Source organism: Gastrolobium bilobum, unplaced genomic scaffold (assembly GCF_033153095.1).
Source record: "Gastrolobium bilobum isolate Gb01-03AN ecotype WA unplaced genomic scaffold, APGP_CSIRO_Gbil_v1 utg5059, whole genome shotgun sequence".
In the NCBI taxonomy this organism is placed as follows: domain Eukaryota; kingdom Viridiplantae; phylum Streptophyta; class Magnoliopsida; order Fabales; family Fabaceae; genus Gastrolobium; species Gastrolobium bilobum.
The window spans coordinates 563-134,577 of NW_026896615.1; the positions used below are offsets into that span (position 1 = coordinate 563).

At 35.5% G+C, this 134,015-nt stretch overlaps 9 protein-coding genes, 1 non-coding gene and 2 pseudogenes across 19 annotated transcripts; 3 read left to right on the plus strand and 9 right to left on the minus strand.

Moving 5' to 3' along the window:
* The first annotated feature begins 20,548 nt into the window (after positions 1 to 20,548).
* On the plus strand, positions 20,549 to 20,654 carry LOC133300990 (small nucleolar RNA R71). The gene has a single exon (XR_009750122.1). It is a non-coding gene; the product is annotated as a small nucleolar RNA R71 (small nucleolar RNA).
* A 2,497-nt stretch (positions 20,655 to 23,151) lies between these two features.
* On the minus strand, positions 23,152 to 24,677 carry LOC133300982 (plasma membrane-associated cation-binding protein 1). Its single transcript, XM_061500573.1, has 4 exons — positions 24,420 to 24,677; positions 24,221 to 24,310; positions 24,001 to 24,085; positions 23,152 to 23,824 (listed from the first exon to the last, which is right to left on the minus strand). The coding sequence occupies exons 1-4, from the start codon at positions 24,531 to 24,533 to the stop codon at positions 23,433 to 23,435; spliced, it is 681 nt and encodes a 226-aa protein (XP_061356557.1). The 5' UTR covers positions 24,534 to 24,677; the 3' UTR covers positions 23,152 to 23,432.
* A 1,348-nt stretch (positions 24,678 to 26,025) lies between these two features.
* LOC133300986 (DNA replication licensing factor MCM6) lies at positions 26,026 to 31,353 on the minus strand. Of its 4 annotated transcripts, none has more exons than XM_061500580.1 (18): positions 31,277 to 31,353; positions 31,042 to 31,191; positions 30,830 to 30,955; positions 30,477 to 30,639; positions 30,123 to 30,316; positions 29,817 to 30,012; positions 29,649 to 29,723; positions 28,979 to 29,208; positions 28,779 to 28,893; positions 28,018 to 28,092; positions 27,801 to 27,941; positions 27,507 to 27,710; positions 27,248 to 27,409; positions 27,106 to 27,161; positions 26,886 to 27,007; positions 26,651 to 26,776; positions 26,281 to 26,411; positions 26,026 to 26,196 (listed from the first exon to the last, which is right to left on the minus strand). In XM_061500580.1, the coding sequence occupies exons 1-18, from the start codon at positions 31,351 to 31,353 to the stop codon at positions 26,053 to 26,055; spliced, it is 2,487 nt and encodes an 828-aa protein (XP_061356564.1). In that variant the 3' UTR covers positions 26,026 to 26,052. The 4 variants fall into 4 exon arrangements, with proteins under 4 accessions (XP_061356564.1, XP_061356563.1, XP_061356562.1 ...); XM_061500579.1 differs by having other exon boundaries at positions 26,651 to 26,764; positions 26,862 to 27,007; XM_061500578.1 differs by having other exon boundaries at positions 26,651 to 26,767; positions 26,862 to 27,007.
* A 4,343-nt stretch (positions 31,354 to 35,696) lies between these two features.
* On the minus strand, positions 35,697 to 36,996 carry LOC133300975 (probable purine permease 4; annotated as a pseudogene).
* Positions 36,997 to 42,958: 5,962 nt separating this feature from the next.
* On the minus strand, positions 42,959 to 44,291 carry LOC133300988 (probable purine permease 4). Its single transcript, XM_061500581.1, has one exon. The coding sequence runs from the start codon at positions 44,245 to 44,247 to the stop codon at positions 43,054 to 43,056; it is 1,194 nt and encodes a 397-aa protein (XP_061356565.1). The 5' UTR covers positions 44,248 to 44,291; the 3' UTR covers positions 42,959 to 43,053.
* Positions 44,292 to 58,839: 14,548 nt separating this feature from the next.
* On the minus strand, positions 58,840 to 59,262 carry LOC133300976 (uncharacterized). Its single transcript, XM_061500565.1, has one exon. The coding sequence runs from the start codon at positions 59,260 to 59,262 to the stop codon at positions 58,840 to 58,842; it is 423 nt and encodes a 140-aa protein (XP_061356549.1).
* An 8,616-nt stretch (positions 59,263 to 67,878) lies between these two features.
* Positions 67,879 to 68,880, plus strand: LOC133300977 (uncharacterized). The gene has a single exon (XM_061500566.1). The coding sequence runs from the start codon at positions 67,879 to 67,881 to the stop codon at positions 68,878 to 68,880; it is 1,002 nt and encodes a 333-aa protein (XP_061356550.1).
* Positions 68,881 to 84,363: 15,483 nt separating this feature from the next.
* On the minus strand, positions 84,364 to 87,734 carry LOC133300981 (galactan beta-1,4-galactosyltransferase GALS3-like). Of its 3 annotated transcripts, none has more exons than XM_061500572.1 (3): positions 86,394 to 87,733; positions 84,950 to 85,108; positions 84,364 to 84,835 (listed from the first exon to the last, which is right to left on the minus strand). In XM_061500572.1, exons 1-3 carry the CDS (start codon positions 87,599 to 87,601, stop codon positions 84,763 to 84,765), a joined length of 1,440 nt encoding a protein of 479 aa, XP_061356556.1. In that variant the 5' UTR covers positions 87,602 to 87,733; the 3' UTR covers positions 84,364 to 84,762. The 3 variants fall into 3 exon arrangements, with proteins under 3 accessions (XP_061356556.1, XP_061356555.1, XP_061356554.1); XM_061500571.1 differs by having other exon boundaries at positions 84,373 to 85,108; positions 86,394 to 87,328; positions 87,428 to 87,734; XM_061500570.1 differs by having other exon boundaries at positions 84,374 to 85,108; positions 86,394 to 87,734.
* Positions 87,735 to 93,090: 5,356 nt separating this feature from the next.
* LOC133300978 (uncharacterized) lies at positions 93,091 to 94,767 on the minus strand. The gene is made up of 3 exons (XM_061500567.1): positions 94,034 to 94,767; positions 93,438 to 93,929; positions 93,091 to 93,322 (listed from the first exon to the last, which is right to left on the minus strand). The coding sequence occupies exons 1-3, from the start codon at positions 94,765 to 94,767 to the stop codon at positions 93,091 to 93,093; spliced, it is 1,458 nt and encodes a 485-aa protein (XP_061356551.1).
* Positions 94,768 to 109,719: 14,952 nt separating this feature from the next.
* Positions 109,720 to 113,874, minus strand: LOC133300984 (cytosolic Fe-S cluster assembly factor NBP35-like; annotated as a pseudogene).
* A 1,699-nt stretch (positions 113,875 to 115,573) lies between these two features.
* On the minus strand, positions 115,574 to 120,919 carry LOC133300974 (uncharacterized). Of its 5 annotated transcripts, none has more exons than XR_009750118.1 (3): positions 120,726 to 120,919; positions 117,620 to 119,158; positions 115,574 to 117,079 (listed from the first exon to the last, which is right to left on the minus strand). XR_009750118.1 is itself a non-coding variant. In XM_061500562.1 (3 exons), the coding sequence occupies exons 1-3, from the start codon at positions 120,815 to 120,817 to the stop codon at positions 117,041 to 117,043; spliced, it is 981 nt and encodes a 326-aa protein (XP_061356546.1). In that variant the 5' UTR covers positions 120,818 to 120,919; the 3' UTR covers positions 115,574 to 117,040. The 5 variants fall into 5 exon arrangements, 2 of the variants coding, with proteins under 2 accessions (XP_061356546.1, XP_061356547.1); XR_009750120.1 differs by having other exon boundaries at positions 115,574 to 116,374; positions 116,490 to 119,158; XR_009750119.1 differs by having other exon boundaries at positions 115,574 to 116,210; positions 116,300 to 119,158.
* Positions 120,920 to 127,305: 6,386 nt separating this feature from the next.
* On the plus strand, positions 127,306 to 129,172 carry LOC133300985 (fasciclin-like arabinogalactan protein 4). Its single transcript, XM_061500576.1, has 2 exons — positions 127,306 to 128,665; positions 129,142 to 129,172. The coding sequence occupies exons 1-2, from the start codon at positions 127,430 to 127,432 to the stop codon at positions 129,154 to 129,156; spliced, it is 1,251 nt and encodes a 416-aa protein (XP_061356560.1). The 5' UTR covers positions 127,306 to 127,429; the 3' UTR covers positions 129,157 to 129,172.
* The last annotated feature ends 4,843 nt before the right edge of the window (positions 129,173 to 134,015 follow it).

Genomic DNA, 134,015 nt, shown 5'->3' on the forward strand with positions numbered 1-134,015 from the left:
TGATTGTAGCCTGAATAGCCATCTAAAAAGCAGTAATAGGCATGGCCCGCCAGTCTTTCCAGCATCTGATCAACAAAGGGTAGTGGAAAATGATCTTTCCTGGTAGCCGTGTTCAACCTTCTGTAATCAACACACATTCTCCAACCTGTGATAGTTCTAGTTGGGAATGACTCATTGTTTGCATTTTTGACAACGGTCACACCACCCTTCTTTGGAACAGTCTGAACCGGACTTACCCAAGCAGCATCAGAAATTGGGTAAATCATACCTGCATCAAGAAGTTTCACAACTTCTTTTCTGACTACCTCCTTCATGATCGGGTTAAGCCTTCTTTGCGGTTGTCTCACAGGTTTGATGTTTTCTGCCATAAGAATTTTGTGTGTGCAAATAGAGGGACTAACACCCTTTAAATCAGAAATAGACCACCCTATGGCAGTCTTATGAGCTTTTAGAACTTCAACAAGCTCCTCTTCTTGACCAGGAGATAGTGCCGTATTGACAATTACAGGATAAGTCTCTTCATTCCCCAAGAATACATATTTCAAAGTATCAGGCAGAGTTTTCAACTCAACCTTGGGTGGCTTATCTTCTATATCATCAGCTTTTTCTTTAAGCTCTTCCACAGCAACTTCTTTGCCTTCAAAAGGAACATGATCCCGGGCTCTCAACTCATAATCATTTTCTTGTGGACGCATCTTCTTATGTTGCTCTTGAAACACTTCAACTTGAAAACAATCATCATTCTCAGCTGGTCTTTTCATTGCCTCAAAAACATTGTAATTGATTTCCTCATCATGCATCCTTAATTTAATCATTCCCTGCTCAACATCAATTAGAGCACGGGCTGTAGCCAAAAAGGGCCTACCTAAAAGTAGAGGCTTATCACTTCCTTCCCCTGTATCCAACACCACAAAATCAACAGGAAAGATAAACTTGTCAACTTTGACAAGAACATCTTCAATGATCCCGTTAGGTTTCCTCACAGATCTATCAGCAAGTTGAAGAGAAACTTCTGTGGGTTTCAATTCTTCAATTCCCAGTGACTTATAAATAGAAAGAGGCATCAAGTTGATACTAGCCCCAAGATCACAAATAGCTCTGCCAATGGCAATATCATCAATAGTAATGGGAATATTAAAACTACCTGGATCACGAAGCTTAGCAGGAATCTTCTGCTGAATGAATGCACTACTTTTTGCAGTAAGTTCAACGGTTTGGCATTCTTGCAGTTTATTCTTCTTCAACAGATCCTTCATGAATTTTGCATATCCAGGCATATTTGCTAAGGCTTCTGCAAAAGGAATATTGATGTGCAACTTCTTGAAGATGTCTAAGAACCTGTCATAATGTTTGTTAGTAACCTCTTTCTTGAACCTTTCTGGGTAAGGTGCTTGAGCCATTATATATTCATGGGTCAATGGGCAGTTCTTATCAAAGAAGGATGGTTTTTCCTTTTCAATGACGGCTTCTTTCTCCTTTTCTTTCACAATTACTTCAGCCTCTGGTTCAATTGCTCCTTTCTGCTTCTCCGCTTGTTCCTTGTCTTCCACACGATCAAGAATTGGATTTGCAAGCGGTGCTACAACTTTGCCACTTCTAGTGGTAATAGCCATGCAATCTTCCTTTGGATTGATAACTGTATTACTAGGAAAAGTACCCGGAATTCTGTCTGAAACCTGCTTTGCAAGTTGGCCTATCTGATTCTCCAGATTCTTTATGGAAGCACTTGTATTTTTGTTGTTGGCTCTTTGCTCCTCCATGAAAGCATTTGAATGTTGAGCCATCTGTGCCACTAGCTTTTCCAATTCAGAGGGTTCCTTTGCTTGAATTTGTGGAGGCTGCTGGTAGTTATTAGATTTGTAATCCATGCCAGCTCCTTGAGTTCTTCGCTGAAAATTTCCACCACCACCTCCAGCACCATAATTATTGTTCCTTGAAAAGTTTGACGGCTGAGGCCGCTGGTCATACCATATTCCATTCACCTGTACTTGTTGAGGTGAATCATCTGATAACGAATTAGAGCATTCGTTGGATTTGTGTGCTTCATGAGGAGTTGATTGAACATGAGACACTTGGAATTTTTGAAATCGCTGCTCCAAACTGTCAAACTTACTATCAATCTTTTTGGATAACAGTTCAGCGAGCAAAGTGTCATTGTTTTCTTGTTTTATCACTCCTCTTTTTACTGAGGCTGGAACACTCTCATTTTCATCTCTTGCCAACTTCTTTATCAGATTGAGGGCTTGCTCTGAGGTACTCTGCCGAATAGAACCTCCAGCTGCACCATTAATCACCAACCTTGTTTCAGGAGAAATGCCATTAAAGAAAATTGCTACCTTTCTGTCATTGTCTCCCTCCCATTGTGGACACTTCCGGATAAGTTCTTGGAACCTATTCCAAGTTGCACACAATGATTCTCCTTCAAATTGACGGAAATTCGTGATTGCATTCACCAGCTGATTATATTTCTCCATAGAAAAGAAATGGGCAAAGAATTTGTTTGACAAATCTTCCCATGTTGAGATACTATTTGCTGGTTGCCTTTCTATCCATTTGAGAGCACTTCCCTTAACAGCAAAAGGAAATAGTCGGAGCCTGATAGCATCAGCTGGCACACCATTGTGCTTCGTGGTGTCACAGATCATCAGAAATCGATCTATGAACTCATGAGGGTCTTCCTCGTCAGCACCAGAATATTGAGCTCTTACCACCAAAGAAATCAATGATGGTTTCAACTCAAAATTGTTTGCTTCCACCGTCGGCCTGACTATGCTTGAGTTTGGCCTATTGAACACTGGTGTCAGAATACTTTCCAACAATCTTGGGGGTGGATTGTGGCCTATGCCACCATCATCGTTGTTGTCTCCTTCCATCTCTTGTTTTGGTTGTGCAGGTACGCTTTTCAAATCTTCCCAAATTATCTGCCTAGCCGCCTTCCTCAGTCTCCTCTCAGTCCTTGATATTTCAGGATCAAGAAAAAAGTCTTTAGATGGAAGTCTACCTCGCATAAAACTCAGAAAAATTTGTTAATAGCACCTGTAAAATGCAAACAAGAATAGTAAAATAAAATAAAATTCAATCTCAAAGATCAAAGATTATTTATAATATTGAAATTTTCAATCCCCGGCAACGGCGCCAAAAACTTGATGCTATCCGGCAAGTATACCGTTTCGCATAAGTAGTAAAGTAGTAAGAAAGATCGTCTCCTCAGGGATTGAAAACCAAGTACTAAAATAATCAGTCACTCTAAGTTGAAAAACTTGATCTTTTGTTGGGAAAATTAAATTGAATCTTAGTAACCATAAAAGTAGAGACTTATTTTTGAGTTTTTGTATTTTGAAGAATGAAAAGAAGAATAATAATGGAGTTGGTTTTGAAAATATGAGAAAGAATTGCAGTTAGGGAACACTCTCCCTATGTTCCCCACTTATTACTTTGGATTGATACAAAATACTTATTTATATAATTTCTCAGATAATTATGATCTCAATATATTAATAGTTAAATCCCAATCCCTTGGTAACTTAACCCTTTAACCTCACTTAGAATCCTAATCCCTTAGTAACCCCTCATGAGAATTAAGCAATGAACACAATAATTCCAACATCTGCAATTAAATAGACATCTATCCCTAGTATGCATACCAATAGTTATCTTATCTCCTTTCGAGATCAGAAACCCCAATATCCCTATTTAAGGTTCTAACCCTCAAACTATTTTCAACTATCAAATTGATCAGGTTTAATAAAGAAAATATCAAATACGCACAAGATAAGATAAAGAAATTTATGTAAACGAGTACAATAATTTAAATCAATCCGTCATAACAAGGGTTCACATAGGGTTGTGACCCTAACTACAATAAAAGAACTTAGCCAGACATAGTCATATCCGACATAAACAAATATTCAAAAGAAAGCATAAAAACTATAATTACTAGAAAGAATGGAGAAGAATTCTTGATCTTCAGTCCTCTACTGCTTGCTCTGAGTTGTGAATTCGTTCCTTGGTTGTGCTCCCAATCTCCTTATTTATAACCACCGGCATTGAGCCCATCCAAGAGTTTGTATTTGATTTAAACTTTGTTTCCTTTTTTCATGTAACAACCTTGGAGATTTGATTGATAATTTAGAATTTCAAATCTTGATTCAATCTTACCACAAATCATCTAATCTTATCTCTAATTTGGATAGAGATCTCATTGCTGAATCAAAAACTTGATTTTTAATTCTTTTTCTTTTCCAAAATTGCCCCGTTGCAAAACATGGGGTCTGAGAATTCGCAAACTGACGCTCTCAGCGTCAACTTCACGCTTCAAGCGTGAACGCTTCTGTCTGAAAAATTTCTTCCACGCTGCCAGCGTGAGATCCACGCTTTGAGCGTGGATTTTGATTTTGCAAAATCCTCGTTTTGCTCCAGTTTGTTTGCTTTTTCCTACAAAATTAGCATAAAATCAGTATTCAATCCTTGATTAAGATTCTGACAAATTAACAGTGATTCTTGCTCTTTTTCTCAAGATTTCATCAACATTCTTTCTCTTTTTGGTTCAGATTTCCTTATATGCTAGGCGCATATCAAGTATACCCACTAAAAAACATAATTAGTATGGAGAGAGACATATAATGTGTAGTTATTTATACAATGATATATTCTGTTTTGAAAAAATGCAGTGAGTTATGTTTATATATATATATATATATATATATATATATAGGGTTTTATAAGAGTTATGTTGTAGGAAAAGTGATTGTGTAATGTTATAGAGATTCGTTTTGCGTGCCTTAATTTTTTATTTATTTTTTTGTTTTAAAAAGTGTGGGCTCCACAAAATGTTGTGAGTGTAGGAAAGTTTGTTGTGTTATGTTAAAGGATAAAACGAAAACCCATATATATATATAGGGAAAAGTAAATCTTATGTTATAGGAGAATTCTAATCTCATGTCATAGATACATTAAGTGTGGGACCCACATATTTAAAAAAAAACAAAAAACAAAAAAATGAGTGGCACACCTTTTTATGGTGTGTGTAGAAAGGGTTTGTTTTCTCATGCAACATGAGAAAAACAAACCCCATATATATATGAGGTAATCAATTCCCCTGTCGTCGTAGAATTGATCTCATTCCTGGAGAGAGATTAATCATGGGACCCACTATGTTTTGCTTTTTTGTTTTAAAGAAAAAACTGTTGTAATCTTTTATTATCACTTAGCATAATAGATTTCTTCCCGTAAAAGGAGAAGCTATTCTCCCTATATATATATATATATATATATATATATATATATATATATATATATATAATCTATCTGATAACAATTACTGCTCAACTCTAATTTCTTTCTGAAGTTTACTTCTAACCAAAGACCTCTGATCAGACCAGATATGGTAGGGATGGCCCAATGCGTATCAAGCCCAAATCACACACGGTTGAGACTCCTTAGATGGTTACTGGCCTGGGTCTGGTACTGTTGATGGGGGATGAGCCTGAGCTCTTTGTCCTTCGTCCTTCACGTTGCACCGGACAGGGGGTACCTGCAAAGACACTCCGACGCTCAAGTCAGTATCAGAGGCAGGTGTTTATGTTGTGAAAGTAAAGGATGATCGTACCTTGGTGGCACAACGTATGTTTATATAGTAATCGAAATGTGTGTTTGGAGGAGACCTTTCTTCATGGTGAAGGCAAAGGTTCCTTGGTGCCAACGTAGTGTGGATGTCATGGTTTAAATGTTGAGGAGCTTGCATCCATGGTGTCTATTAGTAGAGTTGTGGCGAGTTGGAGCTGTCCATTGCTTACTGGTGTGAGGGCGCGGTGGTGTTGCCTTGGCCCTTAAGTTTACTGTCTGTAGAAGGTATCCCGTTGCGTGGGGAGTAAGTATATCCTGCATGCCGTGATGAGGCACTGCGCCGTGTATGACGCGATGGGACTATCGCGCCTGGTGTTCCGCGATATAGACATCGTGCTGGTGTAACGCGATAGGGTTATCGCGTCTCGTGCCTGTCTTTTATGCCTTGTTCTAGGTCCTTTATGGGCTTGGGCTTCCATGTGTTTATTGGGCCCTGGTTAGGCCTATATTATATCCGGATCAGATGCCCCCTAGCTTGCGGTGTTGTCTATGTGACAAGGCCGTGAGCTATATGTCTTTGTGTATGAGGCGCGGTAGTGTTTTGAGTCATATGCCGTTGTTTGTCCGCGGTAATGATGCTTTGTAGTGTCATCATGACCTTCGACTGCTTAAGAACGGTGGATTAGATGTCTAATCAATCAGGAGCATTAAATGCAGCAGTGATTACGTGAGGGTTTAAGGACACTCGTGGGTGTTTTACGAGTAAAACGCATCCCCTACCCGCCACGTGTCCCACTAACCGGTGTTTGTGTTTAACACGTTTCACGACTTTTGGAGTATCCGTTGGAGAAAAAACTCTTCGTATTTGTGCCTTTTCTTTTGGAGGGAAGATCATTTAGTCATTTGTAGTGGAAAGCTTGCTTCGTCTCTCTTTTTGTAGACTGTTGTTAATCGGTTGAAAATTTGCATTCTTTGTAATAGGGTATTACCCTTCTCATCCTTCTTCATATTGCTCTTCACCTTCTTTGTAACGCAGCTGAAGTGTATTCTATTTGTATGTTGCGTCGCGATCATATGCATGTCGTGCTTTGTTACAAAGGAATCCTTTAAGTATAGAGTCCTGTAAAGTGAACGAGGCCGCGCTCTGGTGTGTACGCCGTATGGCGCTTGAACATCATGTCTGCATAGCGTCGCGATTGTATGCTTTGCATGTTGGAGTTGTGGTGTGTACGCCGTATGGCGCTTAAACACTATATCTGCATGCTGTATGTCTAAACAGTTTATAGGCAAAATTGTAAAATATTTTTATTTTTTGCATACCTTTGGTTATGCCATCGCGTTTGAGCGTGAAAGATCACGATACATCCTTGGGGATCGCGACCTGTATGCTTGTGATCTATTGAGGAGATCTTTGTTGACAAGTCTGTTGATTGGAGGATTCGTGAGAGAATCCTGTAATTTGATAGGAACCATGAGAGGTATCCTGTGGATTGGAGGATTCGTGAGAGAACCCTGTAATTTGATAGGAACCATGAGAGGTATCTTGTGGATTAGAGGATTCGTGAGAGAACCCTGTAATTTGATAGGAACCGTGAGAGGTTTCCTGTTAATTGGAGGATTCGTGAGAGAACCCTGTAAGTTGATGGGAATCGTGAGAGGTTTCCTGTTAATTGGAGGATTCGTGAGAGAACCCTGTAAGTTGATGGGAACCGTGAGAGGTATCCTGTTAATTGGAGGATTCGTGAGAGAACCCTGTAAGTTGATAGGAACCGTGAGAGGTATCCTGTAAATTGGAGGATTTGTGAGAGAACCCTGTAAGTTGATAGGAACCGTGAGAGGTATCCTGTAAATTGGAGGATTCGTGAGAGAACCCTGTAAGTTGATAGGAACCGTGAGAGGATTCCTGTTAATTGGAGGATTCGCGAGAGAACCCTGTAAGTTGATAGGAACCGTGAGAGGTTTCCTGTTAATTGGAGGATTCGTTAGAGAACCTGTAAAATGTCTTAAGCTTGTCTGCGTTCCATGTGCGTGGGATAGTAAGGCCAGATAGTGTCTCAATGACATATGCCCCCTTATCAGTTTTGCTATAGATGCGATAAGGTCCTTCCCAGTTTGCCCTGTCGCGCGTTCTTATTGTCAATGTCCGCCCTGCGTAGGACTAAGTGCCCACGTTGAAGCCTCGTTTGACAACCTTTAAGTTGTAGCGCGCTGCAATCCTCTGTTTGAGTGCTTCTTCCTTGACATGCGCGATCTCGCGCATTTCCTCTACCGTGTCTAAATTATGAAGTAATGCCTGCGAATTGTTGTCTGCGTCTGTGTACATCTTTCTCCATGATGGTTCCCCAATTTCAACTGGGATCATAGCCTCAGAACCGTAGACTATGCGAAATGGGGTTTCACCAGTGGTTGAGTGTTTGGTTGTTCTGTATCCCCATAGCACAAAGTCTAATTGTTCAGGCCACTCCCCTTTTGCTGCTTCTAATTTTCTTTCCAAACCGCGTTTGAGAACTCGATTCGCAGCTTCTGCCAATCCGTTCGTTTGTGGATGTTCAACCGACGTATATCGGAGTTTAACATGCAAATCCTGAAGGATCTGATTGAATTTTCTGTCCACGAATTGTGTGCCATTATCTGTTATTATGGTGTTGAAACACCGAAACGACTGATGATCTGTCGGTAGAAAAATCGGCGAACCTTGTTGGCTGATATTGTGGCTAACGCTTCTGCCTCAATCCATTTGGAAAAGTAGTCAATTGCTACTAACAACCATTTGACCCCTTCGACGGCGACTGGGAATGGTCCCAGAATGTCCATGCCCCATTGGTAAAATGGCCTTGGGGATAGCATTGAAGATAATTCCTCGGGGGGAGCATGGTGTAAGTCTGCGTGCTCTTGACATTTGACACAATGTCGCACATGTTTTTTGGAGTCCTCTTCCATGGTAGGCCAAAAGTATCCTGCCCGGAGTAATTTTCGAGATAAAGATTTACCTCCCATGTGGTGTCCACCAATTCCCTCATGTACTTCAGAAATTACGTACTGAGCTTGTTGGGGATCTAAGAATTTGAGCATTGGAGAAGAGAATCGCTTTTTGTAAAGCTGGTTATTGACGATGGTGTAGAAGGAGGCTTTGCGCGCTAGTTTTTTGGCCGCACGCGTTTCCTGTGGTGCCTCTCCTTTGAGTAGATAGTTTCAAATTGGTGTCATCCAAGTTTCGTCATCGTCCAATGGCATAGATTCATCCTCAACCATGGATTGCGTGCTTTGGGATGGTTGAGCTTGTCGTTTGGTTATGGCCATTATGACGCTAGGATTAGGGACGCTTTGTTGGATCACTGTTCTGTTGTTTCCAGGTCCTTTTGTGCTAGTTGACTTGGATAAAATGTCAGCCCGTGAATTTTGTTCTCTAGGGATATGCTCCACTTTATAGCTTCGAAATTCTGTCAGTAGGAGTCTCACTTTTTCCAGATATTTTATCATTAATGCCTCTTGGCCTGGTAGCTTCCTTGAACTTGAGCAGTTACTAATTGTGAATCACTCTTGAGATTTATATTTGTTGCCCCCAAGTCTTTGGCCATGGCGAGTCCTGCGAGGACTGCTTCGTACTCAGCCTGGTTGTTTGAAGCTTTAAATCCAAAATGGATAGAATGTTCCACCGTAATACCTTGAGGGCTTTCCACTATTACTCCTGCACCACTTCCCTTGATATTGGAAGATCCGTCGACGTAAATGATCCAATCGACGCTGTCCTCAGCCTCATGTAAGTGTGTCATTTCAACCAAAAAGTCTGCTAATATTTGGGCTTTAATTGCCTGTCGCGGTTCATAGATGATGACGTATTCTGACAACTCTATAGACCATGAGATCATGCGGCCTGCTAAATCAGGTTGTCTAAGCACTTGTCGAAGAGGCTGGTTTGTCCTGACTCTGATAGTGTGCCCCTGAAAGTAATGGCGCAGGCGTCGCGAAGTTAAGATCAATGCGAAAACAACTTTTTCAATCTGTTGATAGCGCAGTTCTGGTCTTTGGAGTGCTTTACTGACGAAGTATACGGGCTGTTGTCCCAAATTTTCTTTGCGCAAGAGGACAACGCTTATGGCCTCATTACTGACGAAAAGGTACATGACCAAGGGTTCATTGGGTGGAGGCTTGACCAAGACTGGTGGGTTGGCCAAATGTTCTTTGATGGCCAAGAACCCTGCCTCGCATTTAGGAGTCCAGTTGAAGTCTGTCTGCTTGCGCAAAAGTTTGAACATGGGCAATGATTTTTGAGCTGATGCAGGAAGGAATCTGGTCAGAGCAGTAATTCTTCCTGTCAGTTATTGCAATTCCTTGACGTTTCGCGGGCTTGTCATGCCGAGAATGGCATTGCATTTGTCAGGGTTGGCCTCTATCCCGCGATGCGTGAGCATGAATCCTAAGAATTTTCCAGCAGGTACCCCAAACGTGCATTTAGCTGGATTCAGCCATAGCTTGTATTTGCGCAGTTGTTGAAATACCTGTTCCAAATCTTGAGGATGTTGCGCAGTTGTCATTGTTTTGACTATCATATCATCAATGTAATCTTCAAGCATCTGGCCTATCTGTTGGCTGAAGACTTTGTTCATCATGCGTTGATAAATGGCTCCAGCATTTTTGAGACAAAATGGCATCATGTTATAGCAGTAAGTAGCTTTTTCGGTGATGAAAGTTGTGGCTTCCTCATCTAGTGTGAACATTGGAATCTGGGTGTAGCCAGAATATGCGTCCATAAAGGATAAAATTTGGTATCCTGCAGAATTATCGACCAGCTTGTCGATGGTGGGAAGTGGATAAAAATCCTTTGGGCAGTGTTTGTTAATATTTGTGTAATCAGTACACATGTGCCACTTTCCATTGGGTTTCGTGACTAATACCACATTGGAGAGCCATGTAGAGTAAGTGATTTCTCTAATCACTCCAGCATCAAGTAATTTTGCTACTTCAGCTTCAACCGCCTGGTTTTTCTCAAGGGATATTTTGTGCTTTTTCTGCGCGATGGGCTTTGCTTTGGGATCCAGGGTTAAATGGTGACATATTATCCCTAGGTCTATCCCTGGCATGTCCGCGGCTGTCCATGCGAAAAGGTCTTTGTTATTTTGCAGTACGGTTATCAGCGCGCTTTTCTCAGCCTCGTGGAGGTTTCGACCAATTTTGGTAGTGTTGTCAGGGAGTGAGCCTATCTGGAGGTCTTCCAACTCCCCATCAGGTTGACGACAAATATCGCGTAGATCATCGCGTACATCGAGATCGGTCATATTTACCGATGCTTTGCCTTTTTCATCAGGTTGTACAGGAGTCTTGGCTCTTAGACTGGTATTGTAACAACTGCGTGCTGTTTTCTGATCTCCTCTAATGGCAACTACCGTGCCAGACTTGTTACGGAATTTCATCAAAAGATGAGGCATGGAAATGATTGCCTTTAGTGCCGCAATGGTTGGTCTTCCTAAAATGATGTTATACGTTGAAGCGTATTCAATGACATAAGATTTCACCTTGATAGTTTGAGCTAAAGGCATGTTTCCAAAGGTGACCCACATTTCAATGGTGCCTTTGGGCTGTACGCATTCTCCAGCGAAGCCTATTAAGTCCGAACATCCATGCAGAAGATGTTCCTCTGGGATGTGCTTCGCTCAAAAGGCATCCCAGAATATGATATCAGCTGAACTACCATTATCAATCATAATACGTTTTACCTGGAGGTTAGCCATGCATGCTGAGATTACTAGCGGGTCATCGTGGTCTGGGATGATGTCTCCATAGTCATCATCATCAAAACTGATGGCCTGTTTTAGATCGCGAGGGGTTGATGGGCGTGCGTGATTGCGCTCTGTCATTACTGACTTTAAGTGCTTCTTTCGTTGAGATGTGGTCGCACCGCCTCCAGCTGAGCCCCCGGAAATGGTGACTAGAACGCCTGCTGCGTTATTGGGTAGTCCATCGCGGTGTTGCCCCGCGCCTTGCTGTATGTTTCTTGATGGAGTTCTATGACGTCTGTCAGTTGATGTTGCTTTGTCCTCTCTACGGTCACTGTTACGATTGGAGTTATAAGTTCTCCTAGGACGTGCCCTTTGCTCGTTGGGATTCGAGTCGTGATCAGGGCTTCTATCGCGCTTTTACTGTGTCTTGTATTCCCTGCAAGTGGAAATAAATTCTTGGAGCTTTCCTTCTCTAATGAGTGTCTCAATCGTATTTCTGAGCACGAGACATTCGTCGGTGGTGTGACCTTTGTTGTTATGGAATTCGCAAAATTTGGATTCATCGCGATGAACTCTTTTTGACATAGGAGGAGGTTTGTTAACACGGACATATCCTGTTTGGAAAACTTCCTTGAAAATCCGCTTGGGAGATGTATTCAAGGGGGTGTAGCTGTCGTATTTTCCCCACCTTCTTTTTTCGCGAAATTTGCGTTGGACATTCTTCTGGATATCTTTTTCGAAGTTGTCTGTACTGGTTCTGGTGTTGGAGATTTCTCGTGAACGCTTGTAATCCTCCAAGTTGATAAATTTCTCTAAGCGCGCACGCAGTTCTTCTATAGTGCGAGGTCGCTGTTTGGCTAGCGACATAGAAAAAGGTCCTTCCAAAAGGCCTTCAGTGATGATGTGTAGTGAGACTTGTGATCTAAGTCTCTAACCAGAAGTGCTTCATCGAAGAATCTGTTTAAATAATCGCGCAAAGATTCATTCGACTCTTGCCGAATTGTTTTTAGCGTGTGAGTGGATTTGTATTGTGGTTTGCTCGTTGCGAACCGCACGAGAAATTGGTTAGTTAAGTCTTCCCAGCTTTGTGCCGAATTAGGTGGCAACGCTGAGTACCAACTAAGGGCTGTTTCCGTAAGAGTTGTAGGAAATAGTCGGCATGCTATTGGATCTGTGACATCTTGTGCCATCATGTTTGTCTGGAATTGTTCCAGATGCCCTTAAGGGTCCCCCTTGCCATTATATTTTTCTGTTGTTATCTTGACATCGCGAGGGATTGGGATGTTCATGATGCGGGGGACAAAGGGGTGAATAATTCGAGAAACAGTCCTTGAAGGACCATGGGAATTCTCATTCTCCTGAGTATCTTTGATTTCTTCACCTTTTTTATTTTTGTGACCCGAAGGTCCTAGGTTCCCTGTTGAGTGCGAATGAAGTGGTTCGCTTTCTGCAGAATTTTCGAGATCTTTTTCCTTTTCCTGATTTTTCTCTTTTTCTTTTCCATTTTCTTGAGTTTTTTCTTTTTTCTTTTGAGCTTTTTTCAATCGAGCTAAATCTCAATTTTGCTGAGCAATTTTCTTGTTTTGTAACGTGATGAGGTCCAACAGATGTTGGGGTGTCGGTGGGTCATCCAGGTGGATGGTAATTGGTGCCACCGATGAAGCTGATTTTTCACGGGAAGCAGGGGTCTCCTTCTGCTTTCCTTTGGAGCCGTTCTGAGATTTGCTGCGAGTTTCAACCATGTTTTTAGAGAATGGTGGGTAATATCCGTTCCCACAGACGGCGCCAATGATCTAACCAGATACGGTAGGGATGGCCCAATGTGTATCAAGCCCAAATCCCACACGGTTGAGACTCCTTAGATGGTAACTGGCATGGGCCTGGTACTGTTGATGTGGGATGAGCCTGAGCTCTTTGTCCTTCGTTCTTCACGTTGCACCGGATGAGGGGGTACCTGCAAAGACACTCCGACGCTCAAGTCAGTATCAGAGGCAGGTGTTTATGTTGTGAAAGTAAAGAATGATCATACCTTGGTGGCACAACGTATGTTTATATAGTAATCGAGATTTGTGTTTGGAGGAGACTTTTCTTCATGGTGAAGGCAAAGGTTCCTTGGTGCCAACGTAGTGTGGCTGTCATGGTTTAAATGTTGAGGAGCTTGCCGCCATGGTGTCTATTAGTAGAGTTGTGGTGAGCTGGAGCCCAAATTATAATTTATTTAAGAAAAATAATTCATATCAATTATACATATTTTAGTCCAAACTTTTGACATGCAATCGTCTATGATTCTACGTAACAATCTGATCAGCATCATAAGCATCTTTAATCATAAGGAATGGCTAGGGTGACAACATGTTCAATTCTTTTTTACATTTAAATATCATTTATTCTAAAACTAAGTAAAGGAAAATGAAAAAAATATTGATTTTAAAAACCTGTAAAATAAAAATATACCTTGCAAACCTATGAAATACGTGATTCATTATTCAGTATTTGTATACCATTAATCATTTTGATTGTATTGTCAAAGTTCAGTTTTGATTAATACATGATAAAATCAACTTCACCACGTTAAAAGCATAGGTTAATTATTTACCAAAAAAAATGAAAAAAAAAGCATAGGTTAATTGCTCCACTGCTCCCCACAGCGAGCAAGTAAGTGAGCAAAGCAATTGAGCTTGCTCCACTGCTCCCCACAACGAGCAAAATGGCGAGCAACTCGCTCCACTGCTCCCCACAACTTTTTAAAATGAATCTATGCTTTTAAATATTCTAGTATAAAACAACTTGAAACAATGAGAAAAGATTAGAATCTTATCTATTTGTTGGCATTTTAATATTCTTTAAGATTATATCAATTAACACCATATATTTAATCATATTAATTATTATTTGAACTATTTTTAACATTAAAAACATAGTGTCTTTGACACTTATCAAACATTCCCAGATTTACTCATTGCTGTCCTCAGCAATGAATTAAATTAAGAACATGAGATATATGCAAAAGTTCAAAAATCATGCGTAATGTGATACTCAGACAGTACATCAATTCAACAATGATCAGACTTATTAGAGAATAAAAGAGTTCAAGAATAAACATATAACTAAGCAGTATCAAAAGCAAGCAAGTCATAAAATTAAAGCATGGGATCTATCAATCAAGCATAATAACTGAATTTTAACACTCCCCTCACTAGAAATATTAAATCACTCATCACTCATCTGTCTAAGGGGTAAGTGTTTCACTCATCCTTTCACTGTATCAATACTTCCATAAGCTTGGTCATATTCTCACTCTCTACAGTTAATTAACATGCATAAAAGATCAAGAGGTCTTTATTCTGGTTGTAATGGGGCTTGGCTAAAGGAAGGATAAATAAGAGAAAACTAGCTAAAGCATTGGAACACATAAAGATCATGGTAAAGTGTAAACACTTAACAGATAATCCTTTTTCTCCTTATTTCCTCCTTTTTCTTTTTCAGCACTTTTATTTATTTATTTTTTCTGTGTTTTTTTTTTCTGTGTTTTTTTTTTTCATCACCCACAATACTTTTCTTTTTTTCATTTTCCTTTTTTTAACACTTTTATTTGCAAAGAAGTAATTTTCACCATTTTTTCAACCTTTGCTTTTGCTCAATTCACCTAACCTCCTTTTCCACCACTTAAAATTACATGATGAAGTACTAATGTTTACACCCTACCATGAAATTTCTACAATCCAATCCTATTTAAGGTAGATGTGTATGTGGAGTGGCTAATTAAAACAATAGGTATTAAGAAAAGAAAAGGCTTAGGCTCAAAGGGCTAAACAAAGGATATCATAATGGTTGGCATTTTTAGGCTAAGTAGCTAAAACAATAAAATTGCCTCAATCATTTCAAACATGCATGTAAACAACCACTTCAAGGAGAAACAAAACAAATTCTAGAAGTATTTTCAACAGTGAAGTGCACACCGATTTTTTTTTCTCTTTAGGCTCAAAACCTCACGGCTGTAGGTGTGCAATTTAGTAAATTATGCTCTTTCTCAATCACTCATACTGAAAATTTATTATTCTTGCTGATTCTTGTACTAACTCAATCAATGATTATTCATAAAAAATAAAATGTATCATAAGTCATCACATCATATATAAATTTTACTGACTAATTCTCCATTGGCATAATCTAATAATTATCAATAAATCAAATAAAGAGGAGAAAATAAAATAAACAATTAAAATGAAGAGAAGTTAAAAGAAGGTTCCCTGTTTATCTGAAAAAATCTGAAGTTCTACTCATCCTCACAGGGAAATCTGTCTGCTACTGCATATGTGGTGCTCCCTCATTCTCAGATTTAGAATTTTGCTGTCCTCAGCAATGGACTATACATCAGAAACTAGGAGCACGTAATAATAATAAAAACAAGCAGTAGCATAAGAAATTCATCACATAAACCTCACCATGGATTAAAACTAAACTAAAATAAACGAAAACAAAAACTAAATGCAGCAAAATAAAATAAAAGCATAAATCTATTGGGTTGCCTCCCAACAAGCGCTTGTTTAACGTCATTAGCTTGACGTTGACAAGTTTTACGTATCAGTTGAAGTTAACGGGATAGAGACCTTATCCCTGTTAACCTGTCCTCCGTGATATAATTTTAACCTACAGCCATTAACCTTGAAAGGGTTGTTGGCATCAAGAGGAGAAATTTCCACTGTTCCGTAAGGAAATACCTTTTTAACCACAAACGGACCTGACCAACTAGATTTGAGCTTACCTGGGAACAACCTCAGACGTCAGTTGTACAATAATACCTGCTGTCCTGGCTCAAATTCCTTTGGGATTATTTTCTTGTCATGCCACCTCTTTGCTTTCTCCTTGTATACCCTTCCATTCTCGTAAGCAGCTAACCTGAACTCATCCAACTCATGTAATTGCAATAATCTCTTTTCATTAGCTTTTGTTCGTTCAAAATTCAAAAATTTAGTTGCCCACATGGTCTTATGTTCTAACACTACAGGGAGATGACAAGACTTACCATATACCAGTTGAAAGGGCAACATACCTGTGGGGGTCTTGAAAGTTGTTCTGTATGCCCAGAGTGCATCTTCTAGCTTCCTTGCCCAATCTTTTCTGGAGTTCCCCACAGTTTTCTCCAGTATTTGCTTCAGTTCTCTGTTGGAGATCTCAACTTGCCCACTTGTTTGAGGATGATATGGTGTAGCCACTTTGTGTGTGACTCCATACTTCGTGAGCAGACTCTCAAACTGTTTATTGCAAAAGTGGGTCCCTCTGTCACTGATGATAGCTCGTGGAACTCCAAATCTAGTGAAGATGTTCTTTCGCAGGAAAGACACAACTACCTTAGCATCGTTTGTAGGTAGAGCCACTGCTTCTACCCACTTGGACACGTAATCCACAGCTACCAGGATGTATTGGTTAGAGTATAACATCGAAAATGGTCCCATGAAGTCAATTCCCTATACATCAAATACCTCTACCTCCAATATGCAATTCAGAGGCATTTCATCTCTTCGGGAAATGTTTCCCGTCCTCTGGCATCTATCACACTTCTCTACGAACTCTCGCGCATCTTTAAATATAGTGGGCCAATAAAATCCACTTTGTAAGACTTTCTGCGCAGTTCTATTTCCACCAAAGTGTCATCCATATTCTGATGCATGGCAGTGCCACAAGATTTTTGGAATTTCAAACTCGGATACACACCTACGAATAATCCCATCAGCACCTTGAAAATATAAGAATGGATTATCCCAGTGGTACCTCTTTGCATCATGAAGGAATTTCTTCTTTTGTTTCCATGTAAGGTCTTCAGGAAGTGCTCCAACAGCTTTGTAATTTGCAAATTCTGCAAACCATGGCCTAATGAGGACTGCCATCACTTGTTCATCAGGGAAGGATTCCTTGATTTCTATCTCAGGTCCATCTTGTAGTTCTTTGTCTTGAATCCTTGATAGGTGATCAACCACTTTGTTTTCCACCACTTTCTTATCTCGGATTTCCAAATCAATTTCTGAAATAAAAGCATCCAACGCAACAAGCTTGGCTTTGCGTCCTGTTTAGTCATCAAGTATTTCAAAGCAGCATGGTCCGTAAAAATATAACTTTAGAACCTATCAAGTAAGGTCTAAACTTATCTAATGCATAAACTATTGCTAGCATTTCTTTTTCAGTTGTGGCATAATTAACTTGTGTCTCATTTAAAACCTTGCTAGCATAATAGATAACATGTAAAAGTTTATCCTTACGCTGACCAAGAACAACTCCTATAGCATATGCACTTGCATCACACATGAGTTCAAATGGGAGACTCCAATCTGGTGCCATCAGAACAGGTGCTGTTGTAAGCTTTTCTTTCAAAACCTTAAAAGCAGTTAAACAATCTTCATCAAAGACAAAATCAGCATCCTTTACCAAGATTTGACTTAAGGGCTTTGCAATCTTGGAGAAGTCTTTGATGAATCTTCTGTAAAAGCCCGCGTGTCCTAAGAAACTTCTAACACTATTAACATTACTAGGAGGGGGAAGTTTTTCGATCAGTAACAACTTTGCCTTATCAACCTCTATCCCTTTTCCAGAATTTTATATCCTAACACTATTCCATCTTTAACCATTAAATGACATTTTTCCAATTTAAAACCAAGTTGGTTTCTTGACAACGTTTCAAAACCTTAGATAAATTAACTAAGCATGAATCAAAGCAATAACCAAATACAGAAAAGTCATCCATGAACGCCTCTAAGTATTTTTCAATCATGTCAGAAAAGATGGAAAGCATGCACCTTTGGAAAATGGCTGGTGCATTGCAGAGGCCAAACGACATTCTTCGGTAAGCAAACACTCCAAACGGGCATGTGAATGCTGTTTTCTCTTGATCTTCTGGTGCTACTGGAATTTGATTGTAACCCGAGTAGCCATCTAAGAAGCAGTAGTAAACGTGCCCAGACAATCTCTCTAGCATTTGATCAATGAAAGGGAGGAGAAAATGGTTTTTCGTGTGGCGTCATTTAGTCTTCTATAATCCACACACATCTTGCACCCAGTTATGGTCCTGATGGGAATCAACTCATTGCTCTCATTCTTTATTACTGTAACTCCACCTTTCTTTGGCAATGTTTGAACCAGACTTACCCATGCAGTATCTGAGATTGGGTAAATCATGCCTGCATCTAGAAGCTTCACTACTTCTTTCCGAACCATTTCTTTCATAGTGGGGTTGAGTCGTCTCTGAGGTTGCCTCACAGGTTTGATGTTGTCTTCCATAAGGATTTTGTGAGTACAAAAGGAAGGATTAATTCTCTTTAAATCAGAGATGGACTACCCTATGGCTGTTTTGTGATCATTGAGTACTTTCATCAACTTTGTTTCTTCAGAATTAGATAGCTCTTTGTTGATGATTACTGGATAAGTTTATGCATCTCCTAAGAAGACATATTTAAGAGTAGAAGGGAGTTCCTTAACTCTATCTTTGGTGCTTGAACAATGATGTCTGACTCCTTTTTCTTTAACTCTTCCAATGGAAATTCAGAATTTTCTTTTGGAGAGTTTTCATCAAAGAATTTCATCTCTTGATCCAGGGTCTGATCATCAGATTTCTTCTCGAGAAACAGCTCCTCCAAAATATCCACCCGGAAGCAGTCATTATTATCCTTAGCATGCTTCATAGCATCAAATACATTAATGGTGACCTTTTCGTCATCCATCCTCAGTTCTAATTTTCCTTGCTCTACATCTATCATTGCTCTGGCTGTGGCGAGGAAGGGTCGACCTAAGAGAAAGGGCATATCTCCTTCTTCCTCCATGTCTAAGACTACGAAGTCTGCAGGGAAGATGAATTTGTCAACTTTGACAAAAACGTCTTCAATTACTCCGTTTGGTCTTCCTAGAGATCTATCAGCAAGTTGTAGAGATACCATAGTGGGCTTCAACTCTGACATTCCAAGAGACTTCATTACTGACAAAGTGACAATGGCATCAAGTTGATGCTTGCTCCAAGATCGCACAATGCCCGGCCAACATTAATGTTGCCTATCGCAATTGGGATATTAAAACTCCCTGGATCTCAAAGTTTTGGCAGAAACTTCTTCTGAATAATAGCATTGCACTCCTCTGTGAGAGCTACTGTCTCACATTCCTGCAATTTATGCTTTCTAGACAAGAGATATTTCATAAACTTAGCATAATTCGGCATGTTAGCTAAAGCTTCAGCAAAAGGAATATCAATTTGCAACTTCTTAAACATATCTAAAAATCTAGCATATTGTTGCTTTTATGCTTGTTGCTTTAGCTTCATGGGATATGGTGGTTTCTCAAAACGAGAATAATCCCATTGTTTCTTTGGAGCTTCAAAAGTTTGCTCATTTGCCTTGCCTTTGTCTTTTTGAACTGACTCTTCCTTGCTTGTAGGTGTTTCCACTTCTTTTTCTTGCTCATCTTCTTCATTGAGCTCAGCATTTTTCTGGACTGCTTTTGGCTTTTCTTGAGGTGTAATCACAATTCCGCTCCTTGTGACGATTGACTTGCAATCCGCTCGTGGATTGACTATGGTGTCACTTGGAAACTAGCCTTTAGTCCTTTAAGCTAATTGTCGTGATAATTGACCGATTTGATTTTCCAAGTTTCTAAGAGATGCATCTTGATTTTTATGATGGGATCTCGTTTCATTCATGAAGGTGTCAGTTGTCTTTGTCAACTGCAGTAATGCTCTCTCTAATTCAGATGGTTGAGTTTGTGGAATTGGAGGAGGCTGTAAATATTGATTCGAATTGTAATCGAGGCCTCCTTGATTCTTCCATCTTTGATAAGTGTTTCCCCCAGTTGCAGCATTGTTTTGATTTCTTTGAGGATTTTGCTGAGTCCTCTGATCGTACCAGATCCCATTGACTTGGATCGGATCTGCTCCTATGAGTACGTTGCACTCATTAGTCTCATGTTCTCCTTTACAATATTCACAGGAGATAGACTTTGTCTGATCTGAAGATGCGTGAAGCTTTTCGAACTTTTTATTCAAAATAGCCATCTGTTGTGAGAGAAGCTTCTGCTCAGCTAACATGGCATCATTACCTTCTAATTGGAGAACTCATTTCTTTGGCTGAGCTGCTATACTCTCATTCTCCATCCTTACCATGGACTCGATCAATTCTAGAGTCTGAGTGAGTGTCTTTTGTCTGATAGATCTTCCAGCTGCACCATTGACAACCATCCTTGAAGCTGGTGTCATCCCGTTGAAGAATATTCGAACTTTTTGCCCTGGCTGCAACTCGTACTGAGGACACTTTCTCAGAAGCTCCTTGAATTGTTTCCAGGCTGCACATAAAGTTTCTCCATCAGATTAAATGAAATTGGTTATTTCATTAACCAGCCGATTGTACTTTGTCATCGGGAAGAATTGGGCTAAGAATTTTGCAGCTAGATCTTCCCAAGTGCTTATGCTATTTGCTGGTTGTCGTTCCAACCATCTAAGTGCTTCATCCGTTACAGCAAACGGGAACAATCGTAGTCGCAACGCATCATCTGATACTCCGTTTTTCTTGACCGCATCACAAATCATAAGGAATCTGTCAAGAAATTCATGAGGATCTTCTATGTCCTCTCCCGCGAATTCAGATTGCTCAATCAATATGACCAACGCCGACTTAATCTCAAAATTATTAGCCGCGATTGTTGGTCTCGTGAGACTCGAATTCGGCCTTGTAAAACTAAGAGTGAGGATTGACTCCATCAACTCCTTTTCATGACGTGGCTAATTATTTTTAGCCATCTCGAGTTCTGCTCTGGGTTGTGAACTCGAAGATTCTACTTGTTTTCTTTGTTTAGTGAGTTTTCTGTTCTTTTTCGCGATTTTCTCTATTTCAGGATCAAATTGTAGAGATTCAAGATCTACTCTACCGCACATAAACAAGAGAAATAAAATAAAATAAAAAATAAATTCCAATCTCAAAGATCGAAAGTTATGAATAATATTGGCGTGATTAATCCCCGGTAACGGCGCCAAAAACTTGTTGCGATTACGGCAAGTATACCGATCGTTTCAAGTAATAAAGTAGTGAAATAAAAATATCGTTCCACGAGGATTAATGCGTCAAATACTATTATAACTAGTCCCTTTAATTTGGAAAACTCGAATTGGTTTGGAAAATAGAATAATTTTTGAATTTAAAATAAAACTAAAATTAATTGCATTAATTAATAAGAATATCATGAACGCAAGAATTAAGAATTTAATTTAGAATATCAAAGACAAAAGCTGCAATTAGGAATTATTTCACCTCAGATCCTCCTAAAGTAGTTTAAATTAATTTCAATAACAATTTACCTCAGATATTTCAGACAACTCATCTTCTAAAAATAGTTGGTTAAATCATAATGTCTTAGTGACTTAAACCCTTTACTCTAATTAGAATTCTAATGTCTTAGTAATCCTTCTTAGAATAAGCATTAAACGCGATGAATTATAAAGTCTACAACTCAAGCAAGTCTAGGTCTAGGTCATACAAGAATTGGTATTTTACCCTTGTCAAGACTAAAACCCTAATATGTCTATTGCAAGCCCTAACCCTCAAATCCCTATAGGAGTGATCAGTTCATACAAGGATATAAAAATTTATGCAAGGTAAAACACAAATACTGAAATAATTTATTAAAGAAACTAAATTAAACCACAAATAGGATTCACATTGGATCGATAATCCTAACTACATAAATAAACTAGCCTAACATGTTCATAAATTCAGAATAAAAAGATGTTGAAAGATAAACAGAGTTCATGATAAAACTTGATTAAAGACGATCAATGGTGAAGCTTTGATCTTCTTCTCCTCCTTTGGAATCCCGCTCCAGAGTTTCTCCTCCGCTTCTGCCTTCTACCTTCGTCTTCGTCTTCGTCTCCGCGTTCGCCTTCTTTCGTCTTCTGAATGTGTCCCTCTGAAGGCTTCGTCGCGTTGTATTTGTAGGCTGAAAACTGGGCTTTTAATTTTGGACCCGCTCGCTGAGGGGCTTGCTGAAGTGAGCTATTTTCCTTTACTCGCTCACTTGCTCGCTGTGGGGAGCAGTGGAGCGAGCTGCTCGCCATTTTGCTCGCTGTGGGGAGTAGTGGAGCAAGCTCAATTGCTTTGCTCGCTTACTTGCTCGCTGTGGGGAGCAATGGAGCGAGCTCTTCGCCATTTTGCTCGCTGTGGGGAGCAGTGGAGCGAGCTCAATTGCTTTCCTCGCTTACTTGCTCGCTGAAGAGAGTATTAAGGTGAGCTTGACCGATTATTTTATTTTTTTTATTTTTGATTTATCTTCGGCCGATTCTCCTTATCAAGTTAGTAGTAGTTTGTTCTTCTAGTATAAAACAACCTGAAACAATGAGAAAAGATTAGAATCTTATCTATTTGTTGGCATTTTAATATTCTTTAAGATTATATCAATTAACACCATATATTTAATCATATTAATTATTATTTGAACTATTTTTAACATTAAAAACATAGTGTCTTTGACACTTATCAATCTCAAAAAAGTCTTTTAAAATCCTAATCCAATACACCCCCGTAAGTATCTTCTTTTTCTTTTCTTTTTTTAAGTATTAGACCCTAATTGTGAATCGGAACAATAGTAAAGTTATTTTTTCATGATTGAAAGATCATATGTGTGTTTAATGGGGAATGGATTTTTTCTTTTTTATCAGACTCTAATTATCTCTTTAGATGAGTTGGCTCTTAATATTCTCATAAGTTGAACTTTTTGAACCATAGAATTAATCCCGAGGAATATGGGACATTTGTCTAGTGAATGTAAGTCAATGAATAGTAAAGAGAAGCCCCACACACACAAGCAAATAAAAGGAAAATCCAGCCAAACAGGTCTCCCACATGGAAACTAATCACTTTAATTTAAATGAAACAACAGACATGAAGGATTTGATGAACCAAAAGATCCACCCCAATTTTTTTGTCTGAAAAATGAAAATGAATATTACAAAATGTTTCACAACAAACATTCACATACACATTAATTATCAAATCTCCAACAGCAAACTATGCACCCCACATCAATTACAGAGATACAAAAGAATAAGAGAACATTGGTATATAACAATTTTGATTATATGCAAACTAATGCACATATATTTGCATCTGCTATTGGGGAATGAAATTATCAAGGCTTTGAAGGTTCTGCTTGCTCAACTGCAACTGTTTCAGCATGTTTCTCTTCCTCTTTAGCAGCTGGTTCAAGCTCAGCTGGTTGTTCTTCCACCTTAGCTTCTGCAGGTGCCTCTGATTCAATTTTCTCAGTGGTTTCTACTACTTGTGGTTTTTCCTCATCCTTTTTCTCTTCTTCAACCACTATCTCCCTCTCTTTGACAGTACTTGTTTCATCTTCTTCTTCTGTTTTAGTTGCTGTAGGAGGGGCTTCAACTTTCACTTCCTCTTTCTCTTCTACAACAATTAAAGTTGATAACTTCTCAAAAACAAAGAAAACTGGGCCTGAAACCAAGGCTGGTCCAAACTTAGAAGATGCTTCAGATGCTGCCTTTGATCCTGGGAAATCTGAAATATATTTGTGATTAAGTACAGTACTGGACTATTAAATAAACTCTTATCTTTTATTTTAAATAAATTAAACTCTTAAAATATAGAGATCCAAGTTGCAATTTTCTGGTAAATAGTAAGGCAAGAAATTTCAACCAAGAAAAAATAAAATAAGAAGACAACAAATAATTTACCAATTTTAACGAGCTCCTCTAAGAACTTGTGAACTGCTGTGGAGTTCTTCTTTAGCCCTGCTTCATTAGGTTCTTTAACCAAACCCTGTAAAGGTGATGAAATTTTTTAACAAGGGCTTTCAATCAATATTGATGGTTTTTTTTTTTTTTTTTTTTTTTTTCTATTCTGATATATGTACGTAGAGGGGTGTGTGTGTGTGTCTATATATATATTTCTTACCTTGACTTCAGTTGATGAAGCCTCATATATTTCAAGTACTTTTGTTTGAAGTTCAGTCTTCTTTTCTTCAAACGCTTTGTTGTATTCCTCCTAAACCAAACACCAAATCATAGTTTCATTTTCAAGATATATAAAGAAGTTTTAAGCAAAAAAAGAACATTGAACATGCACATAGGGTTTAAAAGTTGAGAAGACAAACCTTTGACTCATCAAAGGACTTGGAGATCTCAGCAGCAGCAGCAGATTTCTTGGTACTATTCTTCTCAAAAACCTTCTTGATCTTAGGAAGAACCTTAGACTTCCAATACCCCATATCTTGTGTTGTGTTTCCAAATCTTACTCTGTAATCTATCTCTCAAGTCTATCGTGGTCCTTAAACTATAACTTATGAAACTATCAAAGTCGAACTCAATGCAACTGTTCCAGCCACTTGTCTCTTCAAAATAAGTGCCACACACATATAAATATGTAGTTTTTATTACTCTGAAGGCACCACTCCAGCACACACCACCCTTACATACTTCCAAGTTCCAACCTAATTACGTGCATGACCGCTTGACCATTCATGCCAGCCAACCTGATGCTTACTCAAATGACTTCATAGCCCTCTCCTGTCGGCCCCATGCAACTATTATGATACATTAACGTCAAAGATGATGCAAGGACAAAACTGAAAATGCATCAAGTATTTTAATAGAGTTTGGTCTAACTGATATGATTAATATGCTTCAAAGACAAGGTGTTGCTTGTAATTAAGTGTGGAACCATAGGGATATAAAAGGAAACAAATCTTTTGTGGGGGAAATGACAGTTGGCAATCTACTCATTCCTTAGGTGGCAAATATTCATATGGGTCCCTTCCATTTTGTATTTATGTTATCTGTCATTTTACTTTATTAATTTTAATACCTCTGATGTTGATCTGTAAATCATAATTTGGCTTTTTATCATTTTTGTGTGTTGTTCAGGACAAAAATGCGTTTGTGTTTGCTTTGGCTACTCAAATGTAACTTGGCACATGGCTTCGCTGGTACTGCAATCTCGCCCTCAATGACTTCAGTTCTATTCAAACCCTTGTCCGTTTAGAATATAGAAATGAAGGTTGCTTGTAAATCAAGGATTGGTATATATCAAAGAAAATACTACTCTTATTTTACATGAAGTAATTATCTCATGTTATCTCACTTCAAAAATTACACCCGTTTTTTTTCTTTTCTTTTTTATCCTTTAATGGTAAGTCTCACATAACTTCTCTTTATAACATAGGAGAACTACTCTCATGTAAAATTTAAGTAACATAATATAGTTTGGTTTATTAGCAAGACTAGCTATCAAGTACATGATGCTAAAGCTTCGCAGTTTTTCTTATGGTGTGAAAAGAGAAATTTTGGCCTTGATTAATTTCCATATAGATTTAATCTGTTAAAAAGTTGAAATGGCTAATCCGTTCATTTATAAAATATTCAGAACTAAAAATAAATAGAATACAAACATAGATCATAAAACTAATCTAATATAATAAGAACATCGGTCAAACTTTGACAGTTGATATATAAGTCTCTCTTCAGTAGTAAACAGATGATGGTAAGGACCACTAAAACAATGGATGAAATATCACACGGCTGTTGGTTCACCCTTCTTTGGCGATAAATTCCATATACAAATGCATTCATTATACAGGAGCAACGTCAGATCTTCAGCATTACTAATCTAGTCATCAGATAAGGAAACAGCTTGCAGCTCAAGACAAGACTAAGTGAACCATCAATCAGGTCACTGCAATATTGTGAATGAGAAATGAAGTGATTTCAATTTCTTTGATCATTTGGCAGTCAATCAATGATATAATTAGGAGCCACGGCTAAAATTCGGTCATTTCTAGATATCGATGTTGATTGCTCTGCACCAGCAGCTTCTGCTGCTGCTTGCCTACCATCATCTACAACTATCAAATGGCCCTCTCTTCGAATTAAACTCTACAGTACAAGGGTTTGATATAGTTAACATGCCTGCCAATAATATATACTAAAGTCTTGGAAGTACGTAAAACAAATTTATACCTCTATTATAGCTTTGATTTTGGAAATTTCTGCTGAAACCTCCTCCATGGAACTGTAATTGCCTTTATCATTTTGTTGGTCTACGTACCATGCAATCAAATCCCGTTGCCTCATCCCAGCCAAACCAGTTCCTGCAATTAATAAGCCCACAGAAAATTCAATTTTCAATATAATAGATCACATTGGACACTTCACAGTATCCCTAGCGAAAAATTAGTTTAAGTAAATAAATCTTGATGTGCCCCAGACAAAGAATCAAGTTACAAGTTACAGGTGTCAGGTCCATTAAAACAAAGCCTAATTAATTGAATGCTTCATAACGTTCTTAGTGTTCAGATATTAAAAAACCGTAAAGGTTTTCAGTGACCACCTTTTTGCATAACAGTCTCTTCGTGCTGTCTAAGATACATGATAAGGGCCCTGGTAACTTTCTGAAAATATTCATCACTTATAACAAGTTTCTTGGCTTGGGGGTTTGATCCATCTACTGGATTTTCTGCAAGATAATTAAACCAAATCATAATTAAGCTTCTTTGTCAAGATAGATGATTTCAAGGTAAAATGGGTTAACGATGCCTCACCATTAGTTCTAGCAGCTTGCTGACCTGTAGAGTTTCCCACTTGACCGTCAGCATCTCTATTATTATCATTTACATCACCACTACCTGCCCCGTCATCGCGGGTTTCATCTTGAAACTCAGACAGATCAATCTCGCTGGACTCCACACTGTAGGAAAAAGTAAAATGCGGAATTATTGCCAAAACATAGCTCCCAAACTAAAAATTGAAAGAAAAAAGAGAGTAAGCAAGAGATATTTGTCCTACCTTATTATGGATGTTTTCAGCAGTCTTACTGCTAGACGAACATGACGAGGTTGCACCTGTTAGAAATCTTCTTTAGACCACGGAAGGAAAATACGTAATAAATGCATAGCATACGGATAAGCCTCTGAAAACATAAAAGCACCTGATTTTCCAAATGACTCCGTGCAATGGCCTCCGAAAGCCTGATTAATGCCTCCAACTGCCTAACTGTCATACGATATGCAACCCTACTCCCAGGATTTGTATCACCTCTACGGAGAGCAACATAAGATTCCACCAATAGTTTTCTGGCATCTGACGTGAGCTGCATTAATCAGGTTAAATAAGGAAGAAGTCCAAAGGTAAATTTGTCCCCATTCAGGAAAGCACTTGATCCCAAAGACATAAACTAGTCATCAAACCTTTGGTTTAAGAGTTTTTGCGTAAGCTATATAACGCTTCAGTTCTGCTGTAGTGAATGCCGGAGCAAGAGCACCTTCACGCTTTTGATGAACTCTCACGATATGATGAGCTATGTGATAATCTGTCTGCTCATCTGGGTCATCAATCATAACATATACAAGATCAAACCTTGAAAGTATTGCTGGTGGAAGGGCCACATTATACTGGAACAGGAAAAGAGAAAAACTAAAGCAATTAGGCCAAGTTGTACTTAATGGCAAGGCAATCAATACCCGGGTAACAGAACATCTTACCTTAAGAGGTTTAGTCTTATCATAACGTCCCCCAGCAGGGTTGGCAGCCGCAAGAATGGAAGTTCGAGCATTAAGTGTTGCTTGTATTCCTGCTTTTGTGATACTAATTGTCTGCTGTTCCATGGCCTCATGAATTGCAACCTTCAATCCAATGGAATATGAGATACTTGCCAATCCATGACCATGGGATGCAAAGTCAAAAAACATATGCCTTTACCTGATCTCTGATGTCCATCTTGTCAAATTCATCAATGCAGCAAATGCCATTATCCGCAAGCATCAAAGCACCAGCCTGAAAACAAGTTCTCTATAAGAAAACAAGATTGTGGCAAATATTAAGCAATCAATAATGATACAATGCCCAAACAGATCAAAACCCGCTTCCTTTGCAGTTCTTTTATGCCCTTCGCAGCCATGTTTCATAAATAATTTCTACGCAACACTTAATACGGTTTGCTAAATGTAAAATTCTATTTGCAACATCATCTAAACAATTTGGCATGACTAGAATTTACAATCCAAGATGGGGAAACAAACTTAAAATATGCAGCACACATTTGATAAAAAAAGAGGACTCAAACACCTTCTCTAACTTTGTCTCGCAAGCATGTATGTAACATTTTATTATTTCCTGATTCATTTTTTTCCTGGGAGTAATTTCAACCTAAAGCAGATCTCAACTCTTCCAATTCTTAAAATTCTAATGCTGTTAATATGATTTATCAAGTAATAGAGATGAAAAGTTGCACTGGTTTAATCTAACATAAAGTAGGAAGCGTTATACATTGTTTGTAACATTTTTTTTTTTTTTTTTGATATCATAATTTGTTTGTAACATTTTAAATTCATTAAAACATGGAAAGAAGCAAATATATGGCACACTAAGACAAAAATGACAAAAAAAAATGAAAGTTAGCAAATAGTTAACAACTATTTTTTACACTTCCAATAAGTACAAAAGAGCCACAGAACATTGACCTCAATACAAAACTCCCCAGTTTCTTGTTCCTTGGCAACAGTTGCAGTCAAACCAGCAGCAGATGATGATTTACCAGATGTATACACAGATCTTGGAACTATGCCTGCAGTATATCTGAAATGATAGACTAACATACATAAGTCATTCAATTTGGATAAACCAGTATAAAGTAATCATCAAAAAGAAGAAGGGGGAGTACTTGAGAAATTGAGACTTTGCACAGCTGGGATCTCCAACAACACAAACGTTTATGTCTCCTCTGAGGTTGATGCCTTCATGAGTAAATTTGTGGACACCACCCATTAGCATAAGAAGTATTGCTCGCTTTATATCCGGATGACCAAAAACAGCTGGAGCAATGCTCTCAACTAGTTTGTTGAAGAAATCTGGAGTGTTCCTCATTCGTTGAATTTCATCCAGTTCCTGTGCCTGTCAAATCAACCAGCTAAACTTAGGGTTAATTATTCTTTCTCAGACACATAACAGAAATTGAACAAACATTATGTGTGTGCAGTGTATGTAGTGGATAAAAATGATCAGGTTAAGAAGAACCACAATAGACGATAAAAAGGAAAAGAAAATGAACAGAAAAATCCAACCAGTATTACATAAGAAATATAGATTGATAATATTGAGGATAGATAGGGGGAATAGTGATCAACCGAAAATATGTAACTTGATTATAGCAAATGGAAATAGCAAATGATGTATAGTTATTAATTAAGGCTAAACTAGGGCTCTTTACATCAACATAAACATTCAACAAGATTCATAATGGAGGCAACACAGATCACAATAGCTGACAATATCAAATCTAAATCAGATTGTAATATAGTAGTGCATATAGATGGTGTGCATCATGAACTAACGGTAAATTGCTGATCATCTTCATCTGCATCCTTCTTTCTATTCCTTATGTCTGCATCTCTTCTGCCGTCACAAATCTGAAACAAACCATTTAAAAACAACCGTCACAAAATCAAATATCACATCATATGAACATACCATTAAATATTAACAAGCCACAAATAACCAACCTGAACAGAGTTGGCAATAAAAGCTAGACGGTAGGAGAGGTCTCGAACTCCCAAAGCCCTGAGGCCGCTCACACCCTCATTTCCAGCTGTAGAACCCTTGCGTTGAGAAGCCTCCCGACGGCATTCTGATCTCTCTCCAGGGGATGCCAATGCAAATATGTCAGGTATAACAACTACAGTACCAGTAAAAATCACCCTGCAGTGAGACAGAATGTAATTGCTGATTGAGACTACCACATTCTGACAAGTGAAAATTTCACTGTAATTTGACTAGCTCAAGCAAATTTAGGGCAAGAGAAGTCTCACGTGTCACCAGCCCTGGCCTGTTCCACAATCTCATGACGAAGAATAACATCCAATGACCTGGGCAAAGAGCCTGCAGGTATCTCTTTGGATGTCTCCTGCATTCTGACCCTTTGCCAATCAGCAAATTTGCTCTCTTGGCGCAGAAGAGCCCACCTATTTCGATTGTTACAGGTTGCATTTACACAGATTGTTGGCTGCAGTGGCATGACAGAACATCGGGAATAGTCAAATAGGAATCAGGATATGAAGCGAATGACAGATAACAATGAATCATAATTTAAGCCCAAACATGCAGACCACATGATATTCATATATATGACAAGAATAAAAAAATAATAATTATCTGTGAACCACCTCGGTATACTTGAATTGTTGTTCAACATTCTTTATAACCCCACCACAATCTAGGCATTTGAAAGTCCCCTGGAGAAGCTCAGGCCGAACTTCGCTTGTCCTTGTTACCACTCCTGTCACGGATACAAGCCTACCAATTTCTGATGTGGCCAATTCCCTTAACCTGAAGGTGGGTAAGTATGGTGGTGAACAACACACACAATTGATGTAATTCATTTAAAAACTCATTCACTGAGGCATACCCAGTAAAATTAATATCAAACAGAAACTCCAAAGCCTCCATTTTCAATTAAAATAACAAAAAATCAAAATTCACTAATTGAGAATCAAATTGGAATGTGAAATGCAGAGACCTCTTAACAATTGGAATGTTGTAGAAGGCAACGTTGATGTCCCTGTTAGGGTTATCGTCAGATATGAAGGTTGGCTTGAGCTCCGTAACGAACCTCTTGCAGGCGTTCTTCAAATAAGGCTCGAATCTATCATTCAACACAGAAGACAGGTCTCAATGTCTCCAATATCTTAAGAAACGTTAGGGTTTCGAGAAAAACAGATAAATAAAAACCTTAAATATTCATCGGAGATAGCTTTCTGGAGAATATCGTTGAATCTGATGACGTGGTCGAAATCGACAAACATAGTGTTGGATTCGTAGTCTCTCATCACTTCTATCTCCGCTTCGTAATGGAGCTCGTTCCGATTTCCAGATCTGAAGCTGATTTCACTCAAACAAAATACAGTTAATTATTTTTTATCATGAAAACGAAGAAGAAGAAGAAGAAGAAGAAGAAGAAGAGAACCTTTTGAGAAATTCCAAGAAAGCGTTCTCAACAGTAACGGATTTCTCATCCACCAAGTACCCGCCATATGCTTCCATTTTTGCTGCTTCTGCTTTCTTCTCACTCCAAAACCCTAACCTCTTAGTTTGGAATTCAATTTCTCTGTTCTCGCTTCACCAAATGGGCGCGCACTATGTCGCGGGAAAACCAGAAAGGGTTAAGGAAACCAACGTCTTCCCGCCAAAACTTCACCTTTGTGGGCCTTATGACGGGCCTCTTTTGGGCTCATCCATCACGGCCCCTTCATGAATCATCATTTCTCATGAGGTTCGGGACTATATATCATTTATATATTTTTCATTATTTTAAAGGTTTAATTTTGATATATTGTGGTGCATAATATTTTTCACTTTAGATATTTTATTTTGAGTTTGATTTTATTAATAATTATCTTAAATATTAAATTTATCAAATGATGCAACAATATATATATTATAAAAATATAATTAAATATAATGAGTCCAACAATTCTAGAACCGAATCAACTGGATATTTGATGAATTAATAGATATATCCAAAAATAATTAAGTTACAATCATCAATGAACGTAAACAAAGAATTGTGTTAGAAATATCATATCATGGAATCAAATGATCGTAGTTTAGTTGGCGAATAGGAGTTAAGTAGGTGGGGATGAGAACATTTATTCTATCCTCTCCGATAACATCTTTGGAAGGGGTTTAAAGTCTTAATTATGCATTTGATCTGAACAGAAATTGTTTCGTAGAAGATATATGTGATTTATCCACACAAAAAAAGAAAAAGAAATATCATATGGAATAACACCTTTTAAAATTTGAAATGGGGCTTATAGGGTGATTGGAGGCAAGAATAACAAAAATTGATCCTCTAGTTAAATAAAACATGATATGGTTACGTGGAAAAATCACAACAGTACAAAGTTAAATCCAATGTTATTAAAACCGGATCGGTCATTGACCCGGTCGAGGTACCGGGTCACTGGGTCACTGGTTCAACCGCATGACCCGGTAATTATATGCAATTTTATAATCTATATTAAAAAATTATAAACATACTCAAATATCTAAAAAAAATGATAAATATTTCAAATATTTTAATACAAAAAATAATAAATCACATATTATTATCAAATAAAAAATCAAACAAAAATATAACGATCGTGATACGGGGCTTTAGGTTCATAAAACGACATCTCTAACTATAAATTAATTCAAAATTTTATGCATAGTACATAATTGAGATAATATTAGTGTTGTAGGTACATAACTTATGTAAGTCAATAACCAAAAAAATATTCAAATATGGCTATTATGATTTTTTTATAAAAAACAAAAAATTGGATTTTTTTTTTGGGACCGGGCCGGGTCACCGGTTAACCGACCGGGTCACCGGTTTTTATGAAAATCGGCCGGGTCGCACCGGTTCTGATGCATGGCCGGTCCGTTGCTTCAACCGGACCGGTTATATGACCAGTTTACCGGTTCCCGGGTCGACCCTGCCGGGTCGGTCCGGTTTTAATAACTATGGTTAAATCAACGACGATGATGTTGTAACTATCTATTGAATTTTCTCTCTCTTCTTTTATTACCATGGATTCAGTTTTGTATGATTATAATTCTCTCATATAACCATGTCATTTTTTTTTTGAGTTAACTCAATCCTAATTACCTCTTTGAGGTGAGTTGCCTTACCCTGGTATCCTTATAAGCTTCGACTCTTTGAACTGGCTATAAGACTAATCCGGAGTGTTAGGGATGAAAATATTTAAACTTCTCTCAAATGGGACATATAGGAATCAAACAAAGGTCATTTTTTTTCCTACTTGTTCAGCTCCTTTAACTATCAACTGAACTATCACAATTTGATTAATTATATGATCTTTTATTTAAGATGACACTCCCAAGAATAACTAAACCTCAATAATGCTTTCATTTAACTATCTATTTTCATTCGGGATGAGGCTCAGTCTATGATGCACGGACACTGACACGGGACACGACATGCCGACACGTTAATTTTAAAAAATGGCATATTTCAACACGTTGGGACACGTTTTGATATTAAATAATATTTTTAATATATAATATAATTTATATTTAATAGATATAACAGTCCATAATAAGTCATATAACCAATCAAATATTCAAATTTCATAACATAAATATAAACAAAAATAATTTTTCGTACCTTGTTAATTTTTCATTTCAAATTTTATAACAGAAAAAAATTGATTTATAAATGATTTTTTTTATTTTTAGTTAATAAAATAAAATTAAGATTAAAAAAAATGTGTCCGAGCATTGACTACGTGTCAAAAAAATTGACTGCGTGTTAAAAAACGTGTCAAAGAGTTAACCACGTGTCCCAAAATATTGACCGCGTGTCAAACACGTGTTCAACACGCACAATTAAAAAAAAAACACGAGTCCCTATTTCAGAGGGCCCTATCATGAAATATGCACACATCATATATTATCGCTCCTCTTTATAGGATACTAATGAGAGAATAATTGAATGAATACCTAACTTGTCTGTATCATTCCCGAACTGTAGATTTTGGGACAATTGGAAAATTCAAGTCAAGATTGTCTCACACCATGTATGATATGTTTCAATATGGCTTATCAAATCAATAAAATTCTTTACCAGTTATAATTTATGGAATACAAGTACTTTTATTGGGAAAAAAATTATATTTACAATCTTTTTATTTATAAACTCAACTATATATTTCAAGAATAGACTCAGTTAAAAATGTATTCCCACATTTTTAAAAATATATAATATAATTTATAAATAAAAAATTTATACATATAATGCATCCTTTTTATTGACCTCAATATTATTAACGTGATGCTATCAAAGCTGTAGGTGTCGGAACAAATTTTTGTGGGCATTTTCATCTTTGAACTTTATTATTCTTTAAATCAAACAACTAGCGGAATAAGGGTACATTTGTAAGCTCGAGGCTTACCATACCACCACCTCATTTCTTTAACATTTAATTTCATTCATTTAGGGGATTAGTATTTTTTTAAAGGATATAAAATTATGTTATTTTAATTAAAATTATAATATTGTATAATGAGAGAAACAGTTATATTATAGTGGAGGAGAATAGAAGATTTTTTAATTTAAATATTAAATAAATAATAATAATTTTAACTAAAATAACTGTTTTAAAGGACAAATATTTTTTCATTCTTTTATTTAAGGGTTTAGTGTTTGTCATTTTAAATGATATAAGTTATGTCATTTTAGGAGAGAGATAGATACAGAAAAATGGAAATCATGGAAGAGAGAAAGTGTGTGATTTTTTTTAATTTAAAATTTAAATATTTTTTTTGTCTATGTCTATCTCTCACTTAAAAGGACAAAGTGTTATATCATTTAAAATGACAAACATTTTTCCCTTTATTTAATCAAACCAAATAAAAATAAAATCTCTTTTATTTTCCTTTAGATAATATTATATAAAACGAATGATAATTCCTTTAAAAAAAAATTAAAAAGAAAATCACGATGGAGGATTGTTGAATCGTGGCATCTCCCCCTCCTATCTGTACACTTTTAATTTTAATTTTTTTGGTATTGGCAAACTTTTTGTTATCATGCAAATAATGTTGTGTCTAGGATGTCCTAATAACTTACATTCGTAAGTAGCTTTGCTCATTAATTTTCTTCTCCAATGTAACAATTAATAGACACATCCAAATATGGTATTACACAATTACCTACTGCAATGCAAAAACCATGTCTAGGTATATGTCTGCAGAGAGCTACCTAGACTTCACAAAGGTTGGATGCAGCCTTGATATACTTGCACATATTATATACGTGATTAATTTAAGATCCCAGAAATCTTAAGTAACAGATTTCTTTTGCATTCAATGGATAGTTGTAAATCAACTTAAATGCCCCACATTAATGAAAATGATATCTAATAAACTATCTAGTTCATGGTTTGTGTTGTAGATTTGAAGCTCATTAACTCGAGATAATTTATAGATAAACAACAATTTGCATTTATATTACGGAATAGATATAAGGTTCGCTTTTTATGCAGTTACCGGAGGTAAGTTATCTGTAATAAACCTAATACGACGTCGTTTTAGGGCAAAAATTACTGTGTTTTTGTAATTTTAATCTATTCCAGGTTATTATAGCTTTTATAATTATAATTTTTTAACTTATAAATCCTAAAACGACGTCGTTTTGAAATAAATGTAGATAACTTATTAACTGCAGAAATATTTTTCTGATAGATATAATAAGGAGAATATTGATATTTTAACATGTAATTAACTATTCAAGTAACCTTTGGATCGAGTCTCAGTCAAAGTGGCTAATTAGAGGAAGATGGACATTATAAACTACCTTATCTAAGATATAGTCCAAGTCACATCACGTTATGGATCATTTCTGTGGATGACTCATTGTTGTTCCTCATTTGAGCTTTCAATTCCCCCATTTTAGTATACATGACATAAACATAAGAGCAGAAGCCCCACATGCACAAAACAGTGGACACAGCCTTCACACCACCAAAGACATCTCTGAACATGACAACCCCTCCTAACACATTCATTGACAACAAAGCTGTCATGCAAATTCCCCGTTAGTGAAGATGTGTGCCCATAAAGCAAATTAAAATTGCCAAGTCACTACATTTGCCATAACTGTCACCCAATAAATTTTGAATCCCTTATCAAATATCATTTGGCTTTCTCTTTTTTCTTTTATTTTAGATATTCCAATTAATTCGCCAGCTTCACGGATAGTCTGATTCGGGACGGATCCCGAGATTAAGGTTTTAAACCTTTTCTAAAGATAGTACTGAAAAGAATCAAACACATGCTCTTACCTGCTAGTTTCATGGCGCCAACTATTTGGTCCTTTGGATTTCTCTCTTCATATCAGAAAATCCACAATCCCATATCATTCCAATTGTGGCCATGTTGCTGCAATCTCCATTATAAGTTGCATTTCCATCACTATTTCATAATATTATACTTTCTCATAAATCTTCTCCATCACTGGTAAATACAAGGCAAATAACAAACCTTCAACAATTGTGAAAAAGAATCCAATGAAGTACTCTTTTCTTGTGAGCTTGTTTGGTGTCTCATGACTAGAATCTAAAGCTATAAGGATAGAGCTCAAGGTAAGAAGGATGGCACAATTAAGGTTAGAGAAAGTGATTTTTTGCATCACAATGATGACAGACAGAACAAAAGAGCTGAAGTTGAAACAGGAAGGTGTGAATTTCCCCATGAGAAGATACGATTATTTAATCCCAACATAACACCAATTAAAATGGATAAAATTAACATTTTTTAATTGAAATCAGTGAAGGGCTTCCTTACAGTGAATTTAAGGAAATAAGGAAGACCAATTGGGATCAACAAAAGAGGAAAACCTATAGATTGAACCCAAGTTGAATCCCACCTATTTGAACCTTTGTGGATGATGAAATAGCACTTGGAGAGCAAACTTGAAGAAATTGAGCCCAAAAAGAGACACAGGTAATTAATCACCAAAAGGGGCATGTAGCTCTTGTTAGTGCTAGACTTTTGATCTGCATGCAGCTGCATTGTCTTGTCCATTGCAGAAGAAGGTAGATCTAGATGTGCTAATTCTTCTCCATCTTCTTCACCAATGGATTCAATGTCATTGGTGTAGTTCTTGACGGTGGTCATGCTGAAAGATTGATGATGCAGTGCTGTTGGGACTAGTGATGTAACCTGCATGGAGCAGAGACTGATGCCAACTTTTCTGTTTGATGCAATCTTAAATCGATTAAGTTCAAGTTATTCAGCTCCCTTTTTATGTTGTCACCTTCATTGAGAACCATCTCAGTCTGTTTTTGATGAAACTCTTACGTGTGTAGTTTTATTTCGACTACTTGGGTTAAAACATCAATTGACCACATTGGAAAAGTAACTTATTTGAATTGGTCTATTTTTCATTCATAAAATGAAAAAAAATGAATTTCAAAGTTCCACTTACTTGAATGCATAGTTAATATAAAAACTAGTCTCTGAATACTTGTACTTAAGGGTGATAAACGAGTTAGGGGACTTTTAGGGGCCTTTGGCTTGGCTTGGCTCGGCTCGTGAAGGCTCAGGCTTACATGCCTAATATTGGTTGTTGGAACCAGACTTAGACTTGTATAAAAGCTCGTTTAGTAAAAATGTCTCAGGCTCTAATTCAAAAGCTCGGTCTTGGAACCTCTCAGACTGACCTAGTATATTAATTTTTATTTTTATTTTTTATACTATTTGTAATAGCCCTCTCTCTCCTCTCAATCAATTTCACCCCTATTTTATTAGTTAAACAGACTTTTTGAATGATTTTGTTCTATATTATGTTGTTTCGATATACATTGAATTTATGAATATTTATGGAATTACTAGTGTTGTTGATTGTATATTTTGTTTGGATAAATTTTTATTGTCTTATTTTTTTTCTAACAGGCCAAGTCAGGCTTTTATTTTTTGTAAATAAGACAGGCCACATGCCGATAATTATATTCGTAACAGGTAACAGGCTTGGTAAGGCCGACACATTTAATCACAGGCTTAGCCTTTTAAGACTAAAGCTCGGCTCGGCTCGGCCCGTTAACACCCCTACAGTTGTACTGTAAACAAAAAAAAAAAAAAAATTATTGTGATGATAAAAGTTTTATATTTCTTTCCTATTAAATAAAAAATTAATACCTATTTACATAAATGGACTTTTTGACCACTTTAATGCAAAAAATAAAATATATCACATGTTTAATTATTTTGGGAGATTATTTATCCATTCAATGCGAGTGAAACACGTAGAGGGAGTATGCTTGTTTAAGTAGCGCATCACCTCCATATGTGACTTTTGTAAAAATCAACACAAAACAAGATGCGTATCTTAGCATTGCGTGATCAAGTCGTGCACTCTCCCGAGGCATGTTTTATAAAGCACAACAAGTGATAGACACTTTTTAGATTTTACACAAGTCGCACATGGAGATGATATCCGATTTAAATGCGCACACTCCCCATGCGCGTTCACTCGCATTAGATGGATAAATAATTTGTCAAAACAAATTAAACTGATGATATTTTTTATTTTTTACACTACAAGGGTAAAAAAGCCAAAGAAACGAGATTTTATATTTTGTTAATAGAAAAAACTCTTCACATGACATGTTTATTTATTAGCCACCCGATATGCAATTATGCATCATACCAAGAACAGAACTTTTCGGAGAAAAAAAGTGTTGTTCAGGAGGATTTTGGGCCCAATTATGCCGAAGTTTAATATTCAAGTCATTATAAATCAAGTGATTATTGAGTTTTGTTCTTTCACAAAAACTCAATTGAAATTCATATATATTCTACACTTATAGTTATCAGTCTAAGAAGGTCTTCACTTTGTAGTAACAGAGGCTGAAGTAAGGTCATCTCCCTGAAAAATGAGAGAGTGCTCACACATTGTCCCATTCCCCTTAAGAAATAGTTTAGAAGGTCTGCCGTCAACCAGCTATAAGAAAATTGTTTGTGTTGTAACATGGTCGAGATCAGTTCGTGAAGGGATTCTACACACAAGGAGGTCGCTTATAGATCTGCGCTTAAAGAGGTATGTCTTGTGTGTTACTGAGACGATGATGATTCAGTAAACATATTAATGTATTAGGTCTTAAATCGCTTCTGCGTAAATCCAATAGTTTCAACAGTAATTACCTAGTGAGAAGAATGTTGGACCACGTTTACAAATGTGAACTGCATGTGATTGTACTAAAAACCCATTTAGATAAATTAGTGACATACCTATTTGTATATATTTATGATGATGATTAAGCATGCAATCGCGTAATTCATGAATGCAATGATTGTAATGTATTTATGTGCTATTCTGAAAACAAATGAATTAATAATTGATTATAATCAATTGTTGATTCATTAATCAAACAATGCACATTATTAACGGAAAACTTACATATCATTATTCAACGTGTAAGAGTGATATGCGACTATATATAGTGGTTGAGTACCTTTTTTATTGAAAAAATTTGGGTATGAGAACTTCAAAGTTAAGTAGTTTATATGACAAACTCATACAATTCCTTCACTTATCTATTTTGACTCACTTCATGCCTACTTTCTCTTTCGCGCAATCTCTTTCAATGGTGATTTTTAAAAAGGTTTCACCCAACTTTTACATTCAAGTCACCTAATTTGTGTCCACAAAGCCACACTAATATTTTGTTCTTAAAATTTGTCCACAATACAAGAAAAAAATGACTAGTGCACACATGCATTATGTGAACTCTTAGTAAAAGTCCCATCTATTAACTACTTTTGTGAGTGCAAGAGATTAAAGGAAAGAAAAAAAAAAGTCAAGGAGTAGTAATAAATGATGCTCAATTATTTCTAGAAAATTTCAATGTTTCACAAGAAGAATGCTATATTGTACGAAAAAAAGGTTTAACAAGTACCAGGTCATTACGATTTACGTGTAATGCTCAAAATGCAGCGGTGTGCTGATTACACAGTGATTTTAGTAAATGATTAACGGTCAATTTTCTCTCTCTCGCTATCTCTTTTGGAAAATGCCAATTTTCATTCGTAAATGATTTCAAAAAAATGTTTTCATTGTATTCAGCATTTATTCATAATACTTTACATGTAATTCTCATATGGGACATGAGTGATCAGACTCACTCCTCTAATATTGATTCATGATTTGTTTTTGTTCTCCTAGTTATAATAACGTTGGTAAAAATGAGTCAACTCGTCGGTTCGTAACTCGTAAAAAGTAAGTCGGGTTGAGTAGGCAAAAATGAGCTGTCAACCCGACCCGAGCCAGGTTGAAAAAAAATGAGCCAACCTGCGGGTCAAACGGGCCAGCTATCAGGTTGAGCTTTTTTTTATAAAAAAATAAAAAAACATAATATATAAAAATAAACAAAACCCACACACGCTATTATCGCCTTTCTTTCTTCTCTAAACCTAAGTCCCTAATCTTCTCATATCGCTGCCATTTTTTTATTGTTAACATGTGCTGGCTCTGCTTGGTTCAAATATCTTATCCACTTAGTAGCAAGTGGTTCTAATTGCTTTTTGATGTTGATGCAAATTTGTTGTGAAGAAAATTTGAAACTAAAACATTTTGCTTTTACTTTTTATTCTGTAACTTTCTATTTTGCTTTTTTTATAAACTATTCTGTAAGACAATTGTATTGTTTAAGCTGATGGAAGTCGCATAACCAGTGCATTAATACTACAGGTTCATTTAAATAGGCTGAAAATGAGCCAACTCGCGAGCCATTTTTGAGCCAACCCACAAGCCATTTTTTGAGCCAACTCGCAAGCTATTTTTTCAAGGCAACCCACGAGTCATATTTTTGAGCCAACCCTAACCCGGCTCGGGTCGGGTTGGGTTGGATTTTCTGGCTCATTTTTTTTTTCGAGCCAACCCTAATCCGGCTTATTTTTTTCGGGTTGAGTTGGGTTGACCCGTTTGCCAACCCTAGTTATCAACATCACAAAAATAAAAAAATTAAAGAAAAACAATACAATTACGTAAAAATGAAAAGAAAAAGAATTATCAATTACACACCAGTACTAATACGCCAACTTAACATTTTAATAATAAATTAGAAAAACAAAGTTAAATAGAGTATGTATTGTAATGTACATATTTTATCATATAAAAAGGAAATATAAAAAAAATATTGTGCAATATATATATATATATATATATATATATATATGGGGTAAATATTTCTACAGCCACTTTAGATAAGGCTATCTACAATTACCCTTTATAATTATGTACTACCGGTAGTCTATAGTTATAACCAATGTTAATAAAATCGGACCGGACCGGCCTGACCGGGTCGACCCGGGAACCGGTAAATCGGTCATATAACCGGTCTAGGTGAAGCTACAGATCGGCCATGCATCAAAATCGGTGCGACCTTATGCAACCCAGTCGATTTTCATGAAAACCAGTGACCCGGCCCAGTCCAAAAAAAATCCAAAAATTAAAAAAAAATCATAATAGACATATTTGAATATTTTTTGCTTATTGACTTACATAAGTTATGTACCTACAACACTAATATTATCTCAATTATGCACTATGCAGGAAATTTTAATTTGATTTGTAGTTAGAGATATCATTTACTGAACCTGAAGCCCCGTATCACGATCATTATATTTTTGTTTGATCCTTTATTGGATAATAATGTGTGATTTATTATTTTTTATATTAAAATAATTGAAATTTTTATCATTTTTTTAGATATTTGAATATGTTTATAATTTTTTAATATAAATTATAGAATTGCATATAATTACCGGGTCATCGATTAACCGATTGGGTCATCGATTTTCACAAAAATCGGTCGGGTCGCACTGGTTCTGATGCATGGTCGTTCTGTTGCTTCATCCAGACCGGTTATATGACCGATTTACCGGTTCCTGGGTCGACCCGGCCGGGCCAGTCTGGTTTTATTAACATTGGTTGAACCAGTGACCCGGTGCCTCGACCAGGTCAGTGACCGGGCTGATTTTAATAACATTGGTTATAACATTAAAGTTGCTTTTTTTTCTCTCTTAAGTCACTTTTCAGAACCTTTCTGCTTACGTGGAGATACAAAAAAAAATAACTTTAATATTATAATTATATATTACCCGTAGTACATAGTTATAAAGGATAGCTGTGAATAACCTTATCTAAACTATAACCATTGGATGAACGGAAATCAAAGGCTGAGATGAGTAAGAGTTATAAGTCTTACTCTGGAGTCAAATGATTTCTCTCCTATATATATTAAGTCAACCTATAATTGGCTTCTCTTTATGCTCTTTAATAATGACAATCTTTTTATTATCATGAGCGATAATGCTCGATCTATATGTTTAGGAACTCAATCCTATTCGTTTTTCCTTTCACTTGTTACTATTGATTGATACGATCAAATTGATTAAAATGTAATGCACAACATATCACCTACAGCAATACACAAACCATACGAGAGAAGGGTGATAAGTATGTGGATATATATCTGCATAGAGCCTGACCACTAATTTAAGATCCCAGCTAGCACATACGTGACTCAGTTTAAGATCCCAGTAAACTTAAGCAACAGATTTCTTGTGATACAAAAGTTGTAGATAACAAAGTCATACCCAACTTAAGTTCAACTCACTACCTGCCCGGAAATATTGATAGTGGCAGCAAAGTTATCAACTATATGGTTCAAGGTACACGGACGTATTCATTAAGTTGATTGGCGTGGATTTAGTGTTCTTTATTTGAAGAAATAATTCATAGATAAACAACAATTTGCGTTTATATAAATGTAATTAGGAAAAAATTTATATTTTGACAAGATGGATTCAAGGAACCCTTTAAGTCTAAGCCAAAATAACTACTATACTTTCTTACACAAGACTGAACCTATGGGTCAGATCAATTCAATGAGAACAAATGATCAACTCCAAGCTCTAGCAAGGAGTTATTTGAGTTTGAGTTTTAGGAATGAAGAAAATAATATTGGAAAAGCCGTATGCAATATGAATCCAACAACACTCAAACCGGATTAAAACCAGCTTGGATAAAACACATACAAAATTCATCACTAATTCATATTACATGTTTATTTAATGTTTCCATTCTTATATTTATTACATTATATATTCTAGATATAGATATCATCTATAACCTAGTATTTTAATAACACTGCTATATATAGTTCAATGAGTTCAACCATGATTCCCCCCAGGGATCAACTCGGTAGATGATTCATTCCTGTGCCTCATTCGAGCTTTCTCTTCCACCATTTTGATGTACATGCCATAGACATAAGAGCAAAATCCCCAAATGCACAAAATAGTTGACACTGCCTTTAGACCACCAAAGGCATCTCTGAACACAACCACACCTCCTAACACATTCATGGACAACAATGCTGTCATGCAAATCCCCCCAGTTAGTGAAGATGTCAGAAAGACCATTCCTGCAGTGCCCATAAAGCAAAATTGCCAAGTCACTATGGTTGCCATAATAGTTACCCAATAAACAGTGGATCCCTTATCAAAAATTCTTTGGCTTTCTTCCTTCATTTCAGAAAATCCACCATCCCATATCATGCCTATGGTGGCCAATGTTGTTGCAGAAAACTCCATTATAAGCTGCATTTCCATTACCATTTCATAACAATACACCTTCTTAAAAACCTTCTCCATCACTGGCAAATATAATGCAAACAACAAACCTGCTCCAATTGTGCAACAAAAACCAATGAAGTATTCCTTTTGGGATATCCCAGTTGGTCTCTCATGACTAGAATCCAAGGCAAGAATGATGGAGGCCAAGGTAAGAAGGATTACACAATTAAGGTTTGAAAAGGTTATTTTTTGTTTCACAATAATGGCAGACAGAATAAGATTGAAAGCAAGTTGGGTTGATAGCACAAGAGCTGAGGTTGAGACAGGAAGATAAGCAACTCCCCATGAGATCAGAAGATTATTAAGCCCTAACATAATACCAACAAAAATTGATAAAAATAACACTTTTGGATTAAAATCAGTGAAAGGCTTTCTTTTAGTGAAACTAAAGATATAAGGAAGACAAATTGGGATGACCAAGAGAGGAAAGCCAGCACACTGAACCCAAGTTGAAACCCATTTGCTTGAACCTTTGTGGTTGAAATAATATTTAGAAAGCAAACTTGAAGAGAGTGAACCCACAAAGAGCAATAGGTAATTAATCACCAAAAGGGGCATGTACCTCTTGTTAGTGATGGACTTTTGATCAGCATGCAAAACCAGCTTTTTGTTGAGAATTGAAGAAGGTAGATTTTGATGTGCATCTTCTCTAACTCTTTCATCAATGGATTCAATATCACTTGTATCATTGTTCTTGGCATGGCCAACGATGAGAGATTGATGATGCATTGGTGGGGTTTCTGATGTAACCTCTATGAGTTTGAAAATGGAGAGATTTGAATTGCACAAAATGAAGTTACTCTACTCTCTCCATGGATGTGCATCTTCATTTTAAACCATCTGTCAACTCCTGGTGCCAAGTTTTTTTTTTTTTTAATAGGGTTTTTATATATTATTATCATTTTCCTAAAGCATATAAATTATAGAGTAAATATCTTTTTTTGTTCCCTAACAAAAAACACGGTCCCCACTTTAGTCCCTTACAAAAATAAATTAGTCAGTTAGTCCCTAACAAATTCAAAGTGAACCCATTTAGTTGAAATCGTGGTCCCTCACAAATTCAAAAAAGATCCATATTAGTCCCTCAAAAGGATTAAAATGGGTCCACTTTGAATTTGTTAGGGACTAACTGACTAATTTATTTTTATAAGGGACTAAAGTGGGGACCATATTTTTTGTTAAGGAACAAAAATATGTTACTCTAAATTATATATAAAACATTCTAATCATCATGGTATAATATTTAATGTGCATATATATTGGGAAGGTACCTCTCTTCTTAAATATATATGATATATTAAATAAATAAAAAATGGCATTTAATTATAAGCAGTAAGTTATAATTAGACACAATTTATGGTAATTTCATTTATGTTAATAATCATAATAACATTAACTTTTAAGACAAATCCATGTTTTGGGCGTAATACCAGCCGAACTTTCCAGAGAAAAGTTTAATATTCTAGCTGTTACAGTTTATGGAAGTCAGATAACTTTGAGCCATCTACAAATTTCAACTATAATTATATCTAAAATGCATACGTTAAGATTGACTCAATTGAAAAGATCAAGTGATATTACTTAATAGAAAAGTATTCGGCTAAATTCTTGCTATTAAACTGGTATTGATAAGTCATATATAAAAATTATTACAAATTATTACTGACGCTGGTAACTTTTTTTTTTTGTTGGTAAATTGTGATATGTGCTCTTGGAATAAGAAAAAAAAAATTGTCCTCTAATCTTTTAAATAAAAATAGATAAAAATATTTAAGTGGAGATTTATTACTGAATGCCAGAAACTCATTAATGAGAACTGGAAGTCAGATCTATTAATTCTCTATCATCAAGGCAAAATTTATTATTTGAAACGGCTTTTCCATGATTTGAGTTCTGACAATTTTTCTTTTAAAATAAATATTGAAGGCATATTCCAAAAAAGTTCTCTAATTAGTTCAAGTAATAAAGGATCTTTTGAGGGAGAGTTTGATAGATCTCTAATCCAAGTCATGATCGAATCGACACATTTATTTCCCTACTTAAATACTTCTTCATCCAAGCTCGATGTTATGACTATTTCAAGTATTTATCCCCACTAAAATACTTGAAATTGAAATTGACAAATACTTTGTAATTTGAAATTTGTACTATTTAATTAAAGAGTACTTGACATTTTGTTTGCATAGAGTAGATCAGTGTTATAAAAACTGACTCGACCCGGCCCATTTGATCGATTGACCCATAAATGAAGTCGAACTCCCAATTGAGTTAGTTTAGTTATCGAATCGGTTATACATTTGACTCGGTTTGAAACTGATAAATCCGTCTTGAACCAGGTTCAACCGACATTGATTTTTAAAAAAAATTAATTTTGTGAAATTTTTGACAAAATATTTAAAAAATATCACTAATAAGATTCGAACTTAAATCATATAAATTACAACTTATGACACTTACATCTAATCTAACATTAATTATTAACTAAAATGCTTGTAATTTTATATTTTATTGTATTTTATTATATATTTAATTCATACAATTGAACTAATAACCACGGATTGAACCGTTGACGTATTTACCCATAACACTGGAGTACATATATAGCATTGCCAAGCATTTCAGTCAAATTTCAAAGTAACCACTTGAAAATCCACCTGTCTCTTCGCCTTTAACCTCTCTGTGCGTTTCATTTGACTTTGCATATATAATTCCATTCTAAAACGCATATATGAATTTAAAAGGATAAAACATTTCTGCTATAAATTTCACCCCATATGTATGTAGCACCGATATCGACATGGGACACGGGACACGATATGACACGATACTCCGACACGTTAATTCTAAAAAATGTTAGATTTCGACACGTTAGGACACGTTTTGATAGTAAATAATATTTTTAATTTATGTAGTGTATATTATATTTAATATTCAATAATTTAAAAATAAAATAAAACTAAACTTATAATATTCATCAATTTTGCAAAGAAATATAATATATTATATTAAACTCAATAAAATGGTAATCGTAATTCAACGAATCTAATAGTTGGAACCAAAAACTCAACGTGGTGCAACCTTTGAATCTTTTTTGAATTTCTATAACGTGTGTTGGAGTGTTGGGGAGTGTCAGAGTGTCGGAGAGTGTCGAGAAGTGTCGGACACGACACGTCAGAATTTTTGAAGTGTCGGTGCTTCTTAGCCCCCTACTACCTAAACTATTAAAATGATAAGCGAAAATATTGATATTTTCATATTTTGTAATTGTTTATATGATTGATTTAATAGGAGGGTTATATTTACAATATCTTTTCACTTACAACTCTTACAATCAAATTTTAATCGTTGATTTCTGTCAATCTAACAGCTATAATTTACAACATCTTTTTTGTTTCTATAGCAAATTTAGATCAATTATCTATATTCACTCCTAAAACGACATCGTTTTAGTTGAAAGATTAAAAAATTATCATAAGAAAGACTATTATAACCCTAAAATAAATTATAATTACAAAAATATCTTGATTTTCACCCCAAAATGACGTTGTTTTGGGCTTAATGTAGATAATTTATCTATATTGACGGCAGAAAAAAAAACTCAAAAATTAATGATAAACATTTATGTGAGAAAAATTGTAAGTACAAAACATTTTTTAATAGCATGTGGAACATTTAAAGAAAAAATGTTCATATAGATGATTAAGGAGGAAATAAAGACAAGGACTTTTCCCAAATTATTGAGATTGTTATTCATTTTTGCATGTAAGCTTCAAAACAACTTATAATTTTCTGGTTGTGATTTATTTTTAGATTTTCTGGTGGTGTTTTTAAATGGAGTGTGTTGGACCTATTCCTCCTTCAATGTCCAAGGGCCATTGAGGGATTTGAAAAACCTTAAAACCTTCTTCCTCTCATATATAAGCATTAGTTGTGGGATAGAGGTAAGGTTGGCTTGAGAGACATTTTTTAGGTTTTTGTGGAAAAAGCTTAAAAGCTTTGATTTTGAAAGCACCTCTAGGGAGAAGCTTGAGTGTTAGACCTCCTTAGGGAAGTTTGAGAGAATACCATCATTATATAGTTTGAATGTACCACCATTTGTTGGTGAAGTTTGATATTTTATAACCCATTATTTTATAGAGGAAGTTTGATTCTGGACTAGTGTCCCGTGAATTTTTTACTTCTTCACATTGGAGAAGGTTTTTCCACGATAAAATCTGCTTGTGTTCATTTTCTTTCTCTTTCGCAATTTTCGTTTCTACTGCGTATAGGTCGACCTGGTGAGTTCAGTCCGACCACATTGATATCTGAGCTCTGAGCTCAATGTTTATCTTCTGCAAAAGGCTTCTAAGCCGAGATTGAGGGACCGAGTTCGTTCCAACAGTGGTATCAGAGCCCGATTTCGACAGGATTAAAGGAGACGATATGGAGGCTAGTGTAATTTCACTTAACGGTGACATATTCAAGCTGACTGCGAAAAACTTCACATACTGGAGACCTGTGATGGAAGACCATCTTTACTGCAAAGACTTGTATGAGTCCATCGTCCTTAAAGAGAGGCCTGGAGGAAAAACTGAGAAGGAATGAAAGATCTTGAGTCGGAAGGGGTAGCCACGATCAGGGAGTATATCGATAAAAGCCTCTTTGAGCACGTGTCCTAGTTCACGAACGTGTAAGAGTTATAGACGAAGCCAGAGTCTATGATTCAGAAGAAGACTCCCAGGAATAAAACACACCTGGTTCGCCGACTTGTGAAATTGGAGTACAACGATGGCGTGAGTATGATTGAGCACCTCAACACCTACAAAGGCATTGTGAATCAGTCGTCTAAAGCCGAGATAAAGATAGATGATGACATGCAGGCTTTGCTGCTGCTGAGCTCCCTGCCAGAAAGCTGGGATACTCTGGTAGTAACATTGAGTAACTCGGCTCCAAATGGAAAATTAAAGATGGATGTCGTGACTAACAGCCTCCTGAATGAGTAATCCAAGAGAAGGGAACGAGATGTAACCAACACATCTGAGGCAAACGTGACCGAGAATAGAGGAAGGTATGACACTTGGGGTTGTAGCAAGAGCCGGGTCATAATGGACATGATAAGTCCAGAGGCAAATCTAGGCCGAAAAATGAGTTTAAATGCTTCTACTATAAGAAGTCAGACTGCAGGACTCTGTAGAAAGACAAAAAGAACGACACTGTGAAGCCGGATTAAATCATTCCGAAGAAGAAAGAAGAAAAGAGCACGACTGCGGTGGTTGCCAATGCTGATGTCGAGATCTTCCTACTTGGTGAAGATAATTTTTTAAATATTGCATATGATGAATGCACCTAGATTGTTGACTCTGGTGCTTCCTTTCATGTTACTACGCATAAAGGTTTTTTCTGCTCTTAGAGAGGTGGTGATTTTGGAGTTATGAAGATGGGAAATCTGGTGACCAGCAAGACTGTTGGTATCAGTGATGTGACCCTGACCACGGATTTTGGGTGCCGACTTATACTAAAAGATATAAGGTATGTGTCTGACATGCGTTTGAATCTAATCTTGGTAGGCAAGCTTGATGATGTCAGTTAGTGAACTACTTTGGAATTGGTAGATGGAAATTGGCCAAGTGAAATTTCGTGGCTTCCCTAGGTAAGAAGGAAAGATCCTTATAAGTGATGCAATGAAAGTTTAATGGTGGAGAAGCTAACTCTGTCTCAGATGGACCTAACATGGAGTTGTGGCATAAATGCCTCGGCCATATAAATGAGAAAGGGCTCCAAATTTTGGACAAGAAAAGATTACTGACTGATTGAAAGGGCAAGCGCTGGAAAGTTATACACACTGCCTAGCTGGAAAGTAGCTCCGAGTTTCTTTCGTGAGACCGGATCAACCCAGGTATGTTCTTAACCTCGTCCATACCTACGTATGTTCCCTGTCGGAAAGGTCCCTTGCTGGAGCTCAGTATTTTGTTTCAATTGTTGATGATCATTCTCACAAAGTGCAGGTATATTTGTTGAAATCTAAAGACCAGGTTCTCCAAGCCTTCAAAGAATTTCATTCTATGGTGGAAAGGAAGACTGGTAAAAAGTTGAAAGTGGTCCGATCTGACAATGATGGTGAGTATTGCTGCCCAAGTTATGCTTACTGTAGTCTTTCATGAAAACGAGACTATACAAGACATCTCGAAGACCAAAGTTCGGGTTACTGTCTGAAGTAAAGAACTCAACTCTCTTGTCCGAGCTGAAGTAGGAGGAGAAAATCAAGAGAATGAAGAAAATAATGAGAATGACCAAGGTACTGAATACCGAGGTCCTGATGACCAAGATGATGAGATCCAAGATAATGAGGTCCAAGATGAGCATGATGAGTTGGAACTTCAACCTAAAGAACGACCTAGACACTCTACTTGAGTGAGACGACCTTCGATTAGGTACCCACCTACTGAACACATCGATGTTACTTAAGATGGTGAACCTTAGAGTTATGATGAGGCTGTGACGAACTTAGGAAAGGAAGAATGTGATAAAGTAATGCAAGACGAGATGAAGTCCTTACATGAAAATCAGACTTATGAATTGACCGAGCTTCCTCAAGGAATAGAAGCTTTGAAGAACAAATGGGTATATAAAACAAAAAATGAAGAGAATGGCCAGAAGCAGAGCAAGGCCAGGATTGTGGTGAAAGGATGCGATCAGATGAATGGAGTTGATTTTTAAGAAATATTCTCTCCCGTGGTGAAGATGACTTTGGTCCGGACTGTTCTAGACATGGAAGCTTCAATGGACTTCGAAGTGGAACAAATTGATGTGGAGACCGCATTTCTTCATGGAGATCTTAAAGAAGAGATATATATGGAGCAACCTGAAGAATTCTGAGCTCCAGGACAAGAAGACTTGGTATGTTGGTTGAAGAAGAGTCTATACGGCTTGAAGCAAGCACCTCGACAATGGTATAAAAAATTTGAATCTTTTGTGACTGATCACAAGTTTGTGAAGACAGATCCTGACTATTGTGTATTTATGAAAAGGTATGAGGCGGATGATTTTTTGATTTTACTCCTATATGTTGATGGCATGTTGATTGTAGGGCAAGACAAAATAAGTATAGTCACCCTAAAGAAAGCGTTAAACTCATCCTTCATGATGAAGGACCTCGTCCCTGCAAAGCAGATACTCAAAATCAAGATAATCTGAACCAACCTAAAAGGCTACTTTGGTCGGGTCAAGAAAAATACATTGAGAAGATTCTGAAGAGATTTAGCATGGACAAAGCCAAAACAGTAAGCACCTCCTTAGACAGACACATAAAGCTAAACCAAAAGCAGAGTCCGAGATCTGATGAAGAAAAAGATGAGATGTTGAAGATCCTATACCAATCCACTATTGGAAGTTTGATATATGCAATGATATGTACGGGACCCGACCTGGCTTATGTTGTTGGAATGGTGAACCGGTATCTGTCGAACCCTAACAAAGAGAACTAGGAAGCAGTGAAGTGGATATTCAAGTATCTCAGTAGAACAATGAATTTATTCCACCGATTTGGAGAAGGTAAGGTCAAGCTAGAAGTCTATACAGACGCTAATTTAGGGGGAGATGCCAACTCGAGGAAGTCAATGACGGTATATATGATGACATTTGCAGAAGTAGCTATTTCCTGGCAATCGAAATTGTAGAAGTATGTGGCACTTTACATAGTCGTGACTGAGGCAAACAAAGAAATGTTGTGGATAAAGAAGTTCCTCTCAGAACTCGGCCATGAACAAGACAAGTATGAGTTGAGATGTGACAATCAAAGTGCAATTTATCTTGCGAAGAATTTGACCTATCATTCCCGCACTAAACAAGTTGATGTAAGGTATCACTGGATCCGGGATATGGTGGAAGATGGAGAGCTCGAACTCGTAAAAGTGCACGCCGACCTAAATTGGTCCGACATGATAACGAAGCTAGTACCAGTAAGAAAATTTGAAGACTGCTATGAAGGTGCAAGGTTACTGCTGAAGTCGACGCATTGAAGTCGAAATGAGGAGATTTGTTGAGCCTATTCCTCCTTCAATGCCCAAGGCCCATTGAGGAGTTTGAAAAATCCTAAAACCTTCTTCCTCCCTTATTTAAGAATTAGTTTTGGGAAGGAAGTAAGTTTGGCTTGAGAGACATTTTTTAGGGTTTTGTGAGAAAAGCTTAAAAGCTTTGATTTTGAGAGCACCTCTAGGGAAAAGCTTGAGTGTTAGATCTCCTTATGGAAGTTTGAGATAATACCACCATTGTAGGTGAGGTTTGAGTGTACCATCATTTGTTGGTGAAGTTTGATCTTTTGTAATTCATTATTTTCATAGTGAAAGTTTGATTCTGGACTAGTGTCGTGTGGGATTTTTACTTCTTCACATTAGAGAAAGTTTTCCCACCTTAAAATCTGCTTGTGTTCATTTTTTCTCTCTCCCCTTCGCAATTTTCGTTTCTACTGCGTATAGGTCGACCTGGTAAGTTAAGGCTGACCTCTCTGATAGCCGAGCTCTGAGCTCGAAGTTTGACTTCCTCAAAAGGCTTCTAAACCGAGATTGAGGGGTCGAGTTCATCCCAAAAGAGTGAGAGAGAATAGTGAATTTAAAATATTTTAAATTTTTAATAAAAATGAAAATATAATAATGACAAGGGTTACATTAACAAATGTTTTTTTTTACAAACTTAAATACTACATTATGTCTTACCGGTAAGACATAGTATAGTTTATATATAAAAAATTTATAAATATAACTTTCCTCTATAATAATTTATAGTTATACTTTCTTATAAATAAAATATCTAAAACTTCCTTGAAGATATTATATGTATATGCGTGTCTCTCTCATAAAATCTAATATGGAATAAATAGGTGATATTGCATCAAATAAGAAGAAAATTATAAATATTTTAATTCAATTATCAAAATTATGAACGCTTCAAACGAAATTAATTGGATAATTAATGAATTAGTCAAAACAAAAAGTCATGAACAATTTGAACAAGACAACTAGTTTGACATCGTTTATCATTTTAATCTCACTAGTTTTTGAATTATTATTTTTTTACGTCATTTGGATAGATGAAGTACTGGATCATAATTTTCCTCACTTGAACAGCCAATTTGGTTCAGGTATGACAATATAGCGTAAAACAAAATAAATTAAATCACACATTTTTGCCATGCTTGTCTAAACCTTCAAGATTGGGTATTAATGGAGATAGTTTTTGTTAGATCAAAGATGATAAAAAATTAACAAAAATGGTTGGTTCAAGTGGTACATATTTGATTTCGCTTAAGCAATTTGTTCTTCCTAAAGCAGAGATGTCCAACCGTAGGTTAGATGATTGATGTTGGATCTAGTGCTTTCTCTCTAGATACCTATGAGTTAGGTATCTTGGGGGCAGCGAATCACTACACATTATATGACGACCTTAGCTAAATGGGGTGTATGTGTGCGCTGTTGTGATTGCATAAAATAGGGTTAGAGAGAGATCAGCCCTACCTAAGGTCCTTAGCTCCTATTTATAGTGCTTACCTTTGGGCTTGTATGATTTGGGCTTCTTATGGATATGGGCCTCACTCAGGTCCATAACAGTTGCCCCCCAGCCCCGTAGACTGAGTGCTCAGGATGCCGGGATGTCCAAGTTAGGCCACTTGATTTACATTTCATCCCGGATGTTTGCCATCTGGCCTCGCGATTTTGTTTTGATATAGATGTCGGCTTTCCATCCTGGCTGTAAAAGATAACCGAGATTACTCGGGCTATCCTGAATATGACCCTGTCCGGGATGCCCTACCCGTTGTGTGGTACAGCGTTCCCTTTCCAGAAACGGTTCCTCTTTATGGGTGTTCCTCAAGAAACGGTTCCTATTCCACACAATGATTACTTTTCCATGTGACCCAATTCAACAAGTGCGACGTGTAGTGTTGTTTTTCCTCTGCCATTTTTGCATTAACTTCTACTGAAAAACGTCCCTCAACTGTCTTGTCCACCTTGAAATTACTTTAATATCCTAGCCCTTTGGCTTTGCGGGTTTAATCTTTTCAACTTCAGTTTCCTCATTTAACCCACTGTTTCAATTCTTCAAAGTCATTTATCAGCAATCTCATCGCTCATCGTATCTCATTTTCGCTCACCATTCTCGAACCTCTTTGAAGCTTGTTTCTTTCTCAGGTACGTTTATTGGCATTTTCTTCATTATCCTGCTTACTTCTTTTCCTTCAGCGTTGTCTCTTGCTTACTATTTTCTCTGTACATTATTGAGTTCAATCGCATGCGTATTTTTGTGATGAGTTTGATTCTATCATCCTTGTATCTGTAATGTGCCACGTTGTCCTTGCCTGTCTAGTTAAGCTTTGCTTATTTGCACTGTATCGCTTATATGAGACTATCTGCTGCTTGTTCATTTATCGACATATCATAGTTCAAAAATTCTCCTGGGATGGGTGAAACAAACTTTACTATTCGAGGGAGGTCCACCTGCCCTCGCATCTTTGGTCGTGCAGATGAAATTGCTACCGCGGAGGAGGAGAGATATACTGAAGAAGAGGAAAGGTTTATTCAAAACCTACCTCCTGGTCCAATGTATTGGTTGTATGGCAGACCCGTACAGAGGAGGAGACCCAAGCCGCTTTACTGGGAGGTTATCGAGGAGGTGGAAGTAGAGGGGTGTCTTCATCTCGCCTTTTAATCCAAGGGCAAGGAGAGGGTTTCCGAGGTAGAGCAGCGCCTTTCTCTTGCCTTCAAACTCGGGGACGAAGCTGGGGTCTTCGAGGTCTCCGTCGTGGCTTGGGGATTCCATCTAGACGTCCAATTCATGACTCGGTTCCCAACTCTCTTCCTTCATATTCGACCCTCGTTCCAACTTGTAGCCCCGCTCCTCTTCCTATTCTCCAAAGAGTACCCGCTCAGCCGAGTAACAGGTGTCTAGAACCTTGCTTCAATTGTGTTTACCTTAGTGCCCAGTTTGTTGAGAAGGGGAACGATTTTATGGCCAACTTAGTGTTAGGCAGTTGTTCCCACCATCCTGGTTCATCTATCCCGGCTTCAATCGTTGAATCCGATGACTCAAGTTCTTCCAATAATAACTCATTTAATTCTGGTAAGTATTCTCTTTTCTACGTACTATTTCTTGCTTTTTAATCCTCCCATTTTGTTGTTCTAGGTATTTATGGAGTCCCCTTCTGCAGAGTTAAACGTGGAGGTTGCTTCCTCCAGCCACGGCCAAGAGGTCGAGATGAATCCAGCTGAGAAAGGTTATGCCCCTGTTAGCAACGACCTTCGAAAGCAATATTCGTAGGTCACATAAGAGGTTCTAAGCTTTAAGTCCGACATGTCTACTGAAGAGATATTTGGGCTTCCTATCGGCAACCCTGTTGGGTTTAATATGTTCACTCCTGCAGATGACGAGCCTGTTTGCTCAGGACGGAACTCTGAAAAACCACATTCTTTCTTTTTTATCGTGACCTAGTGACGAAGATTGGAATCTGGTTTTCCTTTTCTCCTTTCAAGATACAACTTTTGAATCACCTCCTTCTAGCACCTACTCAGGTTCACCCCAATGGTTGGGCTTATATTGTTGCCTTCGAGCAATTGTGTGTATCCTTATCTTTGCCTTGCACAGTTCCTCTTTTCTTGTATTTTTTTAATATCTACACCCCTTGCACTGGTTCTGAGCCTCTAGAATTCAAAGGCTGGACTAGAATTCGAGGCCGAGCTAGTAACCCTTCAAGGAAGCTGTTTTCTGTATATAGCGACTCCTTCAAAGATTTTAAAGCTTTTTATTTCAAAGTCGTGGCCGAGGTTGGGGACAGGCCATGGTTCATTCGTGATGACGGTGAAGGAGCATTTTCCCTATACTGGTCTCGGGAGCATCATCTCCGTAAGTCGGCTGACTTCAAGCTGAGGTTATCAAAGGAGGACAAGATCAATGCCAAGGCTATTTTGGCTCATGTGAAGTCCAAAGGCCATCTGAGTGCAGCCTCCTTAGTAGCCAGATCATACTCTAACTTGGAACGAACTAGTATGCTCGCCTTATTTCACTTTTAATTCTTTTAACATCTCCCTTTCTTTTTTTCTTTTTCCTTTTTTCTTTCTTCTTTTTTTAATGTCGTCTTTTGCTTGCAGGTTCCAGCATGAATTTTGATGTGGGAGAGGAGGATCTGGACTACATCTTATCCTTGAGAGGTTCGACAACTGCCCCACTTCCACTGCCTTCTAAAAGGCCGAGGATAACTAGCCCTTCTGCGGCCACACCCTCTGCACCTGCCTTCAACCCCGGCGTTTCAATACTAGACCTTATCAATGATTCTGAAAATTTGGAGTCTGATGTTAACCCGGCTTCTCCGACCTCTGGTTGTGGAGGTAATACTCGTGTCGTGGTCTCCATCCCTCGGGGTGCACCGACCCCAGCGGCCCTTCCAATTGGACTTAGGAGGGGTGCGTTATGGGAAGCAGGGGTCTCTTCCGAGCTCCGAGGTGTCGTTCGCCCTCCGGCTTCCTTTTCTGGTTCTGGAATTATATCCCGCGCCGAGATGGAAGAACTTCATAAGGCTGAGCTGTATACTTTTAAAGCGGCATCATTGCTGAAGCTGTACTCACTGTTGCTAGACAAGCATTCTGAAGTAGTCGCTGAATTGGACGCTCTTCGAGTTAACTATCACAAGGCAACTTAAGACAACAGGGATTTAGCCAGCTCTGCTGCCGAGTTGAAGTCTTCTTTGGAAAAATCTCAAGCTGACATGAAATACATTTCTGACTCGTTCAATCTGACTGCCGACAAGGAAAGTATCATTAACCATAACAAAGAATTATCCACTACGCTTATGGAGGGGGAGTCCCAAGTTACGGTGTTGACTGCAGAAAATGCTAAATTGAAATCCGACCTGCAAAATATACAAGCCGCTTACGAGTTCAGTCAGGCCACCATGGAGAAAGTTGTCGGTGGATCCTTTAGGAATGCTGTCAACCAAATGCGGTTCTTTAACCCTGATGTTACTTTGAAGACGGACCAGTTGGATTGCTTCGGGTATATCCGGGGTGGTACTTTTGTTCCCCCCCTTTCAATTAATCAGAATATGCTGGAGGCTGAGACTTCAAATGTAGAAATCACTCCTGAGGTGGTGGCTGCTGGCCAAGAATTTGAAGCAGATATGCGAGAGATAATGCACAATGATATCCAAGAATGAAGAGTCGGGATGTTAGTTTACTTTATAATTTCCTGTTGTTCCTTTCAATTATCTTGGAAATTTTGAACTGTTTTTTGAACACCTTATAATCTGCCATACGATGTCTAATTTGGATGTGATGTTGTGTCACAGCTAATGTTTTAGAGGTCAACTCGTCTTGATTTTTTCTAATATCTGTCGCTTTAGGTTATGGTTCTTGCTTCTTTCTGCAAGAACTTTTTTAGAAATTAAGGGTGTCCCCTTATTTTCCAATATGTTATACCCCGGCTAGAGTTTCGTCTTTGTAAGACGTTTTTCCAACGCCTCAATGGGTATTCATTTCCTGGCTAGCACTCACCTCCTTGCTCATTTTGGCAAGGCAAGTGTTAATACCTCGGATTTGATTCTCGACTAAAACTCATTATCCTTTCCCATTAGGAAGGCAGGTTTCAACATCACAGAGTTGTTGTCGGGCTAGAACTCACGATCTTACCCTTGGGCAAGACGAGTTCCAATTCCTCGGTTTTTATGCCGGGCTGGAACTCACGATCTTGTCCTTGGGCAAGACGGGTTCCAATACATCGGCTTTAATACCAGCTAAAACTCACATTCTTGCCTTTGGGCAAGACGGGTTCCAACACTTCGGGCTAGAACTAAAACACATTCCTGGAAGAGATGCTTGCTTTATTCAATTTATTTATAACTTGAAATTCCAGCTACAAAAAGGAAACGTAAAATTTGTTCTTTTCAATTAAAGTATTTCTTCAGCTTGTCCGCATTCCATGTCCTCCTGACACTTTTCCCTTGCGGAGTTTCCAGTATATAAGCTCCTTTTGATAGTTTTTCTTTAATTCTGAATGGTCCTTACCATTTTGGAGCCAACTTTCCTTCAGCCGCGCTTTATCCTCCAACGTCACTCTTCGGAGAACTGAATCTCCAACTGCAAACGATCTAGGCTTCACCTTCTTATTGAACCGGTTAGCAACAAGCTGCTTTGCTGCGAAATTTTTGCAGTGAGCCATAACCCTAGCATCATCTATCAAATCCAGCTCCACCGCTAGTTTTTTACTATTCTCTTCTTCAGCTTGTGACTGGGCTTGGACTCTCATCCATGACGGCTCTCCCAATTCCACCGGGATCATGGCCTCACACCCATAGGTTAACCTAAATGGGCTTTCTCCAGTAGACGTCTGCATCATGATTCTATACCCCCAGAGTACATACCACAGCTCTTCTACCCACTTCCCTTTAGCAGATTGCTCTATTCTCTTTCTTAGTCCTTCTATGATGACTTGATTTGCTGCTTCTGCTTGTCCGTTAGTCTGAGGATACTCTACGGATGCAAAGCGATGCCGGATATGAAGGTTTGCCATTAATTCCTGGAAGGCTTTGCTCGTGAACTGGGTTCCGTTGTCAGTAATTACCTCGGCTGGAATCCCAAACCTGCAAATCAAGTTTCTCTCAAAAAAATGTTGAACCCTAGCCGAAGTGATCGTTGCAACTGGCTCTGCTTCTATCCACTTAGTAAAGTAATCAACGGCTACTATTAACACCTTTAATTGTCCTTCAGCTGCTGCAAATGGGCCCAGAAGATCCATTTCCCATTTAAAGAACGGCCATGGAGCCGTGATTAGGCTTAATTCTTCTGGGGGGCTAGCAGATTCTTTCTATGTTTGTGGCATTGGTCACACTTCTGCACATGTTCTTTTACATCATTACCCATGGATGGCCAGAAGTACCCGACTCTAACCGCTTTTCGAGCTAAAGCATTTCCTCCAATACGTTGGCCATTGATCCCTTCGTGGATTTCAGTCAGGCCATATCTTGCTCTATCTGAGCTTAAGCACTTCAGCAAAGGTGAATAAATACTTTTTTTTGTAAAGTTGTCCTTCCACCATGGTATATGATGCTGCATTTTTAACTAACTTCCTAGCTTCCTTCTTTCCGACGGGCAACGTCCCATTTTCCAGATAATCGATGATAAGGTACCACCAGTCATCTTCTTCTGATATTTGCAAGATACATGTGGGTTCTGGGATACTTTGTTCAACCACCGTCCTATGGTTTCTCCACCCTTTGGTGCTTGCTAGTTTGGATAATATGTCAGCCCTGCTGTTTTCATTTCTTGGAATATGACTGACCTCCACCTTCTCAAACTCTGCTATTAGCTACCTCGTAGAGTCCAGATATTTTGTCAACAATGGTCCCCTAACTTGATAACTTTCTTCGATTTGGGAGGTGACCAATTGAGAATCACTGTAAACCTGCAGCTTCCGTACTCCGAGTTCCTTAGCCTGCTGGAGGCCAGCTATAAAGGCCTCGTACTCCGCCTGGTTGTTTGATGTTTCAAAATTCATTTGCATGGAGTACTCAATCGCTATTCCTTCTGGGTTTTCGATGATAACCCCGGCCCCACTGCCTTTGGAGTTATAGGATCTGTCCACGTATACTTTCCAAGTGTCCGAGCTGTTTGAACTCTCCATTTGGATTGAAGTAAGCTCCCTAGTAAAATCTGTCAATGCTTGGGATTTGATTGCTTTACGACTTTCGAATACTATATCAAATTCTGACAGTTCCCCAACCCAAGCCATCATTATTCCTGCCAAATCGGGCTTTTGAAGGACCTGTCGAATTGGCAAGTCCGATCTGACCACAATTTGGTGTTCCTTGAGAATATACTCTGAGTCGTCTAGCCGAGATTAGCTAGGCGAAAGCCACCTTCTCCAGCTTATGGTATCTGAGTTATGCTCCCTGTAGGAGACGACTCACAAAGTAGATCGGTTGCTGCCCCTCCTCGTTTTCTTGTACTAGAACCGAGCTGACAGCTACATCTCCCACAGAAAGGTACATTATCAATGCCTCCCCTTCTCTTGGTCTGGTTAAAACTGGTGGTGAATCCAGCTGCTTCTTAATCTCCTGGAATGCGGCTTCACATTCCGAAGTCCTTCCATATTGCACCTCTTTTTGAAGTAGCTTGAAGAAAGTTAATGTCGTTTCTGCAGACCGAGGTAAAAATCTAGTGAGGGAGGCTAACCTTCCTGTCAGCTGCTGCATCTCTTTTTTATTCATCGGGGTTCTCATCTCCAACACGGCTCTACATTTATCTGGATTGGTTTCAATGCCCCTGTTAGTCAGCATAAATCCAAGAAATTTCCCTACAAGGACTCCAAAAACACATTTGGTCGGGTTTAACCGAATGTTATATTGTCTTAATTTTTCAAAGGTTGCCTTCAAATCTTTAAAATGAGCCTTAAAGTCTGATGACTTAAATATCATGTCATCTATATACACTTCCACGCTTTTGCCAAGTTGGTCGGCAAATACTTGATTCATCATTCTCTGGTAAATGGACCCTGAGTTTTTCAACCCAAAAGGCATCACATTGTAGCAATAATTCGCCGTCTCTGCTATGAAGGCTGTCTTTTCTTGGTCTTCCGGATGCAGTGGAATTTGGTTATACCCCGAATAGGCATCCATGAATGACAACGTCTGGAACCCGGAAGAGCTATCAACCAATTGGTCTATGTTAGGCATCGGGCATGCATCCTTAGGGCACACTTTATTTAAATCAGTGTAATCTGTGCACATCCTCCATTTTCCATTTGGCTTCTTAACCATTACCACATTAGAAAGCCAAGTAGTGTACTGTATCTCCCTGATGAAACCTGCTTCCAACAGTTCCTTCACATGATCTTCCAACACCTGCCGACGTCCCGGGCTAAGCTTCCTTTTCTTCTGAGCTACCGGCTTAGATCCTGGGTATACTACGAGTTTGTGACAACAGAAAGCAGAGTTTACCCCAGGAATTTTTGAGGACTTCCAAGCGAAAACGTCCTTACTTTCTCTTAGACAAGCGGTAAGTTGAACTTTCACCTTGTCTGTCAACCCCTTACCGATCCTTGCACTTTGTCCCTGCTCTCCAATGGTCACTTCTTCCAATTCTCCATCGGATTCAGGCCTTGGCATCTGAGTATCATCCCTCGTGTCCAATTCCACCATGTTGACCGGAGTCTTTTTCTCCTGGCTCGAGCCGCCCTGACTGTTACCACTTTTCATCCCGGCTGAAAGTTTGGGATCACTTTCCACTGCCCTAACTGATTTGAAATAACAGTCTCGAGACTCTTTCTGGTCCCCAGCAATGGTGATTACTGTGTTCTGCTTACCAATCATCTTAAGTTTTGATATTTGGTGGAAACCAACATATCCCAATTGTGGATGGTCGGTCTTCCCAATATCACATTATATTCCAAAGGGAAGTCGGCTACAATGAACCTTACCCTTTCAGAAATGTATGCCTCCTTGATGCCCAAAGTGAGCCTGAGATCAATATACCCTTTGGGGATGGTGTTACGGCCATTGAATGCAATCAAATCCGTGTTGCAGGGTTTCAAATCTTCTTCGTCTAGATTCATTTTTTGGAATGCCTGCCATAGGATTATGTCGGCACAGCTGCCATTATCTACAAATATTTTTTTGACTTTGCAGTTGACTAGCGTTCCTGTAATAACTAATCTGTCAACATGTCCTAGCATTACATCCTTCAACTCTTTCTTGGTGAAGTATAGTAGGGGCAGCTCTGGTTCGACTTCTTTAAACTTAGGTCGCTCCTATATCGAAAGCACTTCTGTCAAATATTTTCTTCTGCCATTCATGGTATCGCCTCCCCCCACCAAAAGCTCCACTAATCACGTTGCATTTGAACTCCGGTTCCACGAATTCATCCTCTTCTCTGGCCAGCTTTTTACCTCGGCCTTCCTCTTTGAATCTTTTTTCTCTTGGCGGACTCATAGGCCGGCCTCCTATTCTCTTCCTGTTGTTCTTCCATCCTTGAGTCCTTATCAGATATTCACGCGGCTTTCCGTCCTTGATATACTTTTCAATTGCATCTCTCAAATCCCAGCATTCATCAGTAGTGTGTCCAGGCCCATCATGAAATGCGCAATACCGAGATTGGCCTAAACCGGCTGGGTTCAACAAAGGTCGAGGTCTATCTACCTTCTTCATCTCTGTGGAGGCTACTTCCCTCCAGATTTGCGACTTGGATGAATTTAGAGGTGCGTACTTCTCAAATCTTCCCCTAATTGGGATTTTATCATCTTGTCTTTTACCTCGGAAATCATTTTTCTTCCGACTTCCAGGTTTCTCTATTTGACTGGGGTACTGCCTCTGATCCATATTCTCGATCTCCATCTGTTCGAGCTCCATATACTTCTTCGATCGTGCTGTGAACTCTACCAGAGTCCGAACTGGGTCTTTGTATACAGACTTAGCCAACCTAGAAGAGCCATGCAATCCTGCAATTACCAGGTGCAGATGAACGTTTTCATACAGTCCAGGGACTTGCAAAGCCGCCATTTTGAATCGATCCAAATATTTTTGCAAGGTTTCCCCAAGTTGCTGTCTTATTTTCCCCAGCGCAAACTCCGACTTCGGTTGTTTTTTGCTGGTGGAAAAATTTAACAAGAATCTTCCACCAAATTCCTCGAAAGATCTGATGGACCCCGCTGGTAATGATGAAAACCATGTTGGAGCCGCTCCTGTCAACGTAGTTGCAAAGAGTCGCGTGATCAAAGGTCCTTCTATTCCCTTGATGTACATGGCCGTGTCGAAGGCATCTAAGTGCACTTGAGGATCCTGCGTTCTGTCATATTTAAGAAGCTTTGATAAATTCAGATTTTCTGGAAAGGGTGCATACACAATCTCGTCCACGAAAGGACTATCATTGTATTGCCCCCTGTAATACTTTCTCCTGTAGACCCCAAATACGTCATCCAGGTTTCTGAACGGGTGTCTGACATCTAGAGGCTGGGGGCTCTCTCCGCCTCGTTGTACCTCCTCCACCACCCCGGCCTTCCTCAAGCTGATGTTCCTGGTTACGAACCGGGTTGGGAGTGCCCCTTTAAGGTCGGCCATCAGCATTTCTCACATGAGTCTGGGTTCGATCATTGTTCGGGATCCTCAGATCTGTCATGACCCGTGTCATAGCTTGTGTCGGATCCGGGTTAGAGACTCGCCCTAGTCGAGTTTCCAACTCTCGAATCTGCCTAGCACCTTCCACCCTTTGGAGCTCATGCCTTCTCTCCAACTCCTCCATTCTCCTAAGCACCGCAGCAACAGCCAAATCTGTCACTCGTGGATCGTTAGTTGCACCATTTAGGACCTGCATGGCATATGTAGTCTGCTCCTCCATCGGTTGTAACCCCTACACGTATGGGGCATTCAGATTAACAGCTAGAGTTGATGCCGAATCAGAATGCACATCGCTAACGTGCACAGCGTCGGTGTCTATCTGTTGATGATCCAGAGGGTCATCCCTGATCGAAGGAATAGGTTGGTGCCCGAAATTCGATCTTGAGGGCTGTCGATGCCCACTTCTTGCCCTGTCGATGCCCGTAGGTTAGATGATTGATGTTGGATCTAGTACTTTCTCTCTAGATACCTATGAGTTAGGTATCTTGGGGACAACGGATCACTACACACTATATGACGGCCTTAGCCAAAAGGGGGTGTGTGTGTGTTGTTGTGATTGCATAAAATAGGGTTAGAGAGAGACCAGTCATACCTGAGGTCCTTAGCTTCTATTTATAGTGCTTACCTTTGGGCTTGTATGATTTGGGTTTCTTATGGATGTGGGCTTCACTCAGGTTCATAACACAAGCGGTCTTGGGTTCAAGCCTTACATTAACTATATATGGATATTCCCTCCTTGAACAGGATCACCTCCCGTAGAGAATATATGTGGTTTATCAACAAAAAAAGATGATCAAAAATTTGATCTATGGGACTAAAGGAAAATCAAAACTTACATTAACTATATGTTCAAGTGGTTATAAGGGGTTTCTTCTCTTTAACCAAAGGTCTTGAGTTCAAACATAGGGAATCAGGGGTGGACCTAAGGGAGCTAGGGTTAGCTCTGCCCCTCCCTAAAATTTGAATATATATATATATATATATATATATATATATATATATATATATATATATATATATGAGAAAAATATTTCTCAAGCTGCTTGAGATATATTTATCTCCAGTCACTCCAAAACTACATAGTTTTATTTATTTATTTTCTTATATTAATTTATTCACCTTTGAATGGTTATGATTCCTTTTTTCTCTCTCTTCCTTTATCACCATTGATCAATCTTTGTACGATTGTGATTTAGTAGCCGGAGATAAAGTTATCTCAAGCAGCAAGCCCTATATATATACAAAATATCATTTTGGTAATATTAGTGGATTGTTTTTTCCTAAAAATTAACCCTTTCAAATTGAAAAATAAAAACCTCTGAAAGAAAACTCTATCCTCTTACCTGCGTGTTCGAGTGTAAATAGGTCACAAGTCTATTCTAGCAGGCATGGTGTAACACCCTCAAATTTTTAACAATTTATAATAACATAAAATTTTTAAAATCATAAGTAACTGTGAAATTTAAATTAATCAAATTTCGAAAATGTTAACGCCGCACTTGTACTATGGACAACTACAAGGCTAAATTTATTACATTAAAATAAAATCAAAGACCAAAGTTTAACTAAAGGAAATATGTCTTATGCTTTTATTAAATCTCATTAAATTTCTAAACTTTAGAACTAGCTACAAATATCTGAGTCGTTATCCTTACTGCCCACAGCTAGCCCCATCCTTTGCAACCTGTTTCACTGAAAATCTGCTCCCCCGAGGGATCATTGCAGCCAAACAACTACAAACAGAAACAGTCAGCAAAGCTGGTAATCTCAATCCAATATACAAAAAAGATAGAAGAAACGAATATCTATTGTTTCCACAAGTCCCTGGCACAACTGAGCACTCTGACTCATTTGAGCATCAAACTCGCTGCCAATGACAGCGAGTTTGGAGGCCTAAGGTTTCGTGTCACGTAGCATTTGAAACCCAATGCCACTGACAATAGATTTGCCACCATGACATTTTGGCAAAAAAGTTTGCCCCTCATGGCATATCGATAAATTTTTTTGAAATTTGTGGCAACATAGTCAACGTCCCGCTGATTTGATGGAAGAATGGGGTTTATTCAAAATCCTCTCTTAATTCTAAGAAATTGTAGCTAGAATACTCAAATCCAAATCAATTTTTTTTATATAGAAAATTAGAAACCACTCGATATTTGTAGTCCTAATGGATCCGACTAATCCAATTTTAAATTTGAGCTTCTCCACCTTTTATACGACTTTTAGGAATCAAATTCACTCCTTTGGGCAAGTCAAATCGTTGGGACGTTGCTAGAACAACAATTTTTGGACAATCATTTTAAATTTTAAGCATTGAGTTGTTGGATAGTGAAAGGGATGAACACTAAAGCACGGACACGAAAAATTTTAAAATTTTGCGTGTCGGACACGTGTCCGACACGGACACGCTCGGACACACGTCCGACACGCGGTGAACATTTGGGGACATGCGGACAACTCTCCGACACGTTCCGACACGTTTTTCGACACGCAGTCAACTTTTTTGGACACGCGGTCAACACTCGGACACGCTCGGACAATTTTTTTTTTAATCTTAATTTTATTTTATTAACTAAATATAAAAAAATAATTTATAAATTAATTTTTTTCTATTATGAAATTTGACATGAAAAATTAACAAAGTACGAATTTTTTTTTTTATATTTATGTTATGAAATTTAAATATCTGATTGGTTATATGACTTATTATAGACTCTTATTATATGTATTAAATATAAATTATATTATATATATTAAAGTTTTTATTTAATATCAAAACGTGTCCCAACGAGTCGAAATATGATATTTTTTAGAATTAACGTGTCGGCGTGTCGTGTCGTGTCGTGTCGTGTCTCGTGTCAGTGTCCGTGCATCATAGGGGATGAATGTTTTATAATTTGATAACGAAAATACAAGCATTCAATTTGTAGGGATTCTTTAAAAGAGAGAACATTAATGTCTATATTTATTAAGAGAGAGAATTTTCATTCTATTTTCAAATAAAAAAATGACACATTATTTAAAAAATGTAAGATAAATACAAAGTTGTTAATATTACGAGGAAATAGGCCACGATTTATAGTTTAGTTTATTTTTTAAAAGGACTATTTAACTAAGTAGGATTATTGACCTTTTTATTTATTATTTGGACATATAACTAAAAATTTATAATACTTATATAATTTATTAATTGAATATTAATGTAATGAATTTAATTTATGTATTAATATTTCTCTTACAAGATAGATATAACTTTATCTTCTATTTTCACATATGAAACCCATTTTTTCTCTTTCTCTTTCCTTACAGGGCCTCATTCATTTTCCGTGAGTGCAATAGACGAAGTATGAGAAATATTATTCTATTACAAGATATTGACCTTTTTATTTATTATTTGGACATATAACTAAAAATTTATAATACTTATATAATTTATTAATTGAATATTAATGTAATGAATTTAATTTATGTATTAATATTTCTCTTACAAGATAGATATAACTTTATCTTCTATTTTCACATATGAAACCCATTTTTTCTCTTTCTCTTTCCTTACAGGGCCTCATTCATTTTCCGTGAGTGCAATAGACGAAGTATGAGAAATATTATTCCCTGATTTTATATATAGCATAATAATTAAAATTTATACCTATTTTTAACAACAAAAAAATTTAAGTAGCATATTTTCACCGTTAATCAAAAGGGTTTTATTAATCTCCTTTCACATAAGATAGTTATCTTATGTTATAGAGAGAAAATGGGTGGGTCCCGCCATTATAAGAAAAAAGAAAAAGAAAAAGATGGGATACAAAAATTAAAGTGAGAGAATATGAAAGAAGTAATCTTATGTGAAATGAGAGTAATATTTCTCTAATCAAAATGCACCAAATCCGAATATTTCGTTAAAAATGTAAGTTACACCAACATAATGCTTGTTCAAAGCCAAAAAAACCCAGCCCTGAGCCCACCTCACTTTAATCTGACCCATATAGGCATGGCCCCATGGGCCTGGGCCACTCGCACACCTGTGTGAATATGGGTATATGGCAACTCTTACTGCACTAGTGGCCTGGTCAAGCTCAGGTGGGAAGTCTTGGGCTTTGCAACTGAAGAAGTTCTTTTTCCTGAAGGGCTATGGAACTAGCACTATGACTGACAGATTTCACTATTAGTATAGGTGTTTTAGACTTCAGTAGTTTTGATTTTGTTTTACAATTCCCTCTCATAGGAACTGGCATTTCATTCAAATTCAGTGTATATAACGTTTGCACCGTATGAACATTAATTAGCACATCAAAATGTCGTTTAAGTGCATTACGAAAATCATCATTTTGAGAAAAGATGCTCATGAAAGAAAAGCTGATGTTTTCTGCCATTTATTGTTTTGAGCAGTATGTTTGTTATAGTCTATTTTGTATTTTTTAAATGTATGTTGACATCAATTATTCACTATAATTTGCCCTAGATTCCTTTGTATGCTTTGACATATAACTTCTTTTTTGATTGATGCCAGCACGTTTAAACTTCAACTTGTAACATCCTATGATAATTTATCAAGTCGTGCATGTGCTACATATTTTAGAATAAAAGGGGCAATTGACCATTATTATCATCATTTATATTTTCAGTACCTAAGGGGAAAAACTAGGGAGGTGCATGGGTCGAACCGAACCGGATTTTTTGAAAAAACCGAACCGAATTGGTTTAAATGGTTCGGTTCGGTTCAAGACTGGTTCGGTTCGGAAGTGGTTCGGAACCGGTTCGGAAGTGGTTCGGGTCGACCTTCTTTGAAAAAAAAAACTAAAAATTTAAAAAATAAAGTTATAAAAATTAATTTGGTTTGATTTGAAAATGGTTCGGTTCGGTTCGGTTCGGTTCGGTTCGGAACCGGTTCGGTTATTAAACCGATTCTTAAATTGGTTCTAAAAATCGGTTCGGTTCATTTAAAAACCGGTTCGGTTCATGAACTAGTTTTTAAAAACTGGTTATTTTATGGAGCGGTTCGGTTCGGTTCATGGTTCGACTCACTTTTTTGGTTATTTTGCACACCTAGGAAAAACTATATAATTAACTATAGACAGAGAAAATGGTCATCACGTCTAAGAAGTGGATGTTCATGCTGGCATGCTACACATTCTTTACATTCTATGCCTCTTCTTTATAAGTAGTCAACACCCTTTGGCGTTCCACAAGTCCATGTCCAGTTTCTGATACACAAATTCGTATTAGCAAAAAGCATGAAAGAAGGTGATTTCCCTATAAGGATGATGAACGAACACAGGATTTCAATCATGAAGAGCTTGCAAAAAGAAAAGCAGATTATGGTTGATCCACTTTCATTACTAGATTCTCCTATTCCAACTGTTATCGCAACTTCTACAGCCACCTTTTTGCACCCTCCACCACTAAAACCTCCAAAACCAAGTTTCTTAAGCTTGAGTCTCCCAAATTCAGCCAACACATCTCCTCGGTTTGCTTCAGCCTTTTCCAAGAAGAAATCAAAAGGAGAGAGCCCGGAATCACAATGTCAAGCTAGTAACTTGACACACAAGCTTCAGCATTTGCAACAGGAATTCCACTTACACAAGAGCAAGTCATGTGGTGAAGGAAGAGCAATTGCACCCTCAGATGAATTTGATCACTGGTTGGCTGAACTAAGTGTAGTGGAACATGATAAAAGACATTATGTTCATGGCAGCTTCTCAAGAACTGAAGCTGTTAAAGAAAGTCCAAAGAGTGTTAAGTACATGAAAACACCAGATGGTGGATTCAAATGCAGTGCTCTTTGGCTTTGCTTGTATCTGCCAGGCTTTGGTGGTAAAGTAAATAAAGTTAAAACAAGAAAGGAACAATCAGAAAGGGAGGGTGTAATTTCTAGGACAGTGTCCTTGGAAAATTTTGAATGTGGTTCTTGGGCTTCTGCAGCAATGTTCCATGAAAGTGAAGGACACTCCAGTAATGCCTACTTTGATCTTCCAATAGAATTCATAAAATGCAGTGCCAGTGAAGTATGTTCTCCTGTTGCTTCATCTTTTGTCTTTGAAAAAGACCATAAAGGGGTTCTGAAAAATGGTTCCTCTAGAGCCAGTGCTAGAAAATCAGATGCATCACCTCGCCATGTTCGGTTTTCTACATCATCTTCTGTGTCTTACCCTGCCTCTCCAGCATCCTGCATCAGTCCTCGTTTGAGAAAAGCCAGAGAAGATTTTAATGCCTTCTTAGCAGCACAAAGCGCATGAGAGTGATGGAGATCGAACCTATGGAAATATGGAATGTAGATTAACAATATATAATCAGAAAACTTCATTTGTAGCTGGTTCTGTTACCTTTTTATAAACCTTCCTATGTGGCCAATGTTTGCAATGTTGTGAGTTATTGGATTGTTTATGAATTTGTGCAGAAATTTTGATGTCACCCTTCCACAAGTAAATCTATAGATTATAAGTAAATCTGAGTTTGTATACTATAAAATGTTTTTTCTTAAATGGCATTACCTTTATCTTACTTATATTTTCCCTTCTATGCAGTTGTTTTATTCGAGTAGATCATTTTTATACACATAAAAGAGAAAAATACCTATGAAATCAATCAAAATTTTATATCTTTGTACAAATAAAAAGGAAAGGGAAAAGTTGCAGTTTAGGAACCGCACAGCAACTAATTTACAATGATACATAAGTCAATGATCGAGTTGACTTTGTTTTCACACAGTATAACTCTTTAAACAAAATGTCAAAACTACGTCCCCACCTAAAAAAATTGAATTTAAAGGTAAAACATAGTTTGCTTGGCTATTTTCTGTTTTCCAACAATTTCAGACAAAAAGGCAAAATTTAGTTCAGTTGATAACCAACCACTATAATCTATATTGATTTCAAATTTGGTCATAAGAATAAATCTCAGTCATGAAGGTAGTCGAATTCTTATGCAATTTTTCACAAGCCTGAAACCAGTCAATGATCAGATAACTTTGATATTCTTTAAATGTGTCAAATATATTGCGAAGAGGGGGCGAGCTTAGAATTGTGGTAAAGCTGCTTTTTTGTTATTGAAAGATCACGAGTTTGAATCCGGAAAATAAACTATGGCAGAATACATAAACCCTACAAATAATTCCGTGATTGTATAAACTTTTCTGTTTTTCTCTTTTTTTTGCAGAAATAAAAACTTAGGATGTTGATAAGTTGTTCCACAAAGGCAAGTTGCACCACAATTAGGGAATGCTAAATGAGGGATGAGGCATCAATAGCAATAATCAAGTCCAAAACCCTTGAATGTACCAATTTAAATGCATCATTTGAGAAAGCTTGTTAGAAAAATGAGCCGGTATTTGCTCTAATAGTAATGTAATTCGAGCAGTTTTTTGTGCCTTTGTTTCACATCTTGCTAGCACCCTAGATTCTTTCATTTGTCTGCTTCCTACTATATGAGTATCTTCTCTTTGATGTCACCCACGTTACAAATTTTGTTTAATTTGTGATTTATTCTACACTTATTTAAGAATGTCGTGCATACATCATATATTCCACTACTCACAATCAATATCAATCAATATATAATTCAGAAAATACTGAGATTTCTGGTCCTTCATTGATCCCTCTCAAGTCTCAAGCATCCAAATCTCAATGCCGGCCACATTTATTGTTTATGAGAAGTCAACTGATTCTAAGAGCCAAAAGCATATTAATTAATCTAAATGCAGATACTATGGTAAAGAGTAATATCCATCCATGATAGAAAGAGAAACAACACCACTCTAAGCCTCTTTTTTCTATAAATAGTCTAGTCAGCTAGCTCTAGCTCATGGCCTCAGAGACTAGAATCACCAAATATGATTAGTAAGTTGACACACATGAATGTGAAGTAGCCAAGAAAGAATACATGCAATGGAACTGGAACATGATAACAGGCATCAAGGAAGCTTCTCCAAAACTAAAGCAATTATCAAAGACAGTGCTCCTAAGGGTGGATTCAAATGCAGTGGTGCCCTTTGCCTGAGTCTGCCATGCTTTGGTAAAGCAAAGCCAGTTAAAGCAAGAAAAGGAGGTACCCAATTGAATCATTCAGTGAATCCTGTAATGTCTAGTACATTTTCTTTGGTAAACTTTGAACTGAATTCAGGGGTTACACAAGGCATAATAGCCCGTGAAAATAATGAAGATGACTCCATCAGCTCCTACTTTGAATTGCCTTCTGTAGTGTTGAAATGCAGTGGAGATGGTGTACAATCTGCTGTTACACCAGCCTCTCTTCAACAAGGACATTAAAGAGGATCAATAGTTTTACACGGAGTGTGGATAATTTTTCCTTGTTTTGGCAATTGAATGAAAAAAATATTGAAAGCACAATAATTATGTTCTTACATTCTCATGTCTCATTTTTAACATATGATCACATTATGCAAAAAAATCTTTGTCCATTGATAGATCATCTGTCTCGAATTGAAATAATTATTTTTTTTTTAGTAAGGTAATCATTGAATCCTCGATAAAAATTACGAGACCCATTTTAATCCCATAAAAAAAAAATCCGACTTGTGGTCCTCTTAAATTCAAAATAAACCCAGTTAGTGAAATCTTTCTGAAATTCAAAGAAGACCCTCGTTAGTCCCTCAAAAGAACTAACATTGGTCTATTTTAAATTTCAGAGAGACCACAAATCAATTTTTTTTCTAAGAGATTAAATTAGCCTACGTAATATTTGTTGAGGACTCAAAAAGTACTTTACTTTTTTTTTTCATTTTACTTATAACTATTAATTTGTTAATAAATAATTGAGATTTTCCGTGTGACATGTTCATGTTAAAATGAAGCATGATTAAGATTTCGCACAATGTGATTGTTAAGAAAATAATTTTGAAGAAAATAATGATTTATTGGGTCAAACTTATTAATTAATTAGTAATTCACAATAAATTATAACCTTTGATTGATGAAAATCAACGGTTAGCATATAAAATGACACAAAATTATATTATTTAAAAGGACAAATATTTTTCCTATCAAATAATGTTTAAGCTAAAGGAAATATTAATTTTACTAGGGACTCTTTTTGTAAATAAATAATTATACGGGAGACATAATTCACTTTAAATTTAAATAAAACATAGATAATGTACCCCAAAAAAAAAAAAAAAAAAAGATAGATATAATTTTAGATGAAGGTTATACTTACAATCTTTTTTTTACAACCTCTTACAATCAATCATATATTAACATCGTTGATTTCCGCAATCAACGGTTATCATTTATTGTGAATTAATAATTAATTAATGCGTTTAATTTGGAAAATAATAACCGTTGATTGGCGGAAATCAACGGTGTTAAGATATGATTGTAAGAAGTTGTAAAAAAAAAGGTTGTAAGTATAACTTTCCTCATAATTTTATTTGTTTACCTTAGAAGAACTTCTTATTTTGGCCTATTGCTAGTGTAAATTTTCTTACAATATAATTTAGTTATTTATATATTAATACATAATTAAATATACTAATACTCGATTGTAAGATGGAATAAAAGGTTTTACACTAAAAGTATAGATCAAAATTAAATTTAATTTAACTAACATATGTACTTAGTTCAATCTAATTTTGACATTTCTTTTACCATGTTGATTTTTTATTTTTATTTTTATTTTAAATTTTTTTGGGGGGGTCTACTTAAAAGAGCTGCAGAGGCTCAAAGAAACACATGGGCCTTACTCAAAAGTTGCAACACTTCAGTAAAGAAGCAACAACACTCACTGAGACTGTAGAAAAGCCTCACCTTAAAGTATTTGAACAAACAAATCTATCAGGAGATTCTTCTTCTACAATGATGACTAGAGATAAGGTGAGCAAGAGACAAAGGATGTGAGCTAGTCCAGCTGTGAGAACGGCCATTTATTGCGGCTATGTTAACAACCTCATGGGCACCCTCATTCCCTTCACGTTTAAATGAGATTTTGAGTTTGAGTTTGAATATAAAATTTGCTACCATTAGTTGTCATCATGTTATTTTTGCAGCACATATTTGTCACTTCAAAGTTTCAAACAAATTCTAAAATGGGCTTCTCATTTATAGTCCGAAGTCTTGTTAGCATAGTGCAAATCCAGGCCTCATTTCTAACTTGGACACTATTAGTAGAACAAATACAAACATCCTATGACCCAAAAGAAAGTTTGAACACACAAATTTTTGTTTTATTTGGAACCTAACCAAATAGAAACAGCAAAGCCTGAAAAAATAACTTTCGAATTAATTCCAATCTATTATTAATAACAATCCCGGCTTAACTTACCTGTTATGACTCATGATTACTGCTCAACTAAGAAACATTTGACCTTGTTCTCTTGAAAACATTATGAGGATTGGTTAGATATTCAACTTCCATAAAATAAGCGATTCATGTTATCAAAAAAAAAAATAAGCGATTCAAACAAGGGGATCGAAAGAAAAAGAAGAACCACCCTGCTAATGAATATAAAAGCCAACCTCCTCTTCTATTATTGTGGCTGCCAAGGATATTGTTATGGTAAAATACGAACACTACAACAGACAAAATAGAAAAAGAAAGGATTATATATCTGGTTGGCCATTGGAATTATTCATTCGATTAATCAACAGAAAGCAGTGTTATTGGCATCAATTTGTCTACATGTCTCTTGATGAATTATGTTTTATTTTTCAAAATGATGTTGGACCTATTTGATTTCCAAAACCAATAGAATTTTTTTTTTTTTTTGGAAATATTCCACTCGGTTCATTGCTTCACAACTAATCCGATTCGGGGCGGATCCAGGATTAAGGCTTTAAACCCCTTCCAAATGTATTTTATATATATATATATATATATATATATATATATATATATATATATAAGCAGCAAGTTTTTAATAGTCCTATTTTCTTTGCTTAAGGTAGTTGGTAATATCACCCTTTGAAGATTCCCACAAGGGAGGGTCATCAATTGAATCGTTCCATTTATATATTTTTTACTTAATTAATTTTTATACATGGTGAAATTGTTGAGTCCGAACATGCACACACAAACAATTGCAAATAAATATGAGAGAAAGAAAAGAAAAAGAGAGACGCAGATTATCCTGGTTCATTCATATGGATTATGTCAAGTAATGTAATATATTCTTCTAATTGTAATTAATTTATAAGGAGAATATAAATAAATTTATAAACTCTAAATAATAATAGTTATTCATGAATCAAAATTCAAAACTATTAAAAAAAATTCTAACTATAAATCAGACCTTTATGGGATGCGGGCATGGATATCCATGCAAAAATTTCATCACTCAAAATTAGATTACAGATGGACCAAGTATGGTCAATTTCAATTTCACAAGTTTCGCCTTATGCTGAACATCAACCGTAAGATGTCAGAATTATTTATTAGTCTTTCCCAATTTTCTATTCATTACATCTACATCAACCCAACACTGGAGATTTATGGAAAAAAAAAAGTCAGTAGCTGGAATGGGTTTGCAGATTAAAATAAGAGTTGGTAAAGTACTGATCTGGGCCAACATCAATCATAAAATCTCGCTGCTCTAGAACGGTGCAATATTTAATGCTTTGATACCTCGGTCATATGCATAAATATTAAACTAACTCATAAATTATTCATATGTTTCCACTTCACTTCCTAGGGACAGTCCAATCCAGCGTCCTCTTTGATCTATAGTTTATTATTCGTTCATTATTTGGATTTGAGTCATTGGTTCTTCTTCGTCACAAATTGTATTTTTTTGGAAATATTCTGATGGGTTTATTGCTTCGCAACTAATTCGATTCGAGACGGGTTCAGAATTAAGGTTTTAAACTCCTCCCAAAGGTGATACTGAGGAGATTCGAACACATGTTCTCATCCCCACCTGCTTAGCTCCCATGCGTCAACTGAGCTACCACCATTTGATCAGAAATTATATTTTGTTAGGTAGGTAAATACAAAAATCAGAGTTAGGAAATACAATTTAATGACTTATCAGAATATAATAGTTTTGTTTCTAAAATAATGCCTACATGGCTACATGGTTTGGTTAGAAACAAAGAGATTAGAGATGCTTTATAACAAACAACTCTTTTTATGTCCCTTTTTTTTTTTCCTATGCAATTAAGCTTGCTTTTATTTAGTGATAATGAGCATCTAATAATAGAACTTTCCCATCAATGATTTTTCCAATGTCCTTTACTTTGGATATATGGACTACGAAGTATTCTTTAACCTTTATGCTTCTGGATGTCCCAAGAGAAAACGAGAAAGATATCAGAAACTGGAGACCACACCAACAGAAACATTTTATGTATAATAGATGATTTGTTAAAGGGTAATATTTGTCTTATTTTATGTAAGAAAAGGATTATCTCTTATACTTACATTTTTTTAATGGGTCTTATAATAATTTTTTTCTTTTATCTTAATTTTTTTTTTCTATTTATTATTTGGGTATGAAATAATACCTTTTTTTATATAACATAAAAAAAGTATTATCATGTTATCAAAAAAAAAAAAAAAAAGTATTATCATTTATCTACGAAAAAAATTATTCTCATATTACATGAGATCAATTTTTTCTCCTATATATCTTTTCATAATTGTGCAATCTTTTTTTTTTCAAGTGATAAAATTCATATATTTATCTCTATAATATGAAATAATTTATTTCCTTTATGAGATTAATAACACCATTTTGTTAAATGGGTTTTCTATTTCAACTTTGCCAGCTCTTTTCCATGACGTGTTAACCCTGCAATTTGTGGTCCATTGGTTTGTCCCCTTCCCTACAGCCTCTGTCTTCTTGTGTTATTTTCTTCCTACCCATTTGCCATAGGTGATGACCGATAGACTCGCAAACCAATATAGGGTTTAATATTTCTGACGATATATATATATATGATAAGATCATTTTTGCAACCCTTTACGTATAGCAACGACAATTGTATAATTATGATTCTCCACTTTTAATGATTTCATCCTTTGTAAGATTATGATTCCCCGCATTTAATACTTTCAATTATATACATGACAAGTATTTGATTGCTGCACGTACAGCAGCCACTACAAGAAAATTGGTATTTGGAGGCTGTTTCACTTAAATCGCCTCCAATTGATACATAGAAGCGGTACTTCTGGCGGTTTAATTGATTCGAGGCGGTTGACGTGAAAGCGCCTCCAAATGTAAATTAGAGGCAGCTAAAATAACCGCCTCCATTTAACATTCAGAGGCGGTTACATTGAAACCGCCTCTAATTACTACTTTAGAGGCGTTTAAACCATAACCACCTACAAATGTATATTAGACGCTGTTAAAATAACCGCTCTCATTGACCATTTAGAGGCGGTTGAGATATAATTGCCTATAAATGTAGCAATTAGAGGCGGTTATATTAAAACCGCCTCTGAATGGTAAATTGAGGCGGATATTTTAACCACCTCTAACATACATTTGGAGGCGGTTTCACGTCAACCACCTCAAAATATACATTAAAGGTGGTTAAATTAACCGCCTCCAAAGCATATTTAGAGGCGGTTCATGATCTATCGTACAGTGAGATTCAAAGAGAAAAAACTCTTTGTTCAGCTGTTGGATTGTCCTCAAGTTTCGTTAATGTGTTCTTCTCTTGTAATACTTTAATCTAACCGTTCAGATTTTTAAGTTGAATTATCTGGTGTTATATATAAATTTTTAAAGATGACTGTTGCACATTGAAAAAAATCATCTCATCTTCACTTTGAAGTCCCACATTGGATGTCACTTGTTCCTCTTTCTCTATTCTCTTCTATATAACAACTTACACTAACACACACTTATACAAAATTCAATAAGTTATTTATATTCAACTAATAACAATTATATTAACTTTTAAAAAAAAAATTAAAAAAATTATATTAACTAATCACTATAAAAAATATATTAAAAATAAAAATTTAAAAATAAAAAATTATATTAAATTTTAAAAGTAACAATATTAATATTAAAATTTTAAAATTTATATAATTTTAACCATTTGGAGGCGGTTACACGTTATTTGGAGGCAGTTAATATAACCGCTTCAGATTGTCTTTTGGAGGCGGTTAAAATAACCGCCTCAAATTATATTTTGGAAGTGGTAGTGGAGGCGGTTAAAATAACCGCCTCAGAATTTGTTTTAAGGCGGTTAGAATAACCGCCTCAGATTATCATGTAGAGGCGGTTATTCTTCTAAAAACTGCCGCGTTTTGCATCGCGGGCGGTTTATGAACCGCCGAACCAAGCATTTAGAGGCCGTTTGAACCGCCTCTAAATGCAAATAGCTAGCTGTAGAAATGTAAACCCCTTTATTTATATATATATATATATATATATATATATATATATATATATATATAATTACGTAGGACTTTTGTTTTTTCTTTTTTCTTTTTTATATGAGCTCATATGAACCCCTCATATATTTTATATGAGTCAGGATCATTTTACACCAGTGTAAATTACACTCTTAATCTTATCCATTGATCCCATTTATATTTAAGGGCTCTAATTTTTTAGTAATGTGAGTCATTGGATACAAAAGGATCAATGATCAAGATTGAGTGTAAGACTTCTAACTCTTACACCGGTGTAAGAATATTCTGCCACATTTTATATATACACAGTAAATAAATTTATCTCTTATAATATAAGAAATATTAAACCAATTTTTAATTGCATTGGAAAGTATCAATTTTGTGTAAAACCCATTAGACAAAATCTCTAATATTACCTTTTGCTCTATGCCTCTAAGTTATTACAATATTTATCAAGGTTTTATATGCATTGGAGAGTAGTGACTAAGGTGATACAATAAAGTCTAAGATACTCTTATAGAATAGACTCATACATTGAGTTATCTTTACCCAATTGAATCATGAAAATAAGAGATAAAGAAACTAAAAACAGAAGGAGTATACTTGAAGCCTTCTAACATCAAAAGCTAGCTAAGGGAAGGAAAGATTGTTGACTAGTTTTGAAGGTTTATTTTGGATAGTGCACATTAATTATATGTGTCGGCTGGCTCCAATATTGGATACTTCACAGCCTCACCTTCATGTACATATTCACACCAAGACTTTTTCGTTTCAGCAAATAAAGCATGCCATGCCAATAACCGTGTAGGACCATGTCTTTTTGGCCTATACAAAAGAGGGCCATGGACCACATCATCATTTTGCAGACTATGCTTTTTAATTTACAGTTTCGGTATGCATCTCAACTTTATGTTTTTTATTAATGAAAAGTGAAAAAAAAGAAAGAAAAAAAACAGTTACCGGCCAGTATATTATTAAAATTTTACTCCTGCTTCTGTTTCTGACTCTTTTTCATGCCAAACCTGTACTTTATGGACATTCCCGGTCCTACCGACGGGACAACATGTTACCTATAACACATACTGGGATTCAGCTAAAGCCACGTATTTCAGGTAATTGAAACCAGTATTTTGAAATTACAAATGATATAATTTAAAAAATTTATTTTTTCCTTGCATCATATGTTTTATTAAAGTACGTACCTTGTATTTTTTTTTTCCCAATATCAAAATAACAGGTTTTAAATTTATTTTTTCCTTGCATCATATGTTTTATTAAAGTACCTTGTATTTTTTTTCCCCAATATCCAAATAACAGGTTTTAGATCTACTAATTATTAAGGGGATGTTTGATATAGAAAATATTTTTTTTACTAGGTAAATGCAATTACTAAGAATATTGTAGAAAAATGAATTTGGTAATAAAGTTAAAAAAAAATTGTTTGGTTGACGAAGATTTTATCGAAAAAATTGAGTTAGAAGAGGGTAGTATTATCATAATTTTTGTCAACTTTTTTCCACTTACCCAGTTATATATGCAAATACCACGTTCAAGTTGTTAAACCTCAACAATGCATTTTGTGCATTTTTGCACTTGATTCTCAATTGCTAGGCAAAAGAGATTGGTGGACAAGTTTTTATAAACCCTCTGCCAAATAAGGACAACATCAATTCCCAAACTCAGATGGATGTATATCTCCACCAAAAACTTCAACCAAACATTAACTAAGTTGTTCCAAATATGAAATTCCTAGTGGCCTTTTTGTAAAATATTTATTTGGGCGGGGGCTTCCAGATACATAGTAAGTTAAACCCGTGCTAATAAATAAAAGATACTTTTATCTCCTATTATAGAAAAAATGTTAATCTCATAATAAAAAATATAAAACTGATATGATAAAAAAAAATCTATGATAATATAATTAAAATAATACTTGTCCTCGACGAAAAAAGATAATTGCTGAAAGAAAATTAAGATTTTAAAATAATAATAAATTAACAATATAAAAAGATTCATTCAAAATAATTAGATGTGACAACTGAAATAAGATACATGATAATATGATCAAATAAGATTTTGTGTTTGAATATGATTTTTTGTGTGTATATAAAACAGAAAAATTATTTTGAAATTATTAACTCATAAATTTGAGAAATGACATTAATAGCTAGGTACAAATTATATTTTACCATAGCATATGTATATATAAGTTACAATTTGTGTAACAAAAATTACACTATTATTTAATGATATATTACTATGTTATTTAATAAATATAACAAATAATATGTTGTCTAATTTATTAATTAATGTGATATAGAACAATATTAAATAACAGAGTAGAAGTTTACATTGCAAATTTATTGTTTCGCTTGTCCCACCCATTTGGATAATATTTTTATCATTAATTTTAAGCTGCTACGTCTAAGAATTAAACCAAAAACCTTTCGTAGCTTACTTTTTTTTGGAGTTACCCAACCCTAATTATCTCTTTGAGACGAGTTGGCTCTCTCCAGTATCCTCACGAGCTTCGACTCTTTGAGCCGGCTATGGGACTAATCCGGAGTGCGGGGGAACAGTGATGGCTAAAGGTTCAGCCCCCTCCCCAAGAATGCATTCAGCGGGAATCGAACACATATCCAACCCCACTAACGCAGCGCCAAGTTACCAACTGAGCTGCACTCATTGGGTCCTTTCATATCTTACTTATTACTTGTGTCACTCTCCGGAGTTTACATCACATTCTTTATTAATACGTTTATTGAGTATGCCTTGTAATTTGTATTCAGATTATGACTCTTGTTAATGGACACAGATAAAATCAGTGGGACTTAGCGAAAGCCAACCACGGAAATCTGATATTATTGTGAGTCTCTTACTTATTTTTTATTTTTTTAGTAGTTTAGATGAGCTCATAAATAGCTATTGTTGCTTAGAATTTTTAATGCTATTTATATTTTCGTTATAAATTGAGTGTGGTAAGGAGAATATAATACATATTATTAAAAATAACCCTCATTAAATGAATCAAGATAAATCTATCTTCCCATTCTTTCCTCATTTCTCTCTCTCTCTCTCTTTTTTAGTAAACTCAAGAGTATTTTCCAGTCATAGCCGAGGACTAATCCCCTTTCGGGGTTGGTTCTTCCAAAAAAAAAATAATCATTTTTAGAATTCAAACTCGAGATCAATGGTTAAGGAACTCAGGTTCCTTCCACCTGTGCCCAAGGAGTCTGATGTGCATTTCTCTCTCTTATGTCGGCTTTTTGACCTTTATAACCTTTTATTAATAATTAATTATCAAATTGACCCTCATTATAAACTATTTCAAAAATTTAACCTTCCCAACAAACATAACACCGATCTGCCCTTATTTGACCGTTAACCACCAAGTCTACCCGGGTACACCCCTTCCTACCCGGGTAGGTATAAAATTTCAAAAAATACCCGGGTAAGGAGGGATGTACCCGGGTAAGTTTGGTGGTCAACGGTCAAACAGGAACAGATCAGTGTTATGTTTGTTGAGGAGGTTAAATTTTTGAAATAATTTATAATAAAGATCAATTTAATAATTAATTATTAATAAAAAGTTATAAGGTTCGAAAAGTCCTCTTATGTCTGCGATTGTGTATGTTTGATCGTGTGTCGATTCCAACAACTCTATCACACGCTTTCCTCAGTTTTCATTTTCAGGCACATCTCTCTTAATTTCATCGTTTTAGGCGCAGAATTTAATTACGTATGAATCTTTGAAATATAGGCAACACAAATCTTACTTTGACTAATAATGGCCCCAGTACATCATTCTCGTCGACATATACGATGTAGTTACTGCTACTATTAATATAAAATTGAAAAAAGTTGCAAAAACAGATTACAGAAACTCCAGACCCTCTTTTTTTTATTATTATTTTTTATGATGCATCATCTCAGACAAAATATCGAGTTCCAAAAAATATAATAAAAAACTGAAACCGGGAGATCTGTATATATTTTCATGTGTTGTTAAAATATTTATTTATAGAATTTTTTTTTAAATATACTTTCTTATAAATAATTTAATTTTATTCCTTTATTTTTAAAAATTAAACAAGTTTCAGATTCTTTTAAATACATTATACTTTATATTTTTTATGATATACTTATTTTCTTTTAATTTAATTATTATTATTTATAAAAATAAATTATATATACCTCTTATAATTTTACATGTTTTATGAGATTTTATATAAATATAAAAAATAAATTATATTTATAAATTTTTTATTTACAAACTCTTAAAAATTATATTATGTATTATGGATAGTTTAAGCATATAAACAAAGAGAAAAATATTTCTTCGGTCACTGAAAATAATAGCGGACCTAGAAATTTTTTTGGTGACTGCACACTTAAAATAAAAGAATAAAGGAAAAAAATTTTAAATATATTAAAGTACAAAAGAATATATATATATATATATATAAACTTTAACTTAATATAAAAAAATAATCAAAGTCAACTAAACTGTTACAATAGAACATTTTGGGTCCTCAACAAAAATTACGGGCCTCAATTTAACTCTTAGGGAAAAAAAAGTCTACTCGTGATTCCTCAGAATTCAAAAATAGACTCAGATAATCAAAATTATGGTCTTCTAAAATTCAAAAAGATTCACATTAATCCCTCAAAAAGACTAACATGGATCTACTTGGAATTTTAAGACGATCACGAGTCGACTTTTTTTTAAGAGATTAAATTAAATCCTGTAATTTTTGTTGATGACCCAATATATATATATATATATATATATATATATATATATATATATATATATATATATGAGGTAGGATCCTTTGACACCGGTGTCAAATTTTAATTTTGACACCTCATCTGAGAGCCGTTAGATAAAAAAAGATCAACGACTCAGATTTGCAAGCATGTGACACCATTGATCTTTTTTGATCTAACGGCTCTCAGATGAGGTGTCAAAATTGAAATTTGACACCGGTGTCAAAGGATCCTACCTCTATATATATATATATATATATATATATATTCTTTTTTTTTTTTCTCCAAAAAAATTGTGTGTGCACTTACACACACTAAAACATACACAAGTCTGCCACTGACCGGAAATAAAGTTATCTCCAATGAACTTAAAATAACGTTGTTTTGAATTATAAGATTAAAAAATTATAATGATAAAAATTAATATAACCTACAATATATTATAATTATAAAAATACCTTAATTTTCATTTCAAAACGACATTATTTTGAACTCACCGAAAATAACTTATCTAAAAACAAAAATAACTTACAATTCTTATTGTCCTTAAAAAAATGGTATTTTTAAAGCATAATGATTATCTGTTAAAGGTAATTCGTTAGGACTAATGATTCAATCACGTCGTATTAGAATAAAAACAAAAGAAAGAGCACCGGAATCATCCACATGTTCTTTTTGACTTGTCAAAAAGCTAACCCCTTTCATCAATGACCTGTTCTGAAAGAAACATTGCCGAATTTTCCTCTTTCATATAAAAAGGTTTTTCTAACATATATAAAGGCATAGAGTCCGTAAACTAAAAAATAAAGTCGCCGTTTGTTATACGGATTTTTTCTAGATTTCTGAAAAATTAAAATTTTTAAAATTTTAAATTTTCAGATATAATTATAAACTGGATGTAAAAATTATACTTTTGAAAATTAAAATTTTCAGACAAATAAAAATTTCTCTTGTACCAAACGCTCATGAAGAATATCGAATTCTCGCTCGTAATAATGCACCTGATATTAATAATGTTTTTAAAAATAGTATTTTGATTTTCACAATATAAAAAATTCATTTGATAAGATCTATTTTATAAATAAAATTTTAAAATTATAATCTTTTATTTTATTTTTAAAATAAAATTTAAAAACATATCTAAATTATTTTTATTTTATATTTTGACTTTTAACTTTCAAAACACAAAACCACATATTTTCATAATTATTTTATAAAACAATTTTAATAAAAGAATAAAAACACAGTCCAACGTATCCTAAATTTAAGAATCCCTCTATATGTAATAGATAATTCATCTATAAATTTTCATTGAACTTGATATCTTACTCTGATTAAAACGAAAAAAAAAAAAAAACTCTTACCCTAAACTATTAACAAATAAATAAAAAATCTAATTTCTATCAAATATGGGTGTGCATGACAACCGTCCCAGAATCAAATTTTTTAAAATTTTTGTTTCCCGTAACATAAATGGATAGAAAACTTTGGTAAAAAATTGATTTATGGTTTAATTTTTATGTTAGGGAACAGAAAAAAGAATCAAAAAATTTCTGTTTTTGTGTTCCCGTGCACAAAATGAGAAGCATTTATCTCTCTCAAGTCTCAATCACTCTCCATCTCTACCACCACCACCATCATCCCAACACAACCACTGTGTGCCGTCGTCACCACCCCCACCACCACAATGTCAGTGCCACCATCACATATAACCTCCACCAATCACTGTCACCATGCCACTGTCATCACCACCACAACTACCGCCTCACCACCACTATCACTATCACCATTACCATCACCACCGCCATCAACCATCACCATCATCATCGCAACCACTACCGTCACCAACCACCACTACCATTGTCGTAGCCACTATCATTACTGCCGCCACCACCATCGAATAAGCATTACCGTCACCACGCCGCAATTACCATCACCATGTTATCACCACCACCGCCACCATACCATTGTCACCTACCACCACCGCCACCATACCATTGTCACCTACCACCACTGCCACTGCCGCAGCCACCACCACCACCACCACCATGCCATCGCTACCATTGTTGCTGCCACCAATGCCACCCACCACCACTGTCGCAACCACTGTCGTCGCCTCCACCACCACTACTGCCGCTGCTGCCACCATTACCACCGCCATCACTGTAGCCACTGCCGTCACAACCACCACCATTATCATCACCATGTCACTTGTCACCACCACTACAGTACCACCGCCGCCACCACCACCACCACCACACCATATGGAAAGGAAAGTGATGATCCAAAATTTTTATATTTAATAAGAATTATTTTTTATTATAATATTTGTTGTGTTATCAAACACAATTTTCATTCTCGGAATAAAAATAGAACATGTTATCCAACTCATTTTTTTTTTCTCAGAAACTGTTTCAAAGCATAGAAATAGAAAAAATTTGTTTCTTTTCAGAAACAATACTAGAGAATAAAATAGTTATCATGCACACCCCATATTTTTAAGAGTAACTAAACCCAATTTGAAATTAATCTTATAATCAATTCAAAAAATTGAAGCTTGCAAAAGATACTTACAATATAGATTCACCGAAGAAGTAATTAGATTAATATACCAGAAAAAATAAAAAATAAAAAATAAAAAACTTTTCTGAACAAGTGATTAAAGAATAAGGATCTGAAATAGGATAATAATAAAAGGATGCATGCACGCCAGCAAAGCATCGGAAGCATACCAGCCATCCACCATATGGTATCACTGTAAGTGGGGATGCCCTAATGGCCCACACCGACAACATTATTAAACCATTCATCTTTATTCATCATTTTATACAAAATACAAAAAAGAAAAGAATAAAATAAAAATATAGAACACAAAAGAACTATTAAAAATGAAACACGATCATATACTCATCTATAAATATACGAAATAAAAAAAAAAAAAAAAAAGCTGCCCAATGAATTTCTATTCTACCACAAAGTTAAATTATTATATAGTTTATTTTAAATAAAAAATTAAAGATTTGAGGCTGTCATTGCCGTGTCTTCTGTAGCCTATGTCCAATCATCTTGAGTTCAAACTTCTTGATAACACCTGCAATGTCCCTCATGGTTGTGTCCAAAGCATAGGGGGTTTTGTCATGGTTGATTTCTGTTGAATTTATGAGCATTTTACATGATTCTCTCCTTTCTGCTATGGTTCCATGATAATGGTAGTACATGATCTTCCCTTCAGTTTTGTGAGTTGTCTTTCCTGCTAGATTCTGTGACATGTGCACCCCAGTTGCAAACAAGCTACGCGGTTGCACAGCATATTTGCGATCTCTCCTAATCCCTTTCTTAACATCTTTATACACCATCTTCTCAATGCCCCATTTCCTGCAATTTCATTTCTCAACATGTCACACACCACACATATATAACATTATCACAACTATCGTTGTTAAGGAACATGATTGACAACTGTGTTATTTGTATTTTGTACATGTGGTTATCAATACATCTGTAAAAGCAATAAGGCATTCCATAACTCATACAAGCTTACGTGGTATAACAAAAACGGGAGTGGATCCTCTCACGTGCTAATTAACATGACCATGTCATGTAAGGCAATCATAACTATACATGGATGAGTTAATGGTGATAAGGAAGAAGGGAGGAAAAATATAAAGATAAAAAGTTACACAATCATCACCGTTGATTTAATTATTAATGGTTAAGATCCTTCCAGATGACATCATCATGTTAAATTACACATGAGAGAGGATCCATTTCCAACAAAAACATAGCTACAACCTACAACACAAAAGTATAGCTACAAATTAAGACTTGGATTGGACGACAGCTAGATCTAACAGTTGTTGCGGGAATGTGAAAATGGTAAATAGTAATCATGGATATTAAAGGGTTTGAGTGCGCACACCAACATATCCATCATATTCAAAGTTCCCTTGGGGACCGGGCAGATCAAGATCAAGGTAATTGAAAGTTCAGCAAAATCATCATCACTATTCGGCACGCTCTCTGATTTTTCAATTTTAACACAATTAACATGATATTGACAATTTCCACTTGGAGGCTGCACTAAGTAACTTACTCAACAAGAAGACATAAGTGATTGAATTAAAGAATTCTTCTGTATTTTCGGTAATACATTAAAAGACTTTTCAACAAACAAACAGGATCAATTTGCTATATTCAATAGTTAAAGTGGTACAGCTAATAAATAAGAAATGAATCACCTTGGAACAAAGTTCAAAGAGACCCCACCTCGACCTGTTCAGAGGAATGGGCTATATACCAAACGCACACAAACCACATCAATCGCTCTACCTCACACACAAAGAAAAATAACAGCATCCAACCACTCAAGATCCACGATGTTATCAATCAAGTCTCAAAACAAAATAAGGAAAATCAATGACATCACATTTCATGCTTCAAATGAACTATCAGAGCAAATAAATGCTCATACCACTTTTTCCCACAACAGCTAAAGATTCATTTTAGCTTAACTAAATCCCGAATTAATCCACCACAAGTCTTTAATAATTATTTAATCAAACTCAGTTCATATTGCTGCTTCAATTATACACGCAGCAGCATGTAAACACCCAAATCAATCCAATGCATGAACGAAAAGCAATTAGAAATGAAAATGTACCTATAGAGTTTTCCATAATCATAGGAGAGGCAGAGCTTGCTACTCATTGGCATCTGTTCAATGGTGAATTGAGAGTATTCAGAGAGGGAATCAAGCACGGTCTTGATAGTGCTCTTAGGGGGAACATAGATATACTCATCCACATCAAAAAAGAACATCCATTTGGCCATGAACTTGTACCTATGCAAACAATCATTAACCACCATGAACTGGTTGTGATAATACCCATCAAACCTCTCTTGGTCCCTAATATCATGCAAAGTCACATATCCAAGTTCCATCCATGGCCTCAAAACCTCCATCACACCCTCGTGCACCCCACCAGCATCATGTATAACAAAATGCGATCTTGGCCCAAAAAACTTAACGTGGTAAGCGATCCACTCCCTCACCCTTTGAGGGTTCAAGTTCCCATAAAGCGATGACCCACAATACAAATACTCATACTTTGGCTTCGAAGTGAACAACGAAGCGTCAAGAGTTCCCGGCGCCTCCGTCAGAACCTCCATTCTGTCAGTGACATTGAATCTGGTGTCGCCGCCGCCGGAGGTGGAGGCGTAGAGGACTAGCTTCCCGCCGGAGTTATCAACGTTGAGAGGCTCCGAGAAAGTGCAGTTCACAACCACCACCGTGTAGACATGGCCGTAGCCCCAATCAGGGAGGATCTTGTAGCCGACGGTGGTGATGGGTTTGCCGGAGGTGACCCATTCGCACTCGTAGGTTGGTTTGCCGTAGACATGAAGGGGCTTGGAAGCGAGGCCATTAATGGCGAAGGTGTTCATGCCTCCTCTGTAAGCACTCATGGTGACGAAGTTATAGGCAGCGGAACCATAAGGGTTGAAAGCACGCTTGATGATTCCATTTTCCAGAACTCGGTCCTTCTCGGCGGAGGGTGGAGGCGGAGGCGGCGGCGGCGACGGTGGCGGTGGTGAAAGCTGGGAAACAGAGGATGATAATGATGAGTTGGTGGCGGTGGCGGTGGTGGTGGTGGTGGTGGGGGATGGTGGTGGTGGGGTGGCGGCGGTTTGAGTGACCCTTGAAATGCAAAGACGGAGATCAGAAGCAGAGATAGTGAAACGAGAAGGGATGAACTGAAGAATGGTAGCTACACCACAGAGGAATAAGAGAGTTGTGAGAAGAAGCTTAAGTTCTGCAGCGTAGTTACCCATTAAAGCAACGTAGAACTTCTTCTCTCTCTCTTTGGCCATTGCTGCTGCTACCAAAGAATTGGGAAGTAGAAAAGCACAGAACTTGATATGCTAGCACTAGCACTAGCAGCTAGCAGTGTGTTTTTATTTTTATGGTTTTGGAAGAAGGGGTTGGCTTATAAACACAGTGTGCTAATAATACAATTTAGAAAACATGGAATATTATGATATATGATTGAAGGTTGTATCTGAACTGTGAAATGATGCCGTCCATCTAATATTATTTGTTAACAGAAATTACAATTTTTATTTTAATTTATGTGAAGTGTGTTGTTCTGGACAAAATGATAAGCACCAGAACGAGTCGGTATTTATTGTCCTGGTTTTTCTTTTTCTTTTTTTTCTGATTGCGGTAAATCTAAGGGGTTTTCTCACTTTTTAGCTTTGATTGGGTTTAAAGGAACATAATTAAGGGGCACAATGAAGAGAGAGGAAGAGGGTTTATCAAAAGAAAGGAACTCTATGGGGAAAAAGGTGAAAAGAATTTATCTTTGGGAAGAGAGAAAGGGTTGAGATTACATTATTGTTATCAAAAAGTTATTGAAATTGGTGGGACTGGGGTAGGGCCGAGGCTCTTTTAGATTTATGGTTCGATGCAGGAATAATTTTATCTTTTATATATTATATAGAGAAGGATCTGTTTACAAATTTTTTATAAATTACATTATGTTCTTTCGGGAGAACATATGTAACAAGTGTTCTCCCGGGAGAACATAGTATAGTTTGTAAGGGTTTGTATACAAAATTTTTTGTAAATATAACTTATCCATATTATATAAAAGTATATAGAGTATATATGGAATTATTTGAAGAGAAAATAAAAATAAAAATATGAACCTCGTATACACACTATATAAAAGTAGCGAAAAATATTTGATATTTTAAACGACACAACTTATATTATTGTGCTCTCACAAAGATGTGAGACTCATATCTTTATATTTTTTTGTCCACTCTTTCTCCTCCTTTATCTATCACTTCTCTCACTTGAAATGACACAACTTTATATCCTTTAAAATGATACACACTTTACCCATAAAAGTATATGGGGTCATATAGGGAGAAAAGAAAAGAAAAATATATGGCCTCACATTTTTTTTATCTCCTAGCATTATATAAAAATATATGAAGTTCATATGGGGTCATATGAAGATAAAATAAAAAAGAAAAAATATGAGCCTCGTATATTTTTTATCTCCTACACATTCTATAAAAATATATGCCACCCGTACAAGGTTATGTGAGAAGAAGAAAAAAACATGAATCTGTATGGTATATTTTTATACGGGGAATAATCTGTTTACAATTTTTTTTTATAAATTTTTGTAAATTACTATGTCTGACCGGTAATATTTCATTCAAAAGTGTATTACCAATCAAATATAATGTAATTTGTAAATAAAAAAGTTTATAAATATAATTTTCTCTTTTTATAATAGAGATTAGGGACATTAAACCCTAGATTTATTTCTATAAAATAAGGAAACAAAATTAAGGAGAGGGATAGAGAGGGTAGGGTTCCTATTGGAGTTATTACCGTTAAGTAGAGTTGAGGGTAGGAAGGGATAATTAATAATTGATGCTGTCCACCGTTTCCTTGTCAAGTGTCAACAAGCGGTACGACCATATCATCTCATCTCTTTAAGACTTTAACCCCCTGTTAATATCACTTTTTCTTTTATTCTTATTAAAGACATTTATTCATGTTTACATCGTTGTATATTTATAAAATATTTCTCATCTAATATATATATATATATATATAGGGGTTTGATTTTCTCATGTTGAATGAGAATTCAATTATCATGTTGTAGAGATAAAAAGCATGTGGGACCCATGTGTTAGAAAAAATTATATGTAGGACTCATGTCAGCACGGAAATCGAATGGTGTGTAGGAAAATTTGAATTCTCATGTTGAATGAGAATTATAAAACCCATATATATATATATATAACCTTGAGGTATCCTCATTCAACATCCTCCAATCACTTGCTCTCGGGATACGGTCTTGTAAGCTAGTCCTTCATTAAAACAGCGAGTGCATTGAATTTACTTGAGACAAGGTTTGAACCCCTGACTCAAACAAATCTTTGGAAACTCAGTTGCCAGTTGAGCTACCCTTGGGGTTTCATCTAATATATTTTATGAGACAAGATACCTAATTAGATAATATTTGGCGTAAGCTTGAGGCAAGGTTTGAATCCCTAACTCAAACAAATCTTTGGGAGCTCAGTTGCCAACTGAGCTACATTTGGAGATTTCATCTAATATATTTTATGAGACATGTTATTCTATCTATCATTTTTTTTAATCTTTTCCTACCACTCTCCAACACCGTTAGATTAGAATCTAACTACATATATCATTTATCTCTCCTATTAAGATTCTGATATAACAACATTGAAGAGTGATAGACGTCAAAGGTAAGCAGAAAAAATAATAGATAGTAGAATAACTTATCTCATATTTTAAACATGTATGTTTTGATTTTGTCAATTACTTCAAATATTATATGATATGTTCCTGCACTGATGAAAGAAATATTTTCCGTCTTATTTAAGGGAATATTAAAAAAGATAACCTCAAATTTCGAGAAAAATAGTTTTTGTCGCCTAAAAAGAAAATTTTTTTGTTATAAAAAAAATGTTTATTTTAATTATACAAGAATACCCCCGGTCCATGATACTTGAAACTGATTGATTTTAAGATGAAAAAAAAAACACTTATTGATAAGAAAAGTAATATGAAATTATTTACTTATTTTCAAGTAATAGTTTAAACTTTTTGAAAAAAATAATTATATGACGTGATATTAAAATTTTTAGAGTTAAATAATTTAAAAAACGACTTGCCGCCACTTTCTTCTATGCTTGAGCTTCAGAGAATTGATTGCATAACACTTGTAAAATAATTGATTGTTAACACTTAACCATGACTTATTCTTTTGTATTTTAAAGTTTCGTAATGAATATGACTTTTTTCATGTCAAATTTATACAATATTGCATTACATCTTCTTTGATGTGAATTGTTGCTTTAGATAAAAGAATTTTTTTCCGGGGAAAATAGATAATATCAATAGTACATTAATTGAATTAAATGATTATAAGTTGTGTCGGTAAAGTAGCGATAGTAGACTGGTAGCCATAAATATTACACGAATAATATAAATAAAATAAATTTAAAATCACATTCATCTTTTTAGGTTCGATATATTTGTCCGATAGTCATATGACAAAGGTATATTGAATTGTTTAAAATCTTTAAAAATAAGCACCTTAGAATATGTTTACAATGCATGGAATACTTATTAGTTATCTTAAAATACTTGAATGATAGGATGCTATGCCATTAGAAATACTTAGCGGACATATCCCAAATTTTTAGACTAACATCAACGTAGGCACTGAACTTAGCCCGTGCAATTAGAATAGGATTATAGGATGCCATTTTCTGCAATTGTAAACCTAATTTCATGATGTGCGGTTTAATCCACCTGTTTTTAATTTTTAAATTTTTTATTTATTAAAAAAGTTTATGGGTAAAGGATTTCTCTAGTTAATGTAGATAAATTATCTCCGGTGAGCCAAAAACGACGTCATTTTGAGACAGAAATCAAAATATTTTTATAATTTTAATTTATTGCAGGGCTATAATAGTCTTTATCAGTATAATTTTTTAATCTTACAATTTAAAATGATATCATTTTGGACTCACTGAAGATAAAATTATCTTCAATGGCTGAAGAAATACTTTTCTCAAAGTTTATGTACAGTTAACATTATTAATTTATAATTGAGAACCAACTTTAATTAAACTCAAATTACCACAAGAGTTAACTTCGCTCTTGGTATGGGAAATTTTCACCTTCCATTCCTTGTAGTATACATAAAGCTGACATCAGCAATCACAATCCCATATACATGGGAACTTTGTGGCTTAGATATCTTATTGGTAGTGTTTGGTTCAGGAGAATTTTTCTTTATTAGGGAAATGTAATTGATAAGAAAAACGAAGGAAAGTAAGTTTGATAGGAAAGTTAAAAAAAAGTTGTTTGGTACCTCAAAATATTAATGAGAAAATTGGGTTAAAAATCCTGATATATGTTTGGTTGAAAATAAAAAATTGATGGGGAAAAAAGTGAAAATTACGAAAGTAACCTTTTTTATAAAATTTTGAAATGTTAACATACATTTTCGATCATGTTTCTTTGACATTTGCAAAGAAGATTCCATTAACTTGTTTTCAGACTTTCTTTGTCCTGTCTCCACATCGTACTCCCATTCAATTAAAACTGCTGACGCTTACTAGAAAGCATGGTAATGCCAAAGAATTAGATCTCTTGCAGCAAAAAATTGCGGACCAGAATGTTGAAATAGACAATTACTACAGGCAACGTGAAGAGCTATGCGAGCATATAAAAGAGCTCACTTTGGAGTATGATCTTCTTAAGAAGGAAAACGTGGATATCTCTTTGAGATTAAAGCAAGATGAAGCACATCACATCATGTTACAAAATGAACATTCAGCTTCTTTAGTTGCAGTACAACAACTTGAATCACAAGTGGAGAGATTAGAAGAAAAGCTAAAAATGCAGGAAGATGAATTTTCAGCATCTTTGGTCTGCATCACAGAACTGGAAAATCAAGTCAATTCTTTAGAGAAAGAACTGAAAATTCAGACAGAGAAATTCGAAGATGATCTTCATGCTATGCAATATGCAAAAACTGAATAAAAGAACGGGCCATCCAAGCAGAAGAGGCCTTGAGAAAGACGAGACACATTACGTGGAGGGGTAGATTTGTCACATTTTTCATCCCTTTTTCAATTTGTCCGGTATTCACAATAATACCATCATCTGAGAGGGCTTCTTCAACAGTGAAAACCTCCGTTTTTTACACGCATATGTCGATAGCTGGGGAAGCAGGTTTGATGGAGAAATTTCAGGTTATCCCTCAACCAAACGTGGAGAAATGAGATACCCACATGCACTTTGCTGGGATAGTGAGCAGAAGTCCTGAACCAAACACTATCATTGTGTATGTTAATTACAATTTTTTTAAGAATTTAGAATCTCAATTACATATCAATCATATAATGAACATTCTGGCACCTCAAAATGTCACATTTCCTTTAAAATTTCTCTTTAGTAAATTGTCACTCTTTACATTTTATAAATTATATGTGATAATACCCAATGATGCACGGACAAGGACACGAAACACGGGACACGACATGACACGACATGCCGACACGTTAATTCTAAAAAATGTCATATTTGGACACATTGGGACACGTTTTGATATTAAATAAAAATTTTAATATATAATATAATTTATATTTAATACATATAAGAATCCATAATAAGTCATATAACCAATCAAATATTTAAATTTCATAACATAAAAATTTAAAAAAATAATAGAACATCCCAAGAGTGTAGAGTGTAGAAAAATAGAAAAATTATTTTACTTATGATTACACACAGTTCAATTATTTTCATCTCCATCTTGAATAATCATGGCCTTTATCTCTGGCTCATCAAGTGAAAGGCTAGCAAATTGAAGATCTCTAATATCATCAAGTGAATCGAATGTATCTCCAGCAATATCCCACATTTGATTTGTTCCTTGTGCATAACTAGGAGTCTTTCTTGATAAGAGTCGAAGATTGCTATGCACATAAACCAAGTCTTCAGCACGTTTTGGAGTGATTTTATTCCTCTTGATGGAATGCACAAAAGAATAAGTACTCCAATTGCGTTCAACACATGATGAAGAGGAGGGTTGTTGCACAAGTCTCAATGCTATTTTTTGAAGCATCGGTGTAAAGGTACCATAAAGTAGCCACCAAGATTTCCTTCACATGTCTGGCCCTGCCAAGATTATCATCTCTATAAATACTCCATTTTTCACTTATCACCATATTTTGAAGACCACTCTTTATTAACTTGAATCTCTTCAGCATCACAATCATTGAAGCAAAACGAGTATCAGCAATAGAAAGCAACTTCAAACTCACAAACTCATTAAAGATGGCCAATCTCATAGAATGATTCATAATGAAATGCTTTATTGCAGCAACATCACCTACAATATCAGAAATCCAGCTGCATTCCTCATACGTTATTTGATTGCTCTCCACATTCTTTGCAGCACAAATATTTTTCACAGCCAAACTCAATGTGTGAACAACACACGGTGTCCAAGTAATAGTTGAGAATTCCTGCTCAATAAGTTGCCCTGCTCCCTTACAATTTGCAGCATTATCTGTGATTACTTGAACCACATTTGCCTCTCCTACTTCTTGAATAACTTCCTTTAGCAACCTGAAAATGAAATTTTTATCATTAGTCTCCCTCGAGAAAATAAACACATGAAAATGAAATTTTTATCCTTAATCTCCCCCGAGAAATCAATTGATTTTAAAAACATTGCTCTACCATCATATACTGCCATGAAATTAATGAGTGGCCTCCTTTGTGAATCACTCCACCCATCACTTACAATAGTCACCCCTTTATGAGTCCAAGACTCTCGAATAGGTTCACACAACTTATCAATATTTTCTTTCTCCTTTTGCAACAGAGTGGTTCGCAGTGAGTTATATCCCGGTGGCAAATAACCTCCAATATTATGATTTGCTGCATAAGTATACGAAGCTTGGAAGTAAGGGTTCTTTGCCAAATTGAATGGCAATCCTGCTGAATAAAACATTCTAGCAATCAGGTAATTTAATTCTTCTCGCTCCCCAACATTAAATGCCATCTCAAGAGAATCTGTAGTTTTTCTTTTTTTTGGGCACGTGGAAGAGCTAGAAGGAGGTAAAGGTACTTTTCTGGGTGCATTAGATTGCTTTCTCTGGTCAGCTTCTTGTTCTAATTTCTCCATCTCTATCAGATCTCTATTTTGCACCATTAAGCATTTCCCAATTCCTTTACCTGATAGTTTCAACAAATGAGCCCTCACTCTAGTATATGAACTTTTATAATCTTTTTTACAAAAGTTGCACATCCAAGATAAATTTCCTCCTCCTTCCACTATAGCATCTATTCTGGTAACATATTTCCATAAGGGTTTATCTAATAATTCATTGGCATCAGAAGCACTAGTAGCAGCAGTGGCACTATTACTGGCACTGGCCGAGGCAGAACTTGAATGATCCATCTTGTTATTCTATAAATGTGTCAAACAAAAAACATCAGATACATTGCAGGTCCGTTTACAATAATAGATGTTCAGTTGGGGGACTAAAAAAAATGCAACCAAGGACTGAACATACAAATCTGTAACAGAACAATTCTAAATTCTTCAAAAAAATTAATGCAACCCAACCTTAACTAGAAAACTAGGAAGCTGTGGTAAATGACCAGTTAATTGTAATTTCGTTGCTCCTACATTTTTTTCTTATTATCTTCTAAATAAAATACATAAATAAAAAAAAATAAAAATGGAATGACCATATGAAGGCATATCAAGACACAAGTTTTAATAATGCTTGAAAAATAAACGACAACAAGAAAACAAGTAATGCCAAATAAGACCTAATTTATCAGGATATCCAATATTGTAGTCCTTACATTCCAGTTTATCCAATGTGAAGTATGCCTCACGTGCATATTACTTGGGTTACCAACCACAGAAAGTGAATTTGTCCCCCAAATTTGATGAATTTGAGAAGGGGGAGGCTTATGTTGCAGTTGCTGTTGTTGATGAATTTAAGAAAATTTAAATGCAAAAATTGAAGGAAATACGAAACTAACTACTCAGCCACGAAAAACCAATGAGGATCCAAAACAACATATTTGATAGCATCCTTGCACAAGACTAATAACATATTTGGTGGACATAGGAACATTCAGCCACACACAAAATGCATTTTTACAGCCTTTAAATCTATACATATTTTCGGTATGAATATGCAGAACATTTGGTTGTGGCACAGTAACTAAGTAGGGCAACACATATATTCAACGCATTGATAAAAAGAGAAAAAAGAAGAAGAAGAAGTCCTCTTTAATGCACATTGCCATTACCATTCAAATGCTTCTTTCATCTTTGTCCTGAAAAGGAAAACCAAGCTCATAAAACCCATTTTTGTTCCGAGTTCAAGCACATACAAGCATTAGAAAATTCATGGGTAGCTATATATCTTATCAAGAAACCTGAAATTTGGCAACTGTGTCAGGTGTACGAAGGATTCCTTGCGGAGATTCAGCAGCAAGCTCAGCTGCTTCTTTATACTTTGTTTGGGCAAACAGTTCTTGAAAATAAATATAACTAAAGTAAACACAACTTCTAGGAGAGATGTAGACGACGAAGAAGATGACCGGAGATTTGAGAATCGAAAGAGACTTACCGCCACCGGAGATGAGAACGACCAGCAGCAGCCTCCACTTCCAGCGTCAAGCTGTCAACAAACGAGAAAGGAACGAAGGATAGGGTTCCAGTTTCACACTTCTTAAATTTTATTAAATATTTTTTATTTTTTTAATTGTAATTTTATTTATTTTTTGCCAAAAAAATGTAAAAACGTGTCCAAATGTGTTGACTACGTGTCCGACACGGTCAAATTCGCATGTCCCAAAAGTCAACGTGTCCCAAAAAGTCTACTGCGTGTCGGACGCGTGTCCGTGTCGGACACGCATTTTCTCCCCAAAATTGCGTATCCGTGCTTCACAGATAAGTTAGTGCATGGGAGCTAAGTAGGTAGGGGTGAGAGCATGTGTTCGAATCTCTTCGATACCACCTTTGGGAGGGATTTAAAGCCTTAATCCTGAACTTGCCCCGAATCGGATTTGTTGTGAAGCAATGAACCGATTGGAATATTTTCAAAAAAAAAATTATGTGATAATTAGCATATTTTATGTAATAAAAAATATAAATCATAAAGTATTTTGAATTAGGATTTTTATAAACTTCAAATTTGATATAACATTAGTGTAAAACTTTTTATAACTACCCATCCAATATAATAATAGATTTTTTTTTGGTGAATATGAATGGGGAGAAACACTAAACATTGCAAACGTTCCAAGATCTACTAACAGACGAGAGAGATTAACCTTGTGGAGTTGACAACTCTTTTGCCTTTCTCAACAGGTCAACTCGTTAAGCTGCACCAAGGCCATGTTACGAAGAGCCCCCATAGTAGTAAGCAAATTATGGGTCCAGAAAGCTATATCATGACCGTTTTCCATGTCCGGACACATTGTTTTTCAGAGCACCCACACCCCTATAAACATGGGTCCAAAATCTTAAGTAAGGATTTTCCAAGCAAATTTTCCCAATAAAACATCATTTATTACTATTACAATTTGCTTAAGTATCTGATACATGTATTTAAGCAACTTGTTATTTACTTATTAGTTAGGAAGTCAATTTTCTGTTAGCGTTAGTTCCTATATTTGCGGATAGTAAATGTATGTAAGAGTAGTTTCTTTTGTAAGCATCATTCATTGCAATTTTATTCAGTTTAATGGAGATCATTTTCTCTCTTCTATCTCTTTAAGATTCACTGGATTTTGATATGGTATCAGAGCTCTGAAGGGAGCTTTGGTATTGCACTTTATCACTTCATCGTTCATTTCCTTTGTTTTTTTCTTTCTCTGTAAGATCTTCAATGGCAAACCAGCAAGCTTCCCTTCCTGATTATCTGGTGAATCCTTCAAATCCTCTGTATCTTCATGCAAGTGAAAGTCCTTCTCTCGTTCTCGTGACTCCTCTTCTTAACAGAAAGAATTATCACACATGGCTTCGTGCTATGAAAATGGCGTTACGTTCGGAAAAAAACTCAGTCTGGTTGATGGAACGTTCATAGTTCCAGAAGATAATTACTCTACATTCCAAGTTTGGGACCGTTGCAATATATTGCTTCTCTAATGGATACAACATTCCATTGAGCCCTCTATTGGTAGATTTATTCTCTGGATAGAAAAGGCACATGAAGTTTGGAAAGATCTTCAAGAAAGATTTGCCCAATCGGACATTTTTAGAATTGCAGACTTACATGAAGAGATCCATCATCTTCATTAAGGAGATTCTTCTGTAAGTGATTTCTTTACTCAATTGAAAATATCATGGGACGAACTAGAAACCTTGCAGCCGTTGCCAAATTGTGTTTGTTGAGCATCTGATAAACTCAAGAAATGTAGAGAACAAGATCAGGTGCTCATTTTTTCTGAAAGGTCTTAATGATCAGTTTTCTCATGTTCGATCCCAAATTATGATGATTGAACCTGTACCAAACATGAATAAGTTCTTTTAATTTGTCACACATCAAGAATGACAGATGAACTTTGAAGTCCCCAACGAATCTTCCTTAATGTCAAAGGCATATGCAGCAGAACAACAGAATTTCGGAAGAGGTCGTGGAGGATATTATGGTAGAGGACAGAATGGACGAGGGAGAGGAACTAAACTTTGCACTCACTGTGGACGCACAAACCATACGGTGAAAACTTGTTATGCAAAACATGGTTATCCACCAGGTTTCAAGAATAGAGCAAGAATTGCTTCTGCAATTGCAGTTACTCTTGATGCATCTGAAGACAATGGTGAGATTAGAGATACTAAAGTCTCCATTACTCAAGAGGAATATCAGAACTTTTTCTATTTGATGAGTCAATCTAAAGTTGATAATTCAGCTGAAGTCAATAATCACTCTGCACATTTTGCTCAAGCAAAGCATGATATAGGTGCAGCCTTCAATATCAACTCCTCTGGTAAGAATTCTAATCGATGAATATTAGACATAGAAGCTACAGACAATATATGCTCAATAGGTTCATTATTTTCTTCACTTAAGAAAATTGAACTAGTTACTATCATGCTTCCAATTAACCATGAAGTCATTGCTCATTATTCAGGCACTGTAAATTTGTCTGAATCTTTACAACTTGTTGACACATTATACGTTCCTGAGTTTCATGTGAATTTGATCTCGAATACACAATGATACGCGTCCAGCATATGGTGCTTTATAAGTTAAAAGAAGCAAGAAATTAATCATAAATGTGTGAAAATAAGTCATAAATGCAAGAAATATTGATTATTCCTTCTCAATCATTCTCTCACTCAATTTATGCATTTAAATAGTAGGAAACACCGAAAATGAAGTGAAGGAGAGAAGTTGAAGTTGTTGAGTCTGGCGCAAAATGCGCGGAGAATGGCGCAAATCGCGCAATTTGGTCCAAATCACTTCTGTTTCCTGGCGTAATTTGCGCGATGAGTGGCGCAATTTGCATGAAGGTGGCTCAATTTTCGCGGAGTCTGGAGCAAATCGTGCCATTTGGCAGTTTACTCCCTATTTCTCCGCGCAATTTGCGCAGATGCTGGCGCAAATTGCGTGGGCGATACTTTTTAATTTAATCTGATGCGAATTACTCAAAAAGGAGGTTCAATTGGAGCGCAATTGAAATTAGGTTTTTCCCAAAACTAATAAAAGGATCACAAACAGAGGGATGAGACACTTTTTGCACAGAGAGAATTACGAAAAGTGGAGATCGGAGAGCAAACTCTTGGCGATTGAAGATTCAAGAATTCTTCTTCTCCTTCTTCTAGTTATATTTTCATGAACTCTTTTCTATCATTTGATTTGTCAGATATAAATATGTTTGGCTAGTCTTTTAATTATTGTGGTAAGGGTCACAATCCTTGATGTGAACCCCTTGTAGTGTGGTTGAATTTATGCTTATCTATTTAAATTGAATTTAGCTTGCCTTGTTCTTCATTCCATAATTCTTTTAGAACCGATCAATCTATTAGGATTGCGAGGGTTAGGGTTTTCAATAGGGATATTGGAATTCTAATTCCTGACAAAAGGTAAGATAATTGTTCATGTATGCACTACGGATAGGCTATATGAACCGCAAATGTTAAAGATTCATTGATTCTAATGTTTAACTTGAAAGGGGATTTCTAAGGGATTAAGATTCTAATAGAGTTAATAAGGTTAAAGTCACTAAGGAATTAGGGTTTAACTAATCATATAAAAGATGATGAATCGTTTGATTAAATGAATAAGTAAACGTAAATGTAATCCAAGTTGCAAGGTGGGGATCATAAAGGTGTTTGTCGTCTCTTTACCACAATATTTTCTCAATTATTTTCTCAACCTTTATTCCGTTGTTCTTGAACTTTAAAAAAACCTTTGAATTATTTACATTTTTTTTAGAATTATTCTCATTATTTCACAAACCACAATTGTCCTTAAACCTTTTTTATTAATCCAAAAAGAGAGGAATAGTTATAATAAATTTGGTGCCTCAATCCTCGTGGAGACGATACTCTACTTACTTTTTTATTACTTGGAACGATCGGTACACTTGCCGACTGCGTAACACACAGCTTCTTTCATCAGTTTCTTGTCAGCTCATCTTTCGTGGTTGTATTTGTTTAATTAAACAGATAACCTCGGGCCAAGTGATTGGTTTTGCTAAACTGGTTAATAGTCTCTTTGTATTGATGCTTGATGGACAATCAACATGTGAAGAAGTAGAAGTTCAGAATAAATGTGCACAAGCAACAGTTCAGAATAAATGTGCAATCAGTACCACAATTGATACTTCCAATTTGTGGCATTTTCGATTAGGACACATTTCTAATTCTGTTATGAATAATATGTGTAAAAAGTTCCCTTACGTGACTTGCAATAAATTTGATTTCCTATGTGATATCTGTCACTTAGCCAAACATCGCAAGCTTCAATTTAATAATAGTGTTACTGCTACGAGCAAATGCTTTGAATTGATCCATGCTGACATATGGGGGCCTTTTCAACTACTTCTGTTAATGGTGAAAGATATTTCTTAATAATTGTAGATGATTACTCAAAATTTACTTGGGTAATCTTGATGAATAACAACGGAGAAACAAGGATGCATATATGCAATTTTCTTTCAGTGGTAGAAAACCAATTTGCTGCCACTGTCAAAACTATACGTAGTGATCAAGGTGTTGAATTTCACATGCAATCTTTTTACTCCAGGAAAGGAATTGAGCATCAAACTTCTTGTGCATATACCCCAGAACAGAATGGTATAGTAGAAAGGAAACACCAACACATTCTTAATGTGGCACGAGCTCTCTTCTTTCAAGCACAACTCTGTCTCAAGTTCTGATCATTTTGTATCATGCATGCAGTTCATCTAATTAATAGAATCAGTAGCTCTATTCTTCTTGAAAAAACTCCATTTGAGCTACTTCATGGTGTTCCTCCCACATTCGTCCATATAAAAGTATTTGGATGTCTTTGTTATGCCAGTACTGTCTCTATTGCTCGTACAAAATTTTAACCTCGTGCACACAAGTGTGTCTTTCTGGGATACAAAAGAGGGATCAAAGGGTATGTCCTTCTTGACTTACACTCTCATCAGATTTTTACTACACATAATGTTATCTTTTATGAGACATATTTTCCCTTTTCATCTAATGCCAAGAGTGAAACTGATATTGTCCAAGACCCTGTTCAACCTATTACACCTATATCTCCTTTTGATGACTCATTTTATCCAAATACTTCACCAACCCCACCTATTCCTATAAATCAAAATCCTATTCCCCCTAACAATGATCAAACACTACCTATCCAACCCATTAACACTCTTACAGAACCTCATTCCACTCATCCTTATTGTTCTGATAGACAACGACGCAAACCTTCATATCTTAATGATTTTCAATGTCATATGAGTTCTACCACTCCTTATCCAATGTCTTCAATCATATCTTAATTTCTTTCCCTTAAAAACATTCCTCTCAATGCTTTACCCTTAATTCTTTCAAAGAACCTCAATCCTACAGTGAAGCCTCTCAACATGACAGCTGGCAAAAGGCTATGTTAACTGAGCTTGAGGCCCTCGAACATAATAAAACTTGGACAATTACAACACTTCCTTCAGGTAAACATCCCATTGAATGTAAATGGGTTTTTAAAACAAAATTGAAATTTGATGGTTCCATCGAAAGACATAAGGCCAGACTTGTTGCAAAAAGTTATAATCAACTTGAGGGGATAGATTTTCTTGAAACTTTCTCCCCTCTTGCTAAGGTTGCTTCCATTCGAATTTTGCTCAGTGTTGCCACTGCAAAGGGGTGGTATCTTGAACAACTTGACGTAAACAACGCTTTTTTACATGGGGAGTTAAATGAGGAGGAGTATATGATACCACCTCTTGGAGTGAAACTTACTCAACCGAATCTGGTTTGCAAATTACAAAAATCCATATATGGTTTAAGACAAGTGAGCAGGCAATGGTCCTCATGTCTTAGCTCAGCTCTCTTATCCATAGGTTATAAACAGTCACAGGCTGATCATTCGCTGCTTATCAAGTAAGAAAGAGACTCATTCACAGCCTTACTAATATATGTTGATGACATTGTTCTAGCAGGAATCAACAAGTCAGGGATAAACCATGTTAAAAGGTTTCTTGATGCAGAATTCAAAATCAAGGACTTAGGAGACCTGCATTATTTCTTAGGGTTGGAGATTATTCGTTCAGAAGAAGGTTTGATGGTAAATCAACGAAAGTATGCACTTGAGGTTATATCAGATGGAGGTATGTTAGGAGCTAAACCTAGCTCAACACCCCTGGAACCTGGTTTGAAACTAGAAAAAGATAAAGGAGAACCTTATGAAGATGTGGCCAGTTATCGAAGACTTATAGGAAAGTTGTTGTACTTAACAACAACACGACCTGACATTTGCTATGCGGTGCAACAGTTAAGTCAATATATGTCAAAACCAACTGATGAGCATATGAAAGCTGCCTTATATGTTCTTTGTTACCTAAAGGCAGCTTTTGGAAATGGTCTATTTTAGCAGGTGAAAAATAACCTGAAACAATGTGGATTTGCATATTTTGATTGGGCAACTTGTGCAGACACCAGACGCTCAATAACAGGGTTTTGTGTCTTTCTTGGTTCATCATTAATAACTTGGAGATCAAAGAAGCAAGGGACATTATCTAGATCATCCTCTGAAGCAGAATATAGAGCATTATCTGCATTAACTTATGAAATGCAATTGATTCAATATCTACTGCAAGATTTAAATGTGAAGTTGACAAAATCCATCCCAATTTATTGTGATAATCGATCAACAATTTACCTTGCACACAATCCCAGTTTTCATGAAAGAACTAAGCATATAGAGATAGATTGTCATTTGATCAGCGAGAAAATCAATGATGGTCTTATTCATCTTCTACCTATAGCTTCTGCTGCTCAATTGGCGGATTCTTTTACAAAGAATTTATCTTCGGGTTCATTCAAGAATTTGATTAGCAAGTTGGGTGTCCGTAATCTCTACCTTCCAACTTGAGGGAGAGTTTTATAGTTTGCTTAAGTATCTCATACATGTATTTAAGCAACATGTTATTTATTGATTAGTTAGGAAGTCAGATTTCTTTAGCGTTAGTTCCTATATTTGTGGATAGTAAATGTATATAAGAGTAGTTTATGTTGTAAGCATCGTTCATTGAAATTTTATTCAGTTTAATGGAGATTATTTTCTCTCTTCTTTCTCTTTCAGATTCACTGAATTTTGATAATTACTTCTAATTCTTTTATTAAATATTAGATCATTTAATATAGTCTGATTTTGCCAAACTTACTAAATTATAAGATAACACAACATTGAATATAAGTGTAAAGTTTTTTACATTGATTGCATAAACATTCTTCAAGAAATCTCTCCTCACATCTTTTATTATATATATATATATATATATATATATATATATATATATATAAAGAGAGAGAGAGAAGTAGGATCCTTTGATACCGGTGTCAAATTTCAAGTTTGACACCTCATCTGAGAGCTGTTAGATCAAAAAAGATCAACGGTGTCACATGTTTACAAATCAGAGTTGTTGATCTTTTTTTATCTAATAACTCTTAAATAGGGTGTCAAGCTTGAAATTTGACACCGGTGTCAAAAGGATCCTACCATATATATATATATATATATATATATATATATATATATATATATATATATATATATATATATATTAGTTTATGAATGAAAATCAATAATTCTTTTTGTCACTAATGTGCTTTAATTTGATTTTTATTTATGCTTTTTAAGCCTAATAGGCCAAGTAAACATTAAATCCTAGAGGCCTAAATATGTTCATAGGTGAGGTCAAGCCTTTTGTTACTTAAAAAATAGATCAGGTAAAATCTAAAATTTAGCTTGCATCATTTTAAAATGACAAATTAACCTAAAAATTTTATGTAAGCCTCGTCTATTTAAGTTAAAGTTTGGTATGATCTAACTTATTTATATTCTTAAAGAAAATTAATAGTTTTAAAGTATTATGTGTATAAATAAATGTGAATATAACACATTATGAATAGTTCACATGATATGATATTCATAAGACATTATTTTGTTGTTATAAACAGTTTTAGCTTTAAAGGTTTTATAAAAAAAAAATTGTAGTTTTATCGCTACATTTAATTGTTGAAGATGTGTTCTCTATTTTTTCTTTTTAAAAAAAAATATTGCATTAAATTGTCTCAAGTAAAACCGAATAATCTGAATGAACAATTTTTTCCCCCCAAAACTTGCACCATTACTTATGATCATTTTACATTAAGTGACTTGCAATAACTAACTTTAATTCATTATATGTAGATATATATGACTAAAGGACATGTTAGATATACACACTAATACAAGCAGGCTTGAAGTTTGATACCACTTAACAATGATTTAAAAACAATATCTACAAATTTAATATTGTTCATTAATCAAGGTTATTTTGCTTTCTTTGCTTTGATTTGCATACTAAGATTTATTTAATCAAATACATGACTGCAAATATAATTAATAAGCTTTGATTAATTGAATTCTTTATTATGATTATTAGTTTTTTCATCATGCATATGTTATTGAATATTCATGGTATCCGACACTTCCCGTGAATAAAAAACCTTAACATTCGAAATTTTTTTCCCGGGGGAGTCAAACCTTTGATTATTTTAATGAAATGAATATATTTCTAGAATCTTCACGTCCTCACATGCAGTAACATAAATGTCCATTTTCGTTTGTTTTTTTTTAATTATCATAACAATTTCTCATACAGTAAGGTTATATGGACCATGGTCCCAAAAATTGAAGGAGAGTAATTAGTACGCAGAAGAAGAGAACAAGAAAAATCAAAATGGTCCACAGCCACCGGAACAACACATTTTCCAAATATATGTGACGCGTGGAGTGGAGGACTGTATGTAGGAACGGCATAGATGACTCTTTGTCTGTCGCTCTAAGTCAAAGACATGTGTCCCTCGACACATAAATTTCAATTACACGTTAACGTTTCCTCGTATTGTGATCCTACATGTGGAAAAACAAATAGTGTTGAGGAAGACAAGCTACCGAAGAAAAATATTACCTTGATATATGCGAATCTGAGAGGATTATTAAAAAAGGTTTTCGTTTTATCCTTTAACATAACACAACAAATTTTCTTACACTCATAATATTTTGTGGGGTCCACACTTTTTAAAACAAAAAAATAAATAAAAAATTAAGGCACGCAAAACGAATCTCTATAACATTACACAATCACTTTTCCTACAACATAACTCTTATAAAACCCTATTAAGAATATACACATTATTATTTAGGAAAAAGTGTGTGTCATTTCAAATAATATGAAGTTGTGTCATTTCAAGAGAGAGAAATAGATAGATAAAAGAAAAAGAGAGTTGACAAAAAAAAATAAAGAAAAAAATAAAGGTGTGGATCCCATCTTTTTGTGAGAAAGAAAAAATATAAGTTGTGTCATTTAAAAGGATAAATATTTTTCTCTATTATATATACATATCTCGCATGTTCGTTTTTTGTTATGTGACATGACAAAAGTATTTTATCTACAGAAAAATATTTTTGAAGTTATTGTAGATAAGTTAACTACATTTATTTCCAAAACGATATCATTTTGAGATTGAAAAGTTAAAAAATTATAATTATAAAGACTATAATAAAACTCAAATAAATTAAAATTATAAAAATATTATGATTTCCGTCCAAAAATGATGTCGTATTAGGCTTACTGCAGATAACTTATCTTCTGCAGTAACTGCAGATAACTTATCTTCCGCAGTAACTGCAGAAAAAACGAACCTTTTATCTATTCATATAAATTAAGTGTGAGTGTCACAATTAAAATAAAAAAGTCAAGATACGAAACTGTATCACATTAAAAAAGTTAGGATCCAGAATCGAATCCTATTGTAAAATGAAACATTGTCATTCTTATAATATGACAAACTTATTTTCGTGTGTATATATATATATATATATATATATATATATGTGTGTAACGTTGATATATTATTTTTGTAAGTTATAAATATTTTCATATCGATGTATCTTAATATTACAAAATTAAAATTATAATTGTTATATAAAAGAAGAAGGCTTTTCTTCGCCACATCGCATTTTTATTTTTTTTCTTAATAAAGTCTTCGTCAACGTTATATTTATCTTAAATTAGTTAAGTCAATTCTCCTAAATATTCCTATCAAGTATACTTTGAAAGTAACGAAAAGTTTTAATTATGATTAAATTTTGATATAAAACAAAAGAGTTAATAAGGATTGATATAAAAAAAATTGATATTAGTTAATTAAAAATCTTAAGCATTTAATAATTGGAAAAAAGTATCTAATATTATCTTAGACAATTTTATCTAATATTCACTAAAATGATATCATTTTGAGATTAAAAAATAAAAAAAATGATAAAAATTATTGTAACCCTGAAATAAATTAAAATTATAAATACATCATGATTTTTATTAAAAAAATATTATTACGAAAAATATTAAATAAAATTATTTAAAATAACTTTAGAAAAAAGTAATCCAAATAATTGGCCGAATTCTCCTAAAAAAATCTTGGGCCAGTTTCTCTTTGTGTTGCGCCACGAATTATCGTTCTGTCACGCAGGCACGGACTTCTCCGTACACGTGTTAGCCCCGTTCAGTTTTCATTATTAGTAGGACCTTGTTATTGTGTTCATATTATTACCTTTCATTTTCTCTTCATAATGATTATTACCCCTTATTTGTATCGAAGTGTATATTCTGCGCATCTTTCGGATAGGTTCCCATCGTCCCTTCTCATTATATTTTGTTTATATAATTTAATTCTAACTTTTAGAATAAAATGTCAAGTTAATTTTGATGGCATTATGTCATATATATATATATATATATATATATATATATATATATATATATATATAAGGCTTAACATTTCTGCAGCAGCCGTAGATAGTGTTATCTACAGCTGACACAGAAAAGTGGGCTCCACGGCTTCTTAAAAAAAAAAAAAACTCAGGATCCGTTGCCGTATCCTAGGATTCGGACGTGTATCCTTGCTTGCTGTAGATACAGCAGCTGCAGAAATCATTTTGCTATATATATATATATATAAAATGGGTTATACATGTATAATGTTACATAAAAAGCACTGTTCGATCCTGCACAAACATAAGAGAAGAGAGAGAAAATGAGTTTAGAAAAAAGAAAAAAAAAATTGTGAACCCGTATGTTTTTGTTTGTGCAGGAAAACAACTTTTATTCTTATTACATAATATATACATTTCCCATATATAATTCAGTCTAATAATTCTGCCCTAGACAATTATTTTCTTTGTTGTTTTCTCCTACTCTCTTTTAAGTGCTAATAAGCCATTTTATTTTTTTGAATGAATACTTCAAAGCATTTAAACTATTTCCACCATTAATTGAAAATAGAGTAGGTCGCCTTGGACAGACTATATGATTAACCATATACATTTTTAAGATAAGTATAATTTGGTGAGGACCACATACAAACAATAATTCAATCCTTTATATACTTTGCTCATGGTTTTCATTTTCGAAGTATGCCCTAAATCATGCTACCAACTTGTTAAAAATTAGCCTCCCTCCAATAGTGGGACATTGGTTGCTGCTCATAATATTCTGCATTTTGTTAAACACTAGTTTATTTATAGATTATTTTATAGATGACAGAGTACAAATTGATGGAACCATATTGTGTCCCATTAGCTGGAGATGGAATGTTAGGAATCAAGTAATGTTTGGTTGAATGCAATCATTTTGAAGGAAATGAGAATGGGGATGGAAATTAAAGTGAGGATAGAATGAAATCGAACACCCATTCTTATATTGTGTTTGGTACTAATAAGAATGGAATGACTTATTTCATTTTTATTTTTTTTTTAAATATTTCAATCGGTTCATCACTTCGCTATTAGTCCAATTTGAAGCGAGTCTCGGGATTAAGGCTTTAAACCCCTTCCAAAGACTATACTGGGGAGGATCAAACACATACTCTCACCCCCACCTACTAAGTTATCTGACGCCAATTGAACTACCATCATTTGATCACTTATTTCATTTTTAGGTATGTGTTTTACGTTGCAAAAGCTCAGCTTGGCCTGATTTGTGCTAAAAAATTATGGGTGAGATGAGCCCAGACAAATTTTTGGGCCTACGAAAAACACATCTTGACCTAAAGGATCTTGGGTTAAACAGGTGGGCCATGTGGGCTGGACTATTATTGACAACTATATTTTGGTTAAATAGAGTAGTAATTCTTTCACTTTTGAGACAGCATTCCAATTCTTACAGTGTTCATTTTTATTCCAATATCCTAACCATTGCCATACTTGGAAATGAGAATGACCGTTCTATTCAATGCCCTCAAACCAAACATGCTTGGAGGAAATGAAAATATTGCATGATTCAAGTTGGAAAGCAAGAAAACATGCTAACAGATATATGAGATTAATACGCCTAGCAATCAAGATTTTATTGTAAAATTTGAGTAACGATACATTAAAACATGATAGGATGATAGAGTAAAAAAAAGTTTGACAACAACAATAAATAAAAGTTAATTGACTTAGTTTGAGAGTGCGTAAGAATTCTCCTTCTTACAGTTGGTTTGTTGAAGGTTGAGTATGGGATATGTAATTGCACGAACCTTAAATAATAGTAATCTACCTAAATTAAGGGCCAAATGAATCCTCAATTAAAAAACCACAGTAAATAATTATCTGATCTATTATTGAAATAAACTAACTAGATTAATCGCTAATTGTAACCTCACCTAACAAAGTAAAGAGTAGACTTCGTGGCATTGAGGGCAAATCATATTCGTGTTTATTATATACCAAAGCTTGACAATTGCTTGACTCATGGACAAGACCATAAAATCGACTTCCAAAGGAGAGTTAACATGCCACGTGTTATTCATTAAGAATAAAATTCCTCGAAATATTCATTAAGAGACTGTGCACTCACCCATAAAAGGCCCACTGACAGAATACGCACCTTCAATTAATTAAAAACTCAATCATCACCATGAATTATAACTTCGATATTATTATTTAATATTAGCTAGATTGGTTAGATTGAATAGTTTATTAGCTTTATATATATATTCTATGAGTTTTATTAATCTCATGTTAAAGAAGATAGTTATCTCATGTCATAAAGACAAATTAATAAGTTCCACCACCTAAAAAAAAAAAAGACAAAAAAAAATAGCACAATTATCGAAGGATGTGTAAGAGAAAAAACTTATGTCATATGACATAAAAATAGTTTTTTTCATATTCTATTTCCATTAAAATAAAAAATAAAAAAATAAGTTATTTCTTTTCGATAATCCCTGATCAAAGAATTTCATAATCGAAAAATTTACTAGATTATCTTCCGATTGTTTTAGAGAACAAATTGAGAGAGGATGACATCTAATGGAAATAAGAGTTATAAACTCGATTTGAATATCAAACTTTGAGCATTCAAAGATAATCTTGAAAATTTCCAATAATAATGCTCATTAACAAATCAATTCTTTCAACACTCCGTTCCTTCGGCTCGCAAGGATAGAATTAGTTTGCTGGTTGAAAAAATCATTTGACATCTATTTGACGCAAAAAATATTTTATGTCCATTAAGAAACACGACTTTGAGATAACTAATAAGAATTCACCACCGAGAATTCTTGTCATATATACATACACACACACACAATTTAGAATACCATTCTATATCGAAATTCATATAGAACAAACCATGATATTTTTATCGTGCTCCAACAATTGCATTGATAATATGAATTCTACAACAAGACCTTATTAACCTGCAGCAGGACTAAAAATAATATTATAATATGCAATGTATAACCAAAACCTCATTAATCTGCTGAGGCATGAGGATTATAAGGTGCAGAGTACACTGTATCAAGATCCCAAACAGCCCTCCTCACCTCTTCTTCGAAAGGTCTATCCAATCTCATAGCATTTTCTGAGCTAAAGGTCACCAATCCAAAGCCCGAAAGAAAGGACACGAGGACATCTCCAAGTAGAGACTTACATTAATAATCTCTACACCAATGGAATTATAATCTCTTTACCCTATCATCCATTTCCAACTTGTTACTCACATAATTATCCTTATACTAGCCACCCTAAGAAGAAAATAAAGTCAGAATTAGCATAGGTGCACGATTTGTCTATAAGTTTGCCTCAACGATCTAATCAAATCACCCCAAATATCCTGTTTTACCTTCCTTTAATGGCAAGATTGTAGTAATCATAATGTACAATAAAGGAGAAGAAATTCCAATAGAGAGGCTGCAATGTTTACCTTAGCATGACCATCACATCTGAGCAAATGAGCACAAAATTGTGGCAGTTTCAGCAGGTTAAAAAAGAAAGTAAATTAGCCTGCTAAATCACGCATACCTGCATCATTTAGTCCAACATTTTTTAATTAGTTAAATACACACCGACTTAGATGGTACATCCAAAATGGGTAAAATAACCCACTTAAACAATGAAAAGAAAACCGTTTTCACAAAATAAAAAACCTGTTAGTTTCCATCAACTGGTCTATAATCTTCTTCAATGATGGAGCACTCACAACACAGTCTTTATCAGCAAAGCAGGATCTGCCTTCTTCAGCTGCCTTACAAAGCTGTGGATCTAAAGGAACCTTGCCAAGAAATGGTACCCCCATTTCGTTGCACATCTTCACTGCTCCACCACCACTACTATCAAATACTTCACTGCAAGCAATCAAATTCAGCATTTCTGGTGCTTTTTCTCTCATGCATTCCCAAACCCACTCTGCAACATCTTTCTGCTCACCATTATCTGTCAGCTTCATAAACTTGAAATCGGTGATGGGCTAGCACAAGCCACTCATATTCTCGACAACCCCAAGAACTTTCACTCCTACTTTCTTGCAAAAATTCACTTCTTTTCTCACATCAGCGAGAGAGACTTGTTGAGGAGTAGTAACTATGATTGCACCATCTACTCCAGTGACATCAAGGCATTGAACAATTGAAATGTGTTCATCTGATGTTCCAGGTGGAGCATCAACAATTAGAAAGTCAAGTTCACCCCAGTAAACATCTTTCAAAAACTGCTTGATAAGACCATTTTTGCGTGGACCTCTCCATATAACAGCTTCATCAGGATCAGGAAGCATGAAACCAATAGACATGACCCCAAGGTTGGATTCCACATAGACAGGAGACCACCCAAGGTTGCTCTGGTGTATCTCTTGACCTTCTAGGCCAAGCATCTTAGGGATGCTTGGACCACAAATGTCAATGTCAAGAAGACCCACTTGAAAATCCCTGGCCGCTAAAGCAAATGCCAGCTGGGCAGAAAATGTGCTCTTGCCAACTCCTCCCTTTCCTGATAACACCAATATCTTATGTTTCACGGTAGCCATCCTTTCTGCAATGGCAACCAGATCTGCAGAAACAACTGTAGAAGACAAAGTGACAAATATTCTTAAAAATTAAGGCAATTCAATTGCTTCACATTTTGAATTTTCCAATTCAGAAATGCCCCATTTGAAACACAACCTAAGAGTTCTACAGAAAATAGCAAGAAAGCACATATTTTTTCCATCAAGAAAAAGTGCTCTATAACCATTAAAGATTTAAGGGAAAAGAAGACGAGCCAAAAAGAATATTTTTAGGATAAAAATAATCAGTTTCAGAGGACAATGAGAACATGTCATAAGCTAGCCAATTGTGCAAGCCTTCTGTCGGTGAAAGCATGACTAGGGTTGATCCCACACCATATATAAGCAGTGACAACAATGAGCCCGAGGAGAAACCATACTAAAAGCAATATCTACAAAGTGAGCACATTAGGTTCACAACACACTGAGAAATAGTCCCAAATTCTAGAATCATTAGCCATGGTGCCTTAACAAGCTTATATAAGTAAACCATGTCATTTTGAAGTAGTTGATAGTTGTTGGAAAGAAGCATAAAAGCATAGGATAAAGGTGGAGAGTACCAGCGTCAGGTCCTTTGGGGGCAGTGGCACAAATTTGCTGATTTGGGCATCCTTCGCATGCATCAGATTTCCCAGCAGATTCAGACTGAGGACCTGGGCAATCTGTAAATGCCACAATACAAAAAGACACAAGAATCATATTCATAAGCATAAATAGAAGCAAAGCGAAATTCCAAGAGAGAGAAAGAGAGTGAGAGAGACAGAGAGAGTAAGAAGAAGAAGAAAAAGAAAGAGAAGAAAAGAAAAGAAAAGAAAATGTATACATACGCTCATTGGCATTCTCAAGAATATCTCTGTTATCCATGGAAGCTCTTCTCGTGTTAAAGAGAAAAGGAAAGTTAGTTATTTGAAGCAAGGAAGAACACATGTGACAAATAAAGATGAGATAGACGGTTTAGGGGTTTGGTGGCAAACACCTAACTTGTATTGACAAGCAGAGAGTAAGAACTTAGAATCAAAGTAAAGGTCAAACTCAATAACAAAATGAGTTCATCAAACCAGTGCTTTAAACACTTGAATGGAAAAAATATAGAATATTGTTTCTTAATTAATTAAACTGTACACACGTTCATTCTCATATATAGACCTAGCTAAATATTTAGCTGCCTAAAATAATGACTAATCTATGGTACCAAAATAAGGACAAACCCCGGTGCACAAGGCTCCCCAATTTGCGAGAGTAGAGGTGAGGATTGATTCGATTATACACCGCCTTACCCTTGCATTTTTGCAAAGAGGCTATTTCATAGACGAAGAATATCATACAACAATTAAAATGAATATACGAAGAATATTATGGGGTAAAGGATGTGGGACTATTATAACAATCCCCCTCAAATTGGTGAATGAATATCTACCGTTCCCAGCTTGCCAGTAAGATCCTAAGTCCTCTTCATAAGAAGTTCTTTAGTTAACACATTTGCTAGCTGGACCGCTCAAGAAACATTTGTTGTGGTAATTAGTCCACTATCTAGTTTCTCCTTTATGAAATGTCGGTCTTTCAATATGTTTAGTTCTACCATGCTAAACCAAATTATGAGCAATGCTAGTTGTTTCTTTGTTGTTACAAAACAACATCATAGGATTTTCATACTTTCTCCATAGATCATCCAATATAATCTTCATCCATGGTAGCTCACAATCTTCATCCACGGATTTGGTTCCTAATATGTTCATAATATTAAATTCACACACACTAGAGCAGTCAATATGATATGGGCCATCCCACCCTATTCATCCTCAGCCCACATGAGCTATGGCTAAAAATCCCAAGGGCCAACCCATGGGCCTTTGAAAGCTTTAATAGCATTTTTTATTTAATAAAAAAGAAAAGAAAATCACAGCAAAATGATCTTATTGCTTCAACAACAACCTCTAACAGCAATATGAAGGTTGTTCAAACAAGTTAATCATAATTTTTCTGATGAATTATGAGCTCCAATAGTCTCTTCATACATTGATTAACATTAACAGGTGGAATTAGCTCATCCAGTTCAGTGTAAATAAGTGTTAGCTGCGGGTACTACACTACTACACATACATTCTTTGGCCCAGTGAAAGGTGAAAAGGGCAAAAATAGCAAACAGACCATGAAATAACTACTCATACAATATCCAATCTGATCATCCATTCAAAAAATTTCAAATACATAAAAACAAAACTAAAAGCTCCAAAAAAAAAAAAAAGTGTTGCATGAAAGCTACGCCCCTAAAATAACGCAAATTTAAAAACTAGAAGGATCAACAAGCCAAGTGAGTCGCAGATTTGAAAGCATACCGAAAATAGACAAGAGTTCAGAAGTAGACGCCGACGTCAATAGCAACCTCCAAACCAGGTGAGTCGCACTTTCCAACTTCAGAGAAGAAACAAACAACGTTTGGTTGCCGATAAAAGAGTAGAAAAAGGAAAAGAACCGCAATGGTGGTGGGAAAATGAAAATATATCGCTTTGTTGTTTTATTATTATTAGGAAAAAAAGAATCACTTGTATCTGTAATTTTTTTTTCTATTATATGTTCGTATAATTTGTAAAAAGTAAAAAATTACGGTGGTATATGTGATAAAAAAATATATCCTTTTACAAATCATAAGTCATATATGATAAAAAAATCATAAAAACATAGATAATTTTGAAATAAACTACAAGGGTATTAGTGAACTTTTTCCTTATTATTATTAAAAATTTTATGAATATAATAGAAAAATACCGTCTTACGTGCACATAAATATTGTGGGTTCCATTATATAAAAGGACAAAAAAAATTGAAGTGCCTCTCATGCTTTTTTGAGTGAGTAGGAGAAAGAAGTTGTGTTAAGTAACATAACACCTCTATTTTCCTATTACTAATTGGATTTAATGTTTTTACATTGAATACAGATAAGTTTTCTATATTCGGTCCCAAAATGATATCGTTTTGAGTTGAAAAAATATAATAAAAAGACTATTATAATCCTAAAATAAGTTACAATTACAAAAATACCTTGATTTCTGTCTTAAAATGACATCGTTTTGTGCTCAATGTAGATAAGTTATTTACATTGATTGTAGAAAAAATGAACTCTTACTAATTCTATATATATTCTATATAGGTTCGTTTTTTCTACTGTCAATGTAGATAACTTATCTACATTAACCCAAAACGACGTCGTTTTGAGCGAAAATCAAAGTATTTTTGTAATTATAATTTATTTCAGGATTATAGTAATCTTTTTCATTATAATTTTTTAATTTTTCAATCCAAAACGATGTCGCTTTGAAAACGGATATAAATAACTTATTTATATAACCGGATTATATTATTAACTGTGCAAGTTACCGAACATATAAATTAAATTCAAGGATAATACTCAATAACACTGTTCCTGTAGACATGAGAATCCCTCATTTCCAATACAATCTCTCATTACCACCAATGCTTTTTTTTTTTTTTTTTTTTTTTGGAAACAGTCCACCAATGCTTTTTATTTTGCAATCAGTCATTTCTAATACGATTACCAAAATTGGAAATGAAAATGACGGTGCTATTAAATATGCTCGTAGGAAATGAAATAATTGTATGATTGAAGTTGGAAAGCAAGAATACATGCCAAAAGATATCTGAGCACATAAAATTCGAGTAACGATACAGTAACACATAATAAGATTACAATGTAAAAGTTTTACAATAACAATAAAGCAAAACTATTGTCAAATATGTGGATCAACTAATAAGAAATGTTTTCTATTTAATTAGTGATCTCAAGTTCTAATCTTGTAAAAGCAATTGCGTTAAATAATCGATGAATCGATAGATAATATAAAAAGTAAAATAAAAAACAAAATTAAATCTATGTTATATGATAGCATCACTTTAATTTCTATATCAGAAGTAATATTTAAGGGAAATATAAATCGTATGTTGCATGAGATTTGCTATCTCATGCCATAGACACAAAACATGTGGGACCCACTTTTTTAAAAAAAAGTAAAAAAATAAATAAATGCAAGCACACCTTTTAATGTATGAGTAGGAGAGGTATGTTATCTCATGTAACATGAGAAAAACATACCCCAATATTTAATTGACTTATTTACTATGTTACTGTCTCTATAATTATATTATTTAGAATACCATTCTGTATCAAAATTTATATAGAACAAAACATAATATTGTATTGTGCTCTAACAATTGATCATATGCATTCTACAACCAAAACCTCATTAATTTGTTGATGCCTGAGGATTATAAGGTGCAGAGAGCACATTATGAAGATCCCAAACAGCCATCCTCCCCTCTTCTTCGAAAGGTCTCCAATCTCAGCATTTTCTGGAGTTAACGGTCACCAATCCAACGTCTGAATGAAAGGGCACAAGGACGTATTCAAGTAGAGAGACTTTAAAAATAGTAATCTCTACAGCAATGGAGTTAAAATCTCTATCAACCCTATTATCCATTTCCAACTTGTTAATCATGCAATTATCCTTAAACTAGCCACCCTTGGAAGAAAACAAAGTCAAAATTAGAATTGAAGTACGCTTTGTATACAAGTTTGCCTCAACGATATGATCAAATCACTCCAAATATCCTTTTTTACCCTCCCTTGATGGGAAGATTGCAGTAATCATAATGTACATTAAGGAGAAGAAATTCCAATAGAGAAGCTACAATGTTTAGCTTAGCATGGCCACCACATCTGAGCAAATGAGAGCAAAATTGCGGTACTAGCAGCAGGTTCCAAAACAGTAAATCAGCCTAATCAATCATGCATGCCTGCATCAATTAAAATCCAACATTTTTTAATTAGTCAAGTACGTACTCCGACTTAGGTAGGTCATCCAAAATGGGTAAAAATAATCCACCTTTAACAATGAAGAATAAGCGTTTTCACAAAATAAAAAACCTGTAACGGCGATGTGTCAAATTACCAAACAAACCTGCCTCCATTCATAGGCATGTGAAGAGAGTCAAGCGGTCAATAAGAGAAGGGCACTACCAGAAAAGCTGACTAGATAATACAATTATCATGAAGATTCGGATGATAAAATATACCAGGGTAAGGATAGGATAACTAAATCTCACTATATAAGCAACCAACATTCAATGGAATAAGCTTCATATCCAAAACATCATGTTGGATTGTTGGAGACCATTCAGAGCATTAAAAAGTTGAGATTTGAAGCACGACAAACTAGCAACAATTACAGATGGCAACAAGAAAATTGTTAAGACAGAGAGATAAAGAAAATCCAACAAATTATTAAACAATATAAAGTATACTAGCACCCCATGTCTGACAATCTACAATACTTTAACATACTTGGTGAAAAAAGTAGCTAGATGTCCAAAAGATGCACCCAGCATCCCAGCCAAGGACATGCCTATGAGCAGTCCTACCTGAAAAGATGTCAAAGTCATAACTTACCAGACACTTTCATGAATTTTCTTTTGCAATAGCTTTCAAGGTATAACTTTACAGTTAACTCTGAGAAAATGTATTTAATCGCAGGTATCCGAAACAAAGGCTCAGAACCCAATGTCTTCACATTTTCAGAAAGACTTGTCCTTCAATGAAGAATGTAATTTCCTTCACAATCTTGTATTCATGTCTTTATAGAGAACTTGTAATTAGGGGTTGAGGCCTACAAAAATAGGAATCTATCAGAAGTTTAAGATAAGCATATGCTGACAACAAGAGAGTAACATGTAACTAAAATGAGAGCTTAAGTATGAATCCAGCATGCAACAAAATTTCATACTCAAACAAACTGAAGCTTTCCAAGAGGTTTAATTAAGACTGCTTGCTGAATACAAATATACTACTCAGACGGCAATATATCCATTCTCAATTCAGCATCTTGTTAACATGAGTCGTTTTTGGAAATGACCATAGTGTCATGACCGTATTAAGTATAATTGAAGTGGTAACACCATGTCATAAACCAACTCTTTCCAAAAGCTTAAGCTATTGGATGAAGGCATATGAACGGTTTTATATCTAACACACCACAAGAGGGAAAATATTTACAAGTTCACATTTAGTATATAAGAGATAACTCCGTCCAAACAATCATATATATCATACTATGCAAATTGCAATAAGAACAAACAAGTTAACAACCAATCAAGATCAAAATTACAACTGAAGATTCAATTCAAGTTCATTAGGTCTAAGAAAATACCTTGCTGGAGCCAAAAGGACTGGGTCACTCTGACTACAAGAAGAGAAATAGTCTTCATCTCAGGCAAAATCAAAGAGAAGAAGAGAAAAGGAATGTAGTCCGGCATCCTCAAGCTGGACTTTATAGCATGTAAATCCAAATATCCTATTATGAGCATTTTACTCAATTAAAGTATTAGATGATTTTATTGTTCTCTGTAAGATTCAAAAAAAATGTCGAAGAGATTTGAGAAGTATACTTGTAGTCAAACTCTCAACTTTCTGAGTATCAGATGTCTCAATGTTGTTAAGTTCTATAACCTCTTAAGTTTGTCTCTCTCACTCTCCAGCTTCAAATGACCATAATTAATAATCAACTCTTCAACTCTGCATCTTTCCTCGTTGATGGTTTTATAATCAACACCATAAATTCATAATATGATCCTTCAGCAATATCATTTTCTTCATAAACTAATTGATCTAAACTAAACACTCATATGTCATGGAATCTATAACAAAGAAATTTTTACTATACTAATTACTCCCATCTAACAGCTGGAGATATCAATTTTGCAGTTTCCCATGTATCTCACGCATCAACAACTTTGAATTATCAACAATGTGTTTGCTTTTATGAACTATACAACTACATAACTCATGTCTACGAGCAGGTCTCAAAGATCTTAATTGAAAAAGGGGATTTGTCATTACATTACTATTATACAACTCTCTTGCTGGCTGAACATGCTTCCACCAGAAATCAGATAGTGCCATTTTCATTACATCCCAATAATCTGCATCACGATGCAACCTGAATAGACTACTACCGTTAGGAGTCCAAACATAAAAATCCATCCAATCCCTTCCTAGGATCTCCATTAAACCCTGAGCTTGAGGAATATAGTAAATTGGAATTCGAGACCAAGGGAAAGCTTTACCCATGTCTCCATTGAAATATGGACACTTTATCTCCAGTACTCCACAAGAAGGCAACTCATACACCAGCCCGTCAACTATACCATCTGGTGAAGCAGCTAGCCAGTTGTCTTCTGAGTTTGCACCATAGACCTGAAATTCAGGAAACAATACAGTATTTCCAGTTATCAGTTTGTATCTTTCAAGTGCTTCCTCCTCTTTGATATTGCTCCAACTGGTGGCAAGGTTTCCAGAAAAAGGTTCAATAGCACCGATCTTCTCTAACCAAAGCTGGGTCCTTCGCCGAGGCCAAAATCCAATAGCGCCAGCAAAAGTGCTAGCTGTCAATTTGTGTTTCCTAAGTGTTTGCCAATTTTTAAACCAGTGTTGAAGGCTGCCTGCTTGAAGGACTGAATAAATTTCACCAGATGTGTATTTCAGCATGCCACCAACAGTAACCAATCTTCCAGAGGGGTTATTAAGAGCATGGCTACTGGCATGAGGTCCTCCAATGACTGCTACAGAAGTATTGCTATTAAAGTTTCTCTTATTACCCAGACATGCAACAAGTGCACCCATACAACAGCTACTTTTTTGCTTGAAACATTGCAGCCAAACAATAGACAATGAAGCAGCAATTTCACCACTGTCAAAGAAGAGAAACTGTCACTTGAAATGTGGATATAGACTAGGCAATAACTGATACTTCTCAAAACAGAAAAATAACATTTAAAAGAGCAATACTCTAGGTAATTATGGTTATCTTGAGTTCCTATCAACATTGAACAAGTATATGGTTTCATTCCCATATTAATTTTTTTAGCAAAGAACCAATTCAGGACAGTTTAATTTTTAAAATTCTTAGAATTACACCAAAGTCTGAAACAGTAAAATACGGGATGGTACAAAAGCTTTTCTATAGTTGCAGACAAAGAGGTGATAATGTCCGATCAGAAAAAAGCTGACAAACCCCACGTCCTGGACTTGCGAGGGTAGAGATGAGCGTTGATTGTACACAGTCTTACCCTTATATTTTTGCAAAGAAATTATTTTTGAAAAGAAATTGATTCACATACTCGATCTGGTGATTTTCTAGCCACAAAGAGTAACCTTAGCACTGCTCCAAGGCTCTCGCCCTAAAAAATAGTATGGACATTAATGTGTAGCTTTACTATTACCCTTTCTAATTCGTTATGAAACATTCTTCTACTACTACTTTTTTCTTTTTCTTTTTCTTATAAAAGAAGTGCTAATGGTTTATTTATTGAAAGTGTCCCTATATATTTTAAAGGAGAATAATTTATTTGAACCAAATTAACGTAAATTGTCTCTGTCCAATCTATATTAGCTTGTAGTTAACCAAAAGGGGCACTTACCTAGGTTGTCAGTAGCGGCCCGTAGCGCCGCTAAACCGCTACCGTAGCGGGTAGCGGCGGTCGGCCGCTACAAACCGCGACGCTACGCGACATTGGCCGTAGCGGAAGGTAGCGGCGTAGCGTAGCAGCAATACCTCTACCCGCTACCCCGCTACACCACTCCCATGTTGGAATTTGATGGAGAATCCGAAGATGATGATGATTTTCTTTTTTAGTTCACTTCTTGTACTTGGCTATTTGACAATTTTATTGTTCAGTTGTGTTTAATTTTGGATCCTTCCTTTATGTTCCTTATATTTGACATTGATTGTGGAATTATGTGTTTGATTTTGTGTGACTTCTTATGTTTGAGCATTAATACTAAAAGCGGTATTGCCTTGTTTCTTGACGTTAGTATAATATATGTGGAATTAATACTTCACCGTAGCGGTAATACCGCTACCCGCTACACCGCTATACCATTTTTGGGGTCGGCCGCTACTGGCCGCTAACTGCTATTGACAACTATGGCACTTACAAATAAAAGACATTCGTGTTATTCAACGGATATTAGAAAAGAAGACTGTTAGCTGAAAGAACCACTCTAGCAATTGTTAAAACCTCAAAACAGCTTTCCACCTTAAAGTTCCGTGCCATTAAAAAGTACCCAATCGTTGGAGCATTTCATCGAATATAATAAACGCAATGACTCACAAACTTTCTTCATCTTAGAAGTTAAAACCTCACAGAACCAAACCATATAATCTCAATCCCCCATGAAGCCAAACGAGCATGAAACATAGAAGAGGAATAAATATGAGAAAGGAAGAAAGAAAGAGTTGCAGAGAAAGTTTTTACCAAAAGTGGTGAAGTTGAGGGTGGATAAGGAGAGTTGGGTGTCGCACATGAGCTGAGGTGAAGCCTTTCTCAACTCCAATCATGGTGGCCATGGAGCCATCGACAGAGACAGAAAGAGAGACTAACGCGTAGGTTCCAGAAACAACCTAAGTCGACGAATGCTGCACAACGGTGGTTCGAAATTCGAATTATTCGTGTTTGGTCTGAGTTTGATAGGTTTTGACGTTTTGTGATTTGTTTATTTATACGTGCAAAAGGTAAAAATAAATATAAAAATTATAATTATATAAAAGGTGAAAATAAATTTATATGGTCATGATTCTTCATATTTAAAGTGAAAGCATTAAATATGAGAAATCATAATCATATAAAAATGAAAATAAATATAAAGTATTAAATTTGAAAAATTATGAGATGGAAATAAATATAACCGTTGGATCAATATAATCGATCCAACAGTAAGATTGATTAGTAGTCACTTGGTAGTAACACAACTTGGTTATCACAATATCTTTCTCGTATTTAAAACAAAAACTTTTTAGCAAATTCCATTAAAAATGAGTTGAGTTGGACGGTTTTTTCATTAAAATAAGTCTAATGAATTTTAATTTTTAATACAATTTTTTTATTATTCTTAAAATACTTTATCATCATGATATATTAAAATATTTATAAAAAACAGATTTTTCAATATTTTAATTTTTTTTAATTATATGAAAAAGACAATTTTTCTTAAACAGACTATTCAACATATTTTTGAGTTTAAATAGAAGAAGCTACTTTACCCCAAAAAAAATAAAAATAAATAAATAAAGCATTGAGAAGTGGGTTTAAGAAAAATAGATTCATTTTAAGAATTATAAGAAAAAAGTAAGTATATTAAGAATTAAAGTTAAAAAAAAAAAAAAAGTCTAAGTTGGATTGGTTCACCAATTGTTTTCTAATACACTTTTAAAATTGAAAATAAATCAAATAAAAATAATGAAAAATGAGAATATTTTACAGATAAACTGGAACCCTTAATACCTTGGATTGTTGTCTCACTTGTCTGAGCATTCTATGATCAAAGTATGTAATTAAAAAACCAATATTTACAATGCAATATCATTTCAAAATATAAGTTAAGTTGTCTTTGTTTAAGTTAAGTTGTCTTTGTTTTGAATGTTGCAAACCCATTGGGATCTGAATCAAAATATAGGCCCAATGACATATATATAAAATATGCATTGTTTTTTTTTACAAATAAAATATGCATTTTAAATGTAAATTAAATATAATGAACACACATATTTATAAAAAAGCATTACCAGAAATCTAAATATTCCTCATAAACAGAACCCAATATTCTCATCTCTGCATCCTCTTCCATTTCCTCTCAACAATTGGAACTTCTAAGTTCTAACTCCATATTCTTCCTCTCAATTCATTTTCTCCTTCCTTTCTCACATTCTTCCTTTCCTCTCAGATGTCTTTGTTCTTCAATGTTTGCATGTGTCAATTTTTTATTGTCAGCATGGTGCCACCACCTCAACGCCAGTATCAACTTGTCATTTTTGTTCTTTAGCGTGTGTAAACAAGGGAAATTTTTAAAATGATTCGGGACTACCAAATTTTTTGGTGCTACTTTTTCTTTTTTGGTAAAAAAATTATTCTTAAACCCTTCTTTTTTTTTATATTTCTCTCTCAATCCTCTTTTATTTTTCTTTTTGACAGAAAGCACCGTGCTCTCGGACCACGAAAGAATCGCTTGTAAACAAAGTCGAACTCAAAGAATACAAGAGTACAAGAAGAAGTGAAGGAAAAAGAAAGATAGATAGTCTTTGTCAATTGGAGACAAATAGGGAAGATAATAGATACGGAAAAGTTTATGAACTCCATGTGGTTTACTATTTTATCACTTATATTTCTATTTTTTTTATCAATTATCTCATGTGATTTTTTTCCATTTAAGTACACTTTTAACATCATTAGTAATTTAATTAACTTACTCATTTTACCCTTATTTTAAAATGGGATGCTTCCATTCTAGTCCATGTAACTTGCCCATTTAATTAGTCAGTCATCCATTTTACCAAAATGGTTTCCCCCCTTGATAAACATATAGTTTATCATGTTTTTAGGGTTAATATTACATGATTTACCTAGTCTAAGACATGGATAATTAGGTTTATAGTGGAAAAATATGTAAAGTTGAGTTCAATCTAACATAATTCATTCTTATTTGATTTTTTAGGTAGATTGACTTGAATTATGCTAGAATGAAGAAAGACTTTGGGAAAGGAATGGAAGATCAGGAAAGTCATGGAGAGCATCCAAGAAGCAAAGCTCAAGGATGAAGGAGAGTGTTACAATGTTGAAATGAGCGTTGCAACGCTCTGGCTATCTCGAAAATAGAGGAGGAAGCTTCGGGTTTAGCGCATTTTCACACTCTGTAGAGCGTTGTAACGCGCTATCATATGAGGAATTTCCTTTCAAGGAGTGAGTTATAACGCGCTGTAGAGCGTTAAAACGCTCTCCTCCTGAAAGCTTTTGTGCCTGAGCGCGTTATAACGCTCTAATGATATGGTTTGAGATTTGATGGAAGATCATACAAAAAAATAAAAAAGATATGGTTTCTTCTATAAAAAGGGGCTGGCACATTTACAAAAGGAGCTTTTGATCAATTGAGATTGGAGATTACTGAAAGGAGAGAGAGAAACACGTTTTCATGCTTTGGAGCGTTGGAAGAAGGTGGAACTCACAAAGGCGCTGGTAACTCTGAAAATTCAACAAACTGTCATCAATGGAGTTTGAGGATTCTTATTTGTTTTCCATTGTTATTAATTTCGATATGCTAGGCTAGATTTTTTATGTAGTTAGGGAAAGATGAAACCCAATTGAATCTTTGTGTTATGAATTAAATTGTTTCTGAATTAAATTGTTTCTGAATTCTTCTCTTTCTATCATTGAATGAATTTACCTGTTTTTAATGCTTTCTATGAGTTTGCTCCTTGTATATTGATTTAGGGGAATTGCATGACAATAGAAATATTGGTGCATGAACCCTGATTTGATAAATTCATTATAATCCTTGTGATCTAGGAATAAACATAGGGCAATTGTGCAATCTTTGAATTCTTGATCGTAATGCATGTTTCCTTGAGGAACAACCGAGAATTAGGATTCTTTCAAGATCACATAGAATTAGGGTAATAAGGAATTGAGCCTTAGTTAATTTAGAAAGAATTGATTGCATTATATTAAGAGTAGATTCTTAACGTATTACAAAAAAAAAAAGAGAGTAGATTCTTAACTGTTTAATTCATAACATAAATTGATTGTTAAAACAACTCATCTTTTTAATTACTTTTTAATTCTAAATTTACATGTTATTGATTGTTTTTAATTTCAATTCTCTTCATCTCAATTTTCCCTAACCGTATTACATGTGAATTTGGATAAAAAAAATCACAGGAGATAATTAATAAAAAAGTATATAAAAATATAAGTGATAAAAGAATAAACCATAGGAGAATTTATAATCTTTTTCTCTAATGATATGCTATGGCACATTCCGGAGTATTTATGGGCATGCTTAAAAAAATTAGAACTAGAATTTATTATTGCATAGGTAGTAATTTTAGTGCCTATACTCGAATATTTATATATTTGAGTTAGTTAAATATTACCTACGTTTTAGTTAAATATAATTTTTTTTATAAACTAACAAGATAAGAGTACAATTTTATTATTAAAATTAAGGAAAAATATATCTCCTATTACATGAGATAAAATTATTTTCAACAACCCAAAATTACAACATTTTAGGTATTGAGAGAATTATTGAATGATGTTTTAGGAATTTTGTCTGTTTCTTTGTTATATGAATTTATCAAAATACCTTTCATTAATTCTCTCAATGTTCAAAGCGACGTAGTTTACCGTTTCTCCTGTTATAAAAGATAAATTTATCAATGCAACCCCAAAACTATATCGTTTTTAGGGGTGATGAAAATAATAAAGGGTGTTTTGATAAAATTCTAACAAAAACAAACAAATGATCTGTTCGATTATGTTATTTTTTTTTGTTCTTAAAATGCTTTGTAGAATAGTTAATTAAGGATGTGTTTTTTGATTTTCAAATTTAAAAGTCAAAACACAAAACAAAAATAACTCTGATATATTCTCTAAATTTGATTCTAAAACCTAAAAAATAGTTACAATCTTTAGAATTATTTTTACAAAACTTGTCTTATTAAACATAATTTTTTGTTCAGAAAATCAAAAAATTATTTTTGAAAACAGAATTATATCCTTTATTAATTCTCTTCATCTTCAAAATGATGCAGTTTTGGGTTGCTAGAGATAAATTTATCTCATAGGACATAAAAACATTTTTTCCATGTATAAAACAACAAATATTAATTAAAAATGTAACACCTAACTCTATTAACAGAATATGTATGTGTTATTATAATATAGTGTGGAACAGAATCGGTGCTCTAGTAACATACTTTTACTTAGGAATCTTCGTATATAATTATTTAGATCTAGACTCAAACTTGTTTAATTAGTAAAGGACTTATTCATTGCGGGTAATTTTTATAAATATCCATCTTGTTCGGTGCTAATTGACATCCCTAAAGACAAATGTAAAAGCAACTTTACCTCGTTTCAACTCAAAAAAGTATTTGAGGCCAAAGCGACGTTTGATCACATAACCACTAAAATACAAAACAAATAACCCCCAAGGGTGGGTAGCTTAGTTGCCCGCTGAGCTCCTAAGGGATTGCTTGGTGCAGGGATCAAATCCTGTCTCAAGCAGTTTCTTGTAAAATCTTTGGGGGTCAGAGGACAAGTCAAAAATCTTCGGTTGGAGGATTAGTCTCGTTCTTTCTTCGGTTGCGAAGTTTAGTGCACTCACTAATGTAAAAAAAAAAAAAAAAATACAAAACAAATTAACCCTTAATTAGGAAACTGTTAGGGAAATTTTTTTAATACTACAAGTATCGGTACACTCGTTTACTAAAATGTGTAAGATTTGATATAAAAGAGACGATGGTTTCAAAATATGTATTCTCTTTCTCTATATATAAATTAAGGAAAAATATATTCTTATGTTGTAGGAGAAAATTTTTCTCTCCTACACGTACATTGATTTTTGTGATACTTTTTTATTTTTCTTTTCTTTTTCTATAATAGGTGGATCCCACACATAATTATTTCTATTGCATGAGAGAGTTCTCTCCTATTGCATGAGATTAATAAAGCCTATAAATTAAAGGATTTGATTTTCTCATATTGCATGATAATTGAATTCTTATGTTGTACTGGTGAACTTTATATTTATTAAAAAGAAAAAAGAAAAAAATTTTTGCACGCAAATCAAAAAATTACATAAACTAATAATCGACTTCTTGTTAAATATTATTAATTCTTATGCAATTACTATGTTATAATTATAACTTTATGTTTTAGGATATTGTTATAATATTAATATTGGTATCGTGCAATGTTTGCAAAATTTTAGACAAAACCTAATGGAAAAAAAAAAAATTCGTTCAACATATTGTTGGTAGAGAATATGGGTCAGTTGAAGAATGAAAATATTTTATAAATTATAAAAGAGAGAGGATAATTTGTGTCATTATATAAATTAAATAAGGATACACAATACATGACGAAAATACATGTGACTGGTACTCTTGATACTTACCATTCGAGCATAGTTTTGCTTTGATATTTCTTGGCCATGTTATGAAGCAAATTAAGCCTTAACCCATACATATGTGATGTTAGCAGAAAGCAAAAGAAAGAATAGAGGGGTATTGTGAATAGAGTTACAAATAGAAATTATTCTTGGAAAAGAGAGGGGGGCGCAAGTGGAGTGTGAGTACAAAGAGCAGAAGATTTGTTAAAAATATTTGATATGTTAAAATATTATTAAAAAATTAATATAAGTTAAAATTTTTCATTGCCGCTTTTTGGTTTCTCAATAAAGTGGACAAATTCTTACAATTTTACAGATTACATTAGATTTTTATGTAAATGAGAACTCTATTTAAATTTTTTGCAAACTCTTACCAAAATGATGATATTTTTAAGGGAAAAGTGTGTATTATTTTAAAGATGTAAAATTATGTCATTTTAAGTGAGAGAAAGAAATAGATAAAATATATGAGAGAGTGGACAAAAAAATATAAAAATGTGGGTCACACCTTTTTGTGAGAATAAAATAATATAAGTTGTGTAATTTAAAAGGATAAACACTTTTTTCTATTTTTAAATGGATAAATTCTTATAATTTTACACATTATATTAAATTTTTACGTAAATAAGAAGTGTATGCAAATTTTTTACAAATTTTTATCAAACATGATATTCTTCAAATCCGATGTGAACTTTTCCAGACAAAAAATCCAAACTCCCCTACCAAATAGCAAGTATCATGGAATATTAGACAAAATGATAATAATAATAATGAAAAACAATCTACATCATGATTGCATCACCATGGTGCTCATCTCATCATTCACAGCTCGCATTCGCACCCACTCACTCACTCACTTCACTTCACTTCAACCATCTCTCGTAATTACATAATACTCTTCTAAGATAAGAGAAGAGAAGTGAAGTGAAGTGAAGTGAAGCACATCCATATTCATATCCACCATCGAAGAATAGACAGAGAGAATAGAGATTAACATAGTAGAGAGAAGAAGACAATGTCTTCTCTTTCTCATTCTCATTCTCATTCTGGCATTATTCCCCAAATTACCCTCACAACAATACTCTATTTCCTCCTCCTATCCCCACCGCCCTCCCTCTCTCTCAACATCACCGCCCTCCTCTCCACCTTTCCTGACTTATCACAATTCACCGCACTCCTCTCCTCCGCCACTCCCCTCGCCGCCGATCTCTCCGACCGAACCTCCCTCTCCCTCCTCGTCGTCCCTAACTCCTTCCTCTCCTCCGACGACCACATCTCCCGCCACCACCTCTCCCCCTCCGCCCTCGCCGACGTCCTCCGCTACCACGTCCTCCTCCAATTCCTCTCATGGTCCGACCTCCGCTCCCTCCCTCCCTCCGGCAAGCTCGTCACCACACTCTTCCAAACCACCGGCCGCGCCACTGACAACTTCGGTTCCGTTAACATCACCCGCGACCCTCAATCCGGCGTCGTTTCGATCCGCTCCCCTGCGCCCTATTCCCCTTCAAACGCCACCGTTTTGGGACTCGTCAAAACCCTACCCTACAATGTCACCATCTTCTCCGTCAATTCCCTCCTTATCCCTTACGGTTTCGATCTCATGGCCTCCGAAACTCGCCCCAACTTAGTTCTCAACATCACCAAAGCCCTAATCGACGGTCACAACTTCAACGTCGCGGCGTCGATGCTCTCTGCCTCCGGCGTCGTCCAGGAGTTCGAGGCCGACGAGGGCGGTGCCGGAATCACCATGTTCGTCCCTGTCGACGACGCATTCGCCGATCTGCCACCCTCCGTCAGCCTCCAGTCCCTGCCGGCGGACAAGAAGGCGGTAGTGCTCAAATTCCACGTCCTCCATTCCTACTACCCTCTCGGTTCCCTTGAATCCGTGGTGAACCCCTTGCAACCCACGCTCGCCACCGAGGCCATGGGTGCTGGAAGCTTCACCCTCAACATTTCCAGGGTCAATGGCTCCGTCGCCATCAACACTGGGATCGTTCAGGCCTCTGTTACTCAGACAGTGTTCGATCAGAACCCCGTTGCAATTTTCGGTGTTTCCAAGGTTTTGTTGCCCAGAGAGATATTTGGGAGGAATCCAATTGTGGCTGCCAAAGGGGGATCTCCCCAGGACGGTGCTGCTCCGCCGCCAGATGATGATGCCCTTTCGCCGGATAATTCGCCGGGGATCAATGGCCAACCGTCACACCTTTCGTCCCCGCCGGGGTTTCGCCAAGATATGCGCTCTGACGCTGCTGTTTGTGCTTCCAAGCCCTTTGTTGTTATTCTTTTTTGCTGTATAGGATTGTATTTAGTTGTATAAGATTACTTGGTTTTTGCTCCTAATTATTATTTTTTTGTGGGGTTTTGTTTTAATTTTCTCCACCTCCTGTACACGGTTCAAATTGCATTATTAGGTTGCAAATGCAGCCTTTTTTCCTTGCTTTTTTGTCATCTTCTTCTTCACGAAATATTATAAAATCTTCAATGTTAATTGTGCCGTTGATCTAATAATTGGTGTTATTATGGAGATCAATGCCGTTTCTCTGCTTTTTTTGTTTTTCCTTGTATTTTGATATACAATGCAGTGCATCGGGTATTAATAGTTAGTTAAATGAGCCTTTGTATTGTTTTAGACATAATTCAGGATATGGTAAGGTTTAGTTGAGTGCTGTAATGAATGTGACTCTCCGTATAGTTATCAAAATCCTTTTACGTATTATTACCTGCCAGGTGTTGCCCGAGTGATCTTATGCTGATTGAGTGTGCCTTGCGGAATAGCCAATTTCATTTGGCTTCTATGGATACTTCAGTTCTCATGAATGCAGGAGTTTGCGCAGCTTGCTTGTTATTGTTATCTTATCCAGATGACCATCAGGTAGCTCCTTCTTTATTAAACTGCTATTGTGGATTTAATAAGTATTAACCTGTAATCTGGGTGCAAATCCAAAAATAATGTCACATTGTGTAAGTTGAACTGTATGCTTATTTGTAAGAGCTGTGAAAGGTTTCTGAAAACAAACTTACCTGTTTTTATGTATGCACTCTCTTAAGAAAGGCGTTAAATTTGATGTTAACAATTTTGGAGTTGTTATGATTTCCTATAATGTGCTGAATGTACTGAATTGATTTGTAGCTTTTCTGAGTAGACATCGAGAATTTCTAGTTGCAGCTTTATCTTATATCATGAGTTATGACTTTTCTTTTTTTTCAACTGAATGATAAATCATTATCTGTTTTAAAATACTTATCTTTAATGACCCAGATTTCAAATAGATTTGTCAACTTGTGTATCAGATCATTGAATAGAATTGACATGTGATGACATCAGAAACTGATCCATTATATATTATTTGTTGTCATGGAATGTATTGCTCTTTCTTCTTGATCAATGATTCAATGTTCTTGTTGTATTAACTTATGATTTTCATTATTTACTATTTTGCAAAGATTGTGGAACAGAGGACTAAAAACTGGTGTGACTGTAGAAATTTAAAGGTTAGAGAGTTCTACTGCAAGTTTGTCACAAGTAAGGATAGAAAATGGCTAGAATTCATGCAATGCAAGAACAATTCTAAAGATTCTTATTAAGCATGACGTTGCTCTTATCCTTATTTGGATATTGAAAAACAAGTGTAGATGATATAGTGCTCTGGTTATGTGAGGTCTGGCTTTGAAAGGAGCCAAGGAGCACCTTGGTTGAGTCTTTTGAGGAGATTAATATATTGGAAGGAGGTTTTTGCGTTCCCGTGGAACAACCTTCTTTTTCATGATCTTTTACTTTTCTCATAAAACCTGAATTTAGGTGTGTCTTGTCTACTCATGCTCAAGCTGAATGTCCTACCACCTGCCTTTTAGACAGTTTGGATCCCCATATTCCACTGGCTTCTGTGGCCCTTGACATTTTTTTTTTTGGAAGTATTGATGTTGGCAGAATGGGATGGATCATTTGATTGTATGTGTATTGGTTTCCACTAAGACCTTAATTCAGGAGAGATAGAATGAAAAGACGAAAAGAATTAAAGTGAAAGGTTTTTCAATTATGCATTTTGTATTATTGAAGATTTGATTTATTGCAACTCGGCCTCTAATTATCTCTTCTCCCTTTAAAGCAACTTTTGCTTCTTTTTGTTTGTTTCGTCTACTGCAAAACAATGCAAGTAAGGATTTTGATACTGAATATTCAACCCCGTAAAATGTAGATGGTTGTCTGTTTTCTTTCTTTCTTTCTTCCTCTTTATTTTTTGTTTAAATTTTTTCTGGTTTGTCCTGAAGTTTAAATATGCTGTAATTGCATATATAATCTCATAAAGCTTATCTGAACTTAGTGCATTTGGGTGGTAGATTGGGCTAGATCTTGGTCACCTGTCTTAAGCTTGATTATTGTTCCACTGATAGGGATGTTCTGCTCTTCTGGAATTTGCTTTCTGCTCTGGATTAATATAATGATTGGAGGGAATTATCACCTGGCATGTGTTTCTGTTTTTGTGTTTACTGATTTGGTTTGGAAGGATTACATATCCTTTGTATTTGTGTTCTTTATTTCTCAGTTCTCACTCACTGATAAAATATCTTCCCTGTGTGTGACACACTCATGCACTTAAAATGGATTTTGCCTCTGATATCTACTCTTTCCTCAAGAGTGCATTTGCCCTGTATACGTAGGAAGTCAAATTCTTGAATGGCAGAACATACGAGTGATAATAACTTGTGTTGTTTGCCTGTTCAAATATTAAGAACTTATTCACAGTATGATGTAGGTATTATTATATTTAAGTGGGAACTTTTAGCGGCACCTATGGTCAGAGTAAAGATACAGCAAGAGACCCAAACCCTTTGGCACAGTTGGTCCGGAGACTTTGGCACAGTTGGTCCGGAGGCTGTGTTCCTTTAACCAGTGGTCTCGAGTTCGAGCCCTGGGTATGGAAAAAAAGGATTGGGTAGAGCCGCCCCCGCAAGGGTCCTACGGTGCTCGGTTTGGGATTAGTCTCACCCCCGAATGGGGGTGGGATACCTTTCAGTTTATTGAAAAAAAAAAAAAAATACAGCAAGAGAAAAATTACATTAACCAGACTGAGCAGAACCAATGAACCATATTTTTAAACTCAAACTACATAGATATGCGCTACATTATAGTAGGAGTGGGGAATATAACACTTTGATAGAGCAACGAAGATTCCCTTATTATATAAGGAATTAGTGTTTCTTATGTTATAGGAGATAATTTTATCTTCTACATATACATAAAAGTGTGTTAAGTGTGTGGGGTTCATATTTTTTTTCTAGTTTTTTTTTCCATATGATCCTATATGGATTCCATACACTTTTATGTGTGTAAGAGATAATTTTATTTTTTATAACATAAAAACCTATTATATAAAGTGAGATTTGCAAAGAGTCCAAAATCTAAATGAACATGTGAATGATATTCGTTCTCTAGTATCATTTCACTGTACCCTGTGTTTGGATTTACATTCTGGAGTTACTTTTCCTCTGTAAACAATTATTTGTTTCAATTTGAAAAGACATCTTGATTTTTGACAACTTTTAGGAATATTAGCCTTTATACTGTGCATGACCGTGCAATTAATATGTATACGAGAAATGTGTTTTTCATGTTGTATGAGACAATTGTCTTATTTATATACAAAAAATGGATGAGATTTAATTTTTTTCTTTATCTCTTTTTTGCTTAGTGAATTTTATCTATTTTTTTATGTGTTGTATGAAATAACCAATAAAATTAAGAGCAACTAATATGAGAATGGTAGTTTCGATATTTAATAAATTTTCCAATTTCATTATTGTTCGTTACGAATAGTATCTCTGAAGGCTTCCTCACCCAAAGCTAAGCCACGGGATTCTCGGTTGGCAATTATTTCCTCTATCATGGGGTCCTCTTCTTTTATCGTCATTTACTACCCGTCTCTTTTTTGGATAGTCATACTATTGATTAAAATATTACTCTTCATCAATTTTTTTACCTAATGTCACAAGAACATTGTTATTTTTCAATCTGGCACGAGAGTAAGTTCGTTACCCGGTGTAGCGAACTCGATTTGCTGACGTGTCACGTTTCTAGTGGACACTAACTTGATTTTAACCAAGTTCGTCTACATGGTAGGCGACCTTTATTTTTTATTATTATTATTTTTTTTAAAATTTGATATTTGTTATCTATTAAAAATGTGACACGTCAGCAAATCGAGTTCGCTACACAGGGTAGCGAATTTTCCCCCATAAAAAATAACACTCTTCGCGTGACATTTAGGTAAAAAAATTGATAAATAGTGACATTTTGATCGGTGTTCCTACTATGTCTAACTATCAAGGGGGACAGCTGACAAAACAGTTTAGTTTCGGGCTATTGTCGCCTCCACATGTCTATATGCTGCAATGATTCTTCCTTGTAGTTAAAGCATTAAGGGTATGTAGTTGAAGGTACATAGTACACCCCGTTCTTATGATTGCAGTTGTTTGGATGAGAAATTTTGTTATGTGATAAGCATTTCGTAGGGCGATACACGTTCATCTTGTCACGAGAGTGTTTTTCTAAAATATTAGGATTGTAGTTGGCTTTGGTAGGGCGATACATGAGCTGGCTAGGACATGCTTGGTCGCTTCCAAGTACGATCCAGCTTGTAAGATGATTCAACCATGAAAGCGATCGAAAGTTACTTCATTCTTGGTCCTTTTTCAGAGGGCCAAGGAGTTTCCATATAAATTTAATCCATTGAGTTAGGCAAATTGAATATTGTACTCGGTTCCTCAGGTCGGCTCAGGGGCCTTTGCGGAAGTCAGTTAATGAGATCCTCGATTTCAGATCTCAGCAATACCTCAGCCTGAACTTCACCAGGTCGGGCAGCGCAGCGGAAAAATCAAAACGAAAAAATAGGAGACAAGAGAGAGAAGAAGAACACAACCAGATTTAACGTGAGAAAACCTTCTTCAATGAAGAAGTAAAACCCCACGGGACCTAGTCCAGATCAAACATCCACTATGAAAATAATGGTTACAAATAATCAGAATCACCAATGTGGTGGTTAACTCAACCTCTCCAACAATGGTGATAATCAAACTACCCTAGAGATGTTTCACTCAAACTCTCTCTAGAGATCTCTCAAATGCAAAGCATAAAGCTTTGCTGAAACAATCAAATAATTATCTCTCAAATTTTCTCTAATCTCTTAACCTAGCCTCCACCCACAACTAATGAATATATAAAGGAGGTGAGATCTAGGGTTAGGGTTTTTAGGAAACCCCTCAATGGGCTTGGGCTTAGTATTGAAGGAGGAAGCCCAACAAATCTCCCCCTCCGACTTCAATGCGTCGGCTTCAGCATCAACCCGGCTCCTTCACAGCAGTCTTCAAATTTCCTTGCTGGAACCGGCTTCGTCATCATGTCGGACCAATTTTGGTCAGTGTGCACTTTGACGAGTTCGAGCTCTCCACCTTCCACCACATCCCGGATCCAGTGATACCTCACATCAATATGCTTAGTGCGGGAGTGATAGGTCGAATTCTTCGCAAGATGGATTGCACTTTGATTGTCACAACCCAGCTCGTACTTGTCTTGATCATGGCCGAGTTCCATGAGGAACTTCTTC

Bases quoted from the DNA above. Each gene is read 5' to 3' on its own strand.
- LOC133300976 (XM_061500565.1), bottom strand. From the start codon at position 59,262: ATGGCTTGGGTTGGGGAACTGTCAGAATTTGATATAGTATTCGAAAGT.
- LOC133300982 (XM_061500573.1), bottom strand. From the start codon at position 24,533: ATGGGGTATTGGAAGTCTAAGGTTCTTCCTAAGATCAAGAAGGTTTTT. The intron at 24,086-24,220 runs GTAAGAAATATA...TCACCTTTACAG, and splicing joins CTTCATCAACTGAAGTCAAG to GGTTTGGTTAAAGAACCTAA. The intron at 23,825-24,000 runs GTAAATTATTTG...AATATATTTCAG, and splicing joins AGAGGAGCTCGTTAAAATTG to ATTTCCCAGGATCAAAGGCA.
- LOC133300985 (XM_061500576.1), top strand. From the start codon at position 127,430: ATGTCTTCTCTTTCTCATTCTCATTCTCATTCTGGCATTATTCCCCAA.
- LOC133300977 (XM_061500566.1), top strand. From the start codon at position 67,879: ATGAAAGAAGGTGATTTCCCTATAAGGATGATGAACGAACACAGGATT.
- LOC133300978 (XM_061500567.1), bottom strand. From the start codon at position 94,767: ATGGATCATTCAAGTTCTGCCTCGGCCAGTGCCAGTAATAGTGCCACT. The intron at 93,930-94,033 runs GTTTTTAAAATC...TTTCATTTTCAG, and splicing joins GTATATGATGGTAGAGCAAT to GTTGCTAAAGGAAGTTATTC. The intron at 93,323-93,437 runs GTACCTTTACAC...TTCCATCAAGAG, and splicing joins ATCTTGGTGGCTACTTTATG to GAATAAAATCACTCCAAAAC.
- LOC133300974 (XM_061500562.1), bottom strand. From the start codon at position 120,817: ATGGCCACCATGATTGGAGTTGAGAAAGGCTTCACCTCAGCTCATGTG. The intron at 119,159-120,725 runs GTAAAAACTTTC...CTTCTTTGACAG, and splicing joins CCTCAACTTCACCACTTTTG to TGGTGAAATTGCTGCTTCAT. The intron at 117,080-118,308 runs GTAATGACAAAT...CTATTTTTGTAG, and splicing joins GAGAGTTGTATAATAGTAAT to GCCTCAACCCCTAATTACAA.
- LOC133300981 (XM_061500570.1), bottom strand. From the start codon at position 87,601: ATGGCCAAAGAGAGAGAGAAGAAGTTCTACGTTGCTTTAATGGGTAAC. The intron at 85,109-86,393 runs GTACATTTTCAT...ATGAAATTGCAG, and splicing joins GATTATGGAAAACTCTATAG to GAAATGGGGCATTGAGAAGA.
- LOC133300986 (XM_061500577.1), bottom strand. From the start codon at position 31,353: ATGGAAGCATATGGCGGGTACTTGGTGGATGAGAAATCCGTTACTGTT. The intron at 27,162-27,247 runs GTGCTTTTATGT...GATTTCTAACAG, and splicing joins GGAGTCATTTGGAAAATCAG to GTGCAACCTCGTCATGTTCG. The intron at 26,412-26,650 runs GTGGTCACTGAA...TATTAATTGCAG, and splicing joins AGAGACTGTTATGCAAAAAG to GAACTGGTTTGGCTGGGATG.
- LOC133300988 (XM_061500581.1), bottom strand. From the start codon at position 44,247: ATGCATCATCAATCTCTCATCGTTGGCCATGCCAAGAACAATGATACA.